The 144179-nt window shown below is 37.1% G+C and overlaps 3 protein-coding genes and 3 long non-coding RNA genes across 7 annotated transcripts; 5 read left to right on the forward strand and 1 right to left on the reverse strand.

Annotated features, from left to right (window-relative positions):
• The first annotated feature begins 12252 nt into the window (after positions 1-12252).
• On the forward strand, positions 12253-20331 carry LOC129923862 (uncharacterized). Its single transcript, XR_008775793.1, has 2 exons — positions 12253-14472; positions 19819-20331. It is a non-coding gene; the product is annotated as an uncharacterized LOC129923862 (long non-coding RNA).
• Positions 20332-23652: 3321 nt separating this feature from the next.
• Positions 23653-25617, forward strand: LOC129923863 (uncharacterized). The gene is made up of 2 exons (XR_008775797.1): positions 23653-24337; positions 25062-25617. It is a non-coding gene; the product is annotated as an uncharacterized LOC129923863 (long non-coding RNA).
• A 441-nt stretch (positions 25618-26058) lies between these two features.
• Positions 26059-30365, forward strand: LOC129923861 (uncharacterized). The gene is made up of 2 exons (XM_056016560.1): positions 26059-29085; positions 29810-30365. Exon 1 carries the CDS (start codon positions 26132-26134, stop codon positions 28277-28279), a length of 2148 nt encoding a protein of 715 aa, XP_055872535.1. The 5' UTR covers positions 26059-26131; the 3' UTR covers positions 28280-29085; positions 29810-30365.
• Positions 30366-33250: 2885 nt separating this feature from the next.
• Positions 33251-53516, forward strand: LOC106056013 (uncharacterized). The gene is made up of 3 exons (XR_008775792.1): positions 33251-33417; positions 36762-36871; positions 49849-53516. It is a non-coding gene; the product is annotated as an uncharacterized LOC106056013 (long non-coding RNA).
• A 3362-nt stretch (positions 53517-56878) lies between these two features.
• Positions 56879-114584, forward strand: LOC106056012 (uncharacterized). Of its 2 annotated transcripts, none has more exons than XM_056016556.1 (10): positions 56879-57191; positions 98579-99123; positions 101014-104036; positions 106059-106644; positions 108036-108177; positions 108516-108847; positions 110118-110170; positions 110267-110361; positions 111448-111555; positions 113443-114584. In XM_056016556.1, exons 2-10 carry the CDS (start codon positions 98586-98588, stop codon positions 113663-113665), a joined length of 5100 nt encoding a protein of 1699 aa, XP_055872531.1. In that variant the 5' UTR covers positions 56879-57191; positions 98579-98585; the 3' UTR covers positions 113666-114584. The 2 variants fall into 2 exon arrangements, with proteins under 2 accessions (XP_055872531.1, XP_055872532.1); XM_056016557.1 differs by lacking the exon at positions 56879-57191 and adding an exon at positions 79435-79796.
• LOC106074525 (uncharacterized) lies at positions 90079-93460 on the reverse strand. The gene is made up of 3 exons (XM_056016562.1): positions 92960-93460; positions 91663-92631; positions 90079-91510 (listed from the first exon to the last, which is right to left on the reverse strand). The coding sequence occupies exons 2-3, from the start codon at positions 92585-92587 to the stop codon at positions 90570-90572; spliced, it is 1866 nt and encodes a 621-aa protein (XP_055872537.1). The 5' UTR covers positions 92588-92631; positions 92960-93460; the 3' UTR covers positions 90079-90569.
• Positions 114585-144179: the final 29595 nt, after the last annotated feature.

Here is a 144179-nt window from a genome sequence, read left to right on the forward strand (position 1 = left end):
ACCCCCTCTCTCTCTCTTTCTCCTTCTCTCTTGTATCTCTCCCTCTCTCTCGTATCTCTCTCTCTCTCTCTCTTGTATCTCTCCCTCTCTCTCTCTCTCTCTCTCTTGTATCTCTCCCCTCTCTCTCTCTCTCTTGTATCTCTCCCTCTCAATCTCTCTCTCTCTCTCTTTCTCTTGTATCTCTCCCCCTCTCTCTCTTTTATAGTATGGATTGATTTCTTCTAAAACATATTTAAAGTAAAAGTGTAATATGGTATCCCATAATCAAGAAAAACATTTTTTTTTAAATATTTAAAAAAAAAGCTTATACTAAGTGTAATTATATCAATTAGTTTGGATCAGTCATGTAATTAAATTTGTAATAAATCTAGACCAACAATAATAAATCTGTGAGATTATAAATATTTTTACCAATTAATTTTGTTTAGAGCAATTCCATGCTTCAACTTCCTCAATGCGCTGTGATCCTATCACTTATCTGGACCAGTTGGAAAATGGGGGGAGGGGAATAGAAATGTCTGGGTGAAATTTACCGCAATCGCATTTTAAATGCATTTATTAAAAAAAACAACGTTACAATGACAGTTTGTGTGGAAAGTGGAAACACAAACTCAAAATCGGCCCCCGAAGTGGTCCACCCAGGCAGTTAAAAAAGCAGGTTTCAATATTTTCAAAAGAATATCAGAATTAAATTCTATCAGAAGTGGTCGACCCAGGCAGGTAAAAAGGCAGGTGTCAATATTTTCAGAAAAACTATCAGAATGATATTCTATCAAAGGCAAATGACAGAGAAGAATGAAGAAAGAAGGTTGACACATCCTTGTGTGGTGCCCCAACTGTCCAGCAGACCAAGGGATATGTGAAAGTGAAGTTAGATATGAACCTAGACTAACTATAATGAGCAGCTAATTGATCTAATTGTTTTGTAAAGGGTTAATCTCTTATTTAAAGCCTAAATAAAAAAAAAATTCCGTAAAAAGTGTTCCATGGCGATATAGTGACTCTGCAGTTATCGCGATAATATGCAATACTACTACTAAAAAAAAGTTAGTATGACAGAACTTACATAGCTTAGCAATAGAATTGTAAAAAAAAAAAAAAAAAAAAAAAAAATTGACAAAAAAATTCAATACCATTTGCATAAATGTGTTCAGTGTGCTACCGTGTGTATGCCCTAGCAAAAAGCGTGCTGTGTTTGTTAATAGTAATAGTGAATAGTTCTAAAAATGGTGTATTTTTATGAAAAAACTGCTTGCATAATTGATTTTAAAAATTAGATTTTTCACTTTCGGAAAAGAAAAAAGAGGCAGTTGCATCAGAACTTTGAATGGTCTAAAATATTGTGATGTCGGATTTTCACTATCTTTTCTAGTTTACGAGATCTAAACGGGACGGACGAACAGACGGACAGACATTTCACACAATACTAATAGCTTTTTTCCCCCCTTTTTTGGGGGGGCCGCTAAAAAACAATAACAACTAAGAAACACAACCCGCCAAAAAAAAAGTCTACTAAATCTTGGCCCAGTAAGGTAATTTTTTTTTTTTTTTTTTTTTTTTTTTTGCAAAAGCAACTAAAAGAAATAGTAGCCTCTTTAGAGAACTATCTCTGTCAACACCAGGCCAAACAAGTGTCTTAGTAAGTAACAAACAAGGTTTAGAGCGTGTCACTCGAGGAGCCGTTCAATCACGTTATGGAACCAATCATCAGAGTCAGCTTCTATAATCTATTCAGCTTAGCAGAGTTGTTTAGCTCGTTTCTTTTAAACTCTTATAAAGGCGACGAAGAGTTCTCTTGTATGATGAACAATTTTTTCTCTTGTCCCCTTCTATTCTCAGCGGCGGCGCTTCAACGGACCAGCACTGCATGGCCGGACTTAGGCATAAGCAAACTAGGCAGCCGCTAGGGCTTCCGATTAGTGGAGACCTCGCAGGGCTTATAACATAAAGTGCATACACTCTTAATAACAGACTACCCGACCCTTCTTTTCTGGAGATTGAAAAAAACAAAAAAAAAATAGCATTCAAGTCTGTACCAGCATCAAAGAGAAAGTGCTTACAGAAAACGTACTGACTTCGTAAAGACGTTCTTTTTCTTACTTTTGACCTATTACTTTTTAAACCAGTCAACAAAAATAGGTAAATAGTAATTCCAATGACACTAGCTCCAGCTGGAATAACCCGCCCAGTGTACAGCCGAACATTCCGGGCTCAAATACGTCTAACCAGCTACATGAGGAGGCACACAAATCCCAATGTCAAAGCCCTCAGATCCCGGACCTTGGTGGCATAAGTGGTCATCATGACAGAACGATGGACGAACTATATATATAGTCGTAGAATAGGGGGAGAGGGGGGAGGCTGAGAAGTAAAGCGCTTGGCATTTAGAGAGAGGGGAGAGTTCGAACTCCTGAAAAAAAACTACATTTTGATGTAAAGAAAATGAGATATATTTAGGATGTCCATGAGTCCACCCTACTTTAAAAGATTCATGACATAAGAAAGGGAAAGTAAGGTCTGACAGGGGTACTTTACTTTTTCTTTACTAAAGTTATGTGATTAGGATGACATGGATACTTTACTTTTTTTGAATAAAGAATACGTGCTTAGTATACAGACAGATATCGTGATTGAAATAAAAACAGAGAAAAAAAGAGAGAAAGGTATAGAAAAAGCTATTTGAGACTAAACAAGAAAATAAAAGATAAAAAGGCACGGAGAGAGTCAGGAGTAAGAGAGAGAGAGAGAGAGAGAGATAGAGAGAGATAGAGAGGGAAATAGAGACAAAACGAGAGAGAGAGAGTCACTCATCAAAGAACTGATCAATCATTCCAAGGGGCTTATGTTTATATCGCTCCAACGTCGTAAGTTATCACAGGGACAACGTGTCAGTCATGGGGGGGGCCCTAGCCCCTTCCCACCTACCCCCCTTACTTAACACGCTCCCGCTTTCAGCCCCACCCACACTGCACTTGATTAAATGCAGCAGGGAACTTTCTCTGCCGGAGGCAGTGGGGGGGGGGGATAGTATTATTTCTTTTTATCGGATACTGGAGATTAGGTTAAAGACTGTTGGGGCATTATTAATAACATACTTAAATAAACAAACGTAGAAAGACTACTCTTTGAAGTGTAGGGGTGTATTAGCCTGATAGCGTTTGAAAAATTGGAAAACGTTTTTAGCTCTAAAGCTTTCCCGAAGCACCATCTTAGAAACTCAAAGTTTTAGAGATTTTCCAAAACACCATTCTAAAAGCACCATCATTTAGAATTCTTCTAAAAAACACCATCATTTAGAATTCTTCTAAAAAGCACCATCATTTAGAATTCACCTGTTTAGAGTTTTGTTAAAAAAAAAAAAAGAAACACATCATTGAGAGTTCCTCTAAAATCACAATATTTTACAGTTTCTCTAAGCGTGGTCGAGAGGCAAAGTACGCTTGAACTTGGCTTGGCGTGACTACCTATGAAACGGGGTCGAGGTTCGACACCCGACTCGAGCAGAGTTGTGTTTACTGAGCGCCTAAAGGCAGCACGGAAAACCTTCTCCCAGATACCCCTCCCCCCACTTGTCCACAACTGAGATTGGACCAAAGCGCTATGAGCTTGCTATAAGCATGAAAGTAGCGCTATATAAAAGCCATAAGTTATTATTTATTTATTTAAAACCCAATCCTTGTCGCAGCCTTTTCTAGAGTTTTGTTTTTAAAGCACGATTTTTTAGTTTTTTTTTTAAAGCACCTTGTTTTTGTGGGTTTTTTTGGTTTTCGAGAACTTTGTTTTTTGTTAGTTTTTTTGTTATTTTTTAAAGCTACGTGGCTTAAGATCTTGTTGTTGTTGTTTTTTTCATTTTAAATTTTTTGTTTGTTTTTGTTTTTACAATACCTCTATTCAAGTCCTAACTTTACAGAACCTGGAATCTTCTTGTGGGTGAGTGGGCTCAAAATCCTTGACAGGGATCTCGAAAACGATTGAAATTTAATTTGCTCGTGATTTTGTACTTAGTATAGAATAAATAAAATTCAAAGACGAATTTATTTTCTAATACAAATGTTAATTTTCACTTATCATCCTTACAGGCCGGTGAGAGAGAGCTCTTGTTCATTTTTGCTGGCCTAGAGTTCCAAGAGCTGAAGGCTCAACTCTACCTGACAGTTTAAGAAGAAGAAGATCCCTACCCAGACTGGACTTCGCGCAATCCGTCTCGCATAGGGCCCCGCAATTGTCAGAATCTCTTGTGAAAACAATTTTCTGCAGTCTAGTTAAACTGGCAGCGTAAGAGGGATCACTGCCCACATTGTGTGGTCGCTAGTCATGCGTTTGGAAAACATAGCCAGCGACAGCGCGCGTGAGTGCCTTTAAAACTTCACACGAGCGCGCGCACAATCAAACAAAACTAATCGAATTGTCCGATGTTACCAAGGCAAATACACACACACACATACATACACAATAGCGACATCTCAAACACCAAATATTAGCATGCAGAAGTGTAAACACGTAATGGTTGAGCTGTGTGGCACTGCATTAGTTATGTGTCCCGGTGACCTGGTACCTATCGACCCCCCCCCCCAGCACACACGAAACGACATAACAGCCCCCCTGACCCACATCCAACCCACATCCAATTGAGCACTCCCCTGGAGTTGGTCCGTGCTCACCGGATCGCCCCGTTCACGGTCCGGCGAGCCACATTGATTCCGCGCGCAAAGGGGGGGGGGTGAACAATGCATTATGCGGTCACAAACGTCTTAAAGAACAAAAGGTTGATTCTCCATCGCTTTATTGTGTCTGTGCGCGCTCGAGCTGGCCAGGGCGGTGAGATGGAGTTTCAAAAGAGAGGGGCGGAGGAGGCAAAGAAAAAAAAAATTATGGCAAAAATGAAGAGGTAGGTTAGATGGAGGAATTTTAAATAGAGGAAAATTCAAGGTTGGTAGGCAGTTCCGGTGGGGGTGGTTGGGGGGGGGGGCGGTAAGGGGCTGTTAAAAGGGAGGGGGGGCGTTTTTGTTTTACTCTAAAAATCAATCAAAGGAGCAGCCACAGTTCCATATGATTGAAGAAGTTTTCGCTCGGTGTCACTACACTATTTGACCCTCCGTTCCATATTATGAGTACTGGAGGTGGAAATGACTTTGAGTGAACAAGTGTGTGGGGTGAAAGATTGTGCGGGGAAAGGAAGTGGGGGAAAAAGTAGTGGTGTGAAAAAAGTTGCTTGATGGGGCGCGGTTCAAATGGCGTGGGATGTAAAGTCGTGGGGAGAAAGGGCGCCGGTTAAAAGAGCATGGGAGAAAGGGCGCATGGCGAGAGGTCGTGAGACTAAAAGGCGCAGGGTGTATACGTGTACATTTAATAATAAAGCAAATTTCAGAAAGCTCTAAAAATATTTTTTATCTAGTCCAGTATCAACAATTACTTCACAAAAAAGTCAGTAAAGTTCCCCTTTCAGACCTTGCGATCTATATGGCATATGATGTTAAGGTCATCTATTTCTTCGGCCAACGGTTAACGAGCAGGGTGGCATGTGGCCAGCACAACGATCAACCTATGGCTAGCAATGATCTTCCTTCAGGGAACAGAATCAGGAAAAAGAAGAAGAGGCAGACAGATAAAGCAATGGGAAGACAACATAAAAGAATTGACGGGCCTGCCAATGAAAGAGTTTCTATCTAAGGCAAAAGACAGAGAGGAATGGAGAAAGATGGTCGACAAATCTCAAATGGTGCCCCAACGGTATAACAGACTAAGGGATAGGTAAAGCTAAGGTAAAGGTAAAAAAAAATGCGCCATTCTATTTGGGCAGCCAGGGTCTATATTTTAAATAAAAGGAATTAAATACAATTTGAGATTTATACTGCTTGTGACGTAATGTCGTCTTCGATCATATTGATCACCATGCCTACTTATTGATACGCATTATCGACTTTGTATTGGCGTCACGGCTTATTGATTATATTATTGAATATTCGGCACACCATAGAAAAGTATGAATAGCCTTTAAAAACAACAAAACTCTGATATCTAAAGCATTTCTCTATGCGTTGTGTCTGCTCTATTATGTAGAATATAATATAGTTGTTGTTTTCAATGGAAAAAAAAGGTCCCAGTAAGGATCAATAAAGCAGTCTTAGTCTTATTCTGATTTTTTTTTTAAAAGTAAATTAATAGTGTAATAGTTAGTATATTACCCGATTCAGACCTTGCAATCCATGAGGCAGATGATGTAAAGGTCATAGGTTTCTAAGACTAAGACTTAGACTGCTTTATTGATCCTTACGGAAATTTGTTGTGATTACAAGGACTCTTTTCTCATATAAAGACAACACAACAGAAAAATACACATAAATACAACAGACAACATAAAGAGTTCATTCAGCGACTACACACAGGTATCTTGGTGCATTTCATGTTCCCTGATCAATGAGTGGCGGTGATAGAGTCTGACCGAGTGAGGTACGAACGAGTTTTTGTACCGCTCCGTTTCTATCTCTTACAGTTAACGATAGTGTCATGTGGCCAACACAACGACTTCACATTCTACAACTAATTGTCAGATGTCCATTAGAGTTGAGTGAACCCGAGGCTCTTCGGAAGCTAAGCGATTTACCACTCGGCCTTCACTGTGAATCATCTTTCAACTCAGCCAAATATATAACATCTAATAGTTTATATAGTGATGTTTTTGACAAAGAGGTGTGAAGACCGAATCTAGTAACTGATTGTAGGTACTTACGTCGAAATCGTATTCATCTGACTACTATATTTCAATCTAGATTTACTAAATGACCAGGTACATGCAAGTGCTTTTAAAATTTTATTTCAATTTTTATTTTATATTGAGATCCTTTGAGTCCAACTTGTAACTTATACATCTAATATTGATCGCTCCATCTACGCTATGAAAACGTAATTGAAAAAGATCTTAAAGCTAGTTAAATTGGTAACAGAAACTTGGCTTAAAAACGTTTCAGAACAGAAGACTAAAAAGTAAAGTAGCAATAATACATGCAACAATGAACCATCAATTACAAAAACAGAAGAAAAAAAATAACAAAATAAAAATAAAAACTAACATCTTCATAATATACTCAAAAGACACTAAGATAAAACCACATTTCTTATTCCATATACCAGGACTAATTCGTGCAAGACCTCAGTGACGTGACTTAAAATTTGCAATCATTTTGGTGGCTTGACCTCTTTGGGGTACCTTCATCTTGAGTAATAGTTAATATTTAATGTAAAAAAAACACTCGTTTGAGGGAATTTCAAATTCTCCTCCCCCCTATCTCTCCCTAGCTACGCACCTGCAAGACCTCCTTACTCCTAGTGGAACGAATATGCTCGTCGACATAAACATATACAGACGTCTAGGACGTTATTAGCTTCGTTTGGAAGGAACGTCCGAAATTTTATAATTTATATCAAAGAAGACGCCACTATTTTTGACTGCTGCAATTTAGATCAAGAATGATGCAGGGCTTGTATCTGTCTTCACTGTAGACCCAAAAAACAGCTGACAGTGCCACACCCTGATGGTCGTAAACAAAAGTACCAACAGTGCTACGAAAGTAAACTGCTTTACGGTGTCGTAAACAGAACGAGTGCATCAGTGACATACTATGAAACAATAAAATACTACATTTGTAGTGCTTCAGTCTCTAAGAGTTCAATATTGCCCTAAAAAGTAAACGGCTGGCTGGAAAGATGGCTAAATAAATATTCCTTTTTTTTTAGTGCAAATAAGGCAAAAAATGGAATAACAATATTTCACGATTGCCCCTTTGGTTCCGACCCTGAGTTTTAAAAAAATCATCGAAGAAACTAGAAACTTTTTTTTTTGGGGGGGGGGGGGGGGAATTAACCCAGGGGCGGACTGGGTGTCAAAATTGGCCTAGGAATTTCTATAATATACCATCCGGCCCGTAAATTGTATATTATACAATGGACAACCAATTCTAGGTCTACATTTCCTCAAAATCATTCTGTTAAGTTGGATAATGTATCGATAGCTGTACACATGCATACAGTGGATATACATACGTCGCTCAGAGGGCCCCATTTTGTAAGAGAATACTAGAAAACCTTTATCATTTTAATACGTGCCTAAGTGACATGTGGCCCCTATCTTATAAAATGCAGACGTGATCTAAAAAAAAAAGAACATGATTACTGTGGTCCTACCTGCCCATTTGGGTACTGGCCCACCGGGCATTTGCCCAAATGCCCTATAGCCAGTCCGCCCCTGGATTAACCACAAACACTTAGTGGGGCTTGTTGGTTGAGTGGCTTATATCCGAGGGGCTTAAGGACAGAATTTTCGGTACGCCCCTAAGTCCACCCAACCCTGATGGGTACCTAACATTAGTTTGGGAAAGTAATAGTCGTTGTGATGGCCACCTGATACCCTCGTCAACCCTAGAAACAGATGATCTGTACATCATTTGCCAAATAGTTCGCAAAGTATACAAGGGCAACTTTACTTTCGCAAACACAAGAGTACATTTAACTTTTTTTTTTTAATTTCAAAATGTATAGAACGACTTTGAATCCACACAAACTCTGTTGGGTACCTGACATCAGTTGAGTAAAGAAAAGTACGGTTGGTGGTTTAGCTGGCAACATGACACCCTTGTTAACCGTCGGCCCTAGAAACAGAAGACATTTGCATCATCTTGCCTGTGGATTGAAGTTTTAAAATGGTACTTACATACATGCAGATTTTAAGCAACAGCAAGAACTTAAAATTAATGAGAAACGCAAAATTAAGTTTTAAAAAAATATTTTTAAAAACTTAAAAAAAAAGCTTTTGTGATTGTTATCAATTAGTTTGGATTGATTTAGATATATACAAATCCGGCCTAAAAAAAAGTAAATTTCCTTCAGACCTTGTGGTCTATAGGTCATCTATTTCTAAGGCCCACGGTTAACGAGGGTGTCATGTGGCCAGCACAACGACCACCCACCTTTACTTTTCCCCAACTGATGTCAGGTACCCATTAGAGCTGAGTGGACACCGCCGAAGATCCGGAAGTTAAAAATACCAGTCTTTACCAGGATTCGAACCCGGGACCCCCGGTTCAGAAACCAAGCACTTTACCGCTCAGCCAGCGTCCTCCTACCAATCCGGCCTAGACTTAATAAATCTGTGCCATTAGAATTATTTTATCAATGGACCTCATTCACCAATCGTAAACAAACAACATTTAGTCACGTGGTTCTCTATCTCTTCAATACAAAATACGTAATCCATAAAGGCTGTCACCTGATACGTTTTTTTCCACCGTTTTATCAATATTATCACGTGGTTAAATGTTGTTTGTTTACGATTGGTGAATGAGGTCCATTGTTTTTGGTTTAGCTTTTAGCATTCTCAATGCACTATGATCCTATCACATGTCTGGACCAGTTGTGAAAGGGGGCGGGAAGAAGGGGGGGGGGGTATCTTGGTGAATGTTTACGTGATCGTATTTTTAAATGCATAAAAATAAAATATTCACACTTAGGGCTCAAGTGTCCTCAAAAAGGGGGACTATTTCAACCACCACATCTGTCAAGTACGATTTTTTTTCCTTGTTCAAGATACCAAACATAATAATTAATTACCTATATTTATTTAACTAACTGTTGTTTTTTTTTTATTGATTCTTGTGTTGTCAGGTAAAAGAAATAATTTTACCAAATTCCAGCTTAATTCGAGATTGGGTGTGGGAGAAACTTTTTACCATATCGGCTGACGGACAGAGTGAGTTGATATAGGCTTTTTAAAAATTAAATGCTGCTCCGACTACTGCGCAATAGCTGCAAATGGGTCGTCCAGTTTTCTGCTTCTGCAGAAGGCAAGATCTCCACTTTGGCGCCACTTTTACCTATCTAAAACTTAAAATAGGCCTAATATCGCTATTAGAGCAGCCCAAAAACTGATTTGTCACCTTCGTTGTGTAATAGATTGCCAAGCGTCAACAAACTATACCCCGAAAAAAAAAATTTACATTGTTCGCGGCCTGGGTATGTGTGTATGTGTTAATCTGCATGCGTATGTGTTAATAATTAAGCGCGCTACTTTATGTGTGATTGATTCTACGTACGTCTATGTGTATGTGTTATAGTATGTGTTCATGGGCTCTGTGCATGCTGGCGTGTGTCTCTTTGTGGTATTTTGGTTTACAGTGTATTCAATCACTTTTGCAAGAACGGACTGGTATATAACGGAGGGGCGATAGCTTGGGAGTGGCGCGCCCAATATGGCTTTTGAGATTAGGTGGCGAGGCAAGGGCGGACAACTCTGAATGTCTTTATTGCCTCGTTGTAGCAGACGTCTACTGGGAGACATTTTTTGATGTGCGTATCAGGGCACCGTTAAGCAGCCGAGATGTTTACCTTTTGGTGAAAATGGCTGTGCCGTGGGCCCCGGCCCGACACAAGAGCTTGACGTACTGGAGGGCCACTTAAAGAGCTTAGTGCTAACATATAAGTAACCCTGCTATATATTTACCAGGCAGTAATAACGCTGCTGTACATATAGGTATATACGTAGATGTACTAGTTGCCAAGCAGACTATAGTCTTACTGCGTTAAATGGGGCAAAAAACAAAATCGTAGGCCTCCGCTGTTTGTGTGTGTGTGTGTCTAGATAGATAGATAGATAGATAGATAGATAGATAGATAGATAGATAGATAGATAGATAGATAGATAGATAGATAGATAGATAGAAATGGATTGCGTGGGTTGCGCTGGGCCAAGTCTGGGTAGAGTATAATAACAATAATAAGTGAAAATTAAGATTTTGTATTAGAAACTAAATTCGTCTTTGCATTTTATTCATTCCTTACTAAGTACAAAATCACGATCAAATTAACTTTACTTTACGAGCCTTCGTGTAGCGAAGTCATACGGTATATCATCAAAATTCTATTTCCTACATAGATCACGCTCAAGAATTACCAAATATTTCAATCTATCTTCGAGAATTGTTGTCCTCAAGTAATTCTTCATTGGTTTGAGGCGTGAGAAGCTTCTTTCACCAGATTCCACAATTACAGATATTGTTTAATGCCGTTTTGTTTTTTATCGCGCGTAGGATTGGCATTTTCCATATTGAATGACACCCCAAAGTGACAATTATATCTATATATTTCAGGAGATCTTCAGGAGTCTTCAAAATATTTTAATAAATTCAGGAGATTTTCAGGACTTTTTCGTATATTTTGCAATTTCAAGAAATTATCAGGAGCTCCTGGTTAATCAGGGGGCTTTGGGAAATCTGTACTAAGTTATAAAGTGGTTTGATTTAATAGTTTACTCCTAGAATTAGCGCGGGGCCTATTCAAGTGCGTGGCCCACTGCGGTCGCATAGTTAGCATTGGCCTAAGTCGAGACGATTCGTTATAGAAGGCCGCAACACTAACCTGCAACGTCACAACCTGTGGGCAGCTTAGACCAATAGCTCGTTGCCACGTCGTACAGTCCTGTGAACTGCCCACATGATCCTAGTCACCGGAGGAATAAGTCTCATAACAAAACTCGTCCTAAATGCCTTACAGAGTTTGAATGTCGTACATTCAGTGAAAACCATAAAAAGAAACGCACTGACATTGACAGCCCTCTTTAAATTACAGATGTAACCAAAGCCACTTCGCCGAGAGGTCATAATAATGGACAGATAAGCAGAAAAAATATATATATATCTGACAAACGAAATATATTTTCGAGACGAACTGTTTTATAAATTTTAAAGAAATCTCTCAAGGATCATCGAAAAATAGTTGAACTGGAGTCTTCTTTATTGACGAGACATTTGTTATGGGATATAATAGCGCAGATGTGTGCACGAGACGAGGGGGGCGTAGGGTGCTTAAAGTTTGAGTGAAGAGTGTTTAGATAGGTGCACGAAGTCAGGGCTGTAAATAATATGTCATACTGAGGGTCAGCTGTGTAGCTTGGTCGTAAAATTTAAAAACCTATAGCAATACATTTTTTTTTTTTTGTTTTTATTGGAGTGACATAGAGAATGCTGTCATTTTTGTGTTTGGCATGTATATGTATGTATATATAAAAAGACCAAAAGGAAATCCGCTGCCGAGGACAAACGCAGACGGCGAAAATAAAATCGAAATCGACCACCTGCGGACAATGGTTATGCTTGCACTGATTGTGGCAAAATATGTAAGTCACAGCTGGGGCTGCGCAGCTACGGGAAATACTGCATTCCCCACTAATCTTCGGACTCGAAGACAAGCCTTATTATTATATATTGTTAGACACCTTATTTATATAGGTTAGTTATTTTAGTTATTTAGCGACGCACCATAGTAGACGCATATTGAACGGGACTAGTGACGTTTGGGATATGTTGGGTTAGAGACCGGAAAATCAGTTAGCGTTAGAACATTCCAGGGTAACGACGTGTTTAGTGACAGAGACTTCTACTGTGGCCTTTTATCATAATAAATATATATTAACTTGTTCATCATCGTTGACTACATCTCTTCACCTGTTACAATCGATGTGCCAGTTCTTGTTTGTGTTGTTGGTCAACTACACGTAATACACCCGAACAATTACACCCAAACGATTGCAGAGTAATTGGTTGACTTCAAGACAGCCTGAACTAGCAACATCACAGTGGCGACCCCCGACGCCCGAAGTCTGAACATCGAACCGGACCTCGAAGCAGAACGTTTACTCAGGTGAGGGTCGTGCACTCGAAGATAAGATTTCATCGGAGTACGGCTGAACACAGCAGCATCGCAGAGTGACTTTGTTCTAGATCTACATGCAGTCGTCGCCTGTTTGATCGCACGTTCAACGAGCCGTTAACTCAGGGTGACCTTCGTCAGGACAGTAATCATCGTAACGTCTGGTCTACTTAACCAGTATATTATCAAAGCCTGATCTTCATATGCTGAATCGACCTACAACCAGAGAAACCGTTCATTCATAACGGGTGAGAGATCGTTAGTGAACCTGTTGGACATATTTTTTCTTCGTCATAGGAGCCACATCGAGTATCAAGTTTTACCTCGTCAGTTTCGAGAAGGACAGTTTGCCCGCTGTCAGAAGTATTGTGAGTACTACAAGTTTGGTAGCTAACTAAATCGAAATCGCTCTGTCGTCTTACCCTTGGAGAGATTCTTGTGGAGCAGTTTGCTCATTGAACCGGTTGCTTGCCACGTTTATAACGGTCACTGTGTTTAACCTTTGGAAGGTTAGTGAAGTAATCTTTATCAGTACTGAACATTGATCTATCTAGTATTCGTCGGTCTAGACCATACCTAGACTTGTTAGCAGTGAAGTTGTGGAAACAGCTACATCCACTTAATTTCGTTGAAAACCGTTAATCGTCTAACGGAACGTTGTCGGAGGTGACCTTGGTTTCACCTAGTCTACATTGGACAGTTTGGTCTATTGAAGCAGAGTACAACAGCAAACTTCGTCGTACTACCGGAATAGCAGCAGAAGCAGTGAACTATTTTAGAGAACCGTTATTCGTCAGCCCAGATCAAGTCATCGTCAAGAAAGTCGTTATTCGTCAGCCCAGATCAAGTCATCGTCAAGAAATTCGTTATTCGTCAGTCGTCCAGATCAAGTTGTCGTCAAGAGACTGTTATTTGTCAGTAGTCATCTACACAAGTCAAGTCATCGCCAGAAGAACCGTTAACATATTCGTCAGTAACTGTGTACACAAAGTCGTCGGAACTACACATACGGTCATCAACAGTCGTCGAAGGAACTGAAACATTTTGCTGTGGCATATCAGGACATCTGTGGCATTACGTGGAATACTGGTAGCACCGGAGAACAGAGTCAGAACTGGAAGAGAGGCAGTGGAATTTGTTGTGATCTAGCATATTCGGGAGTCCGAACAAAGGGATCTTTCTTATCAAAAGCTAAGTGCCATTTTTCTTATTAGTATATGTTTAGATTGCCCTTAGAAATAGATTTTGTCTAAATTTGGTACGTTAGCCTGAGTAAAATCAGGTGGTGCGCCTTAAAACCCGTCGGGGTAGAAGACGTAATTTAGATGAAAAGCTATATTATACGTTTAGGATTGTAATTTGTTTTGTTTGTGTAAACGTCATATCCGTTGTTGCCTGGTTACTTCGTGACGTTATCATTGTGTGCCATATTGTCATATCCCAACCCATAGCGATAGTCTCATTTTAATTATTTCATTTGTTTATATTATTTTAAATTATTTATTTTTATTAATTTAATTAGATCTGTATTTTTTTTCACTTAATGATAGAAAGTGCGGGTAGGATTCTTTCATTGTGAATCAGACTAAAATAATTTTAGTTTGAGCGGTTAAAATCAATTATGATTTTGCCATGAGAATAATGCCGAAACTGGCTATGTAGTCAAACACTATCGTCTGGCTAAATTTAGATCTGCAAATTGTTGTACATCTCTTTGGTACAATTTAATTATCTAGACTCTACTTTGAAATATTATTAAGTTGAAGATGAATGAAGGTAGTACATTCTAGATATATATATCTTGTTGAAGATATATTTGACACTGTATACACATATTTGTTTCGCATGGTGAAATAGAACCATAATCTACTCTAGATCTAGACTCTAGACAGTCTTTGAATTTACTCTAAACACTTCACTGTGACTTCAGTCATACCAGATTTTGAAATTGATCATAGTTATTCATACTAGATCTAAAAGTCATAGTGCTCTTGATAACTATAGATCTAAATGGTAATATTATACATACTATAATATACTAGATTTAAATTTGTGTGTAATACTGGACCTAATATACAGATTTGAATATAACCATAATAACTCAGACTAGATTTATACATTTACTAAATCTATAGATAGAGACATATCATTTAAAATTTGTATAAAAGTGTGGAAAAACTTAAATATAAAATAAGTTTAAAGTATAGCCATAACTAATATAGGCCAAGTAAAAATATATATAAAATATAAAACACAATGGCTACATCATCATATGTGGACCTTAAGGAGGTTAAGGAAACAGCTATGCAGGATGGAAAGGCCATGGAGTTAAAAGGAAAGGACTTAGCAGCTTATGTACAGCAAGTTGTGAAGGAAGAAACGGAACGTCAAAGACAAGAGATAGAAAGACAAGAAGAACGTCAAAGACAAGAGATAGAAAGACAAGAAGAACGTCAAAGACAAGAGATAGAGAGACAAGATAGGATCAGAAAGGAAGAATATGAGAAGCAAAAAGAGGACCGAGAACATGAAGCTAAAATGGAGAAGATGAGATTGGATGCAGCACAAGCCAGAGCCCAAACTGAACAAGGAAATAACACTAATAACTCAAATAATTATACCACTCAAAGAGACAACCCTAATTCACAAACATGGCTAAAGAGAAAAATACAAAGTTTTGATGAACAGAAGGATGACATTGGTGATTTCCTGAAAAGATATGAGGCAAAAATGTCTACATTTAATATGCCTGAAGAAGAATGGTCTGAAATACTGATAGACTTTGTTCATGGTCAAGCTCTAACAATATGCCAAAATCATGACCATCATATTGATGATAGCTATCAGGTTTTAAAAAGAGAGTTATTGAACGCCTATGGTCATAATGCTACAACTTTTAGAAAGAAATATTTTGACAATATACCATCATTAGAAATAGAACCCCAAACTACCATTAATATGGAAAAGGATTTTTTCAATAAGTGGGTAAAATTAGAAAAAGTGAATAACTCTTATGAAGGATTAAAAAATTTTATTCTAGTGGACAACTTTGTAAATAAATGTGATCCTCAATTACAATCTTTTATTAGAGAAAGAAACCCAAAAACTATAGATGAAATAACAGAGATAATGAGAGTATACAAAAATGCCTATCCAAATAAACCATTTTCTGATAGGGATAAGAGCAAAGTAGATTTAATAGGATACACCAAAGAAAATGTCGATAGAAGTAGAAATAGAAACAGATCAAATAGTGGAAATAGAAAATATAGTGAAATAACCTGTTTTAAATGTCAAGGAAAAGGTCATATAGCAGCTAACTGTAGAAGAGGGAATAGTAGGTCTGGAAGTAGAAATAGATACAATGAACAAAATAACAGTAGATATAGGAGTAGAGATAGGAATGACAGGGGAAATTATAGAAATAGGAGTTACAGTAGGGAATACAAAAATAAAGGTACAGATAGGATATATTTCATGGAAGGAAATAGGAACAATTTTGCAGTGTACCCAGGGTTTGTAGATAGAATTCCGGTGGAATTAATCAGGGATTCAGGTTGTAACACCTTGGCAGTAAAAACTAAATTTGTCAAACCTCATTGGTATAAAGGGTTTACTAGGAAAGTAGAATTAGCAGATGGCACTGTAAGGGAATTTAAAGCTATAAGGGTATACATTGAAACCCCATTTTTCACTGGTTATTGTGATGGCATTGCAATACCAGAAATGAGATATGATATGTTAGTAGGAAACATAAAAGGAGTTAAAGAATGTTCAAGAAAAGAATTAGAAGACTGGCAAAACAAATACAAAAACATAAGACAAAATCATGAAAACATAGAAACACAAAATATAACAAGTATGATAATAACAAGATCAATGGATAAAAAAGATGAGAAACAGGAAAATACAATAAATGTAATAAGTAATGATAAAGAAAAAGAAACCAGTAATGTAATACAAATAGAAAATACAGATGTTAAGGAAAGAGAGATAGAAAATGAAACACAAAATAGTCTTGAAACACAAATATTTCAAAGTGAAAAAGAAACAACACCCACATTTGCATTAGAACAAATGAATGACAATATTATTGGGAAAATTTATTCGAGAATATCAGATAAAAACAATAATAATCCAATGGAGAAATTTTGCATAGAGAATAAAATATTGTTTAGACAAACAAGTAATGATAATAAGAAAATAAAACAACTTGTCTTACCACAGAAATATTGGAAAGATGTTTTAATCATGACACATGATAATAATTTAGCAGCACATAGGGGAGTAAAGAAATGTTATAGGAATTTGTCAAAACAAGTATTTTGGCCCAAAATGAAAGCAACAATCAACAAATACATAAACTCATGTGACATATGTCAAAAGAGATCGAACAAAAGTCTAGTGAATAAAGCACCTATTCAAGAAATGGATGAACCTACAGCACCATTTCAGAAAGTATCTATTGATTTAATAGGTCCTTTAATTCAAACTGAAAATAATAACAAATACATTCTAACAGTAATAGACATGTTTAGTAGATACCCAGAGGCAATCCCATTATCAAATACAAGTGCAGAAAATATCATTAATGCCATAACTCAAAAAGTAATTACAAGACATGGTATACCTAAAATTATATTGAGTGATCAGGGATCTCAGTTTAAGTCAGAACAATTTAAGAAATGGACTAAACAATACAATATACAACACATATACTCTTCGGTTTACCACCCGGAGAGTAACGGTTTATGTGAACGATATGGTGGATCATTAAAAAGATCACTAACAAAGATAATTCAGAATAATCAGAACAAGTGGGATCATTACATTAACTATGTACTATTTGCTCATAGAAACAACATCCATGAAGCAACACAATTTTCACCATATGAAATAATACATGGAAGAAAACCCAGAGATGAATTAGATGTTTTTAAAGAAAATCTAATAGACAATGAGAATAAATTAAATAATGACAGTGAAACAACAATCACAACAGAATTGAAAGAAATATGGACTCAAGCATATAACAACAATAAGAAGTACAAACAAAGTGCTCATGAGAATCTAAATAAGAAAAGACAATTGAAAACACTAGAAGTAGGAAACAATGTATTAATATTGATAAATGACCTGAAAAATAAAATTGGTAAACAATGGAAAGGTCCATTTAAGGTGATAAAACAAATTAATGATGTGAATTATCAAATTGAAATAAATGGGAAAATTAAAACATATCACATAAATAATTTGAAACTGTATCATGATAGAGAAGATGAGTTAATACAAAACATTCAGGAGGAAATAGAAAATAAATTTTCAGAAAGAGAAGAATGCTTGATGATAATAACAAATGAAAATCACAATGAAAATGATATTAAGGAAATACCTGTAATAGAAACAAAAGAGAATCAAACTTGGCAAAAGATTAATCTTAATAATCTAACTAAGGAAAAGTCAAAAGACATAACTAAAATAATACAGGAATACAAAGAAATTTTTTCCAGCATACCAGGAAAAACAAATATTATTAAACATGACATTAAAGTAACAGACACAAAACCTATCAAGCTTAAGCCATATAGAATACCGTTACATTTACAAGACAAAGTAAAGAAAGAAATAGACAATTTACTAGAATCAGGTATAATTGAGCCATCAACATCTCCTTATGCTTCACCAATTGTGATAGCCAAAAAGAAGAATGGAGATATAAGGTTATGTATTGATTATAGGAAACTTAACAACATCACAGAATTTGACCCATATCCAATGCCAAATATAGAGGATATTTTACATAAATTAAATGGAGCAAAATTTTTTACTAAATTGGATTTAACTAAAGGTTATTGGCAAATACCTTTAACAGAAAATGCAAAACCTTACACAGCATTTGTAACACCATATGGTATTTTTCAATGGAATTATATGAGTTTTGGATTAGTAAATGCACCTGCCACATTTAATAGAATGATGAACATGATAATTGGAAACAAAGAAAATGTTATTTGCTATTTGGATGACATATGTATTTTTAATAATAGTTGGGAGGAACATTTGGTAGATGTAAAAGAAGTATTCAAAATAATAAAAGAAAGTGGACTTACAATTCAAGCAGAAAAAGTAGAAATAGGATTGGAGGAAATAATTTTCTTAGGACATAAAATAAATAACAACATGATTAGCCCTATTGAAGATAACATAAAGAAAGTACTTAATATTGAAATACCTACAACAAAAAGACAAATTAAAAGCATATTGGGAATAGTAAATTATTACAGAAAGTTTATAAAAAACTTAGCAGAAATAGTGAATCCACTAAATGACTTACTTAAAAAAGGAAAACCTCAAAAAGTAGTTTGTAATGAGGAATGTGTGAAAGCTATTGACAGAATTAAAGATGTTTTTAGTCATGAACTAATATTAAGACTACCTGATAAAGACAAAATATTTTATGTCACAACTGATGCATCTGGTAATGCTATTGGTGGTTGTTTAATGCAGAACTATGATAACTTACATCCTATATTATATGTAAGTAGAAAATTGTCAGAGGCAGAGAAAAAATATAGTGTCATTGAAAGAGAAGCCTTAGCTGTAATATGGGTAATTACTAAGCTAGAGAGTTATCTAATAGGAAGGAAATTCATATTATTAACTGATCATAAACCTATTCAATATATACAGCAAAAGAGCATGAAAAACAGTCGTGTTTATAGATGGTTCTTAGCACTACAGGAGTATAAATTTGAAGTGAAAGCTATTAGTGGATCTGTGAATATTGTAGCTGATTTATTGTCTAGAATGACATTGAAGTGAAACAATTTTGTAAATAAACTATGATTATATTGAGTATGTAATATATATTAATATATTGACACCATTTATATGTTATGGAAAAGGGAGATAAGTAAATTTGATGTTAAGCATTTAAAAGTAAGTATGGATATTTTTTTTTGTGTGAATCATTTCATATATCATTGACGAAAGTTAGTTCTATGGAAAAGGGTGAGTATAAAAGAAAAATGGACAAAAGCGTATAAAAGGGTGGTAAGAAAAAATGTATTGAATGTGTAAATAAAGTTTGTAATTGTTTTTTGAAATATTGTATTTTATCAGATTACTGCCAGTGAAGAACATTTGAGATGTGTAGGACATGCCCATAGGATGTCACATTTTCCTCTATGATGAACTGTGTACTAAGGAGGATGATTCTGGAATGTTATGAACTGTTATGAACATTGACATTGAATATGAAGAACTGTCAAGTCAAGATGAAAATGTCAAGATGAAGATGTCAAGATGAAGATGTCAAGATTTTATGTTTGTGGTCTTCCCCTTAAATTGAAAATGCCCTTGTAAGACTTGACAGTAGTGGAAAAATATTGACATATTTTTTTTTCAAGGGGGGGAGGAATCTGTTAGACACCTTATTTATATAGGTTAGTTATTTTAGTTATTTAGCGACGCACCATAGTAGACGCATATTGAACGGGACTAGTGACGTTTGGGATATGTTGGGTTAGAGACCGGAAAATCAGTTAGCGTTAGAACATTCCAGGGTAACGACGTGTTTAGTGACAGAGACTTCTACTGTGGCCTTTTATCATAATAAATATATATTAACTTGTTCATCATCGTTGACTACATCTCTTCACCTGTTACAATCGATGTGCCAGTTCTTGTTTGTGTTGTTGGTCAACTACACGTAATACACCCGAACAATTACACCCAAACGATTGCAGAGTAATTGGTTGACTTCAAGACAGCCTGAACTAGCAACATCACAATATATATATGGCGCCATCACCATGAATGTGTTGCAGTGTTAAGGCAGAGTTTCCCAAACTTTTTCTTAACGGAACACTTCTCACATTCTGAGTATTTAGCTGAACGCTTTGTGTTTAATTTTTAGAGAGAGATTAATTCACGTGGTGGCCTACTAGGTAATTATTCCAGTAGCCCTTGGAACACTGGGGTTCCGCGTAACACAGTTTGGGAATGAAAATATTTTATATGGAGAGCGCAAGAAGCGAAACTTGGTATTTCATTGAACAAAAATCTGTTGATAATGCAATGGGGAAATCTATATATATAGATCCTCCTTCTTGGTCGAAGATGAGCACATTTTCTCATTTCCTATGGACTCGAAGATGACTGTAAAGTTCAATCCTCGCTTTCAAAAACCGGCCGCATACGTGGCTTGGGTGGGTTTGGTCAGATGTAGATAGGCCAGCTTCTTCTCTCAGCTTTTTGTTGGTTCGGCGCTCTTGGGGAAATAGCGGAAATCTAAACTTACAAAGAAAGGAAAGACAGAGGAGAACATGAAACGAGATTTTAAAAATAGAGATTAGAAATAAAAAAAGAGATACAGAAAGAAAGAAAGTAAAAAAAAGATTTCAAGAAGAAGAAAAAAGGAAGAGAAACAGAAAGAAAGAATAGAAAGATTTAGGGAAAGATACAAAGAATGAAGAACAAAATTTAAACAGAGAATGAAAAAATGCTTTTTAAACAACAAAGCTTATATTAATGTGTATCATTTAGTTTGGATCAGTCGTGTAATTAAATTTGTAAAAGATCTAGACTAACATTAATAAATCTGTGCGATTAGAAATATTTGTCTTTACTAATTGTTTTTGTTTAGCGCAAATTCATGCCTTTAGCGTCCTCAATACGCTATGATCCTATCACATGTCTGAACCGGTTGGAAAGTGGGAAAAGTGTACTTTCTTAAAAGAAAAAAAAAAGGGAACCACCAGAATTTGAACTTGTGAACTAAAGCCCTCTCTGGCCAACGCGGTAACCACTCTGCTAGTGAAGAGTCTATGAACGTGAAAGATTGTATTGTTATCTATTGTTTCTATTTCATGTTTGTGTTCAATCAGTCAAAGCCTGAAGCCTAAAATTCAGCATATACAACCACTTTAGTCTTTTCATTGTTTGAGATACCAAACAACGTAATTTTTTACCAATAGTTAATTAACTAATTGGTAATTATTTTTTTTTACATTGATACTTTTGTTGTCAGGTAAAAGAAATGATTGTGCAAAATTTCAGCTTGATCCGAGATTTGGTGTGGGAGAAATAACATGTACAAACTTTTGGCCAGACAGACACACACAGAGTGAGTTGATATAAGCTTTGTAAAAAAAAAAAAAGATGACAAGAAATATAAAAAGTGATTTAAAAAAGAAGAAAGAAACCAAGAAAGAAGGAAGAAAAAGATACAAAGTAAACGGGGAACTTACAGAAAGAAATCAAATAGGAAAGAAAGAAAGAAAGAAAAAAAAACTGCTTCTCTATACTTCAATATGGTTGCATACACGAAGCCGTAAACAGCTTGGTATATACACACCTGTATTGATATATAATCAGGTGTAATTAATTTGACAAAGCAAGGAAACATATACCGCAACCGCAAACCACCCTAGCCCCCCTCCTTTCTGTATCGTCTCATAAATAATCTTTCTGGTATAAAGAGCAAGTCGTGTCCTGACTAGTTACGTTGGCTACAGTACAGGTCCTAGTACTTCTAACTATACTAACACTATCTGAAACCCTTTACATACCATTCATGATTCTGAATCGCTTCGAACGCTAAGTCATTTTTCTTTCACTGCTTCATATCCCTTTCACTACACTAACCCACACTAACACCTACACTAACCCACACTAACACTTACACTAACACACACTAACACTCACACTAACTAAAATTTCCTTCGCTCCAACCCCCCTTTTCCGTTAACAGCTGGGGACGAAGAGGAGATCTGTAGGCTCCCTAAGTAAGGTCGAGAGGTTTTTAAGAATATAATGAAAAAAAAAACAACTTAAGTCATAATTCTATCACAATTTTCAGACTTTTTTTTTCCCTTTACTTTAAGGGAATTCACATATAACACTATGTTCAGAATCCAAATGTACGCAATCAAATTTTACAGATGTGAGTCCGTTTGTGGGGGTTTTTTTTTAGGAAATAGGTCTGCTTACATAATTTTTAAGTGTTTTGAATATTAGAATAAGTTCTTCCCAGAGATAGAACTAGAGATGCTGCAAGTTTCCCCTCCAGTCAGCAAAGGGGGCGGAAGGAGTGATGTAAGCGCCCCCAAAGCCAGGCGTATGCAGGCTTTCTCAGCTTCGGAAATTCTTTCTCCTGGCGTCATCAACGCTTTTTTCTTGTAATACGGGGAGATGTTGATGTGTTTTCTATCAAGGCCTACTATTCATGCTTGTAAAAAAAATGTCCAGGGTCAAATTGAGTCTGATATTAAAGAGGCGTAGAGGTGCGGTGGCTGAGTAGTAAAGAGCTTGGCTTCAGAATTGGAGTGTTCCGGGCTCGAATCTTGATGAAGACTTGAATTTTTAATTTCGGTAACTTTAGGGCGCCTTTAAGTCCAACCAGCTCTAATGTGTACTTCAGATGTGTTAACGAGGGTGTCAAGTGGCTGGAACAAAGGACCAATCACCTTTACTTTCCCCGGACAAATGTGAGATACTCATTAGAGTTGCGTGGACGTAGAGGCGTCTTATTAAAAAATCCCAGGAACCACAGGTTTGGAATCTTAAACGCTTGACCACTCGGCCACCAGGTCCCTAACATGATCAGCCACTAAACATAAACTCCTAAAATAGCAACGAAAGAAGGATCCAACTTCATGGAGGCTCTAGAAGGATAATTTCAGAGAAAGAGTTTAGAATTTTCTTGATTTGAAGTATGATATACCACTTACGTGCCTCACAGAACTGATAGAGAACTTAAGAAGCCCCCAAAACTCTTCTGAAGGCCTGCTACATTGATTTTTTCTCAATTTTTTTTTTTTTTTTTTTTTGTTGACGAGGCCTAGACGTAAGGGTCCGAAATTATGTGGCCCGTAAGCTGAATAAGTTTTTGAATCATTGGCAAACTAAAATTAAGAAGGCTTATTTTGTTGCTATTGTTGTCTGTGTGACGAACCGTTTTAGCTCACTCAAGATATCACTCAGGTCTAAGCATTTAATTAATTTATTTACTCGCTATTAATCATCAATTTTATTAATTTAGCCAATCAAGCGCTAAAAACACAGCTACCACCCCTCCAATCCAACCCCACCCCTTTGGCATCGATGTCACATTTTACTATCCCCGCTTTGACACGTGTCACACTAGACTCTTGACAAGAGTACACTCCCTCCATCTATCGTGGCAAACATCCGTTGACCCCCTCCCCCCCCTTCCGGGAGCGGCTGGTCACTTCAAAGTGCCCATTCAACTCAACGCCTCGGGCAACGCTGTTCGTCTAGCACTAGCCATTATCATAATATAATCTCCCTTGATGTGCCGAGCTCTGATAATCTCCCCTTCATAATCCACCTGACCACCTGGGATGATTTCCTGGACTTTCAACTCGCGCCTTCGCGCAATGTCTATCTCCCGGAAACGCCGTCACGGTCAAGCGAGGATCTCTTTGTCAAAGACGCCAGATAGTCTAGACCACCTTTGCACTTATCTCCCGCCTCTCACCCCCCCCTTTCTATCCACGTGTATATGGACAAACTTCATCGTCCGATCTCATTCACGCTGGAGAGCCCACAGGGAGCACATCTATCTCTTGCTTGAGCTCTAGACTATTTTCATTCCCTTATTTCACTTGGATTGGTGGTATGTAACTTAGTAAAGTGCTTGAGAACCATTTTACTTAGTAATGTATATATATATTTGTGCATTTATTACTACATTATTTGTGTACCTATTTGTGCATTCTCATCATGGATAATGTAAGTAGATTACTGTATACTTATATTTTATATCATGACTTTTGTGGCTAAATGTTCAAGCCATCTGGACTAGAGTCTATTAACAATTCTTAGCAGATGTATTTAGCTCTTTAACTATTATTAATTCAACTCTGATATATTAGCGCTCAGCACGAGCCTTCAATATATTATCATTGATTAATTCCTTGGCAGGGAATTATCAAGACACTTATGTAAACATGTCTTATTACTGAGTATGTATCTACTTATGCTCTATGTTTACTTATGTGAGAGCACGGGCGAGTATCACACGTTGATCTCCCCTTCTCCTTTCATCTCATTTATCTTAGTGATGTATGTGCTTGCTATTCACCGTGATTGGTGAGCGTCACTTATATTACTTATCACATATCACTTATTACTGTTTGTTATTTCCCTTTATGGGAGTCCCCATTATTATTGTTATCCCCCTTGATGGGACCTTATATTCATTTGTTAGTTCCCTTTGATATTTATGAAACTAGATTATAGTTTCTCCACATCAGTCTGAAGATGTCCTTCACGGAAAGGCATCTACCACCCAGCGTTATCATTATGGCTAAGCCGATTATCACCTCATATCGTTGCAGCTTTTATCTATAGGCTACATCCGCCTGAAATCTTAGCAACCTAAAGCTGATAGCAGATTTGCTGGCACCAGATCTGTAGACATCAGACCTACTCATCCTTCAAGAGTCCAAGTAACAACGCTAGCCACAGACTCGTCACTGGCTTGACTGATTGGTAGACGCAGCTTAGCTCTGCAACCATACAAGTTGGACTGCAACCGGAGCCTGGATCTACTACGCCAGCCCACTAGCAGACAGCATCAGTACCAGCCACACCCGTCTCACCAGTGCAGCACAGGACCAAAAGCTAAGCAACCAGCCTAATGACACTCAGACCACTTGGTTCTAATATCTGATGATGATAGTCTCCTATATATGTAAATACGCTAGTTTCCATACTAGCAACTGTACAGCATTTCACCTTTCATTATCTTATTTTGTATAATAAACTGTACATAAGTTTACACCTAAATATAGTATTTGTTGCCTGCATTATAACGCTGTGCTTGTAGTTTATATGTGCAAGTAAGGATTCTCAAACTATAAAATCCCCTAGACACCCAAAACGGCCAATATCTTAATCCGACTTGTCACAATGGGGGCCTGTCCGGGATTAACCCAACTAATACTGCAAGCACAGCAGGCAACTCCCCAGTATTTTAACTATCATCATTGTTAGAGCACAAGACTATAGAGTGTCATTCAGAGCTATTTTATTTTTCTAAATTTGTATTGCTGTAATTGTACTTCTTTTACAGGTTCTTAAGCACCAAACAAAGGTTAATACCACCTTTCCTATAACTCTTAAGTAATTGCTTTCAGCAGCTCCGTCATCTTCTCCACCTCTTACTCTACCTTCCGCTTTTCCCCTTCATTACCCACCCCTCACCATCCTAGCACCCCTCACCACCATGGCCACTGGCACACGCTCCAAAGCGGACTCTGACATGAAACAAAAAATAGCTGAACTCAGAGAACTCGCGGCCGTCCTGTATGACGATGAGGCAAAACAGAAAGAATATGTGAGGGCAGAATTTGAGAAGGAGAGGGAAGAAAGTAGAAAGGAGAAGGAAAGGGAACATGAAATAGCTATGGAGAGAGAGAAAAGGGAAGCTGAAGTAGCCATAGCCAAAGAGAAGGAAAAAAAGGAAGCTGAAATAGCTATAGCCATAGCCAAAGAGAAGGAAAAAAAGGAAGCTGAAATAGCTATAGCTATAGCTAAAGAAAAGGAAATCACGGAGCGAGAAAGGGAAAAAGAAAAACAAATAACTGAGAGAGAAAGGATAACCGCGGAGAAAGAGAACGGAACCGCCAGTCAAGCTTCCTCCGGATCTCGCCCGGTTAGCCCTGCCTCCCAGCAAAGTTCCTCAAACGGCCTACCCCACATGCCAATGGAGCACTTCGACGACAAGACAGAGAACATCGAAGTTTATCTTGTCCGTTTCGAAGAAGTTGCGAGCTACTACGGTCTGCCAGAGGAGAAATGGTGCTTCCGGCTATCCCAATGCCTCCGAGGCAAAGCCTATGAAGTATACTCTAAACTCCCCTCCGGACAGCGAGAAGACTACGCAGCCCTCAAACAGGCGCTACTCGTCCAATTCGAGCTGACTGCCGAGGCTTACCAAAAGAAATTCAGGACATCCCGCCTAGAGCGCCGAGAGACCTACGGTAATCTCTGCGACAGGTTGGACAAATACCTGAAGAGATGGCACACTCTTAGCGAACTGCCAGAGACTTTGGACGGCCTAGTGAGCCTCATACTCGCAGAGCAGTTGCTGGAGTGCATGCCTAACGATGTCAAAATCTTTGTTAGGGAGCAGCAAGCCGCTACACCAGCCGACATAGCTTCAGCTGCAGACCGGTACGCGACGGCCCGCAAAGACGTTAAGGACATCAAAAGCAAGACCTCAGCCTCGGACAAACCAGAGGACCAGCCCACTTCTTCCAACAAACACGCTCCTTCTAGCCAACCCTCTCCTTTTACTAAACCTCATCACCAAAAAGCACCAATCCAACGACCAGCCACGCCTACTAGCTACGACAGACGAAGCCACCCGCCTCGACATGGCCAGACCAATAACCATCACCGTGACCGGAACAGCACGAGTGATCACAGGCCCAATCGACAGCATCAGGCCCCACGTACTGTGTCAGCCATGACTGAGCTCCCTGAACCCTCTTTGCATAATCAGCCATCGCCTCTTGATGAGGAAGAGGAGGACTATTACGTCATATCAGCGCTGACCGTGGCCCCTGAACCCACTGCTTGTGGCCTTACCCAACCGATACCGCCTCACCCCATCGTATCACCCCCTGGGGTAGAGATTATTCTGATTAACGGATCTCCTGTCCAGGCACTATTCGATTCCGGATGTGAGGTGAGCTCTGTCATCAGCAAAGCACTGGTCGACCCATCGGATCTCACTGGTGGATCAGTGACGGTTCAATCTCTAGACCGTGGCATTCCTCCGAAGGTGTATCCTATCGCTCGGGTCCACGTAGAATGCAAGTATGTACATGGCACCATTGATGCAGTAGTCATGGACTCGCCAGTATACGACTTTGTTCTAGGCTCCAGGTACATACCTCTAGGAGTTGTCAATAAACCATACTTCTCTCTGCCTGTCGGTAGAATGACAAAGCAGAAACGTGGCAGCAACCAGCCGGTTGGAAGCCCTGGTCGCCACTCTAACAAACCCTTTACTGGCCCTTCAGCCAAGCTCAAGCCGTTCCACCCTGGCACTGGCACTGCTAGGAAGTCACGAGGTAAGCGAAATACCTACACTCGTGAGAGTCCTTGTAACTCCCGCTCTTCAGCTATCAAACCACTCATCCCTGGCACTGATCCTGCCAGGAAGTCACAGAGAAAAGTGAACTTTCACTCTCGTGAAAGTGGGCCTCATCACGGCTCCACCCACACTTTAAGGCCACTCTTCCCTGACATTGACCGTGTCTGGAAAATTAGAGGTAAGCCGATCAATCGCACTCACGAAGAAACGCCTCACTATGGCTTTAGAGATAAGCCCCGTCCAACATACGCGCATTGGGCCCTCCGCCATAACGTCCATCCCACTTACTGGTCTGCCCCAAGAAGGAGATGTACCCAGTCCTATCTACCCGGCCTATTTCCCCAGGTTTCCAGAATTGCCCCTTCCACGTGGCAATCCGCCTGCGGACAGAACATAGGCGACAGCGGACCCTTAGGACGGACACCCCTCTGGACCTTGGCAACCTCTTAACTACTGGGAAAATTTTCTTAAATGCTACGACCGACAGTAGACGAAACTTGAGTAATATCAACGTTAGCACTTTATAGATCTTTTAACAAAGACCTATCTTACGCAGGGAGGGTTGTGACGAACCGTTTTAGCTCACTCAAGATATCACTCAGGTCTAAGCATTTAATTAATTTATTTACTCGCTATTAATCATCAATTTTATTAATTTAGCCAATCAAGCGCTAAAAACACAGCTACCACCCCTCCAATCCAACCCCACCCCTTTGGCATCGATGTCACATTTTACTATCCCCGCTTTGACACGTGTCACACTAGACTCTTGACAAGAGTACACTCCCTCCATCTATCGTGGCAAACATCCGTTGACCCCCTCCCCCCCTTCCGGGAGCGGCTGGTCACTTCAAAGTGCCCATTCAACTCAACGCCTCGGGCAACGCTGTTCGTCTAGCACTAGCCATTATCATAATATAATCTCCCTTGATGTGCCGAGCTCTGATAATCTCCCCTTCATAATCCACCTGACCACCTGGGATGATTTCCTGGACTTTCAACTCGCGCCTTCGCGCAATGTCTATCTCCCGGAAACGCCGTCACGGTCAAGCGAGGATCTCTTTGTCAAAGACGCCAGATAGTCTAGACCACCTTTGCACTTATCTCCCGCCTCTCACCCCCCCCTTTCTATCCACGTGTATATGGACAAACTTCATCGTCCGATCTCATTCACGCTGGAGAGCCCACAGGGAGCACATCTATCTCTTGCTTGAGCTCTAGACTATTTTCATTCCCTTATTTCACTTGGATTGGTGGTATGTAACTTAGTAAAGTGCTTGAGAACCATTTTACTTAGTAATGTATATATATATTTGTGCATTTATTACTACATTATTTGTGTACCTATTTGTGCATTCTCATCATGGATAATGTAAGTAGATTACTGTATACTTATATTTTATATCATGACTTTTGTGGCTAAATGTTCAAGCCATCTGGACTAGAGTCTATTAACAATTCTTAGCAGATGTATTTAGCTCTTTAACTATTATTAATTCAACTCTGATATATTAGCGCTCAGCACGAGCCTTCAATATATTATCATTGATTAATTCCTTGGCAGGGAATTATCAAGACACTTATGTAAACATGTCTTATTACTGAGTATGTATCTACTTATGCTCTATGTTTACTTATGTGAGAGCACGGGCGAGTATCACACGTTGATCTCCCCTTCTCCTTTCATCTCATTTATCTTAGTGATGTATGTGCTTGCTATTCACCGTGATTGGTGAGCGTCACTTATATTACTTATCACATATCACTTATTACTGTTTGTTATTTCCCTTTATGGGAGTCCCCATTATTATTGTTATCCCCCTTGATGGGACCTTATATTCATTTGTTAGTTCCCTTTGATATTTATGAAACTAGATTATAGTTTCTCCACATCAGTCTGAAGATGTCCTTCACGGAAAAGCATCTACCACCCAGCGTTATCATTATGGCTAAGCCGATTATCACCTCATATCGTTGCAGCTTTTATCTATAGGCTACATCCGCCTGAAATCTTAGCAACCTAAAGCTGATAGCAGATTTGCTGGCACCAGATCTGTAGACATCAGACCTACTCATCCTTCAAGAGTCCAAGTAACAACGCTAGCCACAGACTCGTCACTGGCTTGACTGATTGGTAGACGCAGCTTAGCTCTGCAACCATACAAGTTGGACTGCAACCGGAGCCTGGATCTACTACGCCAGCCCACTAGCAGACAGCATCAGTACCAGCCACACCCGTCTCACCAGTGCAGCACAGGACCAAAAGCTAAGCAACCAGCCTAATGACACTCAGACCACTTGGTTCTAATATCTGATGATGATAGTCTCCTATATATGTAAATACGCTAGTTTCCATACTAGCAACTGTACAGCATTTCACCTTTCATTATCTTATTTTGTATAATAAACTGTACATAAGTTTACACCTAAATATAGTATTTGTTGCCTGCATTATAACGCTGTGCTTGTAGTTTATATGTGCAAGTAAGGATTCTCAAACTATAAAATCCCCTAGACACCCAAAACGGCCAATATCTTAATCCGACTTGTCACAGTCTGTAAACGTCTTGATCGACTTGCGCATGTCCTCCGAAAGACAAAGAATGTTTACATTTAAACGTTTCATTCGTTCTATTTCAGACCATAGGCAAATTTTTTTCTTTTCCTGTAAGTCGACCATTCAATGGCTGACAATATTTGAAAAGTGTCTCATTTTTGCTTTATACTTTTTTTTTGTGAAATTACAGTTTAAGAAAATAAAAGTATGTAAAATAGTGTAAACCTTTTTTTGAATTTTAAAAAAGTAAATAAGCTTTTGAAAACACAAATTACTTTTGTTCACAGGGCTCAAAACTTGCATATTGTTAATCCTAGCTATGGCTCAAAGAAGCCGTACTCTACGTCAATGTTTCACTAACTGTTTCACAAACAACTGGAACAATTCTACAAGTAGTCCACCGCGTGAATTAATCTCTTTTAAAAAATAAGCAGTGTTCCGCCAAATAACTCCGAATGTGCGTAGTGTTCCGTTAAGGAAAAAAAAAGGTTTGGAAACCACTGCTCTACGTGATGACATCAAGGAGTCTGATGCCTTCCAAAAGGGTGAAGCCTTACTAGTAGCACTAACTACGTATGTAGGGTATCACAATATTAGGAAAATGTGTTACATTACAATCGTATTACACTGTAGAGTCTGTGGGGGAGTTTTTGTTATTTTAACACAACGCTCAGAGGGCCTTTTTTTATAAATTTTTTATAAGGTTAAAAATTTGATGCCTGTTATAATGGCATCCATGCGGCCCTTTCCTGGCCCTACCAGCCCATTTGGGTACCTGCCCACCGGGCATTTGCCCAAAAGCCCATATAGCCAGTCCGCCCCTGGTGTTTTGTGCCCTATAGTTGTCGGTACGTAGCACCAATTCCTAGCACCAATTCTTGTAAGGTGCACAATGTTTTAACGCACTTCGTTGTTGCATTGCTTTTTAGCTGATGGGATTGTTCTGTTGCTATGCTGATATAACGTTTCCTTGCGGGTTGTCTGTGTACCTACCTAAACAGGGGAGTTAGTGATGGGCTTGTAGGTTAAGTCTGCACTAAAGTCAGCAGTGGACCAGTGCTGGACGTGTGTTGCGTTGAGGCCAAATACTTACTAATGTGTTGTGTTGGTACTATGGGACAGCAAGGTGACGAATGATTATTTGATTAACATAACAGCTATATTAATCATATTTGTTAAATTCAATGATACATTAGTTTATCAGTTTGTCCATTGTAAATTACTTTTATGTCATGAAATATTATATTGTTAACATCTAGTCAATTATTTAATTTAAGCACGAAGTTGCATGTCGAATGCCACGGGTCCAGGGCAAACGAGCTAAAGCTTAAAATCACAACCCTGACAACAGTGACTCAATGCTGTACATTACATAACAAGCATCCATTGCCATTTAGTGTCATTCAGTTTCAACGTTTCAAGATGAAATAAAGCCCATCCATAAGCCCACTTTTTATTTTCATTTAAATAGATATAGCGAAAAACAAACAAATTAACAAAAATATTACAATAATTTAAAAGCCATATAAATAGAGTACAGTAAACAAGGAAGATAATTAAGATTATTAAGATCATTAAGATTGTAGATCTGGGCTATCTCTTGCATCAGCTACAAAATTCGAGTGATCATTAGTTGGTGTATTTATTTCTGTGTATAATAATTTCTTTCTGTTCTTTTTTAATATACTTTTTTTTTTACTTTATATGCTAAAATCAGACTGACACGTTGCCTGGTCATGGTCAAATTCTTATATGCTTAGGAATTTCAGACACTGAATGCAGAACTAGAGAGGAGGATCCTAGCAATGGAATTGAGATGCTACAGAAAGATCCTAGGAATCACATACAAAGACCGCATCACAAACGAAGAGATTAGAGACAGGATTAGTTCACCTATCGGACCCCACGAAGATCTGCTAACTACTGTCAAAAAACACAAAAACGCGAGCTAAAACTCTATGGCCATATCACTGATCCTCAGAGCTCACAAAGACCTTTCAGGGAACAGTGGCAGGCAAAAACAGAAGAGACAGACAGAAAAAGGGATGGGAAGACAAAACGAAGTGAGCAATCTCGGAATAATGTTGACCTTTCACCTTCCATCAAAATTTACTGTCTATCTCCAGGATTGTCTGAAGCTTAGAACTTAAGCTTTGTCACGACATTCTGATCTTGCAGTTCACTAAATCAAATTAGCACAGCCTTGTCCTAATCACTCGGCTCATACAAGCCGCCAGCTCAGACCTAAATTCTTTTACCTGGCACCGCCACTAGCAGTCAATTATGTCCAGCTAATTAGTACAGCAATCATAGCTGGACTTGTATTACTTAATAACTGATAGAGCATTTCTCCCACGGGCCCTTACAGCTTACCCCCCCCCTTTTTTTTTCCCGGCCTCGCCCCCCCCCCCCCCCCAGCCCCGGAAAAATAGAACCTGCTTGTCTCAAGACCTGTGTGAATAAATGTGTTCAAATTTAATTAATATGACGCAAATGATCGTCCGAACAAAGAAACGCGTTAAATTAACTTGAGTCAGCAGATCTACCAACGTGGATCAATGCACCTTTTTGTGACTCTTAAGAAAAAAAAAATCGTGTCACACAACTCGGTCAAATGCTAAAGTAGGCAGACTCGGATTAGCTCTGTAACAGTCGGTTGGATCAGTTGAGCTTATCGTGGCAGCGCCTGAGTGTACCTGTTTTATTTTTTCCCTTCTTCGTTACGTCTCGCTAACGCCCCATTCCCGCTCGACATACTCCCCCCACCCCCGCCCAAACCGCCTCACGCTTTGCATAAGTCAGAACACGTTCTGGCATTGCCCTGCCGCCATGTTGTTTACCTTAGTTACAGGTGCCAGTCATGGTAGGTGTATAAGTAGTGGAGTTACTAGGTATCAGCATGGTCAGAGAAAGAAAAAAACTTTGAGGATAGCACCAGCCCCCCTGGGGCTCACCAACTTCGCCCCTCGGCCCAGACTTGGCCACACTAGTGGCTAACTGTGGCGCCAGAGTGGGATCCGCCTCAAAAAAAGTAAGTTCAAAACATTTTATTAAGTTCTTTCAATTATTCAGCTCAAGTGTCCATTTAAATGTACACTAATGTATTTCTTGTGTATTTAACCTACAATATAGTAGAATGGGCGATAACTACTTCTTATTAGGACTTAATGTATTGTCTCAGAGTTGTCCTGATTAATACATTATATATAGTACGATCATTGTACCATATTATTGCAGTTATATAACCTGAACGTCGGGCTAACAATATCAGATCGACTGATATACGATTTTAAGATCGTCTAGCTGTATGATAGATCTAAGATACGTTTGAAAGATAAGCAATATTTGAGCGAACCAAACGTCTTGTAAATAAAAGACTTGACAAAGTCTATCTTATCTTATCTTATATATTACAGGCGTTACTTCAAAAAGAAGATAATTACGTTCATATGTCAATCTAGTCATGCATGTTAATCAAGTACAAACTCAGCTAAGTCGTAGTTTTGCTGGCTGACCCAGGCAACCCATTAATCTCTCTAATTGCACTAGGAAAGAAGGAGCATTTGTATGAATTTGTTGTAGCGTGTGGAACAAAAAAAATGAGTCTCTATCCTTGTGTCTCTCTGAGTATTTCATTAGGTTTTTGTTTTCTATTTGTAAGTTATGGTTTAGTTCTTTAGGTATTATAGCGACTCTGTGTATCCACTCCCAATATACGACTAGATTGACGCATGGATACACTAAAGATGTTACTATCTTCTGTTTAGAAGAAACGCAATATATAAAATAACATAACACAACGGTCAAATATGGTGAAATATGCAGGATTCACTACATTTTTTTTTTACAATGAGACAAAATTACCAAGAACTACTATAAATGTTTGGTACTTATAAATGGCTACCGAACCGAGGAATTTCGGGTTCGAATCTCGGTGAAGACTGGAAAATTTGAATTTCAATATTTAAGGATGCTCCCAAGTCCACCCAAACTCTAATGGGTGCCTGACAATAATTGCGAATTATTGTTTGGTCGTTCTGCTGGCCAGATGACACCCTCGTTCACCGTAGGCCACAGAAACAGATGACATTTACATTATCCGCCCTATAGACCATAAGGTCTGAAAGGGGAACTACTTAGAGAATGAGGATCTGTTTAGGGGCTCTCGTAAACATAGAGATTTATACGCTCAAGAATAATTAGGTGTAATTTGGTTAGCCCTTCCACAAATAAAAATTGAAATCTGATAAACTAAAAACAACACTGTTAGAAAGGAGTCGCTTTCACTGCTCAATAAATACATACATTTACTTAGAGTCCATATCTTATGGAAAGGGGAGAAAAAAGGGGGAAATCTATAACTTATATCTCTTGTTGTGATGTATATAATGACAATTCAAGAAAACAAATATTAGTAGTAAGTTTAAATGTAAATTTCCATGGGGCAGTTAATTAAAACTCTATTCTGTTTCTATAGCATTGGTTAACTAGGGGCAGGGTGTCAAGCACAACCACAAAATGTCGGGTACCCATTAGAGTTGACATAGAGGTGACCTGGAGGCGCGGTGGCTGAGCGGTAAAGCTATTGACTTCCAAACCGGGGGCCCCGGGTTCGAATCCTGGTGAAGACTGGTATGTTTAATTTCGGGACTTTGTGCGCCTCTGAGTCCACCCAGCTCTAATGGATAAAGGCAGTTGTTCGTTGTGCTGGCCACATGACAACCTCGTTTACCGTAGACCACAGAAACAGATGACCTTTACATCATCTGCCCTATAGATCGCAAGGTCTGAAAGGGAAAACTTGACGTTTTACTTTTAATGCTAACCTGGCTTTCGACTCAGAAACTAAACGCCTAAGTCCACCAAGCTTCACGTTATTATCAAACTTTTTGCAATAAAAATAGAAATCGAAAATCCTACAAAAAAAAATGTTTTCATTTTGTGAGGAAGTGTCTAATGTGTATAGAAAATAGAGGTTAAGAAACGAATTAGCCTTCAACGAGTAAATTTCAAGTTAAATTCTGGTTTACTTAGCACCTAAAGGCAGCACAGAAAGCCCTCTCCCAAATACTCCTTTCCCCACACTGGTCTGAAAAGCAGATTGGATCTAAGCGCTCTGAACATGCTATAAGCATGAACGTTGCGCTATGTAAAAGAATAAAAGCTATTTTTAAACAAAATTAAAATCCATATAAACTCTTTAAAATGTCACAGTGATTTGGACATTTACAGTATAATTCGACATGCTTTGTTTATCTTTTATTGACCAGTGTATAGAGGTGGTATCATGTATGAGGTTTCCATGCTTAGCCAACACAGCTTCGCTCGAGCCGGGATTCAAACTCGTGCCCCTCCAAATGGTTTTTAGCCTCCCAGCCATGCACCCCACGACTAATTTCGTGCTAGCTCGTGCAAGCTGCAACTTAGTCTGTACATGTTGCACGTGTTGGCGTGAGATTAGTACAGTCTAAATGTATATCACATTTTTTACCTATTTCATTATTTCCTATCCATATATTAATCGTGCATGTTGATTAGAGACTTTACCTTCACCTTTACCTATCCCTTAGTCTGTTGGACCGTTGGGGCACCAAGCAGGATTTGTCGAACCTCTTTCTCCATTCCTCCGTCTTTTGCCTTGTTTAAGGCCTCTATCAATGGTGGGCCCGTCCATTATTTTATGTTGTCCTCCCGTCACTTTCTCTGTCTGCCTCTTCCTCTTTTTCCTTGGTACTGCTCCCTGAAGGGGGGTCCTTGTGACTAGAACTCTGATTTCTTATTGATTTTTCTGACAGCCCTTTCCATGCTCTATATGCACTATGTGGATGGTGGCTCTGCTACTTCTAATAATTTGTACCAGCATTTGTAATTTCGAAAATGTAACTTCATCATGGTTTTGGTAAGAGTTCAAATTTCTCTTTCGAAAGGTTTTAGCTTCGAGGCGATCGCCTCTATGCCAGCGTGTTCACACATCCAACAGGTGAAGTAAAAGTACCGCTTTCAGACCTTGCGATCTATAGGGCAGATAATGCTAAGGGCATCTGTTTCTATGCTGACGGTTAACGAGGGTGTCATGGGGCCAGCACAACGACGAACTACCTTTACTTTCCCCAACTAAAGTGAGGTACCTCTTATAGTTGGGTGGACTAGGGGCGTCCTAAGAATCCCGATATCCAAAATCCCATTCTTGACAGAGAATCGAACTCGGGATCTCTCGGTTCGCAAACATATCCAACAAGTTGCAACTTGAGTCTAAATATAAAAATGAAACCTTGTTTAAAACGTATCCCATATCTGGTAATTTATTTAAATGTTGGTTTTATTTATCAAGCCTATCAATAAAATACATCGGTTATTTTATGTTCTATTTGACAGGTCAGATGTCATCACATTTTGGAATGAATGATGACATTTCAGGACAATGTCAGTGTCATACTAAATCCTGGACACATATGGACCATCAATCCGGCTCTCCTCACACTATGGTAATGGAACACACATTGATATTACAACAGATGTTTAAAAAAAACAAAACGTTATTACATGAAAAAGAGGTGATTTACTCTGTAATTGGAGGCGCGGTGGCTGAGCGGTAAAGCGCTTGGCTTCTGAACCGGGGGTCCCGGGTTCGAATCCTGGTGAAGACTGGGATCTTTATTTCGAAATCCCTAGGCGCCTCTGAGTCCACCCAGCTCTGATGGGTACCTGACATTAGTTGGGGAAAAGTAAAGGCGGTTGGTCGTTGTGCTGGCCACATGACACCCTCGTTAACCGTAGGCCACAGAAACAGATGACCTTTACATCATCTGCCCTATAGACTACAAGGTCTGAAAGGGGAACTTTACTTTACTTTTACTCTGTAATTACGATTTGTATTATAAATAGTATTTACTTCCGCGGGACAACATTGGACATTCATCTGATGTGTTCTTAAATATAGGCTCGTTCTAACAAGCGAAGCCCGTGTTAATTGTAATAGGTTTGGTGTTAAGGGGTCAGGCTAAGGTTTTTAAAAAATATTTTGCTTGTTTCGTAACTAGGATATTCACGCAATTGTGCTGCTGAGTGCCAACTTATTGAATAGGTTTGTGAAGAAAGGGAGAGAGAGAATTTATTATTTATAGCAAGAGATAAACAACTTTCCACAGACGCGCTATATAACATTGGTGCCCTCTATAACTCCTGCGCCATTAATGACATTCTTAATATACCACGACATCTTCCATGACACATGACGGCATATAACACATGTCGCCCTTTATAATACATGACACCCTTCGTAACTCGTGGCGCCCTTCATAACCCATGACGCCCTTCATAACCCATGACGCCCTTTATAAACCATGACGCCCTTTATAATCCTTGCCTCTCTTCATAGTCAATGACACCCTTCATGAAAATTTCTGGACACATCCTTGAGGTAGCCCTGGTAGATGTATCCCCACACTAACAGTCATAGTGCACAGTCTTAAACCTACTTCTTCATAATGAAAGATCCAACTCTCCATTGTTCCATTGTCCCGGACATATCAACACAACTATTAAATGCTCATCAGCCTTTTTGCCATTGCTATTTTTAAAAAGTCTCTACGCCAACATAAAAGTCGTATACAAAAGAATATTTATCCACTTTCCTACCTATTGCTACCAATCGAATACATACGTTTCCCCTCCCTCACCCCCTTTCGTATTTTTTTCTCTTACACATGAGACGCCTATAGAAAACGATGTTCTGTCAATGTCATATTTGTAAGGGGGATAATCAATTTTTATTTGACGTCTCTATTTTTGAACTTCAGTCTCGGATCGTCCAATCGTTTTAGCGAAAAAAGACAGCTCTATTGCTTTGTGTTTTCATTTAAAAAGAGTAGATTACACTTCTCAGACCTTGAGACCTATAGAGCGGATGATGTGAAGATCATGTTTCTAAGACCGACAGTTGACGAGAGTGTTGTGTGGCTAACACAACGACCAACCAACTTTGCAACTATTGTCAGGCACCCATTAGAGTTTGGTGGACTTGAAATTCTTGCAATTCAAATATTCCAGTCGAGATTCGAACCTAAAACTCCATAGTTCGGAAGCCAATAGTTTACTTCTCAGCCCGGTGTTTTCATTTAGTTTCCTATTGGTCGACCAATGCAATACTGCAGTACTGTCGGAAATGGCCCAACCTGGGTACGTACATCAACTTGCCTCAACGAGGCACTCGGCTAAAACCGATTTTAAGAAGAAGCTCTTAGGCTAGATGGGTAGCAACACAAGACTCCTGTGGAAGTGTCTCTAAGGGAGTGCGAGAGTTTTCCCATATTGCACAGTAGGGAGTTGTAAGAGAGCTTCCACGTCCCTGTCAATAATCAAGGCGCCGTTCCTCAGCGGTCCATTTCATCAACTGCTACTCCTGCACAGTTAGGCTGGTAAACTATAGGAAAAATTGGGGGGGGGGGGGTTCCCTTGTGCTCAGCTTTCTAGTCCATGCTTCAGAGTTTCCGACCCATTAGAAAAAGCTGCACATTAGCTTGGACCTCTTCCAGACAGCGCTTTTTTCTATACGGTTTACAGGCCTAGAGTTTCAAGAACTTCCACTTAACTGTTTTGTGTTTCTGCAGATCCGAACAGCGCACCAAAATAGTTATATGCCATTTAAATCATACCGTATCAACGCTTCCTTTACTTATATACTTGATACACCAAAAAGTTAAGTTTTTTTTATCATGTATAAAAATCTCTAATACCTGCTGAATCTTTCTTTATCTGCCGCGGCAATGTGTCAATATGAATAACAATCCACAATGGGTCTAGCCAATGACAATCGCCCATTTCCCCGCATTCCGATCTGTCCCGCTTTGGACACGACCTTCCAACAGCGGATATTTATTTTCTTATTACAGAGCTCAGCTTCCATTGTCCCCCCAAATCAATAAGTTCAATTACTAATCTTTTCAGAGTGGAAAATATTTTTATGGCGTATAATTTCAATCGTGCGTGACGATGGCCGGAAGTCTGCCTGAAGCAGCCGATGATCGGAGTTGGATTCTAAAATAAACTTAGAAAAATTATTTAAAAAATTGTAGAAAAAAAAAAACGCAATGTTCGTTTGAGGTTAATGACTTTGGTGTGTTGTGTTGTTATGGAAAATGCTTGCGTTTTTCTATTAGTTAAAATATATACTAATGTGACTAATAAAACTATGGCAGATAATGAATTGGTTCTGATGTAACTATATGTGGCCTAATTCAGGGGAGACTATAGATGTGCAAGTCAGAGAAACGAGGTTTTTGTTTTAGATAAAGTAGTTGTATTTTGTTTAAATTGTTCAGGATAATATTTCACTTGTGTATTTATATACGGAGGCTCGGTGGTTCCCGGGTTCGAATCCTGATGAAGACAGTGATTTTTAATTTCTGGATCTTTAGGCGCCTCTGGGTCCACCCAGCTCTAAAGGGTACCTGGCACTAGTTTGGGAAAAATAAAGCCGGTTGCTGGCCACATGACTTCATCTTCAACAGTATGCCACAGAAACAGATGACATTTACATCATCTGCCCTATAGACCACAAGGTCTGAAAGGGGAAGTTTTTTGGTATCTAAATACATATCTACATTGAATTTAAATGTTAGATACATTGACTAGGTTAAAACGTTTTTTTACTCAAAGTTGTTTATTTTTTTCTCAAGTTCTACATTAAGAGTATATTTAGCCTACATGAGTTGAAGTGTACAAAATATGTTCTGCATACAGAAATTATCAACCGTATATCAAAATGTTTGTTGATATATTTTTCCCCCTCTCATTTTAATTACCATGTGCTTAGCAAGTATGTGTTTGTGTGTGTGTGTGTTAGTGCGTGTTGCGTGTACCTCTGACACAGCCCCATTATTACGACCGTTTAGTTTTGCTATTTAACAGCCAACACATGCAGCGCCCTAACACAAGAGAAGTAATGGCTTGGCGGGGAGGGAGGGGTGGGGGGTTTGGTCCTGTTTATTTGCAAGGGGTGAACCGTTTGTTATTGATACGAAATTAAGGATTTCTTTTTTTTTTAGCTGCAAGTTTAACGTGATTTAATTTGAGACGCTAAAATCCCTGATAATTTCCATTGCCACCTTATCTTGTATCACACACGCTAGTTATCGCTCTGACTGCAAGGATTGGACCTTATCCCCTCCCCCACCCGGGTGTCTCTCTTGTTCTAGCTATCATTATATATATATATGTACACACACATACAATTTATTTCATAAATCTAGTTTAATGTCTTAAAAAATCTCTTGTCACCCTCATCCATTATACCTTTTCTCTCTCTCTTTCTCTCTCTCTCAATCTTTTTTCGCTTTCTCTTCTATTTTACATATTATTCTGTCTTTCTCTCTCTCTCTCTCTTATTTTCTCTTTGTCTCTTAGCCTCTCACTCTCTCTCTCTCTCTCTCTCTCTCTCTCTCTCTCTTTGTCTCTTTCTCCCCTTTTTCATTTTGTTTTCTCACTTTCTGGGACACTTTTGGAGATTTTATTTTTACAGCGCATTTTTCAATCTAAGGATATCTCTTTTGTGGACCAGTGGGGGAGTGGGTATCTGGGAGAGATTTCCTTGCTGCTTTAAGGCGCTCAGGAAACACATTTCTGCTCAAGTCGAGATTCGAACTCAAATACGTTTGATAGGTGGCCAATCGGTTTTTACCACTCATCCACACGTGCAACAGTCTCACAATAAACTAAATTTTGTTAATAACGCTAAATTGAAAAATAATTTTACCAAATAAATAGCAAAAGAAAAAAAAAAGGAAGCCTTCAAATGGAAGAGCATTACTTACTAACTACTTAATCCTGCGCACTCCCAGGGGAGCAAAGCACCGCAACCACACCTCTCCACCGAACTCGGTTCTGAGCAGCTTTTTTCATCTGCTCCCATGTCATTCCAGTACCCTCAGCTTCACTGATGACTGACCTCTTCCAGGTTTGCTTGGGTCTTCCCACTTTCCTCTTTCCTTTTGGGTTCCAGTCAAGTGCCTGCCTTGCAACATTGGTAGCTGGTTTTCGCAAGGTGTGTCCTATCCAGCTCCATTTTCGTTTTGTGATGTCTTGGGCTATGGGCTTTTGTCTAGTTCTCTCCCACAAATTGACAGGAGTTATCTTTCCTGAAAGAGTTTAGACCTTTTTCTTTTTTTTTTTTTTCTATAGTTTTAAACGTGCACAAAAATTATAGCATTTAAAAAAACAAAACCATAGATAATCAAAACTTTCTGTATTCTGTCTATCAGATACACCAATACGTTCTCTTTTTCTTCCGCTGTAGATGAAAATCTCCAATGTCTCCTATCAGACTCAATACAACACTTAGATACAAGACGTTGTCTATTCTGTAGTTAAATCTTATTGACTGTATAGAAACACATGACATCCTTATATTTACAATGTTCCAAATATTTGTTTTACAAAATATGAGAACTTTATTGCCCACTAGAGACAAGATCTATGATATTTACTTTGGAAGTATTGCATTGAACTGTTGATAGCTATACTGCTATAACTTATTTGTTAATGATTTGTTATCTTAAATGGTGAATAGCTTTTGCGGGAGGCTTTGTACTTACTAGAACCGGCACTTGGTGTCCCTATTTGACACCTGCCATGTGGTCTTTCTCGGAATACTACCATGAGTCATAACATTAAGTATCGGATAACTGTTGCTGTTGTTTGTTTGCTAGTCTTTTTGTTTACTTTATCTCAGAACTTGTCGAATTCTTGTTTAGTGCCACGTAAGCAAGTACGTTTGTGTCTCCCCTTTTAACACTACCCACCCACAAATATTTATTGTACATTTTTATAGTTCTAGGAAGAGTGCTGCTATTTTGCATTATCCAAAATACATAACACCTTATACAAAATAATTAGCATAACACGAATTCATTCTATAGATGACAAACTTATATTTAGTAAAACTGTTATCCCTGAGTTTGGAATTCAATTCATTTTCAAACATTTTTTTTTAGTAAACTTAATCTCTATGCACAAACGGCTTGTAGGTGGTATATCAATGGGAATGGGGCAGTTCGCCCTTGTTAGGGTAAAAATTTGGCTTGACCTACTTTTAAATACAAAATTGTGCTGTTATAAATAATTTGCATAACAAGTTTGCCAACTGTAACGGTTCATTTCATATAGATAAGTAATAGATAAAACGACACATTTATCTTTTAGGAACGTGATGGTAAAGCGCTTGCAGTAGCGGCCCTAGGGGGTGGTAAGTGGGGCAACCGCCCCTGACCCGCGTCTGAGAGGGGGGGGGGACGCAATAGTAGATTTCCTTCTCAACTTCAACTTCGCAATCCAGATCAGTTCTCATTGACTAGGACTTGTTACTCAATAGTTTGGAAGACTTACCGGCTGGTTCTCCTCTGTAATTGATAGTCACTTTCCGATTTCAGCGTGTCTAGTTTGTTGATTTTTCAGGCAAAATGTTTCTGAATCGTTAATTATGTTTATTAACTTTAAAAAAGCGAAAATCTTTCATGCAGAACAATTACGATACAGAATGTAATTAGTGAAATGCCAATATTTCAATACCGTCGCATGTTAATATGTTTAGTAGCAAAAATAAGGCCTACTGAGTTAGAGGCGGACGTGCCCGTTAGAGTGATGCGGTACAGTACATATAGGCTCAGGGCCCCGATTATGACACTTTCCCAGAACCCCGCTCTCTTCTGAGCCCCTCCCCCACCCGAGCGCTTGGCTTCCAAACTGAAGGATCTCGGGTTCAATTTCCTGTGAAGACTGGGATTGCAAATTTTGGGATTTGTATGACGCCCCTGAGTGTTGGGGGGTAACGAGTTGGGGAAAGTTATGGGGGTTGGTCGTTGTCCTGGCTACACGACATCCTTGTTAACCATCGGCCATAGAAACAGATGATCTTTACATCATCTATCGCAAGATCTGAAAGTGGGGAACTTAACTTTTTATCACGAACTACAGATTTATATAACGGGGCTCTGAATCACTGATCTGAATTCAAAAGTTTGCTGAACCTTTTTTTTGTTATTATTATTGATAATTAGAACAAACACATTAATTGCTGTCGTGGAGTTTCGTGCCGCCATGTACGCCACGAGATCACGTCTGCCCGAAAGCTCAGACGACCAAGATTGGATCATTCCGTGGCGGAAAATTTTTTTTTTTTTTTCGTTGGCAGGGACGTGAACTCTGAAAGGAATATCCGTGTGCTATTGTAGAGTTACTTCTTCTTTATCCTGGATTAAGGGACCAACAACAATGGTGTCGTCAAACGAGCTTGGTGTATCCCCCGTCCTAATGGCGCATTGTGGAGGGCTTCTATTATGTCTTGCAAACTTTGTGCTCCGAGGTGTGGGAACCCATTCACATAAACACGCACAGGAGCAGCAACAAAACGCATGTTTATAAAATATACTAGCTGGCACTTCGCTTAGAGATCCACTGTTAATGCTATGTACACACAGATGATTTCGTTTTGGCTTCATTATAATCCCCATACAGGCTTTACAACTAGCATTACACAGTTCTAAACGAACAAGAGAAAACACAAAAATTCCTTTAAAAAAAAAACAACAAAGCTTATCTAAAGGGGAAGAGCATCGCCCTTAAAACTATATCTATCAATAATGTACAAGTTATTTCTCTTATTCGATATCAAACAAAATAATTGATTACCAATAATTAATTGATTAATTCAGTATTTTATATTGCTTCATGTTTTGTTAGGTACAATTAATAAATATTTAAAGCATGGAATTGATCGGAGAATGCGTGAGGGAGAAATAGCGATAACAATTATTTAGAGGGACTAGACCCAACAAATTTAGCCATATCTGTGAATACTGAAGGATTAGTTTCCTTTAGTGTCGAACAAAATAATTTTTAGTTCGCAACCTTATTTTTGACTAGTAAAGATATGCACAGTGCTGCATTTAAGCTAATAATGGAAACAAACCCAAATCAATTTTCACAAATTTAATATCATCCTTGTGTTTTAGAATTAGGTGGTTCGCTAAAAATGCTCAAATATAAAACTTTTCTAGACTATAAGACCTTCTATTGTTATAAGTACTTGCATAGCTCAGTATCGACCTTCCACCTTTGATGCTCGAAATCCCAGAGTTCGAATTCAGACTCGAACAGCTTTTTTTAAAAATATAGCTTTTGAAAAAGCCGCACGGAAACCCTCTAGCAGATACCTCCCACCTGTAGCTTCAACTGGTCCACCAAAGTGATTGGACTTAGAGCAATGGGCATTTCATAAGCACTTAAATTGCGTTAAACAAAAACAGTTGATACAATTTTGTCCTATTGTACAAATATGTTATTGTTTGTCTAGACTTATTAAAAGCTAATGACACGATTTATACGAAATAATTGATGCAATTTCACTCAATTTTTATTTTTTTTTAGTATTTTTCTTTTTTACCTGTTAACCATTAGAGATACAGGACGCTGTCAGCTTTTACGATAAAAGTTATTTGTTATTTATTTTTTTATTTTTGGCACATCGCTACAATTTAGGTCACGCCGTGCCCATAATCTAACAATCTTTCGCAATTATCTAAAAGAAAAATATTCACTCTAAATTTTAACAAGATTGCTCAATATTGATTTCTTTAATTTTACCTAGATCTAAAATCTAAACCTTTCAATTTGTATTAGCTATATCAGCTTTTTAGGAGAGACTAATTAGGATTGGAAAGAATGTTTCTAGAACATTGTGAATATGGGAGCACAGGAAACAGCTCGAATCAAGTCCCGAATAAAAATTGTCGATTCGAACTCTAGCTCTTGTTGGAAAGGCAAGCGGTTAATGCCACTCAGCCATACACCCCACTTTGTTTTAGTTTAACCCAACTTCAATTAAACGTTTACCATTTTAAGAAATGCAGTCACAAACACGGTCATTAATATGCATCAACAACCATGCACATATGTACACACACACACACACAAAATCGTGATCATACACATTGTCAGAGGCTTAAAAACACAGATACATATATACACACACACATAGACACAACCGTGATCATACACACAGGCAGAGGCTCATACATACACATACAGACACAACCGTAATCATACACACCCTCAGAGGCCCTTCAGCACATGCACAGGTGAGCGTATTGTGTTTTTTAAGAGAATCCCAATAGGGCAATCGCTGAATGTTGAATGCAGATCGATACGAGCCTGGGCCACAACGGAATTGAGTTAACCTGATTGATTTTTATTTTCTTTGGAATTATTGTTAGACTGAATTTGTGCATAAATTAGAGTTTCCCCTCTCACGGTGCTGGCTTCCTGCTTCAGCAATCAGCAGAGTTTCTGGTCCATCGATAGCTCTTCTTTAATCTTTCTTTTACTTCATCCGTGACTCTTTACTGAGGCTTTCTGGTTGTAATGTTTGTCCCTGAGGCTTTCTTGTGTCATGTTTGTCGCTGATACTTTCTTGTTATCGTGTTTGTCGCTGATACTTTCTGGTTGTTATGTTTGTCCCTGAGGCTTTCTTGTGTCATGTTTGTCCCTGAGGCTTTCTGGTTGTCATGTTTGTCCATGAGGCTTTCTGGTTGTCATGTTTGTCCCTGAGGCTTTCTGGTTGTCATGTTTGTCCCTGATACTTTCTGGTTGTCATGTTTGTCCCTGAGGCTTTCTGGTTGTCATGTTTGTCCCTGAGGCTTTCTGGTTGTCATGTTTGTCCCTGAGGCTTTCTGGTTGTCATGTTTGTCCCTGAGGCTTTCTGGTTGTCATGTTTGTCCCTGAGGCTTTCTTGTGTCATGTTTGTCCCTGAGGATTTCTGGTTGTCATGTTTGTCCCTGATACTTTCTGGTTATCATGTTTGTCCCTGATACTTTCTGGTTGTCATGTTTGTCCCTGATACTTTCTGGTTGTCATGTTTGTCCCTGAGGCTTTCTGGTTGTCATGTTTGTCCCTGATACTTTCTGGTTGTCATGTTTGTCCCTGAGGCTTTCTGGTTGTCATGTTTGTCCCTGATACTTTCTGGTTGTCATGTTTGTCCCTGAGGCTTTCTGGTTGTCATGTTTGTCCCTGATACTTTCTATTTGTCATGTTTGTCCCTGAGGCTTTCTGGTTGTCATGTTTGTCCCTGAGGCTTTCTGGTTGTCATGTTTGTCCCTGAGGCTTTCTGGTTGTCATGTTTGTCCCTGAGGCTTTCTGGTTGTCATGTTTGTCCCTGAGGCTTTCTGGTTGTCATGTTTGTCGCTGATACTTTCTGGTTGTCATGTTTGTTCCTGATACTTTCTGGTTGTCATGTTTGTTCCGATACTTTCTGGTTGTCATGTTTGTCCCTGATACTTTCTGGTTGTCATGTTTGTTCCTGATACTTTCTGGTTGTCATGTTTGTTCCTGATACTTTCTGGTTGTCATGTTTGTTCCGATACTTTCTGGTTGTCATGTTTGTTCCGATTCTTTCTGGTTGTCATGTTTGTTCCGATACTTTCTGGTTGTCATGTTTGTTCCGATACTTTCTGGTTGTCATGTTTGTCCCTGATACTTTCTGGTTGTCATGCTTGTGCCTGATACTTTTTTGTTGTCATGTTTGTCCCTGATACTTTCTGATTGTCATGTTTGTTCCGATACTTTCTGGTTGTCATGTTTGTCCTTGATACTTTCTGGTTGTCATGTTTGTCCTTGATACTTTCTGGTTGTCATGTTTGTCCTTGATACTTTCTGGTTGTCATGCTTGTGCCTGATACTTTTTTGTTGTCATGTTTGTCGCTGATACTTTCTTGTCATGTTTGTCCCTGATAAGAAAGCTTTATAATGCTTTTATTAAAGTCCGAGTAACGATTATACTATGACATTGAAATTTGTAAACACATTTTCACCACGTTTCACAGACATTAAAAAGACACCAAGTATCACCGTTAACGCCACATAAATATATTTGTGGTTCAAAGTATTGAAAATATTTCTTATGCCTTATGATGAGACACATTTGTACAAGTGCTTCTTCGTCTCTAATGGCATTGAAGCATGGAGCGGGTTGTTTGAATCAGCCATGAAAACTATTGATTTAGCTGGCATTCGTTAACATGTTCGACAAGATTAACAAGCGGAGACGTGTAAGACGTAATAATTTTCTATTTCTGAATGAACGTCTGTAAATTTTAAGATAACATATAACATTAAAAACAGATGGCGTACTTGACATAGATCTGTAGGAACAATGAAGTGTTAAAATCCAGTTGTAGGCCTGGGACTAACCGAACAGTGCAAATAAAAACCTTAAGGAACGAAGAAGATATAGACAAAATTTCTGTACAAAAAATGGTTGCATAAAGTCATCTCATTAAAAATAAAAATTACTTTTTTTCTTTTACCAAATTGATTTTTTTCGAGATTGCTAACCTTTCTTTAATGAATTAAACATTTTTTTCCCCCTCGCATGCAATTTGAAAGTGAAATTTAAGTGCGCGATTAAAGGAGAAAATGCAAATGAAAAGAAAAAAAATGGAACATTAACGAACCCTTGAGAGTAGCAGAAGACATATCGATCTGTTTGTTCAAATTAAGACTAATGGCGTTTTTAGCGGGAACATGTTTTGAAATAAAGTCTTTTTTTTAAATCTATTAACCATTACTTAATTTCAGTGCCCGTTCAAAGAAGTTTGAACGAGGAGCGCACAGAACTCTACGATATGCACCGTAGGGTAGCGGTTCTCAACCTTTTATGCTCGGCGACCCCTTTTTACAATCCAACACTCTGCCGCGACCCCCCCCCACACACACACACACACAGACATACATACAGCAATAGAAGAGTAGACAATTTTCGATTGTCTTAGGCGACCCCTGGCAAATCGTGATAAAGGAGACCATTAGGATGTCTTTTGATTTAGTTTCTGGGCTCTGAATGAAAAATGATTATTCCGGCACTAAAATTAAAGTATGGAGTGTAGTTCAATTATAAAATTTGTTATTATTACAAGTTAGCGCCTTACAGAAGTTACACGGTTTCTGTGTATTACTTGTGTGAGTTTCAATCGCCTTTCACTTTCAAGAGTTAGAAAAGCATTATCTACTAAAGTTCTGCATTGGGCATTTGGATACTTTAAATCTGTTTCAGTTGCTCAGAGATCCTCTATTTATAAGTCATAAACATACCATGATTATCTTATCTTATAAATTAAAGACGTTCCTCTAAAAGTTAATCTTCGCCTATTCATGCAACAGTATGGTCGTAAATGTTGATTGGAGACTTAAATGCTGACCATTATAGGTAACCCGCTCGCTGTTGACGGTCGTTGACTTGTAGCACTAAACTGCTGGTAGACAACTCAACCGAGAGAGGCGTATTCTATTTGATCTTATAAAGCTTGAAAGAACTTGAATAACTTCTTTGTGAACAAGAAATAATTATAATTTTTATAACAATATTCAGAAATTTAACTAGATGTAGTAGATCAGTGATACCCAATCTAATTCAACCTGCGGGCCAAATTAAGTTCCGACACTCGTGTCGCGGGCCACATGACCGAAAAGGTACAAAAAACGGAAAGAAACTGATCTGAAAGATTTTTAATAGAAACCTGTTGATCTAGTAAATACTACTTGCTGTACTTACATTAATAAATGGCATATATCAGACAGGTATGTTGTTTTTTTTTTTCGTAGGAAACGGCTTCGTTTCTCTACTTAAAATGTGAGCAAAATTGTAGGTAGCTAGCCAACGATTCATTTTCTTGTCTCTTTTTGGTAAATATTCCCATCGATCCTCCAATTTCTAGGAGTAGTTTAAAAAATCTTTTTAGTCGCGGCTCAAACCAAGGTCATTGTGCCAATCCATCAGAAGGCCCTAACGTAGCTAAGACATTTCTCAACATTTTCCTTTTCGAAAAGGTGTGTGTGTGGGGGGGAAGGATTTACTACTCCTCGTGTCGACGTTTCGGCGGGCCGGATGAAACCACGTCGCGGGCCGGATATGGCCCGCGGGCCGTATTTTGGGCATCACTGTAGTAGATGAACCATAGTCGCTCTACGACTGAAGGAGGCCGACTAACTAAAACGGGTGTTTTAAACGAAATCTAACTCACTACAAAAACACGTCTTTTGAGTCTGGCATTCTGGAGTCGTCTGGTAAACCCAAGGCAGCTTGCGACACTGCCGCTTAACTTGCATCATTCACTTGAATAGCCGCCATCCAATCACTAACCTCTTCTCACCGTCAACATATGAACACACACACAAACACACAACACACACACACTCTACAACACTGCTCCGTGCGCTAATGATAGATTGAGCTCTTGTATGAATGTGCCATAACCTACGGAATTAGAAATAAGCCTCTTTTATTTATTGGATCTTTTTTTATTATTATTAATATGATTTTTCGAGAATTTAAAATAAATAAAGTAATTAATTTGAAATAACATTATCATGGGTTATGTATGATGAACACCTAAACCATTTTTTTTATTTCTTTTAGGAAGGACTAAACCAAGTGTCCGGATACCTTTGAATCACACATGAAATATGTCTAAGAAATAGATAGGGGCCGAGATTTTCTTTCCTCCAAATCAAATGCGGGCATCATTCAACAACATCACCACCCACTGTGCCCCCTCTTGCACTTTCCAGCGACCCAGCTATGTCCACTGAAGCCTCACACTGCCTCCGTGTCCAACTTTGAGGCATGGACATGACTGCCTTATCGCTTCTAGAACAAGTGACCCGTGACGGATCAGCCTTCCAGAACTATGACATCCAAGGGAATAACTTATCGTTCATTATCTTCTGTCATAACGATAGCACTTTTTTTTTTTGGTGGACGCCGAAGAACTCAATATGTTTTCTGAATGTGCAAGAAAAAGAAGTCCATCTATATTTAACTAATAATTTATCAGAAGAGAATAACAACTTCTAAGTTTTAAAGTAACATTGCTGTATTTATTTTTCAATTGATGTTTAGAGTTATTAGCTATTTGGATCAAAACTGAACCGTATGATAGAATTTATAAGGAACTCTAGCTAGCAAATAGGAAACGCAATTTTAAAAACACTTAATTATTTAATTAATGTCATAATTCATGGTAAATAGAATTTCTGTGTTTTTCCCACCTAATTTTTCATTTAAACGCTATGTCAGTATAACTTTTTTTTTGTTGTTTACTTATTTATTTGTTCTAGTGAAATTATTTTAGTAAGGATTAATTTTCTTTTGTTCTCTTAGGTAAACTTTTTTTTCTGTTTATATTATATACTGCAATTACATTAATTTCTTCCCCTTTACCCCTGATTACGGAAGAAAAAAAAACCAATGTAGGCCTACTACTTTAGTACTTCATAACTGAAACACTACTATAATCAGGATCTTAAAGCAAAGAATTATCTATTATTATGATTATCTACAGTGAATATTATATGCAATTAGTTTTAGAATGGAATCATATTAACATAGTGAAATGCATACACTTCTTTGACGCCTGGAACTTCAATTGGGAAGTAACTCTAGCATCTGTTGGCGATTGAACTCAATTCTAGCCTTTACTTTGAAAGACGTTTGACTTGTTAAATGCGATGTTTACTTCACCTCAAATTAATCAGATTTTATTTTTATATATCACGTAAATCCTATAGTCTCATTATATAACAAAATTAAACGCAGTCCGTTACATTAAAATTTATAATGGCTATTAATTTCCAGATATTGTTTCACGTTCGATATGTCTGTCTCGGGGATATAATTTCTATTTTATAGCATCACCTCATTTCTTCTCTAACCTGACCAATAGAGAGTCCTCTCTAACTGAATCCTTGGTCAGCTCCTAACACACGTACAAACTCTGAAAATATAATCTTCATCTATATTCTAGAATATATCTTCCTGCTAACCTCTGTCCAGAGTGTGTGTACTATAATCCCTAGGATCCCTCATGCTTTATGCTTATCCTATACCCAAACTCTTGAATATAATCTCAAACTAAAATCTCTCGCTTCGCTCTAATCTCACTCTGAACTCTAACCCTTGAAATATAATCTCTAACAAAAAGTCTTTTTTATTGTAACTTCCAGCTTATGCTTCAATATCACCATTTTTTTTATTTTTTTTTTCTTGTGTGGGTTTATTTTTTTTTTTTATATTTGTTTTGGTCAGCTTGTAGGTAGACCTGCTTAGGTGAGAACAGTATTGATAATTACCTTGTAAGTATTGGTGTAACATAACTCTGATTGTTTTGTTTGAGGATTTTTCAGTAGATTATTGTCCCTTTCACTTTTCATTCGAAAGTTAGCTTTTTTTCCAATTCTGATATTCACTTATACACTGCATTCGTTAGATTTAGTTTTAGGTGTGCAGCATATGCTGGAATAGGTCCACCTACACAGCATCCATTTCTGGTTTCAGTTTTAAATCTTTTAATTAAATGATGCAATTGTTAATTACAGAAAATAGTTTCAGACTATCTGGATATATGCCTAGACTAATGTAGTATGCATCTTATTTTTAAACCAATTAATGAAGTAGAATTTTAAATTAAAGTGAAAGAAAAATAAATTAAAGGTAAAAATAAAAAATAAATGGTGATTCAAAATTATATGTCATTATTTATTGTTATTATATAATTATAACTATAATTATTATTATTATTATATAGGTTTCAGGGATGTGTAGGTAGACTTTGACCTGTGTGGTAGATTTATTTTTGTTTCTTTAGCTTAAGAAAATAATTTAACAATGAATAGCATTGCCAAACTAATTGGTTTGTATTATCTTGCGTGCTGTTTCTTACATTCTGGGTTTTTTGTTTTGTTGGGTTTTTTTAAGAAACTATAAAGAGAGAAAGAGTGAGAGAAAGAGAGGGAGAGAAAGTAGAAGAGACATGGGGGAAGAGAAAGATTGAGACAGAGATAGACTGATACACTCTGCTATTTAAAACAATAATAGTAACAACATATGTGAGTGTGTATTCGTGAGAGAGAGAGAGCGAGAGAAAGAGAGAGAGAGAGAGAGAGAGAGAAAGATAAATAAAATATAACAAGAAAAAAATTATATCTGAGGCATTCCTAAACATTCCTAATTAACAATGTACATAATCATTTTATCGTGTAAATATTTCACTATTATCTATTTTATTCTATTCTATTCATTTCGTTTACACATTTCACAATAACCCTTATCGAGTCCGTCCACTAAGATCGATAAGTTATTTATCATCTCTGTACATAGCGCAAATGTAGAACTATAACAATGGGATGTAGGCTACACTACAATATCCCCAGGAGAAAAATTAAATACTCAAGGGAAAAAAACTCTGAAAGAATGGGGGAAGGGGCTGAACGAAAGGAAAAATAGAGAGAGAAAGAGAGAGAGAGAGAGAGAGAAGAGAGAGATAGAAGAGAGAGAGAAGTGATATAGAGAGAGAGAGAGAAAAGAGAGAGAGAGAGAGAGAAAGGGAGACATAGCTTATGAGTTTAAAAAAGGGGGTAAAAAAGAAGAATGAGAGAGAGAAATAACAAAAAAAGAACAGATTTTGTTTCTATTTTTATTCAGATTATGTTTTACATATAACTTTATACATACAACTAAATATAAGCAACGAAGATTATATATATATATAAATATATATATATATATACATATATATACATATATATATATATATATATATATATATATATATATATATATATATATATATATAATACCATATACATCAGTATACATACAAACTTATATAATAAATATTAAAGTGTATTTTATATGTTAAACATATTTCACTTACCTATGTACAAATCAATGTAAATAATGATTATTTAATTTATAATGTATGAAAAATGTATTTATTCTCAATGGATATTGTGGCTTTTGCCGAAACCACATATTCCACATGTGGGTCGCTTAGCCACACCATTCCACTGTAATCATCAGAGCTATACCTGTGATAAAATCAGAACTCCGTCCATTTTTATTTTTTTTTTACATTTATATATATATATTGTTTTGTATTCTGTGTATGCGCCACTTGAGGTCGCTGTCTGACACGTGACAGCGCCATCTTTGTGACGCGACTTATGTATGTACATATCATTATATATTTTTATCTTCATATTTAAAAAAAAACTTTGTTTTAAATAAATTATAATTTGTATCACAAACTTAAAGTATCTGATTATCTTATTTTAAAGTTTAATATCGATATCGACCATTGGGAAGACATAGTCCTAGACCGCACTCGTTGGAGAGAGACGGTGACCAAGCTATGGACAGCGAGAAAACATGGTGCCTCAGCTCTTGAAGAAAAGCGTGCCACACGGAAAATGGCCAGCTCCTCTACCACCAAAGCGAACGCCACCTTGACCTGCAATATATGTGGACGGGAGTGTCTCTCCAAAAAAGGGCTCCACAGCCATAGGAAAAAAGTGTTCGAGATGAACCATAGTCGTTCTACGACTGAAGGAGACCAATCATGAAGTTTAATATTTCATTTGCTCAATAATCGTGCTTCATACTTGACACTATTACTTCACACTATATGATATTATCGCAGTTCTGTCAACACATTAGAATTGGGGGGACTCAGTGGCGTACTAAAATATATATATCGGATATGAACTCAAAACATCTCGCTTCGAAAGCCAAGCTCTTTATTAGCATTGTAAATTTCCCCTTTCAGACCTTGTGGTACATTGGGCAGATGATGTAAAGTCGTCTGTTTCTGTGTCATAGGGTTAACGAGGGTGTCATGTGGCCAGCACAACGACCAACCGCCTTTACTTTTCCCCCAACTAATGTCAGATACCCATTAGAGCTGGATGGACTCAGAGGCCCCCGAAGATCCCGAAATTAAAAATCCGAGTCTTCACCAGGATTTGAACCCCGTTCCCCGGTTCGGAAGCTAAGTGATTTACCACTCAGCCACCGCGCCTCCTTGTAACATTGTAAAAAAAAAAAAAAAAAAAGTTGTAGAATTGAAAACAGTATCTGACTCCAAAAAGTATTCAATCTCCACCAGAACATCGAATTCAAGTTATTTAATAAGCTATGAATTTACCAAACATGTGAAAGTGAAAAATTTGGAACATATCTTCACATACAATTTAATTCTTCGAAACTTCCCCATACCCCACCCTTACCCCCGTTCACAATAATAATAATAATAATAATAATAATAAGTATCTAAAGAAAACATCCTTCAATGCACGTACACAAAAATTAACCTTCCTCCCTGCTCCCACCCCAGCCCAGTCACTTCCCACATCCCAGCCTTGGATTGTACGAAACGAAACTTAACGGTCCATCATCGTCAACAATGGACTCTTTGAAAAGGTTTTATAACGGCTTTTACCTCCCTAACAACCACCCCCCCCTCCTCCATCCGTTGACGTAGGAGCAAAATTAAGTACCTGCCCTCTTTAGTTACCTTCGAGGGTCCTCATATTATTATGAAACGTTTTTCTTATACTTCGTAATAATCCTAAAAGTTGAGTCAATGGGAGCTCGCCAGCCTCTGCTTGTCTGAACAAACTTCTGTCTGGGAAAGATCCAAGCAGATGTGAATTTGTATATTCCTATTGCTCGAATCTCAAGACGCTAAGGCTAGAAGCGAGGTCAAAGCCCGAGCACATCGGGAAACTCAACTCATATTCATTATCTGTACAACAACAGCCGTGAAAGTGTCCGCCAAAAAAAAGGCCCATTGACAGTGTGTTGATAGTGACAATGCTTCTGTGAGCTCAACACCTAGAACACATTAAAATGATTAGTAAATAAAACAAAATGTTGTGCCACTGACCAAGAGATTCAGCGTTCATATCTAGTTATTACAAAAGTAGGCTATTCACGTGAAGTGTGGACGTCTTAGTTTAACATTGTTAAATAAATCAATAGGTCACAGTATTTTTTTTTTCGATACTATCTCAGAGTTTTCAAAATTGATACAACTGTTTGTTTTAGGGCAGAGATAAAGGTTTGGACTGGAAGATGATTCCAGGGCAGATTTCGCTTATCCAAATGATAGAAATGGAAGCACTGAATGGCTGACATCTGTGGCATTTTACGTCTCGAGAGCCGATCTTTTCCCTTTGCAACTTCTTATGTGGCTAAAGAGGCAAATCCTTGATACACAGCTGCGGTTGCAGAGTGGGCATATGAATGGCTGACATATCACACAACAAATGTAGAATATAACTGGAGATGTGGGCGGAAGTAGATACCATAAGCTTGGACACACAAAGCAGTATACGGTACAGCTAGTATCTGGGGGGGTGTTCTGTGTTGCATGATTCGAGAACCACTGGTGGTAAAAAGAAAAATACAGTTCTTAAAAACACAAGGAGGTAGGCGAAGAGACCCTGACGTTCCGTTCTGGTTGGACGCCCTTACCCATCCCCGTCAATCTGACATCTAGTTACGGGTCCGTTACTCGCATAGCTTGACTGTTGGACTAAATGGTTGAGGATGGTTGAAAGATGGCTATCTGTATGGTCTCTCTCTCTCTCTGTCTTCATTTTTGCTCTTCATTCTTTCTGTATTGCTCTCATTCTCCCTTCTTTCTCCTGATCTTCTCTCTCTTCTTTTTCTCTCTCTTCTTTCTCTCTCTTCTTTCTCTCTCTTCTTTCTCTTCTGTCTCTCTTCTTTCTCTCTCTTCTTTCTCTCTTCTTTCTCTCTCTTCTTTCTCTCTCTCTCTCTCTCTCTCTCTTATTCTTTACGAATATCTCCCAACAACCTTTCTTTCTTCTTTATCTTCTCTTCTTTCTCTTAATCTCTCTCTTTTTTTTTTTTTGGCTTTTCTTTTTACTTCCTTCTTTTTTCTCTCTTTTCGTTCATCTTTCTCTCTCTTTTCTTTCTTCTTTCTCCCTCCATTCTCCTTCCCACTGTATTTTCCCTCTTCTCTCTCCTTTCTCCACCCTCTTTCTCCCTCTCTTTTATTTCTCTCCTTTCTTTCTCCTCTTCTCTCTCTTTCATCTTTCTCTCTTCTTTCTCTCCTTTCTCTCTATCCACTGATTTCTCATTTCCTACACCAAATGTAAATAATTGTTGCCTCTTACCCGGGACCCTGCCCGGTCCGGATGATCCAATACGTCTCGGATTCTACCGCACGATCTATCTCAGGGGCTCTCAACCTGTGGATCGCGCCCCCCCCCCCTTGGGGGTCGATTGACGATTTGCCTGGGGTCGCCTAAGACCATCGAAAATATGGATTGCTATTGTCTATTCTTCTATTGCTGTATGTGTGGGGGGGGGGGGGGAGGGGGTCGCGACAGAGTGGGGGATTGTAAAAAGGGGTCGCCGAGCATAAAAGGTTGAGAACTGCTGATCTACCTAGATTAACGGGATAACAGTGTTGGGGGGGGGGAGGGAACGGAGCCAGGGTCGCCCGAGCGAAAACTAGTGACGGTTGGAGACACAAAATAGGTCAAATGATGTCTAGCCAACCATCTGTCTATTCCCAAAGGAAATGTATCTAGTTAGAGACCGCTACAAATATAAGCCCCCCCAGCTCCCACCCCACCCCCTCTCCACAGCACCCTACCATCACAACGCCATACAGGGTAGGCAGCCTAATGTTTAAGCTGCATCGTCTTATCATCTCCGGTAGATGTCCTGTCATCATAAACACTGGATGCGCTGTTATTAAATTGTTATCGCCTGTAGTTATGTATAAATAGGAATTATACACAGCGGACTCGACATAGTGGTTCTATTTCATTTAAAAGACCGTTGTAAATACACTATTCAGACATTATTTAATGAATTGGATAAAGTATTTTTTTTAGAGGGAGATAAATGTCTCAGATGAAGCCTCCATGAAGTCGGACTTATTGATTTAGGTAAGTGATTACACTAGGTGTTTTAATTTTGATATATAGATCAGTGACGAAAGCTGACACTTAATTTGTAATAGCTACATTTTGAAATGAAATGAATGCCTATTCTTAAGTCATCTACGCTTCTGAAAGTTACTTTTTATAATGTACTTTGAAATAGCCATCGACAATGTATGAAGAAACTCGGTAAAAGGAGATCATATTAAATACATGATTGAATTAAAACTTTGCAAAGTATTAGGTAGTATGAGATACGGGGCCCCATGTAAACAACAATTTCTCTTGTCCACTTTCCTCAAAAAAGCACTCCCTCCCCGGCACCAGTTTTATTTGGTCCCCAGCACAAGCTTATGTTTTTTTTTTATAGATCAATTCAGCACTGGTCGTTGCCGTTGTCAGCAAAAGGGAAAAGAAAAGAGGGGGGAGGGTCTTTGTAAGTTCAAGTGTAATATTATTTTAATACCATTGTGTGTTTATTTATGCTGGTCCTCCCTTATGCTGCTATATCTGAACGTTTATGGGTGCGTCCGTGGCCGTTTGCTACATCCGAATATCACCATATTGTGTCGGCAGAGGCTAAAAAATAATCTTCTAAAAATTGTTCAGAGACATACCCATAGGAGTCAACAGAGTTGAACGTCAAGAGAATAATCCCTTGAATAGTTCTGTCTTCTATATTGCCTGGTGACAAGTTGGTCTCCTGGTAACGTCCATTTACAAAGAGCTGGGGGGGGGGGGGATCTTGGAGTCTGTGACTTAAAAAATAAACGCAGAAAAATCAAGATTTTAAAATGATACTACACTCATTACCTATTAAATTCTGTGAAGAAGAAATGAGAAGATCAGAAAGTGAAAACTGAGTGTAAGATAAATATAGCAAGGAATTTGTACTTATTTGACCCTTCCGACATGGATAACAGTTTTATCTATCTATCTATCTATCTATCTATCTATCTATCTATCTATCTATCTATCTATCTATCTATCTATCTATCTATCTATCTACCTATCCATCCATCAATCCATCCATCCCTCCATCTATCCATCCATCCAACCATCGATCAATCTATCTATCTATCTATCTATCTATCTATATCTATCTATCTATCTATCTATCTATCTATCTATCTATCTATCTATCTATCTATCTATCTATCTATCTATCTATCTATCTATCTATCTATCTCTCTCTCTCTCTCTATATATATATATATATATATATATATATATATATATATATGTATGTATATATGTATATGTGTGTGTGTGTAAGTATCTATCTATCTATCTATCTATCTATCTATCTATCTATTTGTCTATCTACCCAACTAACTATCTATCTATCTATCTAGATATATATAGAGAGAGAAATGTCCAAATAATGTATTAAATGCCCTTTCTGTTCGTTCTGGAATCAACTGGAAACAAAAGGTTACTGACCGAAAGTTAACTTTTGTATAGAATGTATCTAACCAGACACTCGCTTACACTGTGAAGGGGTGAAGGGGTATGTTTTACTAGAGGGGGGGGGCGTCACTGGCACACAGACAGGAGGAAAAATGGTTTATGTGTGTCGTTACACAAAGATGTCACGTTGATATCAGAGAACTACGAGTTGGAGTAGGATAACACACAGCAACACAAAACAAGTGTAATAGTCTAAAACTTTTTTGGGGGGAGGGATCTAGATCTAGTGTTTCAGACGCGGTGGCTGAGCGGTAAAGAGCTAGGTTTCCAAACCGGAGGTTCCGGGTTCGAATCCTGGTGAAGATTGGGATTTTTTATTTCGGGATTTTTGGGCGCCTCTGAGTCCACGCAGCTCTAATTGGTATCTGATAATAGTTGTGGAAAAGTCAAGGCGGTTGGTCGTTGAGTTGGCCACATGACACCCTCGTTAACTAAAGGCCACAGAAAAAGATGACCTTTACATCATTTGCCCTATAGACCACAAGGTCTGAAAGTGGGACTTTTTCTCTCTCTCTCTCTCTCTCTTTAAATCTGGGGCCGTTGTTTGATACAAATACGTATCAGGTCATTCGAGGCATTCGTTCTTTAGTAAGCAGTAATTGAAGTTATAACACTTTCTGTTCAGGCTATATAGTAATTACCTACGAGACTGACCATAGATCTGTGTCTGCAAAATTTACCACTGGTGATTGCTTCCCTTACTTGACTGCCACCGACGGAAAGAAAAAAAAAATTGGGAAGGCGCTATGTTATTGTTTTTTTTCTTTTACAGTAATCACATTATATATACGTTACAAAATTGGATGCTTTTAAATTTAAAAATACAGGTCTCGTGTATATAATAAAGTATTGTAGTATTCAAGAAATAAAAATAAAAGTACATTTATTTTAAGAAAAGAAAAAGTAAACGACCGATTTGTAAAAAAAAAAAAAAAGGGCTGAAAAAAAAAAAGTGAAAGCGTCTGGGTGTGTGTGAGGAGGGGGGGGTGCGGTCAAAAAGCTACAAAGAAGTTTTTAAATATTTCGATTTTGAAATGGAGAAGCCGAAGAAAAGTCAGAAATGTTACGTAGGAAATTTTTTTTTTATTGTGGTCGGGAGGGCATGAAAAAGAACGGATACCTAAAGGGAATTCTAGAATTCATGGGCCAAAAGCATGTGTGCGTCTTTGTGTCGGGAAGGGGGAATGTGTTCAAATGTGTTCCAAGTCAAAAGTCTATGTCAGAGAACATTAAAAGGGGGGGGGGGGGAAATAACAAAAAGGGGTTCCAGAGAGAGAGAGAGACAGAGACAGAGACAGATACAGAGACAGAGAAACACAGAGATACACAGAGAGAGAGAAAGACAGAGACAGATACAGAGACAGAGATACACAGAGAGAGAGAGAGACAGAGACAGAGATACACAGAGAGAGAGAGACAGATACAGAGACAGAGAAACACAGAGAAACACAGAGATACACAGAGAGAGAGAGAGAGAAACGGAGAGTGAGATAAACAGAGAGAGAAAGAGAGAGAGAAACAGAGAGAGAGGGAGAGAGAGAGAGATAGAGAAGGAAAGAAAAAGAGACCGGACCGTTTCATTTCATTGTACATACATAATAATTTACGGGTTAAAAAGAGGGTCAAAAATGTAGGGGGTGTTTGGGCTATAAAAAGCAACGTAAACCCTGGGAACAAAATCGGCGGGCGATTTTTACGATCAATTTTAGGACATAGCCGGTTTGCAATGATAATGATAGCCTGATATATAAGTCCTTAGAAGTTGTTTGTGTGACGCGAATAAAATAATGCCGACCTTTAACCTATGTTAGTCTACCAAAAATATCTTACGTTTCGTTTAGGTCAGAGAATATAGGCAAAGTTGACATTCTTTATGGGTAATTTTCCACTACACACACACACACATGTTCAATGTCAAGGTCACTGCAGTGCAATGTGGCAGTTCACCCAAACAATTATTTCTCTCGGTAAAGGTAGATTAGGGCGTTGCTTCAATGCACAGGATTACCTTGGCTAGCGCCAACACTCTCAATATCAAGTCGTGAGGTCGAAACTTTAAGAGGCGGCACTGGTGGAGTGCGGGGCACGGGGCGCGTGCATGATGTGGGATAACGGTGACAAAAATGTTCCAATCGCTCCCATCTGTTTTTTTTTTTTTGCGACGTGCCATGGCTGAATGATAGAGCGAAGGATCCCGGGTTCGAATCTTGGTGAAAACTGTGATTTTTTTTAGAATTTCGAGATCTCTAGGGCGCCTCTGGGTCCTCCCAGCTCTAATAAGTTGGGGAAAGTAGTTTTTTTTAGAATGAGTCAGCCTAGGAATTGTCCTGTATCGTCTCTTTTTTAGGAAAACCTTGGAATTTGCGTTATTCAATTTTAAATTTGTCATCATAGGAATCCTTGGGCCTTAGGCCTCTTTTCTTTACTTTTTTTTGGGGGCCCTCCAGCCTATTCCATTTGCAAATATTAAACAATTCAATTTTCTGTATTAATATTATTTTCAATATTAATTCTTGTTTTTTTAACGGGTGAAAGTATCCAGTAATATTAAACAAATGCATAATGATTAAACTAAATAAAAAAAAACATAATTTTTGGTAGAGCTCTTTTACATTACTTATTATTACTATTTTAATAACTGTCATTATAATTAAGAAATATATATATATATGAGCCTGAGAGGACAATGGTACATTTACCTCTAGTTAGATCCTCAGTCGCTTTTATATGAGTTTGTATTGTATGAGTTTGTATTAGTTTCTCTTCTTTGATATTGTCTCCCCATCGCTTTCTATGTATGCCTTTTCTTCTCTTCCCTGGTACTGTTCCCTGAAGGAAGGTTCTTGCGCTATGGCAATAGAGCCTTAGCTTGCTTTTTTTTTACTTGACAGCAGTTATCGTGGGGTCCAATCACTGTACCAGTCCTGTCTCTTCAGTAAAGGAATCATTTAGAAATAAAGGTTTGTCCATTCTTCCTTCACGTTCCAGCAGGCAATCGGCGCCGAAGCGCCTCTATCCCTTTTGGCTACCGGAAAGGATTTCTTTCGATAGCCAGGCATGGACTCAGAGCTCTCCACTCCCAGCCCTGTCGGTGAGTTCAACCGTGTCACCATATAGCTATCCGGACCGGCAGTGACATTTACACAGCGCACAGCCGACAGAAAAAGGGCCCCGCTTGCTATTAGTGGATGAAGGTTGAGTTGGCTACGGGCGAATTATCTCATAAGTCCTATACTGTTACCGCTACATATCCTTGAAGGGACCACCATTCCAGCGGCTCGCACTGAATGTCCCCTTAGTGGAACGTCGTGGCGGACTTTTCGTACTAGGGTGCTGGGAGTTTGTTCAATCCCCACCTCGAGTGAGATTTTTAAAAAAATAAAGGTAAAGATAAAAAAATAACAAAACAATAAAAAGCTAATCTAATCTACCCTGCAGGGGCCGCGTTAGATCTCGTACTTAACCTATTTAGTTCCACTACTAGACGTTTCCACCGGAGGCGCCACGCTGAGTCAACAGGGGCTGGAATCCTCCGTTGTCCATTCTACAGATCTGGCCTGCCCATCGCATTTGAGACTGCATCAGGATTGTCTGGATGCTAAGAACATGGAATTGTGACTTACATAACTCAGTATAAGATATAGCGGACACATCTATTTGGGAGTCTATGCGTTTGGCATAGACAGACAGCCAGTGCTAGATTTACCTACACGATACATAAGCTATTGTTTAGGTCCCCTAATATTGTTTTGAAAAAAAAAGCAAAAGAATATATTACCTTAGGTTGATTACAACGGGCCCTATATCTCAAAAAGTCTAGGGCCTTATGAGGTCTAAATCCGGCCCTGCTGAGATAACAGAAGTCATTAAACACTTATTGACTTAAACAGTGCGTTATAGCTAAAGTCGACTTGTTCACTTTTAATGCTAAAAGACTGAGTGCAAGAGCAAGCAGCGAAGTCAGTGTTATTCTACAACAGTGAAGCCCATCCTACTGCCCGCGGGTTACATTCGGCGCAAGGGGTAGGTCATATCAGGACTTTCGAAACCTCTGCCCACATTTCCTTAATAACCCGTAGAGGCTCTGTTTTATTGGACTCGGCGATTATGTCGCCCTCGCATGTTGGAAATGTGTCTTCAGGTTGAAAAAAGTTCAAAAGGTCAAAACTGACCTACAACTTCACCTATCACAGATATCTGTTAGTATTTATTTGAGAGTGATAAAGCGCTTCTCATATGAACCGGAGGTCCCGGGCTCAAATCCTGTGAATACTGGGATTTTAATTTCGGGATCTTTAGGGCGCCGCAGAGTCCACCCAGCTCTAATGGGTACTTGACATAAGTTGGGGAAAGGTAAAAGCGGTTGGTCGTTGTGTTGGCCACATGACAGCCATGTTAACCGAAGACCACAGACACAAATGACCTTTAAATCATCTGCCCCATAGATTGCAATGTATGAAAGGGGAACAACTTGGCTGCCTGGTCATGTACTATGTGCTTAATACTATCATTATCATGGGTTCGTACCCTGATCGCTACCATTTCCAGGCCGCTCTACATTAAGGATGGTCTTGGACTCTAGGACGTTAAAATCTTCATTTATTAACAAAAAAATACCAGATACGTGTAAAACAAATAAAGAAACAACTAAGATATTTGTATAAGATGAGATCATATCTGAAGTACAAAGCAAAACATTAAAGCACCGAGCGCAGTGGCGTCACTGGGGTTAGTGTTACTCGGTGCGGCCCGCACTCCCTTAATGACGCCACAGACCGAGCGATTTTACTGTTAACGTAAAAATATGATGGGAAAAAAATGGTGAATTAAAAAAATGGCGAAATAAAAGGCCGATCTGACCTGAGCTTGGACCCTGCTATTCGATACCCCCCCGTCTAGCAGCAGCAAGCGAAGGGGTGCGAATTCGCCATTTTCTCTCATAAATGAAAAATTGTACTCGGCGCCGGCATGATCCAATCATTAGTAATAATAGGCATCTGTCAGAGCACGTCGCTAGTACAAGATCAATGTATTGGCTATTCATATGGAACCAAAGTACGACAATAAAGGCAGGAAATGACTACAGTTTCAAGTTAGAGATTAGTTCGTTTCCATAGAAACGATATAGTAAATATACAAGGACGATATATTTCCCTATAGAGGAATAAAGGTTGCTAAATAACCCTTTTAAAAAATACACTTTAAAAAGTCTAGCTTCACATATGTATTTACGTAAAATAATGATCAGGGCTTTTTTTAATTAAAAAAAAAAAAAAAGCTTCTATCAATTTTCTTATATGTCTGTCTGTCTGTCTGTCAAGTAAAATGTTTCCATACTTTATTTCTCCTACAACTATTCTTGAATCAGTTGAAACATTGCACACTTATTTATTGTCATAGACAAGACAGGAATAAATAAAAAGAATCGATAAAAAAGATAAATTAACCAAGTAGTCAATTAATTACTAGCAATTAATTGTTTTGTTTGACACTAAGGAAATGAATCCTTCAGTATTCACAGATACGACTAAATTTGTAGGGTGTGGTCTCCTTAGATAATTGTACACGTTACTTCTTCCTCGCCCTATCTCAAAACAAGTTTAAAATGTAAATAATAATTTTTTTACCTAAACAAAAAATAACCAATTAGTCAATTAATTATTAGTAATTAGCCAATTATGTCCTTGGCTGACATAGAAGAGAGCACCTGGTTGCATACGGCCTCAGAACGAGACAGCTGGAGGTCACTCACGAAGGCCGCGGGATACACATTTGAGACCAAAAGAAAATCCGCTGCCGAGGACAAACGCAGACGGCGAAAAGAAAATCTAAATCGACCACCGGCGGACAATGGTTATGCTTGCCCTGGATGTTGCAAAATATGTAGGTCACAGCTGGGGCTGCGCAGCCACGGGAAATAGTGCACTCTTCACTAATATTCGGACTCGTAGACAAGCCTTGTTATTATTAGTAGTAGCCTAATTAACTATTTTGTTTCATTTCTTGTTGTTTGCTGTTTTATTTGTAAAGATTTTTAAATAATTTGCTTATTTTAAATTGGGATTCTTTTAGGGCTTCACATAGGTACCTTTTCTTAGCTAGATCTAGGTCTCTTTAAAAACACGTCAGTTAGCGCTTTGTATGGGTTTGTATGGAAGCATATGGTGTTCTATTGATACTAAACAAAAATAATGAAAAAAAAAACACCTTTTTTCTAGGTTAACGGAATATGACTTCATAGGAATGGGTGGGGGAGAGGGTGTCAAAAGGCGCAATGGATTTTCTTGTCTCGTTAATAACGACACACTGCGCTGTGTTTAAAAGGCCGTAGGAAATATCCTCCCCCTTCCTCCCTCGACACTCATTCCTTCTGCACCACCCCCAACCCCCCGCCTTTTATTTATTTTTTTACCGTCTCCTCCCTTTCCGTGCAAGTTGTCAAGCCACACTTCACCTGCGTGGTAACGGTTATTGGCTGCAGACGTGACAGAGCCAGTCAAGCGAGACGACCTGCTTATCATTAATGAATTTCTGCAGACGACTAATACAGAAATGATTGATGTTGTTATTATTCCTTCGCCATTACACCCGTTTTAGAACTAATAAACAAATTTACCAGAAACCAAGTTCCTTTCTTGGCATACACAGCAACACACAATAACGCCAACCATTTAGTCAACGACTCACGAGGATATATAGTGTAGTTAGATACCTGAATAAACATATGTTGTTGTTTTTTTACTTGTTTTATTTATTTCCAATAGCAAAAAAAAAAAAAAAAAAAAACAGGAAAAGCTACAGACACCAAACTCCAAGAAGTTAAAACCCCATTCAATAAAAAAAAAAATCTAAACCAAAGTTACAGTCACCAAACTTCTTCAGCCAAGGAGGAACTTGAGTTTAACCCCCCCCCCCCCCAACCCTCCCAAAAAAATAATACTATGAAAACCTAGTCACCAAATGAGCATAGAAATGGGAAGGGGGGGGGGAGGGTGCTGTTAAAAAAAAATTCCGTGGGCGTTGAGCTCCAAGAGTTTTTGACTCCCCTCTAAGGACATGTACTAAGAAACAGAAGATGAAAGACTTGGGTCCATGAGGACCTCGCTACGCCACTGAATTTCTAGGACCCTGTCTACATTCTTGTTAAGTAATAAAGTGCAATGACTAGAAAAAAGAAAAGAAAGCGATATGTAGAAGTGTGGGATCAACCTTTGGGAACAAAGAAAAACATAGGGAAACAAAGAAGTTGAGGGAGAGGTTTTAAAATAAGCACATACAGTGCAATGTCAAGGATGCAGAAGTGAAAGACCACAGTTATCAATCAAATATCTGAAGATATTTCTCTCCTAATTGACGATACCATCGTTGAATTGACCACTTCAAATTATTTTCTGGTTTTATAAACATTAATTTGTGTTACATAAAAAAACAGCATGGATTCCCATTTATTTCTAGACCAAATAAAATATTTTTCTGATAACAAAGTTTTAGAAGTTTAACCATAACAGAGAAGTCAACTACGAATAAGCAAATGAAATAATTCCGTCGGATCATGGAAAATAATTACGGAGAGAAAGAGTTAATATCTTAATCAACTCATTATCGATATATACATATATATATATATATATATATATATATATATATATATATATATATATATATATATATATCACCAATTCGTTTTAAAAATTATTTTTCTTTTTTTTTTTTTTTTTTTTTTTGGCACCGCAAAAACATAACGAGCCTTTACGTCTTCCTCTATAAATATGGTATTTAGAAAATTGATTCCGCAGTGCTAAAATGTTGGCACATATTTAAAATAATAATGCGAATGTCTGCTGTTGTGAAGATCAAGAATGAGTGCAGTGTTTCACATGACTACGCAAACCTATTTGCAACCTGCACGTTTTACCACCTCTGATGCAGACAAAGCCGACCCAACCTTTTCAAATACATCTAGGACATCAACACTTTCAATATTATGTACACCCGTCACACTAAACGTCTAGTTATTCGACATTGAGGCCATTCTCATAGATATGAATATACATTTGATTTTTGGATATTTTTTTTTTGTTATAATGTCTATTTCTAAGCCACTGAAGCGTTTTAGTGAAAAATGTAGAATCATAAATTGGAAATGTTATAAAACATAATCATTTAAAAAAGGAATGTAATTAAAACAGAGGTGTTTATTTCATTTTATTAGCGGCCCCCGTAAGGGGAAAAAGCCGCTATTAGGTTTGTGCAAAATGTCCGTCTGTCCGTCTGTCCGTCTGTCCGTCTGTCACACTCAGATCTCGAAAACTAGAAGAGATATGAAAAATATTATTTCATCATTAAATCCGGCTTGAAAAGTTTAGGTGCAACGGCTACTTTTGGTTTTCTAAAAGCAAACCGTTTAATTTATAAAATTAATTATGCAAGCGATTTTTTCATAAAAATACACCAATTCTAAAACAATTACGTAAATGTAAGGGAGGCAATGTTACAATATGCTAACAAAGATAGACAATTTTTGTGTATTTTCAGTATCACTAAGTCAAATATATTTTTAAAATGTACAGGAAATGTTTACAACAAATACAAATAATAGTTAAAGAAGTTTTTTCTGGTCAACTAGCTGCTAAAATTAAAAGAAAACATTTCTGTTTGTTTATAAAGGCTAATAATGCACTTTGTATGTAAATATCACGCACATTTTTTTAAATGGACTTTTTATGCAGCGATTTTCGTGCAGTAGCGTAACGTCGCAACATGATCAGGTGCTAAACCAATTCCTTAAACTTTTTTTAAAAAACAGATTTTATTTATTTTTTGTTTAGTGCCCCCATCCGAATAAAAGAAGCTTATTTTTGTGCGTTTTGTCTGTTGGTCCGTCTGTCCGTCACGATTAGATTTAAAAAACTAGAACTCTAAAAGCTATTGAAAATCTGATTTACCCTTTAATGTTCCTCCCATAACATCTCAATAGTTTAAAGTATCTAAAATTGATTGTTCCGGATTTTTTTGTGCAAAACTAATCAACGCCAACAAATGTTTGTTTGCTCTTCTAACTTATATTACATTCAATTTCCATGCTTAAACGTTGCAAAAACACATTATCAATAATATGTTTCCGTTTTTTATGTAAATAGCATATTAATGCTAAATCATAATCTCTATACTGACTTATATTTCATTAAGTGTAAAAATGTTCCGGATATTGTTTTATAAAACAAGAATTATGCCTAATGATTGTTTGAAATCGCATAAGGCTTTTAAAAAAAGTAATTTACTAGAATTGATTACTGAAAATTACTTTTTAGACATTTAATTTTCTTGTAAAACATAACATAGAAGTTTTGTAACCGACTGACAGACAAAACGAAAAAACAATGTGGCTTTGATCCTTTTTAAATAATATCTATTAGAAATCAGTGCACCAATGTCTATGAACCCTAGTTAAATATCTCGACATTTTTTTTATGGTACCGGTACTAGCCTATTGTGAGGTAATGGAATTTTTTTTCTTTGACGTCATATGAATGGACTCTTTAAATGTAATGTTAAAAGAACGCACTCGGTGCACCAATGTCTATTAACCCTCTATTAACCCTCGAAAAAATTGCTTGCATTAATGAAAACATATTTTAGTCTAACTAAGCCGTGTGACGTAGTGTTTATTTTTCCCTTTGACGTCATATGGAATGAATTCTTTAAATGAAATGCTAAAAGAACGCACTCGGTGCACCAATGTCTATGAACACTCGAGAAATGGCTCGTGTTGATAAAGGTGATTTTTAGTCTAGCTAGGCCTTGTGACGTAGTGTTTTTTTTTTCCTTTGACGTCATATGGAATGAATTCTTTAAATGAAATGCTAAAAGAACGCACTCGGTGCACCAATGTCTATGAACACTCGATAAAAGGCTCGTAATGATGAAGGCGATTTTTATTCTAGCTAGGCCGTGTGACGTAGTGTTTTTTTTCCCTCTGACGTTATATGGAATTAATTCTTCAAATGAAATGAAAAAAGAACTCGGTATAGTAATGTTTATTAAGCCTCGTTATGTGACTCGCGTTTAAAAAAGGAATGATATCTTGATTTAGATCTAATCTAGATTTTTTAAACTAGATCTAGATTTTTATTACAGTATATCTAGATCTGGATTTATATTCTAATTAAAATTATTTTAGAGTCTAGATCTAGAATTTCTAGATCTAGTTTAGACTAAAATAGACTAGATTAAGATGTAGAATTTCAATTTCTAAACTTAAAGTGTAAAAAAAAAGTGTAGATTTTCATTTCCAAACGTTTTGATCAATATTGTAATGTTTTAATATACTAAAACTAATCTACTATTTTTTTATTAAATTTAAATTTACGGCAAATTAATCTTTGAAACATTATTACTTTTGACCATCGGATGGCTGCCTGGTCGTGCGGTTTGCGCGCTGGACTGTCGTTCAGATTTATGGATGGCCCAGGGTTCAAACCCTGCCCGCTCCCATCCCCCGTCGTCCTGCGGGAGGTTTGGACTAGGAAGTAATTATCTTCAACTCTGAAGGAACATCCGAAACGTGTAAAACATTTTACATCAAAATTAAATCACCTCTTGAATATTATTTGCGAATATGCAGATCCGACAGGGATCCGACTTCGACGGGGGCCGCCTCTGAGTTTGTGTAACACAAACTCTCTTTGTAATTTTGTTTTATTTTATTTTAGTGCTGGAGTTGAGATTGTATGAATTGCCAAAGTATAGACAATTGAAAATGAAGCACTTTGCTGAAACTGAGTTAAGCAATTGAAAGTGAAGCACTTTGCTGAGACTGAGTTAAACAATTGAAAATGAAGCACTTTGCTGAAACTGAGTTAAGCAATTGAAAGTCAAGAACTTTGCTGGAACTGAGTTAAGCAATTGAAAGTGAAGCACTTTGCTGAAACTGAGTTAAACGATTGAAAATGAAGCACTTTGCTGAGACTGAGTTAAACAATTGAAAATGAAGCAGCTTGCTGGAAGGGAGTTAAACTATTATTGAATGTGTTAAGCGATTTTATTTTGATGTGTATTTTGTCTTGCCACTGCCAAAGAGAATAAGAAATTTCGCCTCCTTCCTCCTTTGAGGTATACACGCCACTGATTTCATCTCAAATCTAGCCAATCAAAGCATTTTCCCATCAACCCTTATCCGTAGCCCTGTCTATCAGTCGGGAAAACAGAAACAGAAGTGGCTTTTTATCCTCTTCATCGTCCTCTTAACCCATCCTCTCTCTCCCTCTCTCTCTCTCCCTCTCTCTCTCTCTCTCCCTCTCTCTCTCTCTCTCCCTCTCTCTCTCTCTCTCTCCAAAATCCTCATCCACGACATCACACAGTGCCCCATCCCACATCCCGCGCACACTAGTGTCCTACAGATTGACACCTCGGCCACCGCGGCCAATCATTACAAGGTGAATCAAGGTCATGAGTGAAGGTGCCATCCCCTTCCCCCCCCCCTCCCTCTCGCAGCCCTCTTGAGAAGTGGAAGATAAATCTTGTTTTGGAAAGAGGTTTAAAGTCCACTTGTCCTTTTTCATGGAGACCCTTAGTCTGCCTTTCTAGTACCCTCACTACTGTCTACTGTCTCCCTGTGTTAAGATGACCTCACAGGAGATTATGAGAAATACATTTTTGACCTCCCCCCTTTAAAAGAAAGTAGCAAACCGTTTCACCTCTTCAGAGCTAGGCGCGCTATTTAAAATTAGCATGTGTGCAGCGTATCTTGATCATATTTAAATACTTTATTTCATACGGCATTTACAACTACAGCGCAATCTTATTTTGGATTGTTGTCAGTGGCGTAGTTAGGTTGAGGGAGGAGGGGGAGAATTTCGAAATCCCCCCCGAGCCCCCACTTGAGGGGGGCCACCCAAATGAGTGTTTTTTTATATTAAATATTATATATTATGCAAAATGCAGGGGCCCTCGAAGCGGTCAAGTCCCCCCCCCAGCCCCATATGATGGAAAATTCCTAGCTACGCCCCTGATTGTTCTGTTCAGACAGAAGTACAAACTTCTCTTATCTAGCTTTGGACAGCACATTGTATTCCAAAATTTATGCCCTGAAATTTATAAACCCAACTTATCAACTTTGACTAAAGACAAAGCATACGTTCCTTCAGTAATGAAGATTATTATGTCCTAGCCAAGGCCACACTGCAGGACGGCATGGTATGGAAGTAGGCTGGTTTCGAACCAAGGAACACTGAGATGACAAATTCGGAATGCAAGCTAGATGATCATGGAGCTATATAATAACTATCAAAGATGCCATTGTTTCACGTTGAGCGAACTTAAAAATTTTTTTAATCATTTATGATGAAGAAAATTGCTTTGAATTTGAGATGTAGTTAACTATTATTAAGTAAAATAGATCTATACCTAGGTACCTCTTTCAAACCTTGCGATCTATAGGGGCAGTTAAAGTGGGCCTAAAGCTCATATGTTAACAAGGGTGTCATGTGGTCAGCACAATGACCAACGGATTTACGTTTTTTTCCCCTACATATGTCAGTTAACCATTAGAGTGGGTGAACTCAGTGGTGTTTTCCCGAGTTTTAAATTTCAGTCTTCACCGGGATTTGAACTCAAGATGCTTCGTAAGTCAAAAGCTCTATCACTCGGTCACCACGTCTCCACAGATCTATACAAATAAAGGTAATGTCTTCTATACTAACCCAAAGTTAAAAGATCCTTTATAGTAACTGTGATTGTTTTATCAGTACTGTTATTGTGTAGCCGTAGCCACGGGAAAATACTGCATTCCTCATTAATCTTCGGACTCGAAGACAAGCCTTATTATCATTATTGTTATTATTATTATAATTATTGTGTAAAATGACAATACTGAAGTATTTTCGTCTTTGACATATTCAATGAAACGAGTTTACATAGTGTGTGTATGGATATTTTGCTCTAACAATGCCGATATAGAATATAAACAATCAAGGAACCAGTGGCGTAGCTACTGTGGGGGGAGAAGGGGGTAAATGTGAAAATCCCCCGGGCCCCACTTAAGTGTTTTTACATTGAATATCAAATATTGCGCAAAATGCAGGGGCCCCAAAAGAGGTCAATCCCCCCGAGCCCCCCAAATGATGGAAAATTCCAAGCTACGCCCCTGCAGGAAGCTGATTCAGGAATGAAGTGGCAACAGTGACATGAGATTCTGTGTTGTTAATGTAATTTACTAACCGGGGGGAAGCCGAGGTAAAGGCTGGTAACTTAAAGACAACTCTAAACGGTATGCAACATTAAGACTGACCCAGAGATACATAATTGGACAAGAACAAGATTTGGAAACCACTGCGCAGTTCATCTCATGTATTGGTCTAGTCATCTGAACACTCCAACAGTTCATCTCATGTATTGGTCTAGTCATCTGAACACTCCAACAGTTCATCTCATGTATTGGTCTAGTCATCTGAACGCTTCAACATAACAATGAGAACGAAGAAGAAGAAGAAGAAGAATGACAAGAACGAGACATTGAAACTGTTATTGAAACTGTTTTAACAATACATTTATTCAAGTCATACTTTTGGAGTGGAACCTTATGGGTGGGTGGACGCGATTCTCGAAAATGGCTCCAACGATTTTTACTAGAAATTTAACAGTTGCTGTATATCGTTGGGAAAGGATTTACTAACTCGTTGGCCTCACTGGATAATTGCAGTTTGACCGTTCTAATAGTCCAAAGTATAAAAAGAAAATATTTTAAATTTGGCTAGAAAACTAGAAAACGAAAATTGTATTTATTTATTTATCTTGAACAGATTCTACGTCTTCTGGTATTTCGCATGTAGGCCCAATTCATTGAAGAGTTTAATAAATTAAGATTCAGCCAACATTTTGCGCATCGTCTTTTAAGTATAATTCTAAAAGACTATCTTTAGAATATTATAAAGTCTAGTATATTTATACATTCGCTTAACCCAGGATTTCTCCCTGGGGTGGTTAAAAATATTCCATTTATCTAATATTCATAAGTAGATGGCAAAATAATCGCTCTATAAAATGTATAAAGGAGATATTGTATTTTTTTAAAAGTATTTTGTATGTTATTATTATAGCTTTTTACTATAGCTTTTTTTTTTATATAACGCTACTTTCATGCTTATAGCATGCTCAGAACGCTTTTGGTCCAATCTCATTTGTGGACTAGTGGGGGTGGGGGGGGGGGGGTATCTAGGAGTTGGTTTTCCGTGCTGCCTTTAGGCGTTCAGTAAACACAGCTCTGCCCGAGTCGGGAGTCGAACCTCGAGCCCCTTTCTAGGTAGCCAAACCAAGCCAAGTTCAAGCGCGCTGTTATTACTGTTATTATTGTTTAAGTACATGAATTTCGTTGCCACATTTTTTTTACCTATCTCGAAACTTCTGAGCCCCATTTGAGACGCGGTCCAATTGAAACTGACTCCTTAAACCTTGTACTTTTTCAAAGCTAGGGGAAAAACTGCACTCTTTCAAAGACACGCAAGTCCAAGGCATTTAAATGTGTATTTTTTTGTAATCTAAAAATCTCGAGAAGAAATCACGTGTCTGTTTAAATGTTGAACAAATTATGCGTTCTATTTTCTATCTCAATTTATCTCAGTGATAATGGCTGAGATCTTTGGCTATTAAATTTGTAACCGGGCATTATGTCTACGGCTTTAGTTAATATGTTCACCAAACACTGGGCTGATGTCTATCGAATGTTTGATGTACACAGCTCTAGACTGAACGTTGGCTTTCCCTAGCACATACATAGGCCTATGTTTCTTATCACCGCAATCTATTGTACAGAGAAAATATTATCTCGAATACAATTAACAACGTAGTTGTGGGGAAAAGGGGGGGGGGGTAGAGAGACGGAGGTTCAAGGGAGAGAACTTCTCGAGCTTTTTTTTAAAAAACATTATCACAACTCTCTTTTTACAACTCTGTAAGTTCCCTTTCCAAACATACAACTTTCTACAGTCTGTTGTTAAGATTTTTTTTAAAACCTCTCTGCGCAATAGGTCATATCTCTCACCTGGATCTACTCTTTTCTAGACCCCTACCCCCCTTCTCCCCCTTGCCAAAAAAAAAAAAAGCTATTTCACAAATCTGAACCATGCTTTCTCCTACTGCAAAACCCAGAACTGATATCAATCTTGATAATACAATTGAATTGCAAAGTCAATCCAATATTCATCAAAGTCCACAGCTCTTTTCTTTGCAATATAAACCAACCAGAACATAGAGAATCTTTCAACAAACACGCACACACATACGCACGCACACACACGCACACGCACATATTGAAAATCGCGTAGCTTTAGAAAGACTTGATAAGGCCAAGGAAACAATTATGCTAATGTTTGCATGCAAGGAGAAAGATTATCAGGGCGTGGCACAAAGTCTTGGGTCGCAGGCATTTAAGACATACCGTTCAAAAGTTGAACACTCGGAAAGCAGTTTATTGTGTCTCAGGCATGTACGACAAGCAGATCAAAGTTGGAATAAGACATGTCTCAGACCAAGACATTCGAGACACATCAATTTTTAAAAAAATGTGGCAAGTCTCATGTCTGAGGCAGGTAAGGCATACACAAGACCGATTAGACATACACAAGACCGATTGATTACACAATTTCTGATGTGGGCCCTTTAAGTGATACCTTATAGCTACTTAGAAAGAGCTGTGGCTGAGTTGTAATATGCTTGGCTTACGAACCGGAGAGTCCTGGGTTCGAATCCTGGTGAAGACTGTGATTTTTAATTTGGGCATCCTTAGGGCGTTTCTGAGTCCACCCAGCTCTAATGGATACCTGATACTAGATGTGGAAAAAAGTAAAGGCAGTTGGTCGTTGTGCTGGCCACATGAAACCTTCGTTAACCACGGGCCACAGAAACAGACGACCTTTGAACCGGGCTCTGACACATAGATCGACGGGTCTGAACTGTGATTTCTACTCTAATTACAGCTATATACACGCGCCAGCTCCCACAGATGTCTACATCTAGACATCATTTTTGCCCATAAATTACTTCTATGTTCTATATGTTCTATATGGTCTATAAGTATGTATAAAATGAAAAAGTGTCTCACGAGATGAACCATAATCATAGACTGAGAGAAGGCCAACATATGTGGCATAGTGCTGTCATCTTACTCTCTTTGGATCACCAGAACGAAATAAAATTTCTTTAACTTAAAAGAGTATATACAATGTCATGGATACATTATATAAAGCAACTTCAGTACCATTATATGCTTAGCGCCTTTCGTAGAGCTATTCAGAATTCTGAATGGGAGTGCGAGTCTGGCGTTTCCGGTCTTTTATATGTTTCGAGTGAAAAATTCGAAGAGCTAAGAAGGGCGGTTATTATGGTTAACGGCGAAGAAGGGAGGTAATTAAAAATTAAAAATTAATGCTGTAGTATGTCTTTTGTTTACGTTTTATATGTTTGTTTGTTGTGATTATCTCGATACATTTATAATTGGTATTTGCATTATAAGCATAACTAAATGTCTTATATATTTCTTCAAAAATACTAACGCACGTTAAGGACATGAGACCCCAATCATATTGAGTTCAGGCACCCCCCTTGCCATACTACGTTCCCGTTTAGTATTGTTAAGCAATGACGGTCTCAGGACAGCACGCCATCCCCACGACCACGCCACTGAACACTTGCAAGTCAAAATTTACAACACACGCTTAAAACGAGAATACGAATTGAATCTCCGAGACGTTACCTCCCTTTACCTACGTCTTCCTTTAATATTTATTACAGCACTTGCCTCCCTTTAAAATTTTTTTGCTTATAATTAGAACAGTACTTAAAATTTTAACACTCAAACCTCGACCCACTTACTTACACACACACACGCATAAAATGTTATTACCTTTTATATCATATTAAAGACAAATAATATGCAGCATAAATAAACGTCTGAGATGTTGAGGGCCGAATCACTGCAACGATGGTAGGCTAATAGAGTGCCATAAATACAACAGAAGGTACCCATTGGTTGGCCCAGACGTGAACCTTTTCTCAGAATATGTAGATCCATGTACGTAGGTCAAGTACGTGTGCAATGATAAGGTCCGGTTTTCATAAATGGAGAAAAATTCATAAAAGCTAGCTTTTTGTGTGTGTGTATCCGCATCCGGTGCACGTAAAGCATCCCTAAACGACCCTTGTATGGCCAACTAAGCGAAGGAAAGCGCTCGCAAGGTGGTCAAAGAAAGCGCTTCAGGGACACCCTCAAAGCTTCTCTGAAGGAGTTCAGCATAGACCTGGGAGACAGAGGCACACGAGACATGACAGAGCATTATGGCGTCGAGCTGTGAAAACTTGCGCACAGGTCGCTGAGGAAAAGAGAACAAAGCTGGCAGAAGAAAAACGCCACAGAAGAAAAGCAAGGCCCACGACACTAGCTCCAGTTGTAATAGCCTGCCCAGTGTGCAGCCGAACATTCCGGGCTCACATAGGTCTCACCAGCCACATGAGGAGGCATAAAACCCCAGTGCAAAGCCCTCAGCCCCCTGGATGACAAAGTGGTCATCATCGAACCACGATGGACGAACTATATATATATATATATATATATATATATATATATATATATATATATAAAGCGGAAGTAATCGATAATTTATCTATTTCCAAAAGTACATAATTTGTGCGTACTTTTTAGCATTGCAGATTCAGATTTATAAGCTTTTCAGTTATTACTACTACTTAACTGGCTACAGATCTGTCACTGTAGTGTATTCGACTTTTCATTTATTAATTTGCCTATTGAATTCAAAATAAATCAAAATCTTTCATTTATTTTCTGATGGATATCTTTAGGGTTCACAGCATTTTGTTCATGTCTTTACATTCTGAAGCAGCTGCCAGACATTGCAAATGTTTGTTAAAAAATACACTAAGCTTAAGGGCCTCTTGAATTTTTTTCAACAAGATTGTCATCGGGCCTAATCACAGACAAAACTTTGATCCCGGCTTCATGTCCCAAGGGCCTCAGTTTTTTTGGCTTCATGGGTTTAAGATCAAATGTCATTTTAAAGTGGGGGACAATCTCAACACGGAACTTTCCAAAATTTTCCAAGAAACAATCTAAAAACACACAATAACAATTACTGACATAATTTATTGCGAAGTCTAGCCAGGTAGCTCAGTTCTATTTTTTAGATTATGGCACCCCCCCCTCCCTCCCCTTACTCTCTACCCCACAAACTAACCCCAAAACTCATAAACATTTTGTGCTTGGTAGTTGAAAAGTTCCTTTACATTTGACCCCAAATTCTAACAAACGATATTTCTACCTTTGACATGTTCTAATGTGTGTCGATATTTTTTTACTAGTTTCTGTTATAGGCGTATAAACAAGCAAAAAATAAAAAAAAAAATTTTTTTAAAGGGGGCGTATTTAAGGGGAAGAACTGCACACTTACAACTATATCTCTAAAAAAAAAATAGAAATTATTTTACTTTTTCGATATCAAACGAAGTAATTGATTACCAATCGACTTAATTGGTTAAATTAAAAAAAAAATGATTCGTATGTTGTTAGTTACAATAAATAAATGTTAAAAGTTTCAACGTCATCCAAGAAGGGATGTCGCAGGAAAAACGCGTACAATTATTTAAGGGGACATTATTAACTATATCTTTGAATACTGGAGGATTAATTCCCTTTGTTGGATTCAAACAAAATAGTTAATTACCGGTAATTAATCGTCTAATTAGTTCATTGTTTTACTTATTTATGTTTTGTCTACGCCTATGAATAATTGCGCAAAGTTTCTAATTCATACGAGAATGGGTGTGGGAGAAATAACGTGTTACAACATTTTACCAAGGTAGACAGGCGGAGTAACTTGATATAGCTTTGTCAAAATACAAAAAATGCCGGGTGAAAAGAATGTCTCTCTTGATCATTTTATTTTTAAAAAAGTTGATTTTAAAAAAAGAGGTGAAACACTTTGTCTTGGTTTGTCGTAAAAATACGAAGTACTGCAGCATCGGCATCAGCCAGGACATCAGCAGCTATGAAGAGCGTTTATTTTGTTTATTTATCTGTATGAGAGCCACTGGGAGCTGGTGGATAGAAGGAAGAACTAAGCAAAAGAAAGAAAGCATTAAAAAGGATAGAGAGACAGAAAGAAGTTGGGAAGCATAGAGATATGGGAGGGGGAGTGGTGGCTGAGGGGTAAAGCGCTTGGCTTCAGAACTGGGGGGCCTTGGTCTTAATCCCGGTGAAGACTGGTGGCACCCGGGTGGAAATGATTACTTGAGGAAGTGAATAGCAAAACAAAACTCCTGTGGGAGTGTCCAAGGGAATGCGAGAGCTTTCCCCATTGCACGGAGCGGAGTTGAAAGAGAGCTTCTACGTCCCTGTCGATAATCCATGCGCAGTTCCTCAAGGGACCGTTACACTAATGGCGAGTCCTGCACGGTTAGCTTGGTACAACATAGGAAAATGGCTGGGTTTCCTGGTGTACTAGGCTTTCTGCCATGCAGTCTAGTCCATGCGCCCGGAGTGCCAGATATATCGGAAATAGCAATGTCTTACATAGACATTGACTTGGACCTCTTCCAGACAGAACGATTGTTCAACCAGGCTTACATGCCTAGAGGTCGAATAGCCTTCTGCTCAGCTCTTTTGACAATCACACAGTGAAGATTGGGATTTTGAATTTCTTGATCTTTAGTGCGCCTCTGTGTCTACTCAGATTTAATGGGTACCTGACATTAGTCTACTCAGATGTAATGGGTACCTGACATTAGTTGGACTAATTAACTAATAGGCCACGTGAATTAATCTCTCAAAAACAAAATAATTAAGGAAATTGCCCCGCTAAATACTCAGACTGTGCGAAGTGTTCGTTAAGGAAAAAGATTGGGAAACACTGGCTTAGAGTTATAAAACAGTCAACAATGGTGCCCTCACTGGCGAGGAACCACCCAATTTAAAATGAAATAAATAAAGTGAATTAAATCTCTCTTGGTTTCAATACTTAGATCAGCTCCTTACCAATGATGGATAGACATATACCAACATAAGCTATAGTTCCCTTAATTTTTATTTTTTTTTTTGGGGGGGGGGAGGGGGAGGGGGCCCACAAAAATGGTTCCACTGATATTTTCAATTCTTCTGAGAAGGGAGCAAAGAAAACATTGCCTCATGTTGATGACAAGGGGGGGGGGCCCATATCTCAGAAAAGCTTAGGGCCTTTGCAAGACTAAATCCGGCTCTCCTTCTTGCTTTAAAGACGTTACGTGTTCACCTTTCTTCCTCGTTTAGATCCGAGAAATGAGTGTTTTTTTACATTAAATATTAAATATTACGCAAAACTGTTGGGGGGCCCTCCAAAGAGGTCAAGCCTCCCGGGCCCCCAAAGAATGGAAAATTCCTAGCTACGCCCATGTGTGTATATCTGTGTGTGTATGTGTGAAACTACTAAATAGTCAGTAGAAGTCAGTCACGAAGATTTCATATAGAAAAGTCTTGAGCCCGTTACTATCGAGATGGAGAGAGGAGGAACGAAAGACTCAGTGGAAGAGAAAAATTAAAAAAAAAAAAACTCGTCACAGCCACGTCGGAGTGATAACAAATCTCTTGGAGTGATCTTGAAAGGGCAATCACCACCAACGAAAAGATTTGGAATAATTTCTCTGTTTCTCCCCTCGATTCCCTCCCCTTCCTCTTTACAAGGGGAGACAAGAGGGCGAGCGGATGTGAAAACACACACAAAACGCACACAATACTGAATGAAGGGAAAAAAAAAACTGGCGGGCGATTCAAATATCGATACACCGGACTAGCAGATTAACGGTTTTTGGTCTCACCATTGTATAGGAGTGTCAACACACCTGAGTTATCTAACGGGATAGAATGGATAATAATTCTCTCAACGCAGGGAATTTTAAAATGGAGATTAAAAGCGAACCTCTGTTTAAAATGTAGTCTCAATTGTCTTGGAGTATTAGTTCGTTTTTTGTTCAAAGTTATTTTTGTTTACACAAATAGATTATAGTAACGTTTTTTTAAAAAAAGAGGATACTATTTCGCTGTTTATTTCACTATACTGTAATGTGTTTGTTTTGATACTGTGGAAATTTTCGATTTCAGCCAAGGTAAGAGGTTATCAGATATTTACTGAGAGACTATTGGGTATAGAACCTCATGGCTTACCTCGCGTGCTAGTAGAGAGACATGCAAATTGGTCTAAGGGAGATAATCATAAATATATTTATATTCTTATAAGTAAAGTGGATTGTCTTTCCTTGCAGGATTACAAGTAAAACCGTATACATTTTTTTAGTGTTTGATCATTGAAAAAAAAAGTTTTTTTTCTTTTTTTTTTTTTTGTTGTTGTTAAATGTCCGCAATGTATTTGTTTGTTAAGGTTATCTATCACAAACGGCAACAACCAATTTAAAAAAAAAAATGCAGTACTTAAAACAAAAATATAAACACATACTCCCTTCCTACCAGAAATGTTAATAAATCCAATATTAAATTTTTCTTGTGAAATTTTTCAAACTATTAGACTACTAATCCTTTAGAATAACGGAAATTTTATTTTTCCTTGTGATCAACATAATCATAGCTTTGAATAATCCGTTTGTGTGTCAGAAATCCGAACACAACCTCGTGAAGTAAATAACCTATCAAAATCTCATTTGTATCACAGAATCATTCCTCGTTGTTATTTTCGCAGAGCTGTCCAGATATGAAGGACTATCATTGTATCTCCATTAAATGACACTATTTAATATCATCAGACCTGTAGTTTAAAAAAATAATAATAATTGCACAGGATAGATTTCTTAGGAGACTAATCCAGGGAAGCGAGGGTGGAGAAATGCAACAATCTAATTAGTGAATTAATTGATAGATATTCCGATCATTTATCACAAGTAGATCCTTATGCTAGTCACAACACCTGCTGGACAGGCCTGTCTTCTGAAAAGACTAGGATATTGGAAACGAAGGCCATTAGGCTATGTATGATTTAGAAACAGATCTGTGATGACACGGGTGTTACCATGACAACAGACGCTGTATCGTCCTCGTATCTCTGTTGATAGAACGAATTTTAAAATTTGTCTTCTTTGTGACGTCAGATGAGCTTGTGGTGTTACGTCAGCGATGACGTAGATGTCATACGAATGACGATGAGCTCAAATGTCATATGTCTTTGATTATTTGATGAGGATGGCGTTAATATGTCAAAGAGGCTTACAATTGTTGTTGTTTTATTTGTTTGATATTCTTAACGAATGCGACCTGCATATATTGTCACAGCTAATGCAGACAACGCCGTTGTTTGCCCGATGTCTACTTATGTTTTCTTTTCGTTTATCGCGCCTGTCTTCTGCAAATGCTTTTCTTTGGGTCTCAAATGTGTGCCCGGCGGCCTTCGTGGGAGGTCTCCGTCTCATTTAGAGGCCATCTGCTGCCAGCTACTTTCCTCTAAACCTATAAGGGCACAACGTAGACTTAACACATTCAATCTGGTCTAAGAATTAAAGAATTAACATTTAACTTCCTATGTTCTAATCCTAGCGTCATTAACATCCATTTACATCCAATAATTGAGACATTTTTTTTAAATGACACACAATGCAATATCCACTATAGGAATTATGATCATTTTCTTTGTGTTATAATATTTTAACTTTCAAACTTTGTTCTGTTGTCTGTCTCACGACATCAGATCTTCGGAATCATAAATTCATCCGAATCCAAACTATGAGAAATAGATTTTTTTAAACATAAGCGCTCACATTAAAGATACAATATTTTAAAATCACTAGCAAAGAATAAACAGCATTCTCACGGTTTGTCTTTCTTTCTAGAATCTAGTATCTAATTAAATCCTGTACTTGGAATATGTGCACAGGTTCTTTCCAAATGTTTCTTTTTATACTCCACACTTAAAAGCACACTAGAGTCCATAATAAATGCATGAGTACTTCCACAAGTGATCTTTTAAAAAACAAATCAACAAGGAGTGAAGCTTTGACGTCATCACTTTTTGCGTTGGTTTCGGTGAACAATCTTACATTGTAATATTTCCACTTGAGAAAAATTAAGAAAGGAAAATTACACATAGATAAACATGAGTCTCTCTCTCTCTCTCTTGACGAAATGAAACATAAATCCACATGCTTTTTTTTTCGAATTTTAAATCCAAAAGACAGTTTCTTTTAGCCATTGTTCATCGTCTGCGCGCTCTGGGTGTTAAGTTTAAACTAAATGGTGTGTGAGTCGTCTGTCTCCAGACCTGTTTCCGCTTGTGTGATCAACATGCTGAGCTTATCGACCCTAGTACTTTCTGTTTTGACATCCTCGGCCACAGCGAAACTGTCGTTAAGAAATAAAAAAATAAATCTTAATCAATTAAACCCAGGAGGGGAATGGGGGGAGATAGGGTGCCGACCAAACAAAACTGTTTGCTGTATTACTTCCGTAGGAAAAAACAGCCCGTAATGAAAAGGTGAAAAAAAAAAAAAGGGGGGGGGGAGAAAAAAAATTGGCGCGAATGTTACGTGTGTCTGTGGGTGCGTGTGTGTGTGTTGGCGCGACAGGTGCTTCCGCAAGAGCTCACTCCTGATGTCCTTACTGCGCACCTTGACACCCCGCCCCTCCCTCTCTCTCTCTCTCTCTTCCTTTTTTTTTTCCGACTTTCGGTGGGATGGTTGTGACGGGGGGAGGTCAGAGGTCACAGTTTCGCTGGGTCGTATCGATTATTCTTACATAGGAAGTGTAATAAATAGAAGAATCGAGGGGCGGGCTGTGGGGGGGGGGGGGGGGAGCACCAATCTAAATGAGAACTAGGCTACCCTAGTGGGGCGTTAGGGAGACGAGAGTTCTGAGGAGACCGCAAAGTGTTATTGCAGTAAAAATTAAAAATAAAATATATTCCACATTTGATTTTAATAGATCTATAAGTGATGTTAAAAATTGTTTTTAAAAAAAAATTAAATATTTAAAATTTAGATAAGAATCTCGTTTTTCTTAGAAATGATTTAAGGCTTAAGGCTAGGGTTAGGGTTAAGGGTTAATTATCTTTTTAATTGTACTCTTCATTTTTTATCATTTATTTAATTTTAGAAAATTTTAGTCAAGATTGGGAGATATATGCAGAGATAAAGAGAGACAGAGACACAGAGAGAGAGAGAGAGAGAGAGAGAGAGAAAGAGAGACAGAGACAAATAGAGACAGAGACAAAGAGAGACAGAGAGAGACAAACAGAGAGAGACGGAGAGAGACGAAAGACATTTAAAAAAGAGATAAAAAGAGACTGGTAGAAGAGATGGAGAAAGAGAAGTAAAGAGACACAGTGAAACGAAAAAGAGAAAAAAAAAGAGAAAAAAAGGAATTAGATAAACGAAAGATACAATATGTGGGCGTAGTGGCGTATCCATGGGGGAGGCGCAGTTGGGGGATCGACTTCTTCTCTAACAAAGTAGGCAGAATTTTTTTTTAAATTTTAAATGTATTAATTAATTGTGTGAATATGTGTAATGATATTTCCAGGCATTTATAAATTTACCTAACGCACTGACACCAATATTTTTTTTTCACTATTTTCACAATAAGCCACAATTTTTATATCGCCTACGGTTAATGTGGTGTCATCACAACGACCAATCGCCTTCACTTTTCACAACTAATGTCAAGTACCCATCAGAATCGGGTGGACTCATGGGCGTCCTAAATATCCCGAAATGAAAAATCCCACCCCTTATTGAGATTAGAACCCTTGTACCCCGGTTCGGAAGCCAAGCGCTTTAACACTGAGCCACCATGCTTCTCCCCCCCCCCCCCTTACCCTTTTTCCGTTTTTTTTTTTTTATGTTTTTCACTATTTAAAGGAATTTTTTTTAAGATTGTAAGACTTAAGGTTGGGAAATATGTTTCAAGAATTTTTAATTGGCCTAATTACTAGACCAGGAAATGAATCCAATGATTTCCATTGTTACCTGACGTTCATCGTAGAAGCTACATTTGACGGTGGCAAGTATACACAGGAACAAAGCAACAGTCACGCATCATTGTCATCTACTTCCATACTTTTGTTCCACCCCCCCCCCCCCCCACCACAGTATTTCATATAGCAACCAGTAAAATATAAGCAAGAAAAATATTTTTTTAAAAAAAAGCTAATCTTAGAAGAAGAAATCCTCACTTACAGCTATATATCTCAATAATGTAGAAGTTATTTTCCATAATTATTTGACTTTTAAATTGATACATGTTTTGTTAGATACAATAAATAATTGTTTAAAGTGTCCGAGAATGGGTGTGGGAGAAATAACGTGTTTAGTGTTTAAAGGGGATAAAAACCGACATATCTAAACATATCTGTTTTTGAACACAGAAGTTTTAATTTCCCTTGATGGTATCAAACAACATAATAAATAACCAATAATTAATCAACTAATTGTTTTGTGTTTGTTTGTTGTTGCTTTTTTTTAATTGATTCATGTATTGACTACGCCAGTTAAATAATTGTACAAAGTTTCAACTTCATCCGAGAATAAGGAAGTTGTAGAAATTTGGCTAGAGAACGAAAAAATGATCTTGAACGGACATATATGTCTTCGGTTATTTCAACTTGTGGGCAGGATTCATTCAAAGAGTTTAATCAACTTAATGTTTAGGAACATTTTGCGTAGCGTCTTCAACGTCTAGATCTTAAGGTCTATCATTGGAATAGTATAAAGTCTAGTAGATTTAGACATTCGCTTTACCTGTTGTTTTTTTATCATTGGGAATCGGGAGGGTTACAAAAATGTTTTTTTTTTATTATCTAACATGTATTAGTTATTTAGAGCTTTAAAAAATCGATCTATAAGAGGAGGAGGAGGTATTGTCTTCTTAAAGAAAAAATACTATTTTAAATCTTTTTTTTTTTTTTACTGTATAACCTCAATTTCCATGGACTTACTCGTGGTTCTATCAGAATCCATTCAACTAATACAGGGCCGTTAAAATAAAAGAGCACTGGTATACAGGAGTATAAATACGTATAGAAAAGGCAATTAAAAATTATAATTTTTTTAATAGTCAAAAGAAAATATTATAAATAACAACACATAAGTATAATTAAATTGTCCCCTTTCAGACCTTGCGATCTATGGGGCAGATGATGTTAAGGTCATCTGTTTCAATACGAGCAGGATGTTGTGTGGCCACCACAACGACCAATCGCCTTTACCTTCTCTAAATAAAGTCAGGTACCGAGATTCGAACCCAGGACCCCAGGTTCGGAAGACAAGCGCTTAACCAGTCAGCCACCGCGGCCCCCAGATACTAAGCATTTTATACTTCACAGGAGGTGTTGAAAGTGCGCACCATCGATACACCATTTAGCACGCCTGAACGTGGTTTGGACTTTTTGTTAGTTCATTTTGGCGGGATTTCAGTTACACTTTAAGTTACCTCACAATTACAAATCGCAAGCTCATAGATTGGACAATATGGGAAGCCATAGATTGGACGATATGGGAAGCCATAGATTGGACGATATGGGAAGCCATAGATTGGACGATATGGGAAGCCATAGATTGGACGATATGGGAAGCCATAGATTGGACGATATGGGAAGCCATAGATTGGACGATATGGGAAGCCATAATCTCTAAGCCCCTTTTATCTTGGCCACGATGTACAAACAAATTATCCGTCATAGTTTCATGCATGGGTTACACCAGAAACGGTTAACAATGGTGTCATGTGGCCAGCACAAAGACCAACTTACAGAACATCTGTCGAGAACCCAATAGAGATGGGTGAACTTGGTGGCATCCTGAAAATCCCAAAGTTATAAATCCCATTCTTTACCTAGATTTGAACTCGATACCCCTTTATTCGTATGCCAAGCGCTTTAACACTCGGCCACAATATTTTTAGCATATTTAAATAAAATAGAAAAAAGAAAGAAAAAACTCTGATGCGTTTGTTTTAGATACAGTTTCCCTGAACCGCTGTGACCTAAGCGCAATTTAATTGCTCATTAGCTGAAGTCACGTAACCGGAAACTAACTCACGCCTGGTATCGAAAAGGCTAGTATCGTTGTTGTACGTCGATCTCAACTCGATTAATGCCATCGATATCGCCCACCCGTGGCCAGGGTGACTTTTAATAAAATAAACTATGACTTCGATATAGAATGTAAGAATCAGAAAGAGGTGAAGCGGAGGGGTGCCATTATTCTCCCGAAGGAAGCGAAACGCGAAGTTTTATGTTAATCTGGGTCCAAACAAAGAAGGGTGAAAACACATGATGTTATAGGGGAATAGGTGAGAGGGGGGGGGGGGGCGGAACACAAGCCGGAAATTGACAACTATTGTAACTGTGGTTATAGGACAAGAGGTGGGGACCAAATGCGTGAAGACGAAGAAGCGGGCATGAAAGATTGTTGGTAGATCAGACGTGAAAGCAATTTAGCAGAAGTTATAATTCTGACCTAAAAAAATGAAAAAATTTGTTGTTTTTTAACTTTAAACAAAACAAAGTGTATATATGTTATTGTATTAATTACTTTGGATCAGTCATGTGAATAAATTTGTAATTGATCTAGACTTACAATAATAAATCTGTGCGAAATGTTTTTACCAATTTTTTTTTTCGCAATTTCAATTTACGCAATTTCATACTTTTTGATTTCTCAATGCGCTATGATCCTACCACTTGTCTGGACCAGTTGGGAAAAGAGAGGGGGGGGGGGGGTGGAATGGAGTAATTTTACCGTGATCGCTTTTTTAAAACGCATAATATAATTGTTCTTCCAGGCCTCAATACCAAACAAATAATTTATTACCAATAGTTAATTAACTATAATATATAACTAAATAATTTAATAATTTAAATTAAATAGCTACTAATTGGTCGTTGTTGTTTTTTATCGAATCTTGTTTTGTCAGGTACATGAAATAATTATGCAAAATTTCAAATTGATCCGAGAATGGTTGTGGGAGAAATAACGTGTACAAACTTTTTACCAGACTGACAGACAGAGTTGATATAAGCTTAAAGGATGAAAGACTGCTTCGTTTTTGTACAAATTTGATTTGCTCTTCAAATATTTTATATAAAATAGAAATCATCATTTGTGTAACCGTTTAAACAGTTATTAATTAGCACTTTTTGGGTGGTTGTCTCTTTTATCTTATCTCGTTAATTACAGACGTTTCTTCCTAACAGAAGATAGTTACGTCTTTCATGTGTCAATCTAGTGCATGCTAATTCAAGAAGTAAACTTGGCTAAGTTGTTAGTTCATTCAGGCAAAACGTCCCATGCTCTAATGGAGCACCTGTAGGAATTTGACCTCCCGAGTACGTTATTCTGCCTCAACGTGGCACTCGGGTGGAAACGATAGCTAGAGGAAGTGATTAGGCTAAATGAATAGTAAAACAAAACTCCTGTGGGAGTGTCCAATTGAATGCGAGAGCTTTCCCACTTCACGGTGCGGAGTTGAAAGAGAGCTTCCACTTCCCTGTCGATAATCCATGCACTGTTCCTCAAGGGACCGTTACACTAATGGCGAGTCCTGCAAGGTTAGCTTGGTACAACATGGGAAAATGGCGGATGTTCCCGGTGTACTCGGCCTTCGGCCATGCATTCTAGTCCATGCGCCCGGAGTGCCAGATATATCGGAAATAGCAATGCTTTACATAGACATTGACTTCGACCTCTTCCAGACAGAACGGTTTGTTCATGCAGGCTTACACGCCTAGAGTACGAAGAGCCTTCAGCTTAGCTCTTTTGACAATCACACGGAATTTGACCTAGTAAGTAAAAGTAAAGTTCGCCTTTCAGACCTTGTGGTCTATTAGGCAGATGATGTAAAGGTCATCTGTTTCTGCGGCCCACGGTTAACGACCGTGTGGCCAGCACAACGTCCAATCGCCTTTACTTTTACCCAACCAATGTCAGTTGTCCATTTGAGCTGGGTGGACTCAGAGGTGCCCTTATGATCCAGAAATAAATTTTAAAATCCCAGTTTTCACCAGGATTCGAACACTGGACCCTTCGGCTTGGAAGCCAAGTACTTTACCACTCAGCAACCACACTGCATATCAGGAGGAAAAGATAACAGTAAAAGAATATCTGTTTGTTCTTATGAATTTAGATTTAATTTGTCTTCTAGTTTAACTAGAGTAACAGAGTAATGGGACCCCAAGACCCACGATGACCAGCTAACGACTGTCGAAAAACGCCATATCACAATGTGCTCAAGACTTCCAAAGACCTTCCTACAGGGAACAGAACCAGGAAAAAAAAGAAGAAGCAGGCAGAGAAAGCGATGGGAAGACAACATAAAAGAATGGAAAGGCCTCTCATTGAAAGAATTACTATCCAAGGCTAAAGGCAAAAAGGATTCGAGAAAGACGGTCATTAGATCTTATGTGGTGCCCCAAACGGTTTAACAGATTAAGAAATATGTGAAGCTGAAGGTGAATGCCATTACTAACTTAACTAACCCTAGAGAAAGCTCACGACCGAATACTTAAACATAAAGTAGTAATATTAGGCCTACATAAAACACCATAATAGGGTGGCCCCGTGTTCCTCAAGTCCCCCTTCAGTTCCCTGTGACGTATCCGTCTATACCCACGACTTCTAATCGACGGGGCCTACTTAAACGCGGTCGCTGATGATAAATGACAAAATGTCAACAAAGCCACAAGCGCAAGGGGGCGTGACACCCCTGTTCTCTGCTGGTAAACTGGCATTCGTAGACAAGATATAGTCGCTGATAAACGCTTTGATATCTGATGACCCTCTGAGGCCCGTGGGAGAGTCAATAAAGACGCCCGCGCTGAGAGACATTTTCTCTTTCTGTTAATGTATTTGTTCAGTACCAGTAGTAAGTGTTGTAGAGCAGGGGTTCTCAACCCATGGTCCGATGATCATTTTTCCTATGTTTCAAGATAACATTTTTTAAAAATTCAAATCTATTATACAACGCGATTGGTGTGTTAGTCAAGAGTATTGATTTTATAGTTCTGTGAGATATGTTTCTCCTTCTCTGCAGAGCTCTGATTATGTGATCCCTCTTAGCCTTCGTCAAAACGTTGAATTCTTTTTATTTATTTTTTTACATGCTTTGGATGTTCTTTAAGATTCGAAGATAATTATACACTAACCCAAACCTCCTGCAGGACGAAGAGGGATGGCAGCGGGTAGGGTTTGAACCTGGGATAATCGAGACCATCGAACGAGTCCAGAGCGCATACAACACAACCAGGCAGCCATCCTTGGTAAAAAAAAATGGACCTCGTTCACTAATCGTAAACAAACAACATTTAGTCACGTGATCATATTGATAAAAACAAAAAAAAAAACTGTCACGTGATAACCACTGTGTATTAAAATTAGATCGTAATTTGGACAGATGAGATAGAGAATCACGTGGCAAGATGTTATTTGTTTACGATTGGAGAATGAGGTCAATTACACCGAGGCGTTGAACAGGTGACTTACAGGATATATCAGTAAACGTCTATAAAAACCCTTTGCGGCGCAAGTCCGTCGCCGGGATCCAAACTCTCGTCATTGAGACTTGGTGATTGAGAACCGTCGATGTAGATTCTTAGTTTCAGGGGCAGTGCTTAGGAATGTGTGACACTGTGAAAGATACTTGAAGATAAATAAGGTGTAATTAAGGGGAAACGTATTGGTGCTTACCAAAAAGGTGCAACCCAAGAAAGATATGTTTTAATCACCAACTACTCTCTCTCTCTCTCTCTCTCTCGCTCTCTCTCTCCTTCTTACTTTCTCTCCCCGTCTCTCTATCCCAATATTTGTTCTACTTTTACTCTCACACTTTCACGTCTTCTTTGTTTCCATCGTCTGCTGTAAATGAGTCTGTCAAACCAACAAACCCATTTTTTTTCTTACTCTTCCGCCTGGTATTGAGCCCTGTAGGATCGTCTCTGAAAGGCAGTTTTCTCCTGTAACGTGTCCATACAATACAAATTTAGCTTTGGTAACGTTTGCAAATCATATTTTTTATGGAGAATATGTGTTTGTGACGTAACCACTAGAAAATGTGAGCGGATGGTTTGGTTGTGTAGGCTCACTAGATTCTGGTGTGATCATGAGGTGGTCTGTCTTAGTCAATAAATACTGGTGTGAAGGTTGAAGGGGAGGTACACCTAAAAAATCTATTTTCGTTAATATTTATCAGAAATTTATCAAACTTGTATGGTTGATACAGTAACTCATCCTGATTTTAAAAACATAGAAAAAATGTGTTTGACTTTTGTGGTTGCCATGGAAACGGCCGCCATCTTGTTTTTTGTATATGATTTTTAAAATGCTATTTCTCTTTAACTAATAGACAAATATGAGTCAAATCTTTTTCATTTGAAACAGAAAACAACAAAGAATAAAGTGACATCTCAAAATTTATTATAATTTAATATTTGTTTTTAACATATAAGAGTAAAGTTGATCATTCATTTTTTTAAAGAAAAATATATATTTTTTACATTCATGTCAATAGAAAATGAAAACCAAACAATATATTTAAAAAATCAAGATGTCACATGAAAGTATTACAATAGATCTATAAGTGTTTCAAATTTCATGTAAATATCTTTAATGGTTCTAAAGATTTATAAATTTTAGTGAATGCATTTTTGGAAAACGGCCATTTTGAGAAAAACTGATTTTAAATAAAATGATATTTGTAAAACTAAGTTAACTAACTATATTTGAATATATAACACTTGTAAGTTAAAGAACAGCATGTAAACTAGTGTTATTCAAAATTTCACATCATTAAACCAACTAGTTCTTAAATTATAAGACTTTTAAGAAGACTAATTAAGAAAAAACAGAAATGAGAAAAAAAAGCAAAAATTGAGAACTTACATAAAAAATTTAAAAATGTCCAGATGAATATGAAACTCCTTCAGCTTCAATAAACTGCAATTCTTTACGTGCCTTAGCCTCCTTTCTTAATAACAGTCTTCTTTTTACAACTTGTTGTTTTTTATAAGCTGCATTTTTCAAGCGTTTCTTAAGTCTCAATAATCCAAGTCGCTGGCTGCTTTTGCTTACCTGGCAGTTGAAAAAACTTTTTATTTCACTACCAAAAGAAAAGCCAAAATTGAATTGTCCTACTGCAGCTAAAACAGAAAAGTTAACTTTTTTTAGTGAAGAAAATCTTGATTTGCTGCAAATATTCCAAATACATGAATGAAAAGACTCATTCGCATTTTGAGTTGAGCCAAGCAAACATCGTTGTAGAAGTTGAGGCTCTGACAATCTTTTGTATATAGGTTTCAGATGTTCTGCTAGTAAGTCATAATTGAGAGGCGTATGTATATGGAGACTGTGTTTACCAGGCTTTACATTTTTTGCCTCACAAGACTTATAAAAACACCAAGAATCTGCACCTGAAGGACACAGATGATGCATCGGCCTCTTATCAGTCGAAAAATTGTGATACATGCTCGCAAGTATAGCATTTCTCATTTGCTTAGCATCATTGTGTTTCCGTATCGCTCTGGTGTAATACTTGGACAGTTTTTTGATTGTTTGTTGTGTAAGTTTTCCTACACCATTACCTCCAAGTGAAATTCCTTTCTTGCTACAATCTGTAACCAAATTACGGAGTGCAGTGCCCATCCTTTTCCCCACATGGTTGACACACTCTTCTTTTGTTATAGGTACATCTCCATAGGGTTTTATTTCACAGACTTTATTAAAGGCTTTAGAATCACCATCTGACAACATAGTGGTGTAGCGCAATTTGAACTTCACAATGGATCTCCTCCACAAGATCTCGGCCGCATGTGTTTCCATCATTCCAGACGATCCTGAAAAATATAAAACAAAAAGTTAATGGAAAGACAATAAACTGTTTTGTATGCTGTTTTTAAATAATTTAAAAAAAAAACATGTCAGTATAAAAATGAATCTAGATTTTAATTACTGTAAAAGGTTTTAAAACAATAGAAAAATATCTCACCTGTATAGTTGATATCACAATCAGGTTTGTGAGATTCAAACCATTCTTTGTAGAGTGCAGGAGATTGTGCTTTTAGTCTAGTACCAGTTGTGCTACAAGTTTGGCAAAAGCTAGATAGTACTTCAAAATCAATGACATAGCCTGTCAATACATCTATGACACAGCTAACACCTATCATTGATTTGTGTCCTCTGGTCATCCAAGTACCATCAAATGAAACGGCAATGTCCAAAATGTCATCATCACTTAGAGCTGAATTGCTATTTTTTGCATGTTCCTTTCTTACAAGTCGAATAGTTTTACTACGCAAAGCCTGACGAACATCTTCAGCATCCTTATAAATAGACTTTGTCCTGTTGTAGAAATTTTTGGCTGATAGACCCGGTAGGTCTAAATGTTCACAAAAATTGTTGAACGTTAATGGTCCTAGTCCACACAATGAGGAGGCAACAACGGCAGATGTGTTGATGGAAAAATTTTTATCATTGAGTGAGCGTTCAGATGTAAAAACATCATTCACCACAGTGCCACAATTATCGCAGTAAAGTTTCAGTTTTAATACAAGTCCGAAACGACTGTTGTCATCTGAATGCAAAGTTAGACCATCAGCATTACAATAAGGACACAGAAGAGGTGAAAGCAATTTTTCAATTTGACTAATGTCAATGATTGTTCTATATGCTTGTTTAGCTGACTGATCATTAAATAGAGAGCTAGAGCTTCCAATGTCCATAGCAGGAATATCAACAGTTTTTTTTTTGGAACTTGTTTGCATAGACAACAACACTGACGAGTTAGTTGGAGTTGAAGGAGCTGGTGTTACTTTGTCTAGATCTAGTTCATGATCTTTTCGAACAGTGTTCTTCATCTTGGCAATCTTGCGAGCCTCTAGAAGTTGTTTACTTCTTTTTTTTAATCTTCCCATGGCTAGCACTAGAGCTAGAATCTAGAATGTCTAGAGCAGTAAAGCTAGATGATAGTAGATGTGATGATAATTATGGATAAGACTTAGATTAGATCTAGATCTAGTCAAGCTCAAATAAGAATGAACTTGAAAACAATCACTGAATAAGTCACAATCGTAGAAGTCTAAGCTCTAGAATATGATCAATATAGATCTAGATCTAGACTATATATTTTATATATATAGACTCTATATAGAATCTAGATAAATCTAGACAAGAATAATATGATATATCCAGGCAATCCAGCAGAGTCGCCAGAGAGACTAGTCTGACTAGTTATAGTATTAGATCTACAACTCAGTCAACTGTAAAATGTTGATAATTCTACTTACAAGATGTAAGAAAAGCAAGCACAGAACATATAAAACGTTTATTTTAAGATACTAAAACTGTTTAGAAAGTAAATGTTAGTTTTTCACATACGATAATTTCAACACGCTGTATGTAGGCAGTTCAGCCATTTATTCTCGATAACCTGACGTACACAAGGTCGCTAGGGCTATCCTGGGATAGACCAATCAGAACGCAGCATTTATAAGCGGGTCTATATTTACACCAAAACTAATCAAAAAGAGTACGTAAGTTTCTAAATATAGCGAAAATGTGCTAATAAAAGATTAGGAAGTGATGCCAAATCTTAAAAGACCTTTGGACGCTGAACAAATTGATACCAAATATGACTATTTTATTTTCAATGCACAAAAATTATTAAACCTGTAACTATGGAGAATTTTTGCATTTTCTTATAAAATCGTCATTAATATACACCCGAAAAATGTAAAAAAATATGTTTTAAAGCATTATTTTAAAAAAATTAAAGTACTTATCAAGTAAATAAATGGATAAGCTATCTAAATATGTTTAAATCTAAAAATTGATTTTTGGGTCCAAAATTTAGATTTCCAAAGGTAATCCTCCCCTGAAGAGAGAAGAACAAGTGATAGACGTGAGACGAAAGGACGTGTGTTTTTCTAGTCCGTTATTTAAAACGCCATTCACTTTTTTTTCTACATACATTTACTATCAAGTTGATTCTGTGTATATCTATGAATAAGAGTTATGTTGAGTTTTGTTTCAAAAGAAGCTTGTTTGTGTTTAATTCGAGTTCTACATTAAGAAATGTAATACGCCCACATCGGTTGAGTTGTACTAGATGTTTGGAGCTACAAACCAACAACAGAGTGTCTCGGAAGTCCTATTAAAAGGTCTAACTTAATTGGTAGCCAAGTCAATTTGGTTATTTGTAGTCCTTTCTCCTTCACGTCCACCTATTCAATAGTCTGTTGGACAGTCGGGGCACCACACAAGATCTGTGGATCTCTTTTCTCCATTCCTCTCTGACTCTTGCATTCGATAGAATCTCTCTCAATGGCAGACTTTTGTATTCTTTTATGTTTCTCTGTCGGTCTCTTCTTATTTTTCCTGGTAATATTCCATAAAATAAGTTTTTTACGAGCCCTGAGGACCTTGTAATATGGCCACGGTTCTTGCTCCTATTCCATATAATTCTTTATGTCATTAAATTCCATTTTCACATTCTGTGTTTAAAAATCGCACAGTGAAAAACTGAATAATGACTTTAGAAGTTTGAATACCTAAAGACTACATAAGATGGTGCATGTACATTATATAATACTAGAAAGCTGTATTAGTGAATTAAATACAAATTCTTATGTACTTTAATACTGTTCAGAATTTGTGAAAGAATGTTTTTTTTTTCATTATCCAAGATTTAAACTTGCATGGCTTAACTTTATCAAATATGTGGAGCTTCATAATAAGTTTTTTTTTCTTTTTTTTTTAAATTGCCTTTTCATAATTTTTATGCTCTTTGATGTCTGGAGCGTGTAGCAGGTGATGATTTAGCAAGGATGAGATATTGAATATGGGAGTTGATTTATCTTTTCAGGCGGAAAGTGCTGCGCTGGTTAGACTCTAACATCTGTATTGACACTATTGTGTGAACTAAAAAATTCGTCTTTTGACGCTGCATTCAGTTTGTCATGCTTTGTGGTTTCATAAAGACTGAAATCTTTAGTTCTTCGTGACATTATGAGTGCTAAATTGATGAACAGACAGATAGATAGATAGATAGATAGATAGACAGATAGATAGATAGATAGATAGATAGATAGATAGATAGATAGATAGATAGATAGATAGATAGATAGATAGATAGATAGATAGATAGATAGATAGATTGATAGATAGATAGATAGATAGATAGATAGATAGATAGATAGATAGATAGATAGATAGATAGATAGATAGATAGATGGTATGGTTAGCACTGGGAGTCATTTTCTTTCACCTACAGACCGTACAATCTACAGGGCAGATGATTTAAATGTCATCTGTTTCTGTAGCCCACGGTTAACCAGGGTGTCATGTGGCCAGCACAACAACCAACCGCCTTTACATTTCCTTAACTAATACCACGTACCCGTTACAGCTGGGTGAACTCAGGGCCTCCAATATATTCCGCATTTCGAAATCCCAGTCCTCACCAGGTTCCAATTCAGGACCTCCCGTTCGGAAGCCAAGCGCTTTATCACTCAGCCACCGCGCCTCCTTCAGATGGTACTCTCAAGAAAGTTAAGCACCATGGAACAAACCTTGAGGACAAGATACATTAGTGTCGATTGTAAAGAAAAGATTATCGGAGGGAGGAAGTAACTATCCCGTAACGTCTACGTATATACAAAAGTCTCTTGGAAAAGAACTAATTTAACTCTTTCTCTCCTAAACGACGATACCATCGTTGATTTTTTTACCTCATTAAATAAATTAATGTTTAATTTTTTAAACTTGTCTTTAAATTATATAAAAAAAGAGCATGCATTTCCCTTTAACTCTTTCTCTCCTAACTGACGATACCAGCATTGATTCCACCAGAATGTGGTAAATAATTACGGAGAGAGAGGGTTAATTGTATACCAAATTTTCTGGTAATAAACAACAAAGCTATTGAAGCCCAATCATAACAGGGTAGTGAAATAGTAATGAGCAAAATAAAGAATTCCTTCAAAACGTGGAAAAATCATTACGGAGAGAAAGAGTTTTAAAATGTTTGAGATACTGTGTTGCCAACTACTAGTTGACCTAGATCAATGACAGTTTGAAAAGGGGGAAAGGCGTTAAAAGACCACTAACACTTCCACTGCGTAGGAGAATGAGAGGGACGGGACGGTAAACAGAGAAAGAAATAAGGTCAGACAGGTCCTCTAGGGACAGGAGAGGTGGTGGTGGTGGGCTAGCTAAATAAGGTTAACATAAATAGAAGCTCGTGTACAGAGATCTTTAAGCTAACAACTTCATAAAAATTGTGTTTACGACATCCGGGTATTTGTTGAACTCCGCTGTTGTTTATTGCGAAGGGGGGCTATGGTTCTTGTTCATTGATTATTGCGAAGGGGTTATGGTTCTTGTTCAATGATTATTGTGAAGGGGTTATGGTTCTTGTTTATTAGTATTTGTTGCGCCATCTTGTCAATCGTTAAGAACTTTTTAACGTCTGGCTTTGATGCTGTTGTTATTTCTTTTTATGCAGAAAGTATCCAAGCCGATTGTTTACATATAATTTTATTTAATAAAAGGAGTAATTAAAAATATATACGTATGACGTATCATCATAGATTCTAAATGAGAATATTTCCTTATCAGTCTTTGTCTCAGTTTAGAAATATTTCTGATATCTAGATAAGAGGCGGTTTATCTAAAAGTTAATCTCTAGAAATGACAACCCGACAAAATTGTCATGTTGCACCAATGAGCCCGCCTATTGACGACATCGACGCTAATAGATTAAGCTTTTAAACACTAAAGGATCTCTATCTTATTTTATTCACTCACGACATTACCAATCAATGAGGTAGGAAACGACTTAATCTGAATTGCATGTGGCTAAATACTCCATCACAGCTATATGGTCACGTAAAATACTGCAGCAATCCTTAATTTTGATACTTGATGAATGACTTCCCTGCCTAGAACCTGAGCGTCCTGCTAGGTATATATACTCTAAAGTGAGTTTCCACTTTTTAAACATATCTCTTAGGATCCAGACATGTATGGCTCCCTGGTCTAATGGTTATGCTCTGGACACTCGTTCGATGGTTCCTGGCTCAAACACCACGACGCTCCTGCGGGACGTTTGGACTAGGATGAAATAATCTTTCAATTTGGAGGAACGTGTAAAACCAAAAACAAAAATGTATAAAAGACTCGACGCAACGAAGTATCTGAGTGATTAGTAAAGTAAATCATCTTCTTGGTTCTCATTTTCAAGTCTGTGTATTCAGATAACAAGAACTATATCTGAGATGAACAGCGAAGTGATGACTTATCGAATTATATAGAATAATAACGTAGGACACGTATGGGCGGTCATAGTTGCTTATTATTACATTGTTGTAAAAATCAATGAAAGATCAGGCATTCACATGATAAACCATAATTCCAATACAATAATCCATTTGCTTTAGCTAGTCATTTTGGCTAAGTCCCAGCAATCACAATAACATATTTGCATTTAGAAATTGATAACAATTATTATTGTAAAACTATGAAACAAGAAAAAAAAACAAGCAAAACATTTAAATATCATTTTTAAAAAAGCTTATCTAAGGGTAAGAACTCCGCACCATCAATATTATCTCTCAAAAATGTAGAAGCTATTTCCCTTATTCGATATCAACCAAAATAATTCATTACGGTAATTAATTAACTAATTAGTTAACTATTTTTATTGATTCATGTCTTGTCTAACCCAATAAATAATAGTGCAAAGTTTCAACTTGATCCGAGAATGGGTGTGGGGGAACCAACGTGTTACAAACTTTTAGGAAGGCCGACAGACAAACAGACAGACAGAGTTGATATACGCTTTGTAATAAGTCTGTGTCTTAGTGTAAGAACGGCAAAGAAACTCTCGCGCAAAGAGGAAATGACGTATGTTATCTCCTTTCCTTTTTTCCTACACCTCACACACACACACACACACACACACTAACTCTTGGTGACAACACTAGAAGTTAATTGATTTTTTTTTCTCAATCTCATAAACTTAGGGGAAGACTTTATTGTACACGACCTTATCTCTGTACTCTGTTTAACAGTTCGGTTTATTTATGGTCCATTCAAGAGGACTTTTTTTTTTTTTTTGCTAATAGAGTCTGTGCTCCAATGGCTCTTAACCTCATTTTGAAATCAGTGTATTTTAGTTTTCACCAGAGAATAGCTTTAAAATTAGATTTTTGCTACGACAGACTTAAATTTTAGTTATTCTCTGCAGAGGTGGTCATCAGTTTTCAGACTCCCGGGCCACATAGTTAAAGTGTCGTCAGCCCAATGATAAAAGCAATACTAGTAAAATATTAAATAAAATGCTTTAAAAAAAATAACAATATTTATCTAAGGGAAAGAACTGTTTAAGAGCATATCTCTCAAGTCTGTAAGATTTATTTCCCTTTTTCATTAGAGTTGGGTAGAAAGGGAGCATTTAATATATGTGCTTTTGTGTCCGTATGAGCACCAACCCTTAATGAGGCTGTAAATATTCTTCATATTTCTGTTACTTTATTAACTACAACAACGCTTTCCTCGTATTGGCTTCCATGTCATAGCAACTCTTTGATGCGTAGTTCATTTTGTCGTAGAACATGTCCCGCAAACCTCATACGACGCTCTGTCACAACCTCACTAAGTGTTCGACTCTAGTTCGGCAAAGGATTTCCTTGTTTGAGACCCGATCTGACTCCCAAAATCCGTCTCAGCCATTTTTTTTGAGCCACATTTAGTCTTTTCTCAATTTTGGCAGATGGCCTTGCTTGTCCAAATAGGCTGCAGCCTTTGGAAAATGCTCTCTGCCTACCCTATTCGGCAATGATTCGCCATATAGATCATAGGTTGAATTTAATTTATTTTCATTGTTTTTGCTTTGCATCTTTCAGATTGACGATGTCATTATTCCCTGCTGCGGACATAAGACCAAAGAGTTACCACATTGGATGCTATGGTGGTGCCTCTACTCAGGTGACCAGCACCATCTCACCTGAGATCTGTACCTTCACCCACAGTGAACCAAGCCCTACCTATCACTATTCTACGCATGCGCAGGCCGGACAGCTATATTATGACAATGTAGGCCCTCGTTCTAAGAATACCAGAGATCAGTCGTCGGAGTTCAGGGTTGACCCACGATCCGATCAGGTTTCGTACGCATTTAGACAGCCATACTCTAATTTGAATGTCCAAAATCCTGCTTGTGCGTCGCTCTTCGATGTGCCTAAATCGGCAGCGCCGACCGTGCGAATACCCCAGGGTCCAAAGTCCTGTCCGCCCTGCAGCCCTGTGACAAGGATTGTACACTCCGTGTCCGCCGACGGGACGTCCTCCCCTGGAACCAAGACTGTGACATTTGAAGTCGCCTTCAACGTATCGGATGACCACATCAATTCTGAGGTGCAGGCCTTAAGAGAAAAACTTGAACGACAAAGTAAGTTTATTGTGTAAATAATTCTGTCTAGTCAAAACAAAAACAAGTATATATATATATATATATATATATATATATATATATATATATATATATATATATATATATATATACATGGGCGTAGCCAGGGGGGGTTGGGGTTCAACCCCCTCCCCCCCGAAATAAAATCCCCCAGGGGGGGAGGGTCGGAATTTAGTGACTGATTTTTTGCTTTGATTTTGTTTATTTTAGGTGAGATTTCAATACTAAACCATCACTTGCGCCAGCACAGCCAAGGGGTTTTGAGTTTAAAACTCCCTACCAGGGGTTTTAGCAGTTAAATCCCCCTCTTCTATAAAATAAAAGCAAAAAAAAAAAATCAAAACCCTTTCTGGCAATGGCGGGGAGTCTACAATTTTTCCACTTACTCCAGGAAGAAATTCTAGGGCACAATAAACGTGTTCCGAAAGAATGAAGGGTCAGAATGTAATAAAGATTATGTACACACACAAATTCATACATATAATTTTTTTTATGCTGGGGGGGGGGGGGGAGAAAAAATCCCCCCAACCCCCCCCCCTGAAAAAAAAATCCTGGCTACGCCCATGTATATATATATTGCAGCTCGTATGTCATTTTATTCATGAACACTATTAGAACCCACACACAAACACATTTTGATGTTAGTGACATAACAATAATTATCCAACAAACCCAAATTTTATGGCCACAAAAAAAAAAAAAACTATTGTTCTTTACATTAAAAAACAAGGTTACTAAGACAGTTTGTGTGGAAAAACAAACTCAAAATTAGCCCCCGAAGTGGTCCACCCAGGCAGGTGAAAAGGCAGGTTTCAATACGTATATTCAGAAAAAAACATCAGAATGAAATTCTATCAAAGAAAAATGACAGAGAAGAGTGGAGAAAGAATGACAGTGAAAGAACAAGGGTCTCAGTTCAAGAAGAAAAACGTACAATACGAAAAATGGCCAGCTCCTCTACCACCGAAGCAAAAGCCACATTAACCTGTGATATTTGTGGACAGGAGTGTCTCTCCTAAATAGGGCTCCACAGCCACAAGAGGAAGTGTGCGAGATGAACCATAATCGTTCTACGACTGAAGGAGGCCAACAATATGCGGCTGAAACATTTAGCGCCAAAACGGCCGCGACAAAACGACCATCGCACCTAAACAGCTGTATCAAATGACTGAGCAAAAAACGGCTATGCAAAAGGTCCTGCTTCGGCTGTTACTGTTGTTGTTGTTTCTTTTGCTGTTGTTGTTTTTTTGCTGTTGTCACTGTTAATGTTGTTGTTTTTGTTGCTGCTGTTGTTGTTTTCGTATAAAATGAATGAATATATTTTTTTTTTCTTTTGGTCCGCAAACATGGCAGGAAATACTGGTAAGATGACGTTTAAATCAAGGAATGAGTTCCATTCCTAGTGTTGTGACACCGTTACTGTGTGGTCAACCGTGACACACGGTCAAGTGTTGGGTATCGAGAGTTAGGGGCCTTGCGGGAAGTGACGAGTGTGTAAACAAGAGAGAGAGGGAAAGTCAGCGAGTGAAGTTGAGTATCTGTATATAACGTCTGCCGTGTATATATGTTATGTTGAAATGCTACACAATTAAAAAGCACTCTAAACGTAAAAGGACTTATTCCTTCACACCTGGTGAGTTCGAAGCATTACGTCTACTCAAAAGGCAGCCGCAAAATATAGCGCTCGACTTTTTAACGACTTCTTACAAAGGGAAATAATTATCTGATAGGGGAAATAACACTACATTAAAGGGAAAATGAAATAATAGAGCTCAGACATACACTATTTATTGACAACTATATTTAGCACAATTTCACTAGAATTCAAGTTTAAACGTTGTGTCATGTATGCATCTATTCTATTTTCAGGCCAACAGGTTTACGAAGACATACCTATCATTCAACTGAAAGCTCCACCCAAGGGCAGAGGTAAACGCCCGCTTTCATCAGATTCGGACAGCTTCTCCTCAGACCTGGCTAGTTCCAGTGTCTCTCTCAACAGCTCTGCTGCATCGGACACTTTCCAGAAACTTAAATCTCCCGAAGAGTTTTTGGCATCTTGCAGTTTGGCTGCGATGAAATCCCCCAAAAAGCTCAAAGCAGATAGTGAAAATAGTACACCCTTCGGCAAGGCCCCTGGCCAACATTGCATGCAAGTAGCTGAAAACGATAGTGCGAAAAGTTCTTTGCAGCGATCAGTATTTAACTTTCCACAAACTCCTAACAAGTCGGACGCTTTCTGTTCCACTCCACTTCAGCGTATCAGTGGAGATCTGAACGCAATGTCTACCAACCGTCAAAACTGTGACGTCCCAATAACCACCAACGAAACACAACACGGGGACTTCAAAAGAGTTCCAAGCATGTCAGTTTTACCTCTTACCAATGACTTTCAGATAGTTAGTGAGAGTCCAGCCTTACCGAAACGCTCACCGGCTCCAAAAGTAGATGTTCAAAATCGACCATCGATTTCCAACACTCCGGCAAAGTTGATAAACAATTCCACAAGCCATGATCTACATCTACATAATAATAATAAGGGTGGCGCTACAATACAAGAAACTAGATCCGTGCAGCCCAATCTTAGTGAACGTCCGCCGACACGCCAGAGGCGAAATCTTGAACCAAATGTGTTCATTTTTCCAGAAGTCAAAACCCCTTCCAACGAAGACGAAGTGGATGGGTTCGGCTCCGATGATCAAATGGAAACGGACAACGACAATTATGAATACAGGCAACCCCATTTTGGGCAACAGAATATGTTTATGTCCCGGGTCCCAGGTCACGATCAACGCTACGGGCAATATTCGAGTGCAAACCAAACACAGTTTGGTCATAATTGGCAAGGACAGGGAATTCAATACAATAGCATCCCCAACTTTGGAAATAATAAGGTGATGACACCTTCACATTTTTCTAACACTGGAAGCCACTTTTACCAGCGAGAGGAGGAGAACTTTTCCAGAGCTGGCTCGAAAGGGCGTACCTCCCATGACAGATATTGCTTTGATGACATTGATTCTGCTGGAACGTCTCAATCCCGTCAAAGGAAACTAGATTCCGATATTCTCAGGACGCCGAAAGATAATCGAACTAAAATGACGTCCGTCTATGAGGACGTCCTGGACGTGGCTGATCGCCAAGATGACGTAGAGCACGCGCTGGAGAAATTTTCCGATCAGGATTCTCGACCGATTCACAGCATGCCCAGCAAACAGGACTTCAATAACAACAGCAGGAATTCTTATGGCAACAGCAGGCTGTCCGAGGAGAGGTCCAACGTGGTCAGCACTAAAGCAAACACCAACGTTTGTTACGTTTCGTTGGACGAGCTTCCAGACTCGGACATGAGCTGCGATGAAATAGAGGAATATTCAGAGGACAGCGACGATGCCAGGTCCAGTGACTATTTACCTGTCAATGTTTCTGGCAGACGTCAACGAAGTTGGGACGAAACAGATGGTTTGACTTCTGGAAGTAGACCAGCTAAGAACAAGAAAAAAGGTTCAGTACATAGAAAGGATAACTTGACTACAGTACCTGGTTCTAAAAACAAACTGCTGCCTCAGTCGTTCAGCGGAAGGGCATCGAAGAGCTCAGGCCAGCAATCCTTAAGCTCAACAAAGGTAACAACAGGCACCTCTTTCAGGCACCCGTTTCCAGAATACCACGAAAATACTAATCAACGCAATTCAGAGCCCGAGCCATCTCGGAATATCATTCCCAAAGTGCGCAAAGACAATCCATATAAGAATGATGTATCTATTGATTTGACTTCTAAGTCGGTGGCGATATCAACAATACCAAGTACAGAGAGAAGTTTTAAGAATGACTTCTCTGACACTGCTAAGGTGAAAAGCACTAGAAAGGTTTCAGAAATAAACCCAAGCATTGGCGCCCCCATTCATAACACTCATAACTATCTAAGCCACTCTTATGAAGAAATACATCGGCTTCGAAGCCATCCCGAGTTTTATAACCCCAAACAAGAAACATTCAAATACCCAGCTAAACACAGAAAAGCAAATAGCTGGATTCCAGTTTCGACAGGCTCAAGGCATAAAGACAAAAATGATGAGGACGAAGACGATGAGGTTGATGGTTTGGGGGACGACAAAGACCGTGGACCGACCACGGATAAACCTGGATCAAGCAGCGTCTCTCTAAACAAAGATTCGAACAAGGACGCTGACGATGTTGTGCATTGCTTTGACTCCAGCGACGACGAAGGAAAGAGTTCGCGTCGAACTTCTTCAGACCGTGACCACAAAACCGCCTCTCACTCTTCAGATTCAAAAATAAGTCAACCAATGTATCACACCCAGACACGCAAAGACGTTAAGGAGTTCACTAAGAATCATCTTGCTAATTATGTAGCTGTGAATTCGGAATCAAATGCAGTGATGAGCAAACCTGTTACGAACAGATATTCCGAAAACTGGACGACAATGTCCCTTCGTACAGAGCACAAAACAACCTCTCCAAGTCAGGAATCTTTTCGAGATGAACCAAACTTGTATTCATGTGCTCCCAGCACTTTCTCTGAAAACAGGTCTCGGACTAAACAATACCCAGCGAATTCCAAAGACGATATCGGCGTCAGCTGCTTCAGCAGCCAGGAGCTCAAGGACCTGTTCCCAAGGCGAGCCAGCGATACAAGCGGTAGAATATCCCCAACAGTGATAATCCCAAGGACTAGATCTTCACCCTCCAAGCTAGAAAATAGTTCCAGCGAGAAACTCAAGAGAGGGCAACAGGCTTTCCACAGACCTTGGGTCTCACCAGAAAACAAAGGTTCTTTCATGAAACATTCCCATACGATACAGGATATGGCAAACTTCCTTGATAATCAAACCTGCCAAACAAATGCATCCAACTTCAACCGATCAAACGTAAGTTTCAAAAAAATTATTTTTTTTTAATACATTGCCCTGCTCTATGTGTAGTGTTGGAAAAGCTACACATGTTTCATAGAATGTTATACTCCTAGGAAAATATCTAATAGAATGTTTTACTTTTAAGTACCTCTCTTTCTCTCTCTCTTCTCTCTCATCTTATCTTTTATCTTACATAATACAGACGTTACTTCAAAAATAGAAGATGATTACGTCCTACGCGTCATACATTCAGTCATGCATATTAACCAATGACTTAAATTCTGCCAAGTCACGGGTTTTCCTGGCTAGCTCAGGCAATCCATACCATGCTCTAATAGCACTAGGGAAGAATGAGTATTTATACAAATTTGTCCTAGTTTACTCTCTGTATATTTGTGTCTTTCTGAGTATTTTATTAAATTTTGTTTTTGTATTTGAAGATTATGGTTCAGTGTTTTATGTATAATTGCTACTTTCCTTTTAAGTCTTCTATCCTGAAAGCTTTCTAAATTTAGTGATTTTACTAAAGGTGTTACTCTAGTCAAATGTGAATATTCTCTCTCTTTTTCTTCTTTCTATTATACCTCCTCTCTCTCTCTTACCCCTCCTTTTCCCACTTCCCCCTTCACTCATTCTTTCCCCCTTCTGTAACACCTCTTCTGGTGTTTATTAAAGTGTTTGCCGTGGACTAACTAAACAAGTCCTCTCTTCACTTGAATTGTTGCACTTCTATTGACCCGGATGTCTACTATAACGAAAGTAGCACTGCAGACATTGAAATTTATTAATCAACTCATTAGTTAGCAGACGATTCACATGTATTAACATAAAATAAATACAGAATGCAGCCTTAGATGCATAAATGATGATGAACAGTCAGAATCACTTGTAAAATAGGACATCCAACATGTTCAATAATTATATCTGAAAAGTTCACTAAACAATATGGATCGTATTAACTCTTTCTCTCCTGACTGACGATATCAATGTTGATTCCATCAGAACGTGTTAAATAATTACGGAGAGAAAGAGTTAACACTCCTAGAACCAAAGTAAAAACTGATGTCTGATCATGTGGTCGGATCCCAAAATGAGGTTTGACCGTGATTTGGTCGAGATTTTGCTTTTTTCACGTGAAACATGATAACCAGGAACTTCAAGTGAACCTCGACCACCGCATGTCACAGTAGCTCTCAAACATTTCCCATCCCCCCTCGGAGAAAGTCCAGCTCCCGTCTCTTGATCGTGGCACCTCCGAGGAAATGTCCGCCCGGGGAAGTGGATAGGCTAAATACGAGAGCGAACATGGCTCCCAGCGAATTACCACAGTAATGCTTTAGCGAGTGTACTTGCACGTGGTGGCACAGTATAGGCATATGGAGGGCCTCCCGTGGGCTCGGTCTCCGGCCTCGCATGGGAGGAGGAACGCATGTCGTTGGCTCAAGGTACCGTGTCCTACGTCCAGACGGATGTGATTACATGATCATCTAGTCGCTTGGGGACTCCAATGGTGAATAGCCAATGTCTCAACCTGGCCACGGGATAAGGGCCTTTCCTTGGTCAGGTGGTTCATAAAAGGAGTGCAGAAATCTCGAACCACAAAGGACTTCTGATTCCCCCCTCTCTCTTTTAGTTTTTCTCTAGCCCTTCCCTCTCTCTCGATTGCTTTCTCTGTTATTCCCCCCTTTCTCTTTCTTTGTAAGGTAATAATTACATACAATTATAACGGAGGTAATTTTCTTGTAATTCTTATAGCCTACATAATGGAATCTTCAATAAAAATATGATATAGAATTTACAACGTTTATTTCCGTACAATTTGAATATTCCGTTTGTATTTTTCATTGGATGAAGCATAGATCTATATTAAGAATTAAATTTTAAACATAAAACAACTCTTTGATACTTAGCATTTTAAAAATACACACTCAAAATTCTTTACAAGAAGGTATATTACTTCCCTTTTCATTAGATTAGAATAGAATTATTTAGACTACTTTAGAATATCTTCTTTTGTTTCTCAATGTTTACAAAAAGGGATCAACCCAAGGCGATCAAGCTAGATCAGAAGACACGTCAGAATTTCAACTAATTAAAAACTCTAGAACCCCTGACAATGTTTATGTGGCCAGATATAGCAGTACTTCAGATCCTAATCGTTACAGTGACCCTCTGAGGACAGATACCGCTGGGGCTTGCGGCTATCCTTCTGGTAAGAACAAACGACCAAAGTGTGTTGGAACGCCAGCTAAAAGAAATAGAGTGGACAGGCGTTTGGACTTTGGTAACACCCATAAGAGCAACGAGAATAGTCAACCAAAGTTGTCGACATCAAGTCCTACTGTGAGACCAAACACGAGTCTATCCAATCTGGATAAAGCCGCAAACAGCGCTACATCTGCCGAAGCCAGTGCCCCAGAGACATGCCCCGAGTCTAGTCCGATGCAGCAAAGACTTGAGAAGATTGATTTTGCAGCCGGGGCTTCCAGCATGAAGAATGACGAGTCCATCGAGACAGCGGGTCTCAAACCTGGCTATCCCCAGCCGGAGAAAGGAGCACAGCTGAGGAAACTTCAGAATATATTGACGTCAAGGGAAGAATCGGGAAGTTCCAGACATGACAGTAAGTTATTAGCAAACAGATTTGTAATTTTAAAATGCTAATGAAGAGATCTAATCTAATAAACGTCTAGTATTAAAATATAATGGAGGCATAGTGGCATTATCCTGGTGAAGACTGGGATTTTTAATTTCGGGATCTTTGGGCGCCTCTGAGTCCACCCAGCTCTAATGGGTAGCTGGCATTAGTTGGGGAAAAGTTAAGGCGGTTGATCGTTGTGCTGGCCCCATGACACCCTCGTAACATCACATAAACTGATGACTTTTACATCATCTGCCCTATAGACCACAAGGTCTGAAAGGGGAACTTTACTTTTTTTATTGAAATATAGGGCGCCTAGGAGTCCACCCACGTTGTGTTGGCTACATGACACCCTCATTAACCGTAGGCCACAGAAAAACAGATGATCTTTACATCATCTGCCCTATACATCGCAAGGTCTGAAAGGGAAACTTTTATTGGAATAGAAACGAAATAGTGAAAATCGTGAGTATCATGATAGGCCCGTAATATTTAAAAGAGAATTTAAAAAATGGATGCCGGATAGTTATCACATTTATTTTTCATGATCTTAAAAATCTGAATGATTTATGATATTATTTTAATAGAAATTAACGTATTTTGTATTATCTGGTACCGGCAGTGTCGAGCTTTGTTAAATACATTGTTGTCCTTTTAAAATTCAAAGCATGTTTCAAATTCTCTGGCGCTGTTAAGAGAGACAGACAAGGGGAAGAACTATATATTATATTAGTCTCCACCTTTCTGTTGTCTTAAAAAAACAAAAATCAATTTTTTTTACCGTAGGACATTTTAAAATGTAACAATAAATTTAAACTTCACTTTGGCTATGACTAATTAAAACGCCCCCTATTGGAGACATTAAATGAAATAAGTGCCACCGAAGTGTCTCACGAGAAAATGATAAAATATTTCATACTTATATACCTCGTACATTTCCAAAAAGTACTCACAAAAAGAGAACTTTGTATTTCCAAAAAGTACTAAAAAAGAGAGATCTTTCTACTCACAAAAAAAAGAACTTTGTATTTTCAAAAAGTACTAAAAAAAGAGAGATCTTTCTATTTCAAAAAAGTACCATAAAAAAGAGAGATCTTTGTATTTCCACAAAGTACTAAAAAAAGAAAGATCTTTGTTTTTCCAAAAAGTACCATAAAAAAGAGAGTTCTATTTCAAAAAGTACAAAAAGAGAGATCTTCGTATTTCCAAAAAGAACTAAAAAAAAAGAGAGATTTTTGTATTTCCAAATTAATAACCAAAAAAGAAAAATCTTCGTATGTCCATAAAGCACCAAAAAAAGAGAGATCTTTTTATTTCCAAAAAGTACCGAAAAGAACCAAAAAAGAGAGATCTTTGTATTTCCTACTTTTCAGATGAAATAGACATCAAGATCGAGGTCAGTGACTCGCTCAAACTCTCGGAACGTCTTGAACAAATCTATCAGTCAAACGACATGAGCTGCGAGTGTGCAAGAATTGAGCAAGACATTCTTGGAAAAGCTATGAGTCTATTTAAGTAAGCATTGATGTGTACACCTGTTTTACTTCATAAATAATAAGTACAATTGAACTGCAAATTTACAATGTCGGCGCGTAGATTATGACATTCTAGCACCAATGTGTATTAAGTGCACAATTTATGAACGCACTTTCTTTTTGTTGCCTTGCTTGTAAGCTGATGGATTGTTTGTTGAGATTCCTCTGTGTTCCCCCGTTTAGGGTGAGTATCCTAGGCATAACTGCGTTTCGCAGTTCTTTTGATGCCATAGTGATAGAAAAAAAAAGTTATAGAAATATTGTTAATTATTATATTAAATTAATCAATTGTTTCACTTTCTCTGAATGTTTTTGAAGAGAGCTATGTGATCCCAACAAAAAATTCGACAACTGGAAGGCGTCTCTTAGGGATACCAACGCTGTCATACGAGAAAGTCTGGACATGGCCGACACCATTCGACGGATCTGCAGCCACGGGAGGACGATTGAAGATGTCCTACAAGGGAGCGTCATCCTGAGGCTGAAATGCAGGACCCTGATGTCCGTGGTCGACCTCTGCCAAATGTACTCCTCTGGGGAGCTGCACGTGCTGCTGAGCAGAATGCTATGCACGCGTGTACAAATGAAAGGACTGGCGCTCAAGGTCTCTTTAGACCCAGCCAACGTGCAGAGATGTATACGCTTTCTTTGTGAGTATATAATACTGTAGATTCCGAGGTGCCTTGTAGCTCCTGACATGATGATTCAACCTAACCTGTAGGCGTAGTAATTAACTTGCGCACAAATGAATAACATTTTTTTACAAATCAAAAAAGAACAAATAACCAAAATGTTATTTAACCTTAGTTATGACAATAATAGAATATTCATCCTCTGTTTGGGAACCATCAACTCAAGAGAACATGAAGAAGCTGGAAAAGACACAAAATAGAGCAATGAGATTCATATGAAACAATATTCACATTTTATTAGGGTAACATCCCCCTTGGGGGTCGATTGACGATTTGCCAGGGGTCGCCTAAGACCATCAAAAATAAGGATTGTTATTGTCTATTCTTCTATTGCCGTGTGTGTCTGGGGGGGGGGGGGGGTCGCGGCAGAGTGGTATATTGTAAAAAGGGGTCGCCGAGCTTAAAAGGCTGAGAACCGCTGAATTAGAGGATCTTTCAGGGGGAGAGGACTAGAAAGTAAAGTAGCAATTAAAAATAAAACAATGAACCATAATCTTTAAACAAAAAAAAACAAAACTTAATAAAATTACTCGGAAAGACATAAAAGTACACATTGTTCACCATATGCTAGGACAATTTTGTACAAATACTCCTTATCTTCTGAAAGACAGACGTTACTTCAAATAAGAAGATGATTACGTTTTACGCGTGTTCCTGGTCAACCTAGTCATACATGTTAACCAATGACTTAAATTCTTCCAGGTCATTGGTTTTCCTGGCTGGCTAAGGCAGCCCATTCTTCCCTAGTGCTATCAGAGCATTGAATGGGTTGCTTGAATCAGCCAGGAAGACCAACGCCTTGGCAGAGTTTTGAGTCTTTGATTACCATGCATGACTAAATTGTCCCAGGGACACAAGTAGGGCATAATAATCTTTTGTTTTTAAGTAACGTCTGTATTTTATAAGATAAGATAAGAGTCCGAAATTAATCCTTCAGTAACTACATATATGGCTAAATATGTAGGGTTTGGTGCCCTTATCTAATTGTACACATTATTTCGTATTTATTGAAATTTTAAACAATTATTTATTTTACCTTTAAAAATTTAAAAGATTAGCCAATTAGTCAATTAATCATTAGTAATTAATTTTTTGTTTTTTATTGATTAATGGAAATATCTTCTACATTCTTGAGTGATAAAGTAGTAAGTGCGCAGTTCTTCCCCTTAGTTTGCTCTGTTTATTTTTTAAGGATAATTTATATTTTCCATGTTTATGTCTCTTTCAGTCCGTGCGGTGGAAGTGACTGTTAACAAAAAGAAAGTAGCACAACCCCACAAGGTAAATGCAACGAAAGATATATATCCCTATATTAGACGTACTTTTTATGTACTCTTTGTGACACAAAATTAACGGAACAATTATTTGCTATTACAGCAGAAAGACAAGTTCAGCCATGGCCTTATTAAAGATGTGAAATCCTCCCCGTGTACACCAACCTTTAGAGTCTCCACGCACGCACGTTGCTCAAGGTACAGTAAACTGAAACACTTACTCGAATTCAAAGGTTCTCAATATGTTCAGCAATACGATGTCATTATTTAGTATTATTATTCTCTGGCATAATCAAACCCTCAGCAATGTGTAATGGAGTGAGTGTGTGTGTGTATGTTTCTATTTCTATGGTGACGTTGTGAAGAGGTTAGCGATAGGTTGTGAATGATGCAACATAGGTGGCGTTGTCGTCATTTGGTCTTAGTTAGACTCCAGAACGTGAGACTGAAAGGTTGTTTTATTGTAGTGAGTTAGATCTTGTTAAGAAATACTATTACTAAAGTCTACTACAGTTATTTTATCTCATTTCAACTTGATTTTGTTTATACTATAAATAAAATGTTATTTAGTTTGTTCATTGCAAAAAAAAATTATTCAAGTTATTTGAAGTTTTATTAGTTAAGGTACATTACGCCTGCAACGGTTAGCTTGTCTATTAGCAGTTTGGTGCTACAAGTCAACGACCGGTAACAACACGCAACCAATCGATATTTTGACTCGGCGTTATTACAATTTACCTAAAGCTTCAAGAGTTTTTTCATCCACTCTTGTCACAATAACAATTATTTCTGCTAATTCTGACAGAATATTGCTTTACTTTTGAAGAAACCAACGGGTTTGTCTGTTAGTTCATTATGCTTTGTTACAAGTGAAGCTTGGAGGTCCGCGGGCCATAGTTTGAGAATTACTGATCTAATATTTAAATGTATATATTCACTCCAAAGCTACAGCTTCATTTCCTATTTTTTATTTATATTTTTTTTCATCATATTTCTTACCAATGTGTTGTACGGTTATCTTCCTGATATATAGTGTTAATAAATGGCGTGATTTTATTAATGTAAAAATTGTGCTGTAATTCGGTTTGTTTACGTCCTTAATTTATAGTCTTTTTGTGTTTAACAAATTTTGATTAAAATGAAAAACAACGTTTTTTTTTAATGTATTAAATTTGAATAGGTTCAAAGATTTAACCAAAATAAAAATATTTTTTTAATTTCATTTTTTTTTTAAAGTTAATGGACATTGGTCATTAATCAGGTCTGTCCGTTTCTATTTTGCAGCAGTCCAGCTCTTCACACAGTTTCTCCCCTTTGTACTCCGACACCAATCACAGAGAAACGAGAGAGGACGTCATCCTTTGGAGAAACCAGAATAGCTTTCCAGGAACTGTAAGTAGGAACAATCTATGTGTGTTTATATTTAAGTATAATCCTAAATGTGTCAGCCAGAACATTCTTGTGAAGTTTCTCAGTAACTTTAAGCAGCTGGTACTGCTGCAGGACTGCCAATTTACCCGACCTGCCACATCATCAGAAAATTCTTCAATGCATATGTATGCCTATTAGTGTGTGTGTGTACATAATTAATCTTTATTACATTCTGACCCTTCATTCTTTTGAAAGTCTATTAACCTAGAATAGGTTCTCCCTGGAGTTAGTAAAAAAAAAACTGTAAACACCCGCCCTTGCCAGCAAAAAAAAAAAAAAAGGATCTGGTGGGGTGCTATTTTTTATAACAAACTCAAAACCCCATTAGCTACGCTCATAGAATTTGGTGACTGTAGCTTGCTTTCGAATAATATTGAAGAGGGGGTTTTCAACTTCAAAACTATCTGTAGGGGGATTGTAAACTCAAAACCATCTGTAGGGGTTTTAAACTTAAAGCCCTCTAGAGGAGGGGATTTAAACTTAAACCCCCCTTGGCTACGCTCATAGAATTTTGAGTGCGTTATTTGCTTTTTTTTATATTGAAAAGGTGGTTTTTAGCTTCAAACCCTGCAAGAGGTTTTTTTTTTAACTCAAAACCCTCAGTTCGGGGTGTAAACTTTAAGCCCTCTGGAGGGGGTTTTAAATAGAAAACCCCTCTTGGCTACACTCATAGAATCCGGTGACTGATGTATGCTTTAGTCTAATGGTAAACGGGGTAATATTGTAAAAATACAAATTTCGGAGGGGGGTTTAAAATCAAAATCCACCTGGGCTATGCTCTTAAAATTTGGGGATTTTCGTTTGCATTATTTTTTTTCGTTTTATATGGAAGGGGATTTTAAACTCAACCAACCCCCCCCCTTTTTGGCTGCGATGGGGCAAGTGATGGTTTAATGTTAAAATCTCACCTAAAATAAACAAAATCAAAGCAAAAAAAAAAAATTTCCGGAGAAAAGATTTCGTTTCGGGGGGGGGGGGGGGGAGTTTGAACCCCATGAACCCCCCCCCCCTGCCTACGCCCATGCCTCAATGGATACCGTTTTGTAGACTATAATGTATTCTGTCCCTCTAACATCTCGATACTGGCAGTACCAGAGAATAATGCAATTTTAATTTTACATACTACTAATAATAATAATAAGAATACCAAAATTACAACTATAAAAACAACAATAATAATATAATAAAATCACTTTCTTTTAATCATGGGTTGCTAGCAACTCGATAACTTGAATTGTATCTTTTGGTCATTATTTAAGCAACTGATATCGTATATTGTTATATTTCTATATCTTATTTGCTGTTGCTTTACCTATGGTCTGGGGTGCCACTTAATTATTGTTAATTACTTCATTTTTTCCCCCATCCTGTATAAAAGCTATACATTATTATTTTAAATTATCCTCTATCGTACTCTTCGCCCCACCCAGACCTATTCATTGATTTGGTCATCTTGTGCCTGCTTCGTTTTCCTCAACGGCAAGCCTTTACGCACCTTCTAAATAGTATTTATCTTTGTCCACACCGCATTAAATAGCTTATATCATCCAAATCATATTTAAAAGAAACATTTTTTTAAATTTTATTTGTTTGTTTTTTTATTTGTTTGTTTTTTTGTTTTTTGTTTTTATTTTTATTTGTTTTTTTTTGTTTTTGTTTTTTTTTTGTTTTTTGTTTTTATTTTTATTTGGTTTTTTATGTTGTTTTTTTTTTTTTTGTTTTTATTTTTATTTGTTTTTTTTTATGTTGTTTTTTTTTTAATTTTTTAAAATTTTTTTTATATTTTTTATTTGTTTTTTATTTATTTATTTGTGTTTTTTTTTTGTTTTTTTTTTATTTTGCCTGTAGGCATTTATCAGATAAGGATTGCCCGACGTCACCGCTGGGCTCGTCCTCCCGATGGAACTGCAGCCCCAAACTGGCGCCCTCCCCAATGACGCCCTTACGGCGGGTAGCTTCCCCGCACCTGCGCACGTCGCCGATGACGTCCCCAGTGACCTCACCCCGGAAGTTGAATCGCTGTGACGTCATACAGGAACAAGAAAACATGGGCGATGGAAGTGTGCAATGAGACGCCGTGATTTCCAGCCACCAGACTAATGTGTTCATATTGCGTCGTAAAATAACCTATGATCCTTTATAACTGAGTATGTCAACAGTTCTGTCCCTTTGCTTGTCTTCATGGAATGCACATGAATGTTTTTTAGATGTTTTGTTATGGCAATTTTATTTGTTTGTGATATTAATAATTGTCTGTTGTGATACCTAGTAAACTGGATGTCTATTGCTCAACTGAAAATGTTATCTTGAAAAATGTGTAGAATCTGTATGTATATTAGTGTTACTTCACGCACTTGCTCAAAAAGGAAAAAAAAGGAACTTTTTTCTAAGGGAAAACAGGAACTTTGTACTAAGGGAAAACAGGAACTTTGTTTGAAGGGGAAACAGGAACTTTGTTTAAAGGGGAAACAGGAACTTTGATTTGTTCTCCGTACATTTGTCTAAATAGTTTCATATACTTCAGTGGTTTAATGGCTGGGTGGTAAAATGCTTCATGTCCGAACCAAGGGGGGTAACTGGTTCGAATCCCTGTGAAGACCGAACTTTGAAATTAAGGGATTTTAGGAGACTCCTAACTTTACCCAATTCTAATAAGTACCTGACAATGGTTGTGGAAAAATAAATGTGGTTAGACGTTGTGCTAGCCACGTGACACCCTCGTTAACCGTGGGTCATGTAAACAGATGACCTTTACATCATCTGCATTATAGATCGCAAGATCTGAAAGAGGTACCCCCTTACTTGCAGGCAGCACTGTGTAACGATTTTTTAAAAGTTGTTTACTACTTTAAATAGGGCTTTAGTTGATATAGCAGACTTAGTAGTTTGTTGTTGTTTATTTCTGTTCAAATATGTTCATTCCTTTATTACTTCCAATGACTGGGTTGTCCAGAAGTCAACATTTTATTGATTAAAAAAAATTTAGCAAACTTAAATAATTGTGTTATATTTCGTGTCCCGTACGTTACAGAAGTATAATTCATAAAACACTGAAACATAATTTACGAATACAAAATCAAATAAACCTTTCTGTACTGCAACCGTCAGCAGTCTAATTAACTTTGCCATGACCTGGCTCAAAGACTAAATAGACTATTTAAACAAGTAGTGTATATCACTCGAACACAGCTACCATTTCTTGAAGAACTTTTTCATGAAAGATGCCTTTCCAAAACACACACGATTCTTAAAGACAACCAGCACCCATCTTACCACTGTTGACATCAGATCTAAATGAAGTAGTCGTCTCCTTTCCATTAGGACTAAAACAGAAAGTTATAGAAACTCCTTTATCCCACTATCGGTCAGAGTGTTACAAGATCATCTGTCGTCATCGAGAAGTTCATAGAAGTCTAATTCATAAAGTGTTGGTTGTGAGTGTGTATGTGTTCTGTGTGTAAATATTGGTTCTATATTGTTATTGTTACAGTAGCTACGCTAAGGTAGTCAAATTGTAGTCAAACTGAATTTCCATTTGATTGAACCAATTAAAAAAAAAAACTAATTAAAATACTTAAAAAGACACAAAGATAAGAACACATTTCTTATTCCACATGCTGGGATAACACCATCAGGACAAACAGAAAAGACAACAAAATGTGATGAGGATTTCCCATGTCCTCCTGACCAGTGTTTAACTCTTTCTCTCCGTAATTATTTACCACACCCTCACTGACCACAAGGAGGCTGAGCGGTAAAGCGCTAGGCTTCTGAACCCGGGGTTCCGGGTTCGAATCCTGGTGAAGACTGGGATTTTTATTTCGGGGTCCTTGGGCGCCTCTGAGTCCACCCAGCTCTAATGGGTACCTGACATTAGTTAGGGTAAAGTAAAGGCTGTTGGTCGTTGTGCTGGCCACATGACACCCTCGTTAACCGTAGGCCACAGAATCAGGTGAACTTAACATCATCTGAAAAGGGAACTTTACTTTTTTTTTCTCTAATAATAAAGTACATAGACTGTGTCCGATTTTAACAACCTGGTCAGCTAGACATACACGTGTAGGCCTAGTGTACTGTACGTGCAGGGCCGGTCCTAGCAATTGCGGGGCCCTATGCGAAACTGATTGCGCGGGGCCTAGTCTGGGTGGGAATAAGGATAATAAGTGAAAATTAAGATTTTGTATTAGAAAAAAAATTCGACTTTGAATTATATTCATTCTTTACTAAGTACTAAATTGTGATACTAAATACTAAATTGGCCCGAATAGCACAGTCCACAGCAGCCCTTTCAAAGCTTAAAATAATATGGAAAGACACCTCGGCACCAAAATCAGACTGATGCACTCCCTGGTCATGGCCCCATTTTTATATGCTTGCGAGTCGTGGACGTTGAATGCAGAGCTAGAGAGGAGGATCCTAGCAATGGAATTGATGTGCTTCAGAAGGATCCTAGGCATCACATTCAAAGACCGCATCACAAACCAAGAAATCAGAGACAGGGTTACTGCAGCGATAGAACCCTATGAGGACCTGCTAACTATTGTAAAAAGACGAAAGCTTAAAAACTATGGCCACATTACAAGATCTACGGAGCTCGCAAAGACCTTCCTTCAGGGAACAGTGCCAGGGAAATGAAGAAGAGGCAGACAGAAAAAGCGATGGGAGGACAACATTAAAGAATGGACGGGCCTGCCATTGAGAGAGGTTCTAAACAAGGCAAAAAAAAAAAAAGGGAGGAATGGAGAAAGACGGTCGACAAGTCTTGCCTGGTGCCCCAACGGTCCAACAGACTAAGGGATAGGATGAGGATGGATGGATGAAATTGTGATCAAATTAACTTTACTCTACGAACCTTGCAACCTATGGCATATTTAGATGCCAGTGACTTTAAAAGTAAATAAAGTGTTGGAACTTCCGATTAAGGTGAACTTTCGCCCGATTATTACATTCTATTACATAAAAGCTGACAATTCCTTTTTCTTTTTAACGCGCGTAGGATTGGCGTTTTCCGCAATGAATTACACCCACAAATGACAATTTTGTCTATTTTTCAGGAGATTTTAATAAATTCAGGAGATTTCCAGGAATTTTTCGTATTTATTTTGCAATTTAATAATTGCACCTAGAATTAGCGCGGGACCTATGAAAGCGCGGGGCCCACTGCGACCGCATATGTTGCAGTGGCCTAAGACCGGCCCTGTGTACGTGTGTAGTCGATGATACTACATGACTACCCTGCATTTTTTTCATTATGCGTTATGCAATAGTGATAGTTTAATGTGGAGTGGTCAGACAAGAAAATAACACACTGGCGTGGCCAGTCAAGCATGTTCGTAGATATATCTTTACACTAAAATAGTTACACACCCTCCCTGCCCAGAAAGTAAATAGACGGTGAATCCGACTGATTTTAACAACCTGGATAGACGTACACGTGTAGGCTTATATAGTGTACTGAGTGTGAAGTCCATTTAATGACAAGACCACCCTGTTTTTTTCCTCTTGCGCGTTTAACAGTTATGCAATAGTGCTAGTTGTATTTTTAGTGGTCAGACAAGAAAATAGCACATAGGCATGGCTAGTCAAGCTTGTATTTTACACTATAAAATAGTTATACAGGTCAAATGTTTCTTAAAACTCCAACGCGTTCGTTTCTACTTATTTGGTTACTAGATGTAAATTTGAAATTCTAAATCTATCTTATTTAATGAGATTTTAAACTTTACCGGTATAAGTAAGATTTTCTGTTATATAATAAGATATTATAATTTTTTTTAAAAAGAGTACCATTCTTTTCTTAAGATTTTAATTCAAGACAATAATACAAGCACATTTATTTATTTAGGCATCTTTTTTATTTTATTGTACTTTTGTAACTAATAGCAGATTTACCGCGGCCTCCTGTCGATTTATCAGGAGCTCCTGGAAATCTCGCGAAATTGCAAAATATATGAAAAAATCATGGAAATATCCGGAAATTATTAAAATCTTTTGGAAACTCATAAAAAAAAAGCAAGCATAACCATTACAGAGACAACTAGGAAATACACATCTGCCTTTTCACTGTCAATTTCACAGATACCATAGTTATAGTAAAAAATAATCCTCATGTAATTTGTGGGAGCTGGAGCTGTTTGAGAGCTTTGGTAAGCCAGGATGCAAAAGTTTAAATTACTGTTTGCAGTCTTTGTGTGAAAGTTTTATCCCGTTATTAAAAAGCAGCATCTTCATACTGTTTGAAAGTCTATTGAATGACAGCATACAAATGTTATGTCAGTATCTTCATACTGTTTGAAAGTCTATTGAATGCGACTTTTAGTCTTGTCTAAATTTGAATTTCGTTATTTTGACTTAAGAATGACCAGTGTGTACTTTGAATAGAGGGCTAGTAAACCTGTAATTGAAGGCCATGTTGACTGAATTACTGTTTGATAAAGGTTAATTTTTGTTAACTCTTATCTATCCACTTTTAGTGGGTAAGTAAATTGAATGTTTGGTAGTTTAGAAAAATAGTGCTCTTTTGCATCTCTATTATAATGTACTAGACCTAGTTTAGGAAACAGTAATCATATTAACAATATAATACAGTACATAACACATTTTTAAAATGAATTTTTATTATAAAACATTTAAAACAATGGATAGCACATGCACAGATTTCTTAAATTCTTGTCCAATAGACATGAAGTAAAGAGCTTTCCAATCACAATTCCTCATTGCCGATGAAAAATAATACAATAATAAAGAATACATACACCAAATCTAGACCACAAATATAAATTACGAGAAATAATTTAATTGAATTAGTGTCATTAAACAGAATGTCTCAAAGTGACAGTTTACTTGCCATCAAAGATTGCATGCCCATGGTTGACACAGCACTCAATCTAGGCCTAACAAGAAATACATTTATTTTTCAAAATATTCAAAGAGAAATGAAAGTGAAAAAAAAGGTTTTTCTTTATGAAGGAATGGTGCACTGCCTGTGATTCTCTCACTTTTTCTTTCCACACTTAAAATTCAAATCCTCAAATTATCAAAATTGAAGATTAACAATAATTTAAAGTAAAAAAAACAACTAATTTATTACTAGTCATAATTCAGGTAATTTAATGCAGAAACTAAAATAAAATAATTAATAGAATATTTTTTATCTACAACTACAAAGTGTTAAGTGAATTTTAAATTGATTATGACATACATACATCTTGTGTAACAAATTGTCATTTCCTGCTTTATTCTTACAAAACATGGTGGACTGCCCTGTAAAATGTATTAAGCTCATAAATTAATCACTCATGTATTTAGCCAGTCAGCCAAGACTGTTGCCCAGGATGTGGCATTCGAGGAGCCATACATGAGCTAGGTAGTTGATACATTTAGGTGAATGACTATTCTTAAGTTGAAAGAATATGGCTGTCATTCACCTTTCTCACTACCATACACCCTGGGTTAGTAGTTAGTAAAAAACAAGGCCGTCCGCGTTGATCTATAGCGAAATTTCATTGCGCAAGCTCACAACCAATCCTAACGGCGAGTTACACGTGCTTCTAATTTCTTTCAAAGCTCACAACCAAAACTAACATGCTATCCCAGCCTTTGCCTTTCACACAAAACAAACAATCCATTTACTAAATCTCGAGTTCACTGTCATCGGCATTAGTAAGGTTAATAGCATGCACACACACAAAAACACACATGCACAATAATAATTTCTTTCTACAGAAGATTCTGAAACAAAGACCAAAAGTACATTATTTTTTTTATCTGGTGTAAGAGATAATTCATAATATATTTTGTCAAATCTAGAAAGCTGAAAAATAGATTAAATATAAAAAGATTAGTCATCATTGTAATTCAGTGAATCTACACTTCATTATATTCAATATGTATTATAATATATACACACATATACATATACACATATACATGATATATATATATATATACACACACAATTTTATAAACAATTATAAAAAACTACATTGACGTAAGAGTGGGTTATTCATTTGTGGATGTGTGGAGTTGAGCATGAACTGATTCACTTACATCTATAATGTTATTACAACACAACAAAAAAAAAACTTCCAATATAAGCAGACAAGTGATTAAATGAGAACAAAGAATAGAATCAAAAAAAAAATATATTATCCAGACATATGCTGCTGGCCATACAAATAGTTATCACTGAATATATATATCTATGGACACTACGACATGTCTCAAAAATACAATATGTCATATAGCCCTCTCTCTACTAATGTCCAAAAGTAACTGCCAGAATCATTGTGTTAATATAGGGAAAAACTAACATTTCAAAACATCACTTGTATATGTGCACATTCATACCTGTGGATATAAACCAAGTAAAGTAAACTATTCACTCTGGCCATACCTTCCCCGGACAATAACCCTTTAGGAAGAACATTTGTAAGAAAAACAAAATATGAACAGATGTATTAATGTATGATTCCGTTCAGTGATTAAATGAACACATAACCAATGGTATCGTAAGACTATTTAACATTTGTTTCAACATAAAGCTGCATGTTGTTTACCTACAGAGTGAAGAGATCACTATATTAATATATCACTATTGTATTGGACAATACAGAAGAGCAGACTATTTTCTCACAGGGAAACTCAAAGATGGTATAGATATTACTTAGAATACCCCAACCAGAGCGCTTTAATTAAGTGTAACTGCATTGTATCACAAAGATGGTAACGTTGATAAAGAGATAGATTAAGAGGAAAAGGATTGTATAAAACTGTATAACGTTAGTGTAGGATCACAAGGGCAAACTGACCCGATGCTGGACCTTGTTATATATAATTACTAGCATAGACATACAAGGGAAGGTACACAAGTTTGAGTCATGTTTTTAAAATCAGAGTTGATGTATTTTCTTTTGCGTTCATTGTATGTAATCGTTGTGTAACAACATTATCTTAAATCTCTTATTAGGAAGTGATATAAAAAGCTTTCGATTCAACCAAGCATTGTGTTTAATAACACATACCCCAGTTGTCAACAAAGCAAATGATGTACAACGATTTTTTTTTTAAAAAAGCAAAAAATGTCAGGTTTAGCATTTTAAAACTCGACAATTCCCAAATCAAATGTGTGTTGTATGGTAAAAGTTCTGAGCGAAGGGCAGTGTGAATGTGGACAAAAGTTTGCCAGGAAGGAAAAAAATGAAAGGATTGCCAGATAGCACAAAAACAACAGGGGTCAATAGTCCCACTAAGTATAACATCAAGGCAATTTGCTAAGGCTGTCCAGTAGTATTAAACCAAGAATCATTCAAGACCATAAAAATTCTAGCTTGTCTAGCAAGACCAAGATGGCGTAAATGCAAGGTCCAAATGCAAGGACCAAATGCAGGTCAGACCTGAGGTGTATACACGTCAAATACTGATTTTTTACTCAAGCTATATATGTGTGTGTATGTATGTACAAGTTTTAGTTGATCAAAAGAAACATACAACAAAATTGACAAACAGTTTATTTTATAATGTTTAAAAAGGGCACGGTATAACTGTATATAAGGTAAAAACAAAAAAAAAAGCTTCCATTTAAATACAAAGGATGTAATACAAGAGTTTCATATTTTTACATGTTCACAGCTATCAATCACTCGTCAAAAGAACAAAGAACCCAATCCCACATAACACAAGTTTGAACTATATACGGTACTATATTTTAAATCAAAGTAAATAGTCTGTTGTATATTACTATATATATATATATATATATATATATATATATATATATATATATATATATATATATAATGGAAATTATGGTCCTGTAAAGATGCAACATATACTCTAGTTAGAGAGCAAAGCAACAAAAGTATATTTCGAGTCCTAACGAAGTGTTTCAATCATGTACAGTGTAATGTAAAGAAAGGTAACAACTACTGCATCTATTACAATGCAAAGGGAGGTAACAAGAACTACTGCATTTTCAATCCAAGGGAAGGTAACATACGGATTGTGCTTCAGTGCAAACGGTAGTACTAAAAATACTGATCCAATACAAAGGGAGGTAGAATGTTCCAATACAAAGAGAGATAAAAACTGCACTTTTCAATACAATGGATGATATCAAACTGAAAGCAAAGAGTAATAAAAAAACAACTATGTTTCAATGCAAAAGGTAGTAACATACAAACTGTATTTGTTTCAATGCAAGGGAGGTATCCAACTGTTTTTAAATACAAAGGCATGGTGCATGCACCGTCATAATGACAAGCGTAATCATATCAGCCAATACTATACAGGTGCACAGCGAACTATGATGGGGACAGGAGTCATCAGGGATGTACTTCCCAGTTGAGATAATAACAGACAAATTGTGTGTCTGTTTGTCCATGTAGAAGAGTGAAAATGAGACATAGAAGAGACGAGAGAAAACCCAGAATATAGATGAGAAAACCCAGAATATAGATGACTAAAGTTGTTTTTTCGTTTTTTTTTTGGCCTAGTTGATGTATAAGTGATTATTTTGAAACATTATGAAGGGATCTTGAAAAGAAAAAAGAACGTCAACATATGAAAGTAATACGCACTGTTGCACATCTTTATTAGCATAGTTAAGTTTAGAAAGCTAGAAGAATAAAAAAAAAAGTCTCAGAAACTTTAGTACCAGGTCAAGGCAAATAAAATAATGTTATGATTGCTGTGCATGTGTGATAAGTACAATTGAAGTTATATAGAAAGTACACAAAAATGTATTACTCTGAAACCATTTTAAAACAAGAATCATAACTCAATCTGTGATAAGTAAAGTGAATAACAAAAAGCCTAAAAATATGAATTAAAACAGGGTGCACACATGTCCAAGTGGTCAACATGTTTTTAAAACAAATATGTCAAGGAAGATTATGGAAACATTGAGTTCCCAAAGTAAAGTAAAAGCAGATTTTCATATTACTTTCTTTGAAGTAATGTCCATACTATATGACATACCTAGTGACTGTCAAGAATAGTAATCAAGAAGAAATCCATTTTCTTCTGCACACAAGAAATAATTTGCAAATACAAGTTCACCAATACAAGATCACAAGTTTAGGCATAACTAAAATAAATCAAAGTTTAGACTTTTCTGGAAAGGAAATGTAAATGAGTTAAAGTAATAGAAGTAGAGTGTTGTGACATATGAAATGTGTGGCCAACCGTGACACATGGTCAAAAGAGAGTACCTGGCCAGTTAGTGGACTGGAGAGTAGTCATGTGTGTGTGTGTTGTCAACAATGAGAAAGGAAACATCTAGTGGATTTGTTTTTGTGTATTTGTTTTTTATTTCATTTCATTATGATTTCCTGTGAGAAATATCATAATGGTGTGGTACAAATATCGTAAAGCAATGTTAAGACTTACCATGTAGGCCTAATATTACTAAGAAGTAAATAGGCATTTTTTTTTTTAAATCTATGGTACTGTTGAGTTAGTCATGTGCAAAGTGAAGTTGGTACAAGAAACAATAAGTAAGACAAATTTGTTTTGGAAAATTGATGTATAAGCAAGAAAGACTTAATTACAGTATGTGTGTGTGTGTATTAAAAAAAAATACTTTTCATTCTCCATGATAAATATACTAGTCCAGAAGTTCAGAGTAACAGACAGACCAAATAGACTCAGTTGTACATCAAACTAATATTGTATGATGATTTAAAATAGAATATGAATTGAATACAATGATATTTATACAATGATGTAGAGTTGAATGATATGGATGAGAAGTAATGAGAAATAGAGAAATAAGTATGAAAATAATAAGAGCTAAATTCATGAGACTGACAAAGTCAATTTCATTTCAAGTAATTACCTACTTAAATAGCATTAATAAAGTAATCACCTTATATTATGTTGATTGATAACATTGACTTCTATGACATCACAATTTCTTCACTTCATAAAAATATGCTAAGGCTGTCCAGTAGTATAAATAATTCAAGACCACACAAAGTCTAGCTCACTATAAATGCACCACAAAATAAGAGCTTATAAATTATGATGATTCAACAAGGGAAAAAAACTATATAAAATAAAATTTCACAAATGAAGTCATCGCCTTTAGAGAAAAGTTTGGTGCTATTTGATGGGTGTACATGTTTACAAATATACTCCACAACAAAAGTAAGTGTCATCCAACTTGAAGAAAAATATTAGAAACCACAATTGTGTTGTAAAAATACTTAAGTCAATTTAGAAAGACTAGACAGCAAAAACAATGTATCTTGCAACTGTATGCATTTCAATGTAAAGGGAGGCAACGAGAACTACAGCATTTTCAATACAAAGGGAAGGTAACAAAAACTTTCTATGCAAGGGACAGTACAAAAATACTGTAAGTAATTCAATGCAAAAGGGGGTGGGGGGGGTTTAACAAAAACTGATGGTGGTAAAAATTGTTCTATTACAAAAGAAAATAAAAACTGCTGTATGTTTCAATACAAAGGAAGATAAAAAAACAACAACCTATTTTAGTGCAAAGAGATATAGAAAGAATGTTCAATGCAAAGGGAGGTAAAAATAATTTTAAAAAATTTGTTTCAATGCTAAGGGAGGTAACAAAACCTATTTGTTTTATTGCAAAGGGAGGTAAAAACTATTTCAATACAAAGGAAAGGTAACAAAACCTGAGTGTTTTTATAAACAAAGGCACGGAACGTGTTTCAATGCACAAGAGAGGTAACTAATACAAATGTTTTAATGCAAAGGTCGGTAACAAATATAGTATTTGATTCAATGCAAAGAGCCAAGAAAAGTGAAATAAGGGATGCCACTTTCCTATATAATTTTGTACATTAGTGACATGCGTAATAAAATCGAAGGCAATATAATGAAGCATAGTCAAACTAGATTGATACAAAAAGTGGAAGCTATATTTTCCCTGTTTAAATAATAAAATAGGAAGTAATGTCATGTGTGTGAGAATGAGATAAACAGAATGGGATAGAGTAAAAGTGATAATCCAGAATATAGAGAATATTAAGTCCATGTTTTTTGCATTGTGTGTGTATTAAAAATAATTAAAGTAGATCCGAAGTTCAGCTTAATGGACACACCATACAGTCTTAGTTGTACGTAAACCAATATGTGTATGATAGTTTAAAAAAGAATATGAATTTAATACAATGATATTTTTAAAATGATGTGATACATCATACTCATGTGATACAATGAGTTGATGTGAATGAGAAGTAATCAGAAATATGTATGAAAATAATCATTCTAAGTAATTACTTAAAGTAAGCAACTAATGTTGCTTGATTAACATTGACTTCAACGAAATCACAATTTCATAACCTCAAAACAACAAAAACAAAACAAAAATTACTGTATGTTTCAACGCAAAGGGTAGTAACAGAAACTGTATTCAAATCAATGCAAAGGGTAGTAACAAATATTAATGGTAAAAAACTGTTCCATTTTAAAGGGAAATAAAAGCTACTGTATGTTTCAATACAAAGGAAGGTATCAAACTGTTCTAATGCTAAGGGTGGTAAAAGCTACTCTATGTTTCAATGCAAAGGGAGGTAAACTGTTTCAATGAAAAGGAAGGTAAAAAAAAAATTGGGGGGAGATAACAAAAACTGTTTAAATACAAAGTAAGATATACAAACTTTCAATGCAAAGGTAGGTAACAAAGAAAGAATTATGGTATGTGTTTCAATGCAAATGGAGGTACCAAAACTACTGTATGTGTTTCAATGACAAGGGACATTTAAAAAAAAAGCAAACGGCAATGCAAAGGGAGGTTAATACAATGACCTCCAGTGCTAAGGGAGGTAACAACAACTACTGTATGTTTGATCACAAATGTTGGCAAAAATTTTCGATGCAAATTAAAGTAACAAAACCTGTATGAGTCAATACAAATGTAACAAACCTGCTGTATGTGTTTCAGTGCAAAGGGAGATATAAAACTTTTAATGCCAAGAGAGGTAACAAAGACAGTTTTAATGCAAAGGGCAGTAACAAATACGAGAGATGCAAAGGGCCAAGACAAGTGAAATAAGGGATGCCACTTTCCTGTATAAATGTGTATATTAGTGACGTGTAATAAAATAAAATACAACATAGTACAGAAGCTCAGTCAAACTAGATAGAAACACTGGACAAAGCCCAAAATTTTCCCTGTTTAAATAATAAAATAGACAGGAAGTAATTTTGCGTGTGCGTGACCAGGTAGAAGAATGTGAGAAACAGAATGGGATAGAGAACAATGAACAACCCAGATTATAGACAGTACTATGTCCTATGTTTTTCATTGTTAATTGCCCTAGTTGATAGAATTATTGAATGGATATTGACTTGAAAATAAAAATAAAAAGAGTCAACATACAAAAGGAATATAGTCACTGTTGTACATCTTTATTTGCTTAGTCAAGTTTAGAAAGCTAGAAGAAAGACAAAAAGTCAGTGATTCTCAAAAACAAGACAGTGAACCAGACAGTTTACCCATTCAGTATTTATCACAGTTTTGTACCAGGTAAAGGCAAATAAAATGAAAATTAATGGCTGCTGTGCATGTGTGTAAGAACACACACCATGTCATGCGGTTTGCATGCTGTCGTTAAGATTTATCAATGGTCCAGGGTTCAAACCCTGCCCGACCCATCCCCTGACATCCTGCTGGATGTTTGGACTAGTAAGTAATTATCTTCAACTCTGAAGAAACATCCGAAACAAACAAAACAACTAGTCATTTAGAAAGTTCACAAAAATGCATTACTTTGAAACCATTTTAAAACAAATTATAAATCCATCTCAGATAAGTTCCAGTAAGTGATAATTAGACAATTACAAACAGCCCAAAAAATATAAACAGGGCGCACACATGTCCTAGTGGTCAACAATGATTTTAAAAAATATGTCAAGGAAGATTATGGAAACAATGAGATCCCAAAGTGAAGTAAAAGCAGATTTTCATGTGTTTTTTTTTAGTAATGTCTGTAATATATCAGATAAGAAGTGATGATTATGAATAGTATAAACGAGGAAATCCATTTTCTTTTGGATACAAAAAATTTAGGAATACAAATTCACCAATACAAGGTCACAAATTAGTTTATACTGTAAAGCCCACATGTGACAAAAACAATTCAGGTGAAATGTATAGAAGGGATTTGATAAAAAGGCAATAGAGATCCCACAGCAGTAGTGACATTGGTACAATCATAAAAGTATCATGTGGAACTATTCACACAGGTAGTTAACATGAGACAAGATACCCCACCAGTTAACCATATAACACAAGCAGTCTAATAGATTTAAGATATACTTGCAAAAAAAAATACCCTGCCATATGATTAATTTTTTAGCATCTCAGCTACTGCCTTTCAGTGATTCTGCAGACAATACGAACATCAACTTAAAAAGAAGCCTAATGGGAAATACACCACAACCAAATAAACAAATGTTAAATAAAGCTAGTTTTAAAGTATCTAATATTAATTTTGATTTGAAAAACTACTTGCCAAAAATATTTCACGTCTTTTCTAGCCCCTATAGTTTCACTATTTCACTTGAGTATACATAAGCTAAAAAGGAAAAAAAAGGTCAAGTATGCAAAGTAAGATATAAAAAATCATAAAAGTTAATGTGTAAAAGTTACTATGTGTATTTTGTTTTCTTTTAACTTTAATAAATAAAATTTAAAAAAATAACTTGCCAAAATAACTCTCAAGGGATTCCCAGCAAGGGATTTCTAGCAAGGCATTCCCAGCAAGGGATTTGTTTGTCTATTTTAGGTGCTTTATTCCACAGACAAATGCATCAGCTGAAAACATAAAAAGGGACACTATGCAGAGAAACAGAAGCAAAATAATGTTCAAGAAATTTAATATCTATTACATTTAATTTGAAAAACTACTTGCCAGAATATCATTGCCAGGGATTTGAAGCAAGGGTTTTCTAGCAGGCACCTCCTGCAAGGATCTGTAGCAGGCAACTCCAGCAAGGGATTTCTAGCAGGCACCTCTAGCAAGGGATTTCTGTATGTCTATTTTAGGTTCTTAACTCCACAGACAAATGCACCAGCTGAAAACATAAAAAGAGACACTATGCAGAGAAACAGAAGCAAAATAATGTTCAAGATATTTTATATCTATTAAATTAAATTTGAAAAAGTACTTGCCAGAATATCATTGCCAGGGATTTGAAGCAAGGGTTTTATAGCAGGCACCTCCAGCAAAGGATTTTTAGCAGGCAACTCCAGCAAAGGATTTTTAGCAGGCACCTCCAGCATGGGATTTCTAGCAGGTACCTCCAGCATGGGATTTCTGTATGTCTATTTTAGGTGCTTTATTCCACAGACAAATGCATCAGCTGAAAACATAAAAAGGGACACTATGCAGAGAAACAGAAGCAAAATAATGTTCAAGATATTTAATATCTATTAAATTTAATTTGAAAAACTACTTGCCAAAATATCATTGCCAGGGATTTGAAGCAAGGGTTTCCTAGCAGGCACCTCCAGCAAAGGATTTCTAGCTGACACCTCCAGCGTGGGATTTCTGTATGTCTATTTTAGGTGCTTTATTCCACAGACAAATGCATCAGCTGAAAACATAAAAAGGGACATTATGCAGAGAAACAGAAGCAAAATAATGTTCAAGATATTTAATATCTATTAAATTTAATTTGAAAAACTACTTGCCAAGATATCATTGCCAGGGATTTGAAGCAAGGGTTTTCTAGCAGGCACCCCCAGCAAGGGATTTCTAGCAGGCACCTCCAGCAAGGGATTTCTAGCAGGCACCTCCAGCATGGAATTTTTAGCAGGTACCTCCAGCAAGGGATTTCTAGCAGGTACCTCCAGCAAGGGATTTCTAGCAGGCACCTCCAGCATGGGATTTTTAGCAGGCACCTCCAGCAAGGGATTTCTAGCAGGTACCTCCAGCATGGGATTTCTGTATGTCTATTTTAGGTGCTTTATTCCACAGACAAATGCATCAGCTGAAAACATAAAAAGGAACATTATGCAGAGAAACAGAAGCAAAATAATGTTCAAGATATTTAATATCTATTAAATTTAATTTGAAAAACTACTTGCCAAGATATCATTGCCAGGGATTTGAAGCAAGGGTTTTCTAGCAGGCACCTCCAGCAAGGGATTTCTAGCAGGCACCTCCAGCAAGGGATTTCTAGCAGGCACCTCCAGCATGGGATTTTTAGCAGGCACCTCCAGCAAGGGATTTCTAGCAGGTACCTCCAGCATGGGATTTCTGTATGTCTATTTTAGGTGCTTTATTCCACAGACAAATGCATCAGCTGAAAACAAAAAGGGACACTATGCAGAGAAACAGAAGCAAAATAATGTTCAAGATATTTAATATCTATTAAATTTAATTTGAAAAACTACTTGCCAGAATATCATTGCCAGGGATTTGAAGCAAGGGTTTTCTAGCAGGCACCTCCAGCAAGGGATTTCTAGCAGGCACCTCCAGCAAGGGACTTCTGGCAGGCACCTCAAGAATTCCTCAACTGAATTGACCAATGAACTACAATGAGCAATTAGTTTATATCTTAATCTGAAATGAGAGTTTCTAAGTTTCTATTACAAGTCATCACATGTTTTAACATGGAAAGAACTTGCAAAGAAAAGCAAATGAAAAATAAAAGGCATATGAGAAGACAAAATATATATATATATATATATATATATATATATATATATATATATATATATATATATATATATATAAATTAAAAATAAATAATGTGAGCAGCATTAAAAAAGATTAGACATCTTAAAGCTCTCTATATGAAGCTTTCAAGACTTGCCTTTTACTCGAGTAGGCCTTTTTACTTTCATTAGTCTGTATGCTGCTCTATTTCTAGAGCAATAGGATGTACTCTGGATCTCCATCTGAAAAATATGAAACAAGAAGAGAGTATTCGGATGCCAAATCAAAATCAAAGATAATGAGTTTAAAGCCAAAGTGATACTGAAATTTGTACTATACTGCTAAATTATTCTAGCTATCAATGTTATGTGAAGAAAAGTTTTACCAACTTAGAAAAATAATGTTAAAAGCATGCAAAAAATCTGTAAAAAATTTTCTTTAGGCTAGTTGAACACTAAAATATTCTCAACTTGCATGCAAAAAACCAAGAGAAAAAAATAAATATATTACTAACTTTGCTGGTGTTTATCTGGAGTTTCATAGCTTTCCTATATAATGCATACATCAAAAGAAACAAAGTTAAGTTTATACAGCTAATACAAGGCATTGTAAAAGACTACTTGCCCTTTAGAACAAAACTTGTTACATCTGGTGTAGTTTTATACTCAGCCTGTTCCTTTTTGGTTGCATTAATCAGTATGTGGATTTCCTTTATGAAACTATTTAAATCTTCTCTGCCAAACTTGATCTGAAGAATATTATGAAATGTGATGAATGCATGAAATAAGCATTAGGCTGTTTAACCAAATATGTATTTAAGTCCTAGTGGAGATAAAATAATGTCATTTGTATATTCAGGAATAGATCTTGCTCTATAAATGCTATGCCAGAAGAATAAGCTTGAATCATGATTATGATAATGTGGAAAATAGTAGAAATATTCTTAGAATGTGTTATTGGAACATATTCTCAATTACCATGCATAAATTAAAAGTTTACAAAGAACAAAAAAAAGGAGGATTATACTTGCTTTGCTGAGTTTTATCCGTAGTTTCATTTTCTCTGTTCTGTACTATGCATAGGTCAAAAGAAACAATTAACTTTTAATATCTTAATTAGAGTACTTTTAAAAGACTACTTGCCTTAAGGCAGAAAAAGACTTTTGGACATCTTTGAAGCCAATATTAACATGTTTTTAGATATTTAGTCTGTTCCTAGAAGATGGTGGTTCCATTCAACTATATCCTGCTTTAGAGTGCTACAATGTTATATGCAGCCCAATCTGTAAAATTTAAAGATGATTGTGAAGATAAAAAAATAAAACATATGGAATAAGATCTAATCAAAGATGTGTCTAAGTCTTTTTATATGGAAATAATGGAATTTTTAAATAAACATTTTGTTAACTCCTAAATTAATCTTTTGCTTTTAAATGTTATGGGACAGAAATAAAGTTGTTACAAGGTTACACCAACAAAAGAGTAATTACAAAAAACACAGAATTTAGAAAATTATTCTTCAAATGTTACTGGAAAAATAACATTCTCGATTAGCATGCACAAAACAACAGATTAAAAAAAAATTACTTGCTTTGTCGAACTACATGATCAGTTCATAGCTTCCCTGTTCTGTACTACGCATATATCAAAGAGAAAATAAAATTGTGTTTGTAATGGGTAAATCATACTAATTTTAAAGAGTACTTGCCCTTAAAAGAAGAAGAGTTGTGGAGATGTGTTCCATTCATCTTCATTCTGTATGCAACAATGCTTGGATGTACTCTGAGACTTGATCTGGAAAAAATTTTTATATGATGACGGGATTCAGCACTGGGCTGCCTAATAAAAAATTATGTCTTACTAGAGATAATGGAAGGTGTACTAAACTAGTTTGAACAATGGAATTCATCGAAATTGTACTAACAAGAAAAAAAAAATGATAAATGAACTAACTCAGAAATTATTCTTAAATGTTAAAATGTTATTTCAACATTGGAAACAAACATTCTCAATTAGCATGCAATCAACAACAGTTTAAAAAAAGTACTTGCTTTTCTGAGGTTTATATGTATTTTTATATCTTGACTGTTCTGCATTATGTAGCCTATACAAAATAAAGCACATTAAAAAAATAATTGTAAAATTTAAAAGGAACAACTTGCCTCGAATGAACTTTCGGACGTGCTGGCTGATAACTAGCACTCAAAGGAGATTGTTTCTTTAATCTGTCTGCTCCTTATAGTCTTAGAGTGCTAGGATGAACTCCAAAACTGGATCTAAAAAAATATGTGATGAGTAAATAGAGCATTGGACTGCCCAACCAAACAATTTTAAATCAAAGGATGCTGGACTAAATACTAAACTAGTTTGGACACTTATCTCTAAATACAAAGCAATAAGAACAAAGTTGTATCAAAAGTTATACAAACGTTATGCAAACAAAAAATTACTAAGAAATGAGAGAACTAAGAAAATTATTCTTGAAATGTTATTTGAACATTGAAACTAACATGCTTAAAGGTAACATAAAAATGAAAAGATAACTTGCTTTTCTGAAGTTTATCAGTTGTATCATAGTTTGCCTGTTCTGTAAGTAGCTATGCATACTTCAAATGAAACAATAAAGTTAATTGTAAAATTATCAAAGTATTTAGATTTAAAAGAAAAACTTACCTCAAAAAAAAAAATGTTTTCAAGCCCTGCCTGTTACTCTATGGAGCTGGTTCCATTGATGTATAGACTGCTCTATTTCTAGAGCAATAGAGTGCAACATCATCTGAAAAATAAAATGTGATGAATTGAGTTGCCATACCAAAGATGTTGACTTTATGTCTTTGTAGAGAAATAGGAAATTTTACTGCTATTTCTGAATTCTGCTGAAAACCCTGACATGTACCGCGAAAACCTAGAATTGTAGACTTTTCAAAACCTATTCCGTTACCCTTAAGTTTTGAATGGAGATTCTCTCCTTTGCAGATTCTTATTCTATACTAGACTAGATTAACAAGTTAAGTAGATTCAATGAAATGAAACGATTATAACCCAAAGAATTGATTAATATTAATAATCAACTCAATAATCCATTGCTCCGCACATATTATAAATTTAATGTATAAATATAAATAAATCCACTCACAATGAATTAAAATAGTCTACTTTCTAGATCTAGATTGACTAGATCTATAATGTCATCTAGGCCATAGACAACTTCTGTCTCTAACTTTCTACACATCTCCCGCCACGACGTGTGTGAACAGTGCACGAACATCTCACCAAAATCGGGTCATCTTAGTCGTCTGCACGGGAGAAAAGGGGACGCAATAACTGTTTTTAGATCTAAATGAAAAAAAAAAAAAGCGGATATAGGCCTATTGGGTTCTAGGCTCAACAAAATTCTCCCCATCTAAAACAACACACCTCACTTTTTCGGCACCCACATCCACCCTTTTTACAGATCACTTACCAGACACCTACAAAACAATGAAAATCAAATACACCACAAAACTAATAACATTTACACAGCACTTGGAGAAAATTTAGAGCTTAGAATAAAATGGGGGAGGAAATTAGGAATAGTGGTTATTACACACACAGACACATTCACGCAATTACACAATAAAAACATAACTCCGAAAGCACGGGAGGTGACCTACAGGCTAATTTATGGGATGACCCCAATAAAGAAGAGGGGTAAGAACAGGGCAGGCCACACATGTAAACTATGAGGGGTGGAAAATAACAAACTAGAAAAACATTTGTTTGGGGAGTGTCCAAACTTCACTATTGTGAGAGAAACTCTGTCGAATATTTTAAATGCCAACAGCCATGTCAAGGTCAACATAGGCCTAGCAATATTTTAAAATAAAATACCTAAAGAAAAAAGTAAAAAACTTAAAGATATGAACTTGATTTTATTAGCAGAGTACAGGATACTTATATGGAACACGTATTTAAAAGCTACTTACGACAACTAAATCCTAAATAGAATTCAAGTAGATCATATATGCAGAAGGATTATACAATGTAGGATAGAAAAGTTTTAAATAAAAAATATATTTAAAATAAAACATACTATAGTCTATATTATAGTAAATAAAATATTGGAATGTAAAATATTGTAAATTTTGCCAACTTGTTAATGGTGACAATGAAAAGCATTATATTTAGAATGTTCTTTATTTAATAATGTTGGAAATACTGTAAGAGATTTATTAGAGGGAAATTGTGAAACCTATGTGAATATTAATTTACCTATTCTTTTAAATAAGTTGCCTAAAGCTAAACATAAAATGATACATAATTTTAAATTTAATAATTGTATCAGAATATAGAAATTTAGTATGGAACAGTAGACTTGAAGCTGTGTATCATAATGTCATTTTTAATCCTAATGATTTGGATATAATATACAGAAATATAGGCCCTAGTTGATTTTAAAATTGAACACTATAAAGGCTGACGACAAATGAAATTTTATATTGATCCATTGTATGTACATATGTTTTATTTTAAATCAAAGGAGGTTTTTTTTAAGGATTCCTTTATTTTCTTTCAATGAATTGAAAAATTCCATTTGTATCATAAATATCAATTTACAAAAGTCTGTTTAAACAATGAAGAAAATAAGTTGAATGTATGTGTGTGTGTGTTTGTATAAGTGATAACTATTACAATTTACATGTGTATGTATTTAATACATTATTTATTTGCTTTCAAATTATAATACTAAAAATTACCTATTAATTTTTTTTTCAACAAGAGAGACAATTAGGACTGGAAGATGCAAGGTGTAATTTCTTTTGGTTACATCCCTTTGACCAAATAAATAAATTTTCAAGACAACCCAAACAGGACATGAATTCATGATAATGGACCAAATGGACTACTAAATTGTTAAAAAAAAATGGACAAGATTAACTTATAACATATTTTTCAACTAATAAATTTAATCTTAAAATGAGTTATATTCAAAAATGAAACAATTTGTATGCTCTTCATACACATACTTACTTTGAGCTCTGTACATTTATAGAAACCAAATGGTTTTATTGTATGTACATTTTTGTAACTCTAGCAGACCCCAGAGAATCCCTAATGATATAGGATGGAGGTCCTTTGTCCCAGGTTCTTAAGGGAAAAATTGTTGCAAAAATATTGATAAGAAGAAGAATGAAGTTGAGAGAGACGTGTCCAATGGTCAACTAGATCTGTATGGAGGATCTAAGGCACTATGCCGCACAGCAGAGTTCCTTACCAGGGAACTACGGGGCACCTAGGTCTTCCTGCCTTGTCACCAATCGGAGTTCATCTTAGGATCCGCTAGTGCAGGGGTGGGTAACCTTTTTCTTTCGAGGGCCGAAATGGCGCCAAATTCCCGATTTTAATCGATTTTTCTTTTTTTTTTTTCGCCTCCACCCAGCTTTAATGGGTACCTGGCACTAGTAGGGGAAAAGTAAATGCGGTTGGACGTTGTGCTGACCACATGACACCCTCGTCAACCGTGGGCCACCAAAAAACAGATGACCTTTATATCATCTGCCCTATAGACCGCAAGGTCTGAAAGGGAAACATTACAGCTTTACTATAAAAGAGAGGTTCTGAGCCTCTCAAGCCCTCACTCAAATGGAGTTTGATGATGATGATGAGCTCGTTTAGGATTTCACAACTGTTGTTTGTAACACAAATAAACTCCATGAGTTGGGCAGTTTTGTACTGGTTTGATTATTACTTTTGACTGAGGATTGAACTCCAATTTATCACTCGCCTTTTAATAGTACTAGGAGAAAGGCTGACAACTTAAACTGGGTTCTTCTATTGAAGAAATGTTTCCTCCATAACTTTTATCCTCCACTTTCTTATCCTCCACTTTCTTATCCTCCACTTTCTTATCCTTCACTTTTTTATCCTCCACTTTCCTATCATCCACTTTCTTGTCCTCCACTTTCTTATCCTCCAATTTCTTACCATCCACTTTCTTATCCTCCACTTTCCTATCATCCACTTTCTTATCATCCATCTTCCTATCATCCACTTTCCTATCATCCACTTTCTTATCATCCACTTTCTTATCATCCACTTTCTTATCATCCACTTTTTCGTCGTCTAGTAATAAACTTAAAACCCAACAGAAAACTCACGTAGACGGACAGCTTCATTTGTTGGCTTAAAAATGTGATAAACTTATTAGCTTGCCTTTTATCGATTCATTTTACTGTATCTTGTGAAATCTTTTCTTTAATCATCCAATCAATTCAACTTCATTTAATTTAACTGACTGTCCGCAACTAACTGACGTGGACTAATTCTGTTAAACTTACTAACTATCTCTCTCACACTATCTTACCAACTCTCTGATCTCGAACTACAGAACACTTCACTTTGCAAAATAGAAGAAAAAACAAGAGGAAAAAACTTTTTAAAAAATTATTTAAGGGGAGGAACCAAAAAAATCACTGCATTGTCACAGTCTCAGTTGACATTGTCTGATCTAATGTTCACGTCATGTTCAGAGGTTTAAAGACACGTGGAATTCCTGATGTAGAAAACAGGAAGCAGAATTAATAAAGTTGACTTTGAGTTCAGTCAAGTCAGTCAAGAAGTATACTTTGGACCGGGCGGTCAAGTCAAGTGTTATCCTCTGTACGAGGCAGTTATACATTATTACTCTGTTAGTCGAGTTGTAACTTTGAAGTTAGGAAGTATCTCTTAGGCAGTTGCTGCCAGTGGTCTTTTTGAGACATGTATTAGTCATTCTGTATTATTCTGCACAGTGTTACCCGCTGAGATGCGGACGTGATTTGTAATCTAGAGAGTTTGACGTATTAGACATTTTTTATACCGCTGTTATGCGGATGGGACTGTTTATTATTTCTTGACCTGTAGCACTAACAAGGAGTGCAGTATTTTTATGTTGTAAAATAAACTTTATATTTGTCTGCAGAAACGGATTTAAGTCAGTTTGTAGTATATGTGCTCGTCACGTGTTAAGAGTACTCCAGGAAGCAAGTACCCAGCATTACACGACATTCGCATTCTTTAACATTACACCATTCAGCGTCATTTACATGCAAACATTTCAATACTGAGGGATTAGCTCCCCTTTTCTATTTCAAACAGAATAAATTATCACTAATTGATTAACTAATTAATTATCTTTATGTATTTTTTCGTGATCCCGTAACGGGAAGTGGGAAAGAAAAACTTATACAAAATGTAATAAAGAAAATAACTCCATATTTACAGTCAAATCAGAACAAAGTAACACACAACAACACAACACACAAAATAACACATAACACATAAAATAAAATATAAAATAGCATAATATATACATAAGATATAATGAACTGTAGATTCACAGGATTACAATTATGACAAATCTTTGCATATTTAATCTATTTTTTTTTCAGCTTTCCACATCTATTTATTTTTGAATATATTTAAAAAAATAAATGTACTTTTCCTGTTATCATTATAGGCATTAGTTAGTCTATTATAGACAAAGCTTGAGCGCTGTGTCAAGCATGGTCCTTCAATCTTTGATGCATTCTGTTTGTTAATAGGATTAATAATTCATTTCTCGTAATTCATGCCTAAAAAATGTAAACAATGGGTCAAAATAATTGTGCTCTGTTTAAGAAATGTCTCTTTGGGATTATGAATTGAACAATTTATAATTACTATCTGGACAAGTCATTTATCTGAACATAGGATCTTTTGTATCTCTACTTTGATGTACTTGACCTAGTTCAGAAAACAGTAATCATACATTAGCAATATAATACAGTACATATTAACAAATTTCAAAAAATGAAAGTTTATTATAGAAATGAATTTTAAAAAATGGATAGCACTTGTACAGATGTCTAAAACTCTTGTCAATATACCGGAAGTAAAGAGCACTGTGTTTTTACCCATCTTTAGTTGACATTTACATTTTTAGGCATGATGTGATGCAAAAATGGGTGTAGGTTTTTTTTGCCAGTTAGTTTCTGAGAACCAAAAATTTAAATTGTGCGTGTTTACACTAATCTTAATTCAAAATGAAATGAAAAACATTTAAATTTTGATTTTTAAAGATATTACTGTACTATATGAAATGATATATTTTTTGTTATCAGTTGTTAACTAAATAGGTTACATTCATCATTTTGTCATTATGAAGATACAACACTTAAAATAGTGTCAACAACCACTAAAGAATGTAATTTTTTTTTTTGATAATGTGTAAAATTTCTTAAAATAAAAATATCATTTGAACTATTTTTTTTATTTAATGTGATTTTGTTTTAAAGATGTAAAGTGAACATGAAAGCTAATGGTTTCTATGAAAAGAACATAGCTTGTTGATTTACATAGGATATAATATAATAACATAAATGAAAAGGTAAAATAGTAATGGAAATCAGTTGTAATCAATATTGAACAGAATCACAAAAATGTATACTTAATTAGATTACAGATTTTCAAAATCAAGATTTTATGCGTTTACATCAAGAGATTAGGACGTAATCATCTTCTTTTTTGAAGTAACGTCTGTATTATATAAGATAAGATAAGATAAGATTCAAAATCAAAATTGTATACATTTATATCAAGAAATTCAAAATAAATCTCCATTCTATACGCCTACATCAAGAAATTTAAAATCAATATTCTATATGCTTACATCAAGAAATTCAAAATCAACATTCTATACGCTTACATCAAGAAATTTAAAATCAACATTCTATAGGCCTACATCAAGAAATTCAAAATCAACATTCTATTGGCCTACATCAAGAAATTCAAAATCAAGATTCTATTCGCCTACGTCAAGAATTAATCTCATCAGCTGCTTCCAGTACAAATCCTCAGTGTGATGGTCTAATTCTAAACTAACAAAAATTCAATTGACTTACCCACTAAAAGTGGATAGATGACAAGGGATATCAATGTAGATTAACATTTATCAAACAGTACTTCAGTCAACAACATGGCCTTCAATTACAAGTTACAGGTTTACCTGCCCTCTATTCAAAGTACACACTGGAAAGTCTCTGGAAGGAAAAGATTAGCCACCAGAGATAGTAAATCATATCAAGGGAAGTAATTTTATTTATTTCAACTACAAATTATAATGAGTTAAATCCCTTACCAAACTGTAAAGACTTGGTATTAGTGTTTTCCCTTTACATTCCAATATGATTGTATATTATATCATAAAAACAATCTTTTACCCCAAAAAAATGATTTAAGCGATATGTGAGGGCTAGTCCATGGCGACTACGTTGCACTTTATTCAAGTATGTCAATAATATTTATAAAATGATTGTTTTTAAATCATATTCAGGGGCTGTAAGCATATACACTATACCAGTGATGCCCAACCTAATTCAACCTGTGGGCCAAATTATTTCCTACACTCGTATCGCGGGCCACATCACCGAAAAGGAACAAAAATGGAAAGAAACTGATCTGAAAGATTTTTCATAGAAACTGTTGATCTAGTAGTTCCTACTTACTGTACTTACATTAATTAATGGCATATCAGACAGGTATGTTGTTTTTTTTTCGTCGGAAACGGCTTCATTTCTCTACTTAAAATGTGAGCAAAATTTTAGGTAGCTAGCCAACGATTCATTTTCTTGTCTCTTTTTGGTAAATATTCCCATCGATCCTCCAATTTCTTGGCGTAGTTTAAAAATTGTTTTAGTCGCGGCTCAAACCAAGGTCATTGTGCCAATCCACCAGAGGGCCCCAACGTAGCTAAGATACATTTCTCAACATTTTCGTTTTGGAAAAGGTGTGTGTGTGTGTGGGGGGGGGGATTTACTACTCTTCGTGCCGAAATTTCGGTGAGCCGTATGGAACCACGTTGCGGGCCGGATCTGGCCCGCGGGCCGTATTTTGGGCATCATTGCATTATACGATTATCTTTGTACTAATTTTAATAAAAAGATCTACCGTATGCACTATTTTCCTCCTCAGAGTAGAGTGTAGACAAGCTTTTCCGTGTTCTTATGGTTCTTATGTGAATTTGTCCTAGCCTGTGGGTAATCATATAAGTGTATTTATTAGAGATTTTCATAAATGGCGAAAAAAAAAACTATAAATAGCTAGCTATCTGGTGTATCTGGTGTATCCGTTGAACAACATATAATAAAAGCATGGGCAGGTCCGCCATTGAAAGATATTCTATCCAACGCAAAAGACAGAGAGGAATGGAGAAAGACGGTCAACAGATCTTGTGTGGTGCCCTAACGGTTCAAAAGACTAAGGGATAGACGAATACGAAAGGTGTTGAAGGAAGGTGTACAGTATAAAGAAAGTGTTTATACGCTATCTGTCTTTTTGAAAGGTATATAATAATTTACATGCACTTTTTGAGCACTACAGAATCAAAAGTTTATAAGTTCTTTCATTTGTAGCTCTAAATAGTTTCTGTATAGTGGAGGTACTGTAACGGATGCATGTGTAAGTCAGATGTAGCTGAAGTATTTCTAGAAGATACTTAATTAGACTAAGTGCGTGCGTACCTTGTTCGATGTAGTTCAATCGCGAGTTCTCGAAATCATGCACACGTCACAAATATAGATAAGGTACTAACAGGAACACAATGACCAAGTTGACTCAAGGTAAACTTCAAACAAACGTTTATTACAGAACGGGCCACAGTCTAGTCTGTCACTCTAAAACGATGTTATCCCCTCAAGAGTCTAGCAGTAACTGATTTCTATAAGTCAATCTTAACCTCTAACCCCAGAGTCTATGTCGTCATTCTAAAATATCAGTTCACTGTCAGTACATTAAAGTGCGCCACCCAACTAACTAAACTAGCTATCTAACAGTACTTAGATGCTTTCACTGCTATGACTTCAAACTTACGGGCAACCATCCGGCAGAGATAAAGGAGAGTTGTTAAACTATAACGCATTGAGAATTATTGTTCTGTTCTTTTTTTTTTTTTTTTTTTTTTTTTTTTTTTACAAGAGAGGCTCGGTGGCTGAGAGGTAAAACACTTGGCTTCCGAACAGGAGACCGGGGTTCGAATCCTGGTGAAGCCTGGGATTTTTAATTTCGGATCTTCTGGCGTTCTCCCAGCTCTAATGGGTACCAGACATTAGTTGGGTAAAAGTAAAGGCGGTTGGTCGTTATGCTGGCCACATGACACCCTCGTTAACCGTGGGCCACAGAAACAGACCATTACATCATCTGCTCTGTAGGCCACAAGGTCTGAAAGGGGAACTTTACTTACTTTTTTTACAAAGTATATATCAACTCACTCTGTCTGTCTGGTAAAAAAGTTTGTACACGTTATTTCTCCCACACCCAGTCTCGCATGAAGCTGAAATTTTACACAATTATTTCTTTTAACTGAACACACGAGAATTAATTAACTATTTGTAATTAATCATTTTGCTTGATATCTCGAACAAGGGAAAGAAATTTTACTTGACTGAAGTGGTGGTATAAGCTGAATTGGTCTCCCTTATATGTCGCCACTTAAAAGGAAGTTTGAAATAAACAATACATAACTGTATAATCTTCTTTAGTCATAAGCACCTCACTAGCAGAGTGGTTAGAATGTCGGTTTGAGCAACAGCAGCATATGTATACGAGACATGGAAGCCATCTGCCGAAGATGAGAAAAGACTAAATGTGGCTCAACAAAAATGACTGAGACGGATTTTAGTAGTCAGTTATATTGATCGGGTCTCAACCAATGAAATTCTATGCCAAACTGGGAGTAGACCACTTAGTGAGGTTGTGACAGAACGTCGCATCAGGTTTGCGGGAAATGTTCTCAGACAAAATGAACTACGCATACCAGGAGTTGCCATGACATGGAGACCAATACGAGGAAAACGCAAACAGGAATGTCCTCGTATAACTTGGCGCCACACCTTCATGGAGGACCTCAGAGCAGTAGACACACATTGCCAGTGACAGATCTTTGTGGAGACAGCTTGCCACCCAATGCGCCGAACGGTCTAAGTAAAATTCAAAAAAAAAAAATGTGTTGTCAAATTTATTGATACTAGTTGACCGGCGACGTAGCATACGCCGCTATTTTGCAGGGCCGGCCTTATGCCACTGCAACCTATGCGACCGCAGTGTTAATCTAAAAATACTTTAATATGATCCCAAATTACGTAAACATCATATTTTCCAATTCTCTTCATATCCATCCCTTCCGGCTTCCACCTTTTGAATCCCACTTCCATTTAATATCCACATTCGCACCATTTTCATTCACACCATGCTGCGCTACGACCGTGACACAGAAATAAGAGAGTGATCTTTCCTTTACTCCTTACTACTCGTTTAAACTTTAGAGGGAAGAAGAGAATTATATATAGAGATGAAGGAGTAGCCTCTTTAGTCACTTCTGAAGTTGAAAAGGTAATGGATTGTCTCTTGAGACATACAAATGGCACAGACAAGAAACTAAATTCTGCTTTAAATATACGTCTTTACGTTTAACAGTTTACGTTTACCAGTTTTCCCCCGCATTCGCCCCCCCCCCCCCCAAGCAAGATAAAACACGTCTTCCAAAGTCAGCCATAATACAGACAGGGCCGGCCTAAGGTGATTGTAGGCCCGCGTCGAAATGATTAAGGTGGCCCCAAATACGCAATAAATTCAAACCTTCCTGCATCTATATCTAGACCAACAAAGAAAATAAATTTATATATAGCTCAATCTACATTTACATGTCCTGGATATCTTGAATTACTGAAGGTTTACGTAGTTCTAAGTGGATGTGACTAAATATAGGTTATATAAGTTTAATTCACAATTACATTAATAGTTTGTTACATGTAATATGAACTGGCTTCACAAAGAAAAGTAAAAATATATATATATATATATATATATATTTAAAGGGGAAGAACTCCGTCCTTAATTGTATATCTAACAATAATGTATAAGTTATTTCCCTTATTCGATATCAAACAAAATAATCAATTACCAATAATTAATTGACTAATTGAGTATTTTTGTTTATTGAGTCATATTTTGTTAGGTACAATAAATAATTGCTTAAAGTATCAACTTGATCGGAGAATGCGTGAGGGAGAAATAGCGTTAACAATTATTTAATGGGACAAAACCCAACAAATTTAGCCATATATATATATATATATATATATATATATATATATATATATATGAATGCTGAAGTATTAGTTACTATTGTTGCTATCACACAAAGTAATGAATTAATAGTAACTAATTGTCTAATTGGTTTATTTTTAGCGGCCCCCAAAGGGAAAAAGACGCTATTAGTTTTGTGTGAAATGTCTATTCGTCTGTCCGTCTGTCCCGGGTTCGAACCCTGGTGAAGACTGGGATTTTTAACTTCGGAATCTTTGAGCGCCTCTGAGTCCACCCAGCTCTAATGGTTACTTGACATTAGTTGGGGAAAAGTAAAGGCGGTTGGTCGTTGTACTGGCCACATGACACCCTCGTTAACCGTAGGCCACAAAAACAGATGAACTTTACATCATCTGCCCTATAGACCTCAAGGTCTGAAAGGGGAACTAGTTATGCTAGGTTCACATCTAACTTTACATTCACTTTCACCTATCCTTTGATCTGCTGGACCGTTGGGGCACTACATAAGATCTGTCAACCTTCTTTCTCCATTCTTATATGTCATTTGTCTTTGATATAATTTCATTCGGATGTTCTTTTTGAAAATATTGAAGCCTGCATGGGTGGACCACTTCGGGGGCCGATTTTGAGTTTATGTTTCCACACAAACTGTCTTTGAAACCTTGTTTTTTTATTGATTCATGTCTTGTCGAATATGAATGAATAATTGTGCGAAGTTTCTGCTTGATCTGAAAATGGGTGTAGGAGAAATAACGTGTACACAGTTTTTAGTAGACAGTTGGTATAAGCTTTGTAATAATGACTCGCGATTCGTTTGTTATTTTTTTCCTCCCACTTTGCGATTTAATATCCGGCATGCTCTACCAGGCTCTATCTGTACTAACAACTAAAGAAAAGAAATATTATATTGAGTGAAATGACATCAATTATTTGCAATCAATTATGTATTACATTTTTCTTACATCTATATTAACAATAATAAATTTGTGTGATCGGAAATATGTTTATTACTTGTTTTTTGTTTAGCGAAACTATCATGCTCGTAGAATGCTCAGTGCATTGTGGTCCGATCACTTTTGTGGGCCAGTTGGGAAGGGAGGGGAGGGGGGTATCTTGGAGATGTTCCCGTGCTCCTTTTTTTTTTTGAAAAGCTATTTTGTTAAAGTTGCTCGAGTCTGAATTCAATTTGGTATCTTGAACCACCATGACGGAAGGCGGACGCGTTAGCCATTGAGCTACACAAGTGCTTATAAAAATTAAAGGTTTTATAGTCTAAAAATGTCTATAGTTTAAATTTGTGTTTTTAGCGAACGACCTTATTCTCTACACAAAGTATATCTCCCCTAATCTAAGTATATTTCTATATAAAACAAAAATTAATTAATTACGAATAATCGATTAATTAATTGATTAATATTTTGATTGATTCATATATTGTCATCGACAATGAATAATTGTGCAGAAATTCAACTTAATCTGAGAACGGGAAGAGGGGAAAATAACGCGTACAAGATTCCACCCAGACACAGTAAGCCTTGTAATAAAGAAAATCTTATTGTTTGATTTTAATTTTATTCCTTTTATTTCTCACAAATACCGATCGACAAAATGGATTTCGCCTAACGCAAATACTAACGACACTTTTGTAATCCTTTCAAATTTCGTTTCAACTTTTCACGTAAATTATATTAGCAATTTTTTTCAAATTATTTTTTTCATAGAAAAGGGACAGGACAAAAATCGATTTTGCTGAGTACAATTGTCATCCTTGAGAGTTATTTCCCCATGTTTTGCGGTTTCCTCCATTGTCGTTCGGTCAAGCAGACGCAGAAATGGAAGT

The sequence above is a fragment of the Biomphalaria glabrata genome, chromosome 18 (genome assembly GCF_947242115.1).
Source record: "Biomphalaria glabrata chromosome 18, xgBioGlab47.1, whole genome shotgun sequence".
Lineage (NCBI taxonomy): Eukaryota > Metazoa > Mollusca > Gastropoda > Planorbidae > Biomphalaria > Biomphalaria glabrata.

Coding starts and splice junctions, on each gene's coding strand:
- LOC129923861 (XM_056016560.1), top strand. CDS start 26,132: ATGGAGAGAGAGAAAAGGGAAGCTGAAGTAGCCATAGCCAAAGAGAAG.
- LOC106074525 (XM_056016562.1), bottom strand. CDS start 92,587: ATGGGAAGATTAAAAAAAAGAAGTAAACAACTTCTAGAGGCTCGCAAG. Junction 91,511..91,662: donor TTGTGATATCAACTATACAG/GTGAGATATTTT, acceptor TATATTTTTCAG/GATCGTCTGGAATGATGGAA.
- LOC106056012 (XM_056016556.1), top strand. CDS start 98,586: ATGTCATTATTCCCTGCTGCGGACATAAGACCAAAGAGTTACCACATT. Junction 99,124..101,013: donor AGAAAAACTTGAACGACAAA/GTAAGTTTATTG, acceptor TTCTATTTTCAG/GCCAACAGGTTTACGAAGAC. Junction 108,178..108,515: donor AAAGCTATGAGTCTATTTAA/GTAAGCATTGAT, acceptor ATGTTTTTGAAG/AGAGCTATGTGATCCCAACA.